The following is a 132,561-nucleotide window of genomic DNA, read 5'->3' as shown; positions in this document are numbered from 1 at the left end:
TTATTCTGAATAGCTCAACTGAAATACGTCCAAGCCAATTTATGGAAGATAGAATAATATTAACAACGACACTGTAAGTGTGTGAAGATGAGAATGTAAATATGTAAAGAATGAATTAATTGATTTGATATCGACAGTAGGAAAATTTATTTAAAAATGTATTTAAACTTTTGAAAATCGCTCCAAAATAACATTAATGGACAATGATAGATATTTACAAAGGTTTTGTAGTGTCCGAGACCAAGATTTGGTTCGATGCTCGGTTAGCGGTGGGATCCCGTGCGTCGGAGAGCACTTTAATGTCGGTCCTGCGCCTGATCTCTTCTCGGTCGTGTCGGATTGTCGTCCCATCGGGTTGTGAGAGTGAAGGAATAGTGAGCGCACCTGTGTCTGCGCAAATGTTCGTGCACCATAATATGTCCTGCGCAGCTGGCTGATCTCCTTATATGAGAACAGCCGCCGTGGTCGAAATCGGTCGTGGACGCTATTAGTGGTGCTATTGCAGTAACAGAAAAATTTTAAAATATCAATTCAGAGTAGGTATAGATAAATTATATAGGCGTAATATAAAGCACATTAATTTATTTTCTAGAGCTTTGAAACTCCATGAATGAATGAATAACATTTAGTTAGTTTGGACGTTTTATTAAAGCACAATTGGCTGTAGCTATTGCAATTTAACATTGATTCGTCTAGGGATTCCCGATAATTCGCTCCCTATTGCTGATTATGTATTAATGCAGACAGGTCGCGGCGTTGAATATTATATTTACCTCATATATATCTATATAGTATGTACCAGACTGTTGTTACATTATTTACCTAAACTATCTCTAGCTGTTCATGGCACTTCATCATAATTTAAGAATTGTATTTTTATGTTTACACATAACTGCGATAGGAGTTGTTGGCTGCTGAATCGCGCCACGGTTTACGTTACCTGTGTTGAATGGTATTTAAAAAGTTTATACATATGTGCATATAAAATCTTTTTTTATATAAAAATTGTTTTCTTGTATCAGAAAACATCAATCTCACAAGGCAAAAACAAAAGAAAAATAATTAGTCCAGCGTTTATTTATAACACTTTCGGCTCGTTTTAACCTACCGTACATTTATACACGGTTTATCTAGATTTCGACCTATATCAGAGCAAGCATTTATTTTCGTGTCGAGCCTAAACTTGATGGATTAGGGTGATTGAGGTACCTTCCGTTAGATTACAATCCCTAGCGGCCTAGATACAAAAACCTGCCAACCGTTGTCGTCGGTCGAAGGATTTTTTAACACAGTTTTATAGAAAAATACGTGTATATTTTTCTTAGCTATCATAGACCTAGTAGAAGATGTTAGGGTCAGATTAATTCTTGTATAGATACACCAAGATTAAATTTTAAGAATTGTCGTGGACGAAGTCGCGACGGCCGCTAGTGTATGTATAATAAAACGGGATCGGATTCCCGCATGGAAACAAAGCTCACAGTTAGCTCAGCTGCTTTATGTAATGCAATTATAGTAGCAATATACAGGGTGCACACTATACTATGCAGTCGCCAGTCTTCGCAGACTAACTTGTTAACTCAACCACTTCGGCTTTACTCGGCTAACTTCGGCTATATTCGTGTATTGGTAATCCAATCTATGCGTTTATTATAATCTGCAAACATATAGTTGCATGAATTGTATTCCATTGATTATTTTTCCGACCCAAATATCGACCAATAGAATTGCACCATTCGACGTCACGTGGTACAACCTACATGGTATTATACTGATAATTTTTTGAATATTTTCTCTGGTCGTTGCTATGTCAAACTGACAGGTTGTGGCCGACATTTGGGACGGAAAAATAATCCCCCGAATACCACACGAGCTTCAAAATTCTCTGGCATTTCCCTCAAGGTTCCCTGCAAACAAATAAAGTCGTCAAGTTTTCCAGGAAAAATCACTCGCGCTTCGCGCTCGTGATTTTTTAACCTGAAAAACTTGACTCCTTCATTTGTTTGCAACGAACCTATCGGGAAATACCCGATAATTTTGAAGCTCTTGTGGTATTATAAGTGAATATATTGTTTGAGGCAGTTAGTTGGTAATCATTTAGTTTGAATTAGAATTAATTTTAGAACAGAATCGATTAGAGAGAATATAATGGTTAAATGACGATGGTTAGACTGTAATATTATTAAGGTTAGACAAAAAGTAATAAAAGTGTCGTATTCAAAGAATTACCTTTTTCGTTGACTCTACCGGTATAATTCGGCATAATCGCAGGAAAGTTGCCTTAAAAATCTAGAACATTCGTCGTAAAAAAGTATATAATTTCGGCCAAGATATTTCAAGTTTTATATCTTAGCACCGAAGGGCGGGGGTTATAAATTATATAAGAATTACGAGGTAATCTTATCAGTGTAGCTTTTAATTCAACTAATGGGGACATTAAAAAATAGGTACCTAGGTATGTCCGCTAATCCGATTTTCGTTAAAGTTAGGACAAAATTTTGTATAGAAGTTTCAGTTCAGTGATACCTAGCGGTGAAATAGAATCACCTCACCAATTACATTAGCCAAATTGTATTTCAATGAAAGTATGAAAGCTTCAGTCGCCGCAATAAAATGAATTTCATTTCTTTGAGTGAGCCCGCAGCAATAATTTTTCGCCGTGTTTATTTATTAGAAGTAAAGTATACACCTTTTTAAAGATCCGTTTCTGATTAAAGATTATTTAGCATTTAATAAGAGATTACCTTTTTAATTTTGATTCGGTGATTGGAACATTGGCTACTTAGAAAGGAACTTGACAAATTGCGCGATATTTAAAACATTGTTTTCCTCAAAAATAAACCTGAAGGCCCAGTAATTCAAAACTTACTAAAGTTTTTAACCGAGATAAAATTTAAAAACCTTTCAAGTTAGTAGAAGTTTAATTTTAAGTGCTTATATGTGACATTTATCAAGAATCAATTCAAAGCAACCGCTTCACTTAACTTGAGGATGTAAAACAGAAAAATTGTGCACATTTCTGCGTAACATTTTGTTTTATCAGAAGGTGAGGGGTAGCTCCTCACGGGGGTACGTTTTGTCTCTTCCACTACATGGCCCGCCCCAAGGGTGTTTGTTTCTCGCGATTGATACGTATTATGTGACATCTAGTTGAGCGAACTCGCGCAATGGGGAAATCAAAAGGAATCCTGTTTGTATTACGATATATCTAATGCAATTACGAATATCCACTGTCTAATCTTTGGTTAGATTTAATTTGATGTTTGTTGATTGTTTGTATTTGGTTTTTGTATTGAATTGTTTAGATGTCTGTCAATAATCGTTTTGTTAGCTGTTTCACAGAAAGTCTTTGTATTTACTAAATAAACGAGACCCTCTGTCAGACCATGTCTATTGTAGAATTATTTAACGACGTAGCATATTTTATTGCTACCATATTTTTCGTGAAAGGTAAAAAGTTGTCATGTAATGATATATGACAAGGTTAAAGTTGTTAGTCAACCACACAAAGCCCAAATATATTTATGTCATCGATATTTTCTTACAATTTCCCTTCATAAACATCAACTCTTTCGTATTTTAATCCGACCCTCGGAAATGCGGCAATATTTATCACGCCGGTATTAAATAAGGGTAATAATGGAATAACAAATGCGTTGCCGTCGGCCGACACGACAATGCCTCGTATATATCTTGCGGTAGCTCTAGAAATATTTCTTGAAAACTTTTCAAAAGAAATACATGATGTTACGTACCTAGGTATACGTACAAAATTATATGTATGGCTATTGTTATGACGTCTTCGGTCTGCTGGGTTTAAGTGCTCGGTTATGGCCGGTCGACCGAGGAACTATGAATTTCCCGAAGCACAGGTCAACTTGGGTCGTATGTCAGAATTATGAGAATTTGTTTTGTGGAAATAGCGGGTATCTGCGACAAATATGATGATAAGTAGATAGATATTTTCTTATTAGTGGTTCCTCTTGATCTGGTTTACTTTTTCAACAAAGGTTGAGGTCATAGCCGCAAGCTGAGAGCTAAGGCCGACGTATTGGCATTTTGAGGGAGGCCTTTAATTAGTACTGACCTATTATCGGCTGCGATAACGACTGGATGGAATAAAAATGCTCTCTAAAAAACTCTTGAACCACAAAAAATTTAGTCTTGTAAAAGGGATTTGGGTCAATAAGTATTTGAATTGAAAAAGTAATTCATACTTAAGTATTTTGATTCGCTTTGGATTTTTTTAAACTTAGCCTCTTGGTTTCAATAAGAGAGGAGTTATTTTCTCCTACCTCTATCTATCTAGTATCTGCTTATACAGAAGTATTTCATCACGAGGACAACAATATTGAATACCTATAGGAGGTGATTCAGGAAGTAATTATTTACGTTATATTTCTTTCAATATTTTCCTTTTAAGAATACATGTTTTATGGGAGATTCAACCGAAATTGTCCGCACACATTTATTTGCGAAAAAAAAACAAAAAATATTTGCACGAATCCCAGTGCAAATTTTGATCCTCGAAATGTGATGGTGATCTATAAGTTGGGATTATGAAATATATTATAATGTAATATTTATTTTGTACTTTGGTGCTTTTACGTTTTAATACGTCTGGAACAAATAAAATCCCGATTATATTCTTCATCAAAACACTTCATACTTAACAAGCATTTCAAGGAATTGTGTTTTCGGGTTGTTCCAAGTAACGAAATTGCTTTTTCCAAGAATTTTATTCCAAAATTCATTGTTTTATGCTAGTGTTGTGTAAACTGCCTTAATTCAGCAAAGTTTAACTTAAATAAGTTATTCAAATCACAAAGTATAATGTTTCTCTAAGTTGGTTATGAATATTTATATCGGCAATTCAGATTTATTTTGTGTATTTAGACCATGATTTTTATTAAGTTATCAAAGACTTGTTAGCAGTCAGATATACTATAACAGTAGAAAAGTTTGTGCCCTTATTAATTACCACTTTAAATCATAATGGAAATGTTGAAAAAATTATGGCATTAAAAGTTTTTTTCCGCTTTTCGTTGTCAGAATGTTATCGTTTTCTTCATAATTATCATAAACATACATATACCTATTTCATGGTCTGCTACTTCAGCAGGGTCTGATACTTATGGTAGTACCACACTTCTGTACTAAATTAAGGCGGTACCACACGATCGTCATAGATCTATCAGCGTCGGTTGTTCCTCGTATCGGTGAGCTGGCAATACTTCATGTCAACGTGTCTCGGATCATGAGAGCCTAGTATTTTGTTCCTACAATAACAGAGTGTAAGTTAGAAAGTCTTTTTTGGATGTCCAGCTGTAACCTGATCTTTTACGTCTAGGCAAGTAGGTTTAGTATTTTTTTATCCACCCTACTTTACGAGGAGAATATGTGGTTTGGAAAGAATGAAGTGGTTTGGAAGAAGAAAAAAATCTGTTTATCTAGCTTTCCCCAAGCATAACACCACAATATAACAATTATTGTGGAGTAGGTACCTACAGTTTCATGTTTGTAACTAAGTAACTGATTTAGTTACTTATTATTTTATTACAATTGTTTTGTTGGAAAATGGAGTACAAAGTAAATACTTAAGTCATGTCTGAGCATCGTCATAATCGTAGTGGTTACAAGTAAGCTTATTATGATTAATTCATCTACAAGTTTTTGCCTACAAGCCATTCAGGGTGGTTAACTTTTTTTAAAGCTCTAAGGAAAAGGCCTATGTACCGTTCCCCCAACAGAGGGAGGCCTAAAAACATAAACGTTGCATTGATGTGTGATCACGTTATTTCTAAGCTGATATTATAAGCGAGGACTTCTAATTGGCTCTCTGTCGACTATGACTTGCTTCTATTGTTTAGTTTTTGTTTAGCTGTAAGTCCTCCTTAGTGTACTAAATAAACAAATTATTAAATAAAGTGGAAACTGACACAACCTCTCCGAGAATGATCCAAGCCCTACTCGAGACCTAATCCTAGGCATCTAAACGCACATTTGAGGAGAAAGGATACAATAAATAAGCATTGACACATTTCGAGGGTTAGCATAGTAAATCTATCGACAACTTTTCCTATTGTATAGTCTCTGAACCTAAAATGTTATTTTTGCCGCCCGCCTAAGTAGAGCGTTCAGGATATCGTATTTATATAAAAGCCTTACAGCTTATCTAACCTAAATATATGTGTTTTTACGTCATTTTGCTAAAAATATTAGAGATATTTGTCCTGGTCGGCTGCTTACAGCTGTGTCTTTAAGAAGGACATGACACGCTTCTCAGAAGGAATAAGAAATGGGCGTCGATTAAGGCTGAGATACTCCAGAAATAGTTACTTTAGTTGCTCTTATGTTACAACAATGTTTGTAGAAGTTTGCAAACATTGTCTAGATAGTGTAGGTCTTAAAATATTCAAACTTTTGAAAGGCTGTCATTGAACATCCTTGGCAGTCATTACGGGTAGTCAGAAGCCAGTAAGTCTGACACCAGTCTAACCAAAGGGCACCTATTGGGTTGCCCGGGTAACTGGGTTGAGGAGGTCAGGCAGGGCAGTCGCTTCTTGTAAAGCACTGGTACTCAGCTACATCTGGTCAGACTGGAAGCCGACCCCTACGTAGTTAGGAAAAAGGCTCGGAAAATGATGATGACTTTTGAAAGGTTTATATTCTTCAATTGAACCAATCAATCTAAAACAATAAAGAAATTATCATTACGTACAGTTAAAGTAATTGTTTCACGGCGAACATAACAATGTGAAGAATCCAATTAATTGATTGATTGAACTCTGCGTTGTTTCTTTAATTTGTTCCCACTTGCTTCATTGATTGTCTCAATCATTGAATTAGTGGTAATGAAACTTTTTATTGATTTTCTGGTAATTCGAACATTATTTCAGTTATGGGAATGGGTGTAGCATTGTTGGAGCGATGAAAGGTCGAACTGCACTCATGATATAGATAGATACAATTGTTAATTTTGATCCGCTTTCCAAATAGTGTAGGTAAGTATATAGACAGGAACAGCACTCAACAATCACAATATCAGTCCTGTGATCGATCTAACACTGTTTTATGTTGGAATTAGTGCTGTGCAAACGCGAGCGTGTTACTCGAAGCGTGTTTATTGGCAAAATGTTAATGGAGTGAGCACGCCGCCCCGATATTGTTGGTCCCGAACTCCCGACGCTCGACGCATGACGCGACCCTGCCTGCTAAAATGAATAGTGCACCGATTGAGCTCCCACTTTGAATAAAAAAATATTTCGCTTTTTGTAACTTTTTGTTTGTGATACCGTTATAGGAATACCTGGGATTAATCTAATATTCAGGATGGGATAGTAACTTCGTCTGTGCGTTTGTAACTTTTACATTGTTGGACATTGAACGGATTTGTATATGTCTGATTCTATTGTATAACATGACACAGTAAAATATATTTCTGTACGAAGTAAAGAGTGTTACAGTAAAATTCAGATAAACATATTTAAATAGTAGTAGGTACTTATGTAGGTACGCAGGTAACATATACATATGTAACTTCCTCTTGTACCTCTATATCAATCAGCGTGATAAATGATTCAAGCTACCGATCTCCCAGCATATACCAGTAAATCAGTTATTACATTCCATAATATAACAGCGACGCAAGTAGGCTGTATCTCATGCACAGTAAATTAGACGAGAACTAATGTTCTGTGATGTGTTAATGTCAGCCGTTGAATGTTAGGTGTCGATGTGGCCGCATTAGGGCTTGCCAACTAACGGGACCGTTAATCGGGCCAATTGCACAATTTGCAATCAGTATTGATTATTGACTTGCGCACACGCAAATAGCAATGTGCGATTGATTTTGGTGACAGCCAATACCTATAGTGTTATGTTACTTGTATATAAAATGTAAGTTGTAATGTACTTGGTGGTCCCCGAAGTTTAAGTAAAAAGTAGCCTGTGTCTTTTCTCAGGATATAAATTTTCTTTGTATCAAACATTTGAGTCCTAGTGACTTACACACTAAAATTATTAGGAAGGCTTTGTTGAATTTAGTGCTTAGGTATTCTAAAATGCTCTGTGTAAATTGTAGCAATGTATCAAAATGTTATTACAAATGAATAGCCGGACCTAACAATACAAAAGCGTCTCGAACAAAGCGCGAAACAAAGCTAGTATCAGTCTGTACAAAACTACGTTTCTATTCAATTTGCGATTTTCTATCTGTAGTCGCGGAATTTTTCATCGGTTTGTAATCCAGTGCAATCGCGATGCGGACAATCTGTTCGGGTCGGGTTCGTCCACAAAAGCTCTTTCCACGAAAATACTGGACCAGACTCAGTACAAAATCTGACACCGTAATTGATAAAAAAAAAATAAATATTGAAATTTTGATTTCAATATTTTTAGAAAATAAACTGTATTGAAATTCAATCCATTTTTTTATTAAAAACCGTGTTTGGTAAGGTTCCTGGAATCTGTGAATGCTTTTAGTCATAACGCATTTTATCGTGAAATAATTGAATGAAATGGTAACGTTGTAGCTTCAATAAGGAACTAAATTTTCATGTGCGTGCGCAGAAAGGGTCTCATACAATTTCAAATCTGATTTTTCCATAAAAGTTCTGTTATGGATACATCGATACTTCTATTCCTGTCGTTTCTTTTCCATGCATTAATGTCGTAAGTAAAGGTAATTTACTAGAACTTATACCGAAATCTCTATTCGATTTCTTGTGATATTCCATGGAAAATAAATGCCAAAAACCCACCCACAGTTCAATAACCTCTATGTTATTTTCTTCAAGCAAAAATAAATTGAAACAGTAACAATACAATAAGTAGTGTATTCTTAGATGATTTATTTAGTACACAATATTATTATTTTCGTGGTAAGTAACTTGTAGCCTACCAAATCGGAATTGGAATGAAAATAGCTAGTTTTATAGAACCTGTCGGACGTTACAAACTTCATCGCCATTTTTATAGTTTTCTTTCTCAATTCTGTGCTAATTGCTCTTCATTGTTTATTTATGTGCACATTGGCAGAACCGTTCCGAGCGGACGCTGATAATCCGAATGTGCCTTGTTTTAGCAACAAAACTACATTTATTCCGATTTTAATCGGAACGTTTTATTCGTTATGTAGATTGCAGATAGTCGTATATGTATTGCTTTTGGCGAAACAGTTGCCTGATGGTTATTTTTTTAAACACCTACAATTGTAAACCGTATTTGTGTTTGCTCGTTTTTTTGGATTAAGCAAATAGTGCATGTAAAATAAATCAGTCGTGTGTATAATAAATTCATTTGAATGATATTTATTTTGAAAGCAGTTATTTTGTGTACCTATGCTTTTTAATGAATTATGTGACACTATCTGCTACTAATGGATTTTATAAAAAATATGAACGAAGGTCGGCTATATTCGCACTGCTGTAGCAATTCAATTTAACATGATATCGTAATGCATTTATCAGTCTGCATGATCAGTAGGCTTTGTTACTGCTATTTTTAAAATACAATTTCAGTTTCCAAAAACCGTTATATCAAGCCTAAAGTCAGAATAGCGATTAAATAAAAAAGGCAGCGATACAGATTCGGAGGATGTTAATCTAATCTAATTTAAAATTAATCTGTAAGATGAAAAGCCTGCCAGCGGGCTTGCCCGGTACGCCGGGGCAAGGCTAAATTGAGATGTTTCGGTATGCCCGTAAATTTCATTAGGGACGTTACCGCCGAGAGTATTTAAAAGTAAGTAGCTTGGTATATGTGACTTTAATATATTGGAATTGCGATCCCTTCGTACGTTGTATAGTATCGACGAGATTGATGTCTCATTTTGTAATTGGCCAAATTCTTGGCCCTTTTCGTAATGTTATTTTTGGTTATTTTATGAGCTAAATTATAAAATTGTTCTTTTATAATAAAATTATAAGCTTAAATTAGATTTAAGGTCTTGCTAAAAAGATGTTCTTTATTTATCTCAGAGCTTTTGTGTGTAGATAGACTTATTGTAATAATGTAAAGAATTTTGATAGAACACGCTTGAGCTGGGGGAACGAAGCGAGTGACTTTTAAGCATACTCAGATGATTTCAGGCTATTCACCTGCTTTGTGTTTTACCCCCATGTTAATACTTTAGCGCGCAATGCAACCTTTCATCTTTTCATCACATTTAAATAAACATAGGCATAGAATAAAATACAGATTGTCAAGAAAAAACATCAGCAAAATTTTCCCCAACAAAATAACTGCAGTTACAACTAAAATTTGCGACGGCAGAGACAAATCCCTTGGGAGGATAGTGTCCGATCCGCTCAGGGAACAAACACAGCTCTAACGAACCATCCATGGCTTGATTGATTGATTTGTTACTGTTGCATGAAATTCTATACGGCAGATCCGATATCACAGGCTTCTATGTGCATATGAGTGACCCAGCTGCAGCTTTGTGAGTGCCAATGTAAATTAGACTTTAAATGGTAGGTGAGAAATTATATTTTTAATTAGCTAGTTAAGCAGTTCTTGAGAAGGAGGCTGACTGATTTTTTGTAAACAGTTCTGATATTTTTGACAGAAACAAAAAACAGGAAATGGTGTGTAAAATCCTTTGAAAGCGACAAGGTCTACTACAATGTCTAACTAGTAAAGAAATTACTATATCAAAACTGCTAACTCTTATTACACCGACCAAAATTCCTATCACTAGTTTGTCATAAAAGTGAGTTGAAAACTTATCAAATATTCACATAGTCGGTGCGATGTCGCCGTTCAAAGCGGAGATAAAGATTTATGACTCAATAATACTTTGATTATTTCACAGATTCGAGGAAGTTGAATTTTATGAGGCATACGGCTCCTTATTTAGGCAATAATGTCTCGTTATTACCATCCCACAATCCCGTGAAGCGATGGATCGATACTTTATGTGCTCAGCTTAGGATAAGGGAAGAGTTTTCGATGTTTTCTGATCGCAGAGCAGAGACACGTAATGCTTATCAGGCCCGTTACGTCGGTAGATAGGTAACTAATTTATGTTTGGCCTTTCATGAAAATATACTGAATTTGGTAACCATATTGGGTGCGATTAGATTGCTCTGAGGTTATTTTTTATGAAGGGGCTTATTACGTGAGAGTTTTTTCTGTAAGGAGTTTCAAGACTATTATAAGTCAAAATTATAGTCAATAGGTTTTTATTTCAAAAGAAAGGCCAGACACTAGATGTATCCCTATTGAAAGGAATATAATGTTTTCATTTGCGTACTTTATATTATTTTTCTTCAGATCAATATCTTTTTAATTCAAACAGTTAGTCCTACGTACCTGGTGTACCTGTTTTATTTAATTACGCTCGTTACAAAACTATAAAACAAATGATCAAGTCTTAGTTTATAACGCGTGAAGTTTTTAAGTGGTAAAAAATATTTTATGAAGCTTTTTATTTGTTGAAGTTTTATCGGTCTACTGATTTAAGTTATGGGTGATAGCTACAAGGAATAATCCCATAGACAGTGAGGTATTTCAACAAAATTAAAGCAAAACACGGAAATTGAGATTAGTAAAAAAAATTGTTCAATTAGCGAAACTAATTAGCAAATTCAACGAGACTATTGTCATTCATACTGCTCCCTTCAAAATCTTCCAAGGCTTCGAACAAACAACAAACATGTTTGTTGCTAGCACCTTGAAACAAGATACATTCCCACTGTGTCAAATAAACAAATTACTAAAGTAATTAACGAAAACACGTGCAGTATCACAGTTTATAATGAAGCTCGTGTAATCAAACTCCACATTGAATTTAATAAAATTTCGCGAACATGTATTCTCATAATCACGTGCTCATTGACACTTCGTATGGTACGTTTAATGACTCCTGACTGAATTTAATAGCCCATTAGCAAATTACTCGACGGGCCTTAGTTGGGCTCTGAGGGCTTTTGTCTACGCTTCACAATTACAATTTTAATTAAAACATTGATTACATTTTATACGGTAAGAGTTTAAAATTAAGTTTTTTATGTGACGAAATTGTCGTTAAATCCTGATTAACGCGTTCTTCGCAAATCTTTTGAGAGACTAACCGTGAATGAAGTTAAAATGGGAGAGGTTTGTTTATAATTTATTTCGTAGGTATATTATCATGGCAAACGGCATCAAGTAAGAATCAAATTTATTTACTTGAATACGCTTATTACTCCTCCTATTGAAAACTCTTACATTGATGGATGAGCCAAAAAAAAATGTCCAGGCTATTTAATAGCCTACTATTTCTTACCAAAAGGCATGTCATCAAAATCAGGACCAGACAAACGAGACGTTCCATTCAGTTGCGTCAAAATAATTACAATACCACAAAGCTGCAAAGCCAATCCGACAAACTAAATAACACATCAAAACTCATAAAATACACAGGAAAAATTCATCAACCATCAGTTTATACACGATGATCTCCCACGGACAAGCCCGATACAATTTTAATAAAGGCCTCGTAATATTAAATATATGTAACGGGTCGTATCGCTCGCATCGTACGCGAGGCCAGCGATGCGTGTAATGAAATTTTTATTGCGACGAATTCGCACTTGAATTGATGCGATGAGATCACGTTAGTACATTTTATCCGACTATTTGTGACCTTTGATGTAATAGTATTACCTTTTATTCGAGTTTGGTGACCTTGTGAGCTGGCCGATTGATCTTTGGCATTGATTCTTGAAGCTTTCTTAAAGAAAAACAAAATTTGAAAAAAGACTTGAGGCTTAGTAGTAAGAGCTTTAGTTAATTTACTGGCATTCTAAAAGCCCAAGAGCTTAGAGGAATTCTACATTCAGTCTTGGATGTTACAAGAAGGTCTGACAATTATTGTCTTACGTTAGAATACCGGTATTATTATGTTACCCTGTCGGGTAGTGGAGCACAGATGTAGTTCTGACTAAAATATTGAAATTAAATTCCCTATAGTAAGACTAGACTATCAGTTCAAGATATTTCAATAACAAAAAGCTATTTACCAACTACATTTTATATACGAGTTCTTCAAATTCTCAACTTAATTAGAGACATGTTAATCTGGATTAAAACAGGAACAGCCTTACTTATAAAAATCATCTAGTCATCTCCTAAGCATAATTTTAACTAATTACTACTTAAAGCTTTCAGTAGTGATTAAATATATGGGTTCATTAGTTAAGACATGCAAAGTTTATAAGTAAGATTTTTTCTTAAACAACCCTTACGTATTACTTATTATGTAATTCACGGTAATAAGTAAGGCTGTAATTGTAGGAAATTAACAGCCAAGTTCTACAAATCGTGAAAGGAAGGAATACAGTTGGTTATGGGTTGGTTTATAGTCTCGTAAATAGTGTAGTTTTAAATACACGGCGGTCTAGTTGCAAGCTGTAACAACATATTGCGTGTATGCACTTTATTGGTGCAGAGATAATTGCATTCATAGGTCTCGTTTGCTCTCAATGTTTTAATTGGTCGAATGAAAGTAAATCGTATTTTTTACGTTGTTATTGGAAATGGGAGGTTCTGCGTTGTAATGTGGAGGTCTTAATAAATGAATACGTTTGAATACTGTTATATTTAGTGGTTAACCCTAATCATACTCTTCTTGTGGCTTAAATAAAAGTAAATAAAAGTACTGATACTACTATCATTAGGTATTCAGAAAAGCTAAATCAAATTGATGATTAAAAAATATTTAGATAATTGTAAAATACATTGCATGCCACAGTTTCTTCAAAAAAGTTTTTCCAAAATAAATTTTGCCAATTGGTTAATCCTAAAAGAAAGTAAACACATTTGCAACTTTCTTAAGAATTTTAATGCGAAGTAGAATCCGATTTAAAAGCTTTTAAAATTAATCTTTTTAACCTACAAGTTTTATGTAATTTAAATAAAGCTAAGTACAGTACTTAGGTGAACAAATAGTCTTAGATAAATTCGGTTTCGTAGATAACATTAAGGGTTAGACATTCAAAGAGTTCTATTACCTACCTACCTAATGGCTTGTCTGTTTTTGCGGTATCATTGATCAAGTTTAATCAGATAAGTCATTCTATATATAATTTACTAGCCGTTTTCCCGCGTTTCACCCACGTCCCGTGGGAGCTTCTGCCCGCACCGGGATAAAATATAGCCTATGTTACTCGCAGATAATATAGCTTTCTAATGGTTAAAGAATATTTAAAATCGGTCCAGTAGTTTTTCAGTTTATCCATTACAAACAAACAAACAATACAACGTTTTCCTCTTTATAAAATTAGTATAGATAACACTAATAACGTAACTAAGGATAAGTATCAACTGAGATATATTTTCGCTACAAAAAGTTTACTTAATCACGTTAGGAGCTAAAAATATTCATCAACAATACTCCATTTTAAATACACAAACCGAGTTTAAGAGTCAGTGGTTCGGTGGCATTACGTTTTTACACCAAAATTAAACCTGTCAAGAACAATCTTCCTGAAAACTGTGTCGACATTTCAGTGTTTCCGACTTCATTTGAAGGATATCGCGGTTTCAGCGCAGCGTTAAATTCCAACATTTATTATTCAACTAGCTTTTGCCCGCGACTTCGTTCGCATGGAATAGTGACTTCCGGCATATTTTTGGTTTGTACAAATAGATGGCGCTATATGTCCGGAATAAAATTTTGGTTTGTACCAATAGATGGCGCTATATGTCCGGAATAAATTTTATTTTTTATTTTTATATTTTTTTTTGAAATAAAAACTATCCTATGTCCTTTCTCAAGTTCCAAACTATGTCTGTACCAAATTTCACACAAATCGGTTCAGTAGTTTAGGCGTGAAGAAAAGACAGACAGACAGGCAGACAGACAGACAGACAGACAGACAGAGTTACTTTCACATTTATAATATTAGTTAGGATTATGTTTTTTAATCAAATTGAAAAATAAATTTTATAAAAAGACTATTTTTTTATATTTACAACAACGTAGAATAAAATGTTAGGTAGGTACATGCAAGTTGTTCCAGAAATTCATATAAAGATACTTTCTCATGTGTGTTCTTTGAAATACGTAGAATTTATATAAATAATAGGAATAATATATATGTTTTACGAAACCGAACAATGTTAGTAATTTCGCAGCACTAAACACAATTTTATGTACGTACTAAACCATCATTCAATCATTACTTACATTCACACGAAAAAAGGCACTCGTCATTCAAAGGCCGAGAGCACACAGTAAGAACTCCTTCATAACGGTAATCTATCTCTGCCAATAGTCTCCTTATTAATGGCGTCACAAGACAAACGTATTGGGTGTACAATAGAACAAGCGTCGTTGTTTGCGTGCCAAAGCCGTTCAGGTTCTGTAAAGCAGGATGATGTAAACACAGCTTTACAATAAGACGTCACTATAGAGTTACTGAAAGCGCCCTAATTGGTGTGTTGTACTTATTAGGATTGTTTCTGTTTTGTTATAATATGATATTTTTTTACTGAAAAATGTTATAAAAATATGGTTAGTTCTATTTTGAAGATTTTTTTCCAAGTCAGTAATTAAGGTGATGTTAGTTTTTTTATTCATGTAGTTGCGAATTGTCATAAGTAATTTTTCTTTTGTGTTATTTATCTGAGTTTTATCTTAATTTATCTTAAAGTTTGCTGCGTTTTCAGTAAAGCATTTTAGTTTCCCATGTATTCACTATCGTCACTTGCTCAAAAATATATCCTAGATTATTAAATGACGTATCCAGAGCTAGCACATCGTTGTGCGTCGTGTCTGTCCGGTAATTGATGACACGCAATAATTCATCGTTTGTGTGGAGTCTCACGCTCGCCCTGCCGGCCACGCTCGCTCCACGCTCACTTAATGTTGCCAGCTTATGGAACAAACATACCCCACACTCGCGATCAAGAAAGGGACACGACAACACATATCTTTTTATTTAGAACAAAATAACTTCTGCTTTCTTTTTCCTGCGGATTGATGCGGCCTAATGATCTGGATTTATCGTACCTACGTTCACACGTTCGTTCATGGATCGTTACAAAGTTTGCTCGCAGTATGTCTTGTCACTTTTAATGCCAACACGCTACTGACATTGTGACTCCGAGACTTTCCTAATACTTTTTATGTTCCACCAAATTGTGTACGTTTTTTCTAGCTAAGATTTTTGAACTTGAAATGTAATTAAGTTTAACCTCAAATAATTTGACGTTGTATTTACTTTCTTTACAGTTTGATGGATTATGAATTAAACCTCAAACACACAATTTTAATCTGATTTTAAAACGTATTGACAGTACCTTTAGTATTACCAGACGGAAAAAAAAATAAAAATAATATTTGGCAAATAAAAACTATTGGCTAGAGGTGTCGAGTGGTAGAGTAAATTATCAATAACGCGGTAATCCATTAGGGCGCCCGGAGGTGGATGGGTTGGCAACGTTTAGTCGCAGTAAGGGCGTGTATTGGACAGTGTAAACAGTCCATTATTGCTCGGTGAGCGTGGCGTGGTGTTGACATTTCAACTACAGTGTGCTACCTTGTCGAGCTATTGCACTTCATTGCATGCCTACAGTAGCTGCGTCACAATATATGTGCAGTTTGTTTATGTATGTATACGTTTGTGAAAACACTATCATGTCAAGCGAAGCTAGCAAAATACAAGCTTGTACCAAGAAGGTATGCAAACGTTTTACGTAAACAGTTTACTCATTTATAACAAACAAACATGATACTGAAAAATAGGTACAAGATTAGATATCTGATTCATAATACCTAAGTAGGTATTGAAAAAGGTCACAACGCCTTTGCCTTCACAAAAGTATTTTAATAGACTATTCCTGATTTCAATTATTGGTTCCATGAAAGGCGCCTTTATTATCCGTGAATAAAGACAGCACGGCGACCTAAAATAGAAAACTAGATTTATGAAACGACGAGCACTATTGTTAGTTAAGGCTAACAAATATATTCACATTTTCTTTGTTCCATTACTTGCTGAAAATACTTATGAAACAATGAGAGGGCTTCAGTAAGTACAGACTTGACTAATTACGGAAAACAGTCAGCTAGTTATTTACCTAAGCAGGTTCACATAAAGAAACAATTTAGTGCCGTAACCGACACGGCTCGAAACAAGCAAAAAACTTGGAGAAAAAAGTTTTTTAATTAAAACTTGAGGTGGTCACGTATTTTTTTCTGTATCTACGAAATCTTCAAACTACTCGGTGCTTATAAAGTTTTCAGATTGTAATCTATGGCAGGCACTGTAACTGTAAATGGAAAATACGACAAAATATTTCAGAGCTTTGGTGTTGCTTGTTTCTTATTCCACTTGTTCGCTTTCAGCGTGCTCAAAGTCAACGAATTTTCCGCCTTGTGCTTTTCGTTTCGGATGGTTGACCAGAAATCTTCTTTAAAATGTGAAATTAATAAAATAGTTTTAAAGATACAAGTCTGTAGTCTGAACTAAATGCAGCAACACAGTGTAGACCAAGATAAATAAATGATGACTAATCTAAAGTTTCTTGCTAAGTAGCAGCATAGCCTTCTATGTAAAAAAAAACATAATTCAGTTGAAGGTATGTATATATCGCTCCAGATTTCACGTCACACCTCCACGAGTTTATATCAAATTAAAAAAAAATGAATTTACCTCACAAACCTGGAAGCTCACTGCTCACATGACCCACATTTTAAAATCGTGTTACCTTTTTTTATTTTGAAAATTTCCGCTTTTTTCTAACGCGTTTGAAACTCACTATTTCACTGTCCTTTATAGACGATATATTTTTAAGGCAAAGCGAACGCGAAAAATGTTGAAAAAAGGACGTACGTGTAACAGTGAAATAAAATTCCCTCTGAGGCATTCGAAACTCACAAATCGGTGTATGACCATTAAGCTTTTGGATGGAAATCGCATTATTCCTAAAACAGAACATGGAACGGATTGCTATTATTACAAGTTCGCCTTAAAACCATAAATTACTCACTCATGCACTTGTGAGTTTCAAGCACTTGAAATCCCATCAACCATGCTTGCGCAATGTTCGTAGTTTATTTCCAAATTCATTTCTAGTATTTCACTTCTACTTTTATTCTTTTGTAATAATTTGATATCACGTTTTGTGTGCCTCTAAAGTCTCAGTTTTCCGCCATTACGTAAAATGGAGAATTTATTAGACATGTGACAATTTATTCATTCGCTAACCTTTAAGCCGTCAAGTTATAACTTATAACATTTTAGAGCCTCGTCGTCCAGGTCGTAAGTTTTCAGTAAACTCACGACCTTCGCTCGTAATATGGCAACTTTATCGTTTCAAGCTACGGTCACGTTTGGCTTTCTCAACATTTAAGGGGCTAGGTTTCTTCAGTAATGCCTGATGTGTGTAACCACGGTAACAAAGCGAATTATGGCTACAAAAAATCAATTGTTTATGTGATACTGAACAAAATTTATCAGAAATAAAGAAACGTTGTTGAAAATGATACGTCCTGAATTACGTTTAAATTTCCTGTAATACACTCATTAACATGTTCCGAAGCTTTCACTGAAGTGTTATTAAACCACAATTAACTACATTTTCGAACGGATAAATAAATACGTACTTATACGAGTACCAGCCCATTAAAATTGGAAATAGGTACTCGATATAATAATATAATTTCCATCGTATCATCACGATTCGATGAAAGCTCATGACAGTTAAATTAATGATACTTTAAAGGCAACAAGTCTCAGCCTACTTAATTTATTTTCCTTTGGTTGACTGACTCCATTGATCTTCTTTATGAAGTAGAGAGCTATTCAATAACATTTTATTCGATGTTTTTATGAAGACCATTTATTAATTCATGTTTGCTAAGCCGACTAAGTATAACTTGATATTAATACGTGTAATTGATGAAGAGAAATGCCTGCTATTATTATCAGTAAGTATTTTCGCAAGAAAATCTCCTTAATTATCTATCTAATTAGGTTTTGTAGGCTTCTTAGAAATGTTTTTGTTCTACGTTTTTTTCCATGAAGCGTGATTATGAGGAAATGTTATTAAGTTTGTAATTTGCATGACTATTTACGAGCACACACAGTCTAAAATGAAATATTAATTTAGATTCCTAATCACAAAGATCACCAGACCAGTATGCCCCGAACCACTCCAAAGGGTTACATTACAAAAATAGCTAACTAAAGCTTCTTACACACGTGACATGTTGAGCGGCCGTGAACGGGTTCTATCCGGCAGCATAGCCGCACTTAGTGCGACCGCCCCGGGACTCTTGACATGAATTAAAAATGCACGCTGCATTAGAGTTCCAATGGCGGGCGTTCCCCGGTGCACATGTGAAATGGGACCGCGCTACGCCCGTGTTAGACAGTCTTCGCATCGCCTTTGATCTATTAATGCTGCGTGTCTATTACGTGTTAGTGTATTTTTTTTGGCAATGTGTAGAAGACCCTGTGTATCCTTTAGTATGTAGGTATATAGTTCTCCTTATCGATTTCGATAACAGCAACCCATGGCAAATTCACCTCCTAGCGTGAGCCCTGATGTGGCTAAGTAAAAGATACGCAGGGTTTCATTCTAAGTTTCAATAGGTATTAGGTAAACAAAAGTAATATATGATGTCGAAGTTCCTCTCAGAAATCATTTTGTGGTTCAAATGGGTTTTCTGTTGTCGAAATAGATTTCTTTATCTCTGTAATTCTCTGTGTAAACAATAATTATATAACTACTTTATTATTTTTGTCATGGAGGTATTTGGAAGCTTGATTAACCAAAGAATGTTTATAAAATAAAATTGTTGGCATTATAATACACGTGTCAGAGTATATTAAAGCTAGGTTCATATCCTATAGCTGTTGGTTTTCCCAGAAGAGACCCAAAGGTAAATTATAATTGCTTTAATAAACTCGTGTTTCGTTTTAGGACCTTTAAGTATATGTTAGAAAAGTAGCTTGCTGTTTTTATTTAGCAAAATAGGTTTTTTCATCTATATTTAGAGCGAACCTATAAAAGACCACAAACAAAAATGGATTTTCATTCAAATAATTTGTAACGCTCTAACAATATTTATCTACTATCACTCAAATAATGTGGCGATTATACAATAGTAGAACTTTTATGTACGTATACAGCAAACGATCAATCAACAAATGCATCAAACAACGTAACTAATCGACGCGGAACAAATGAAACATGTTATCAACGTATTAAAACAAACCGTTCATTTTCACGTTCCATTACCAAATTAATAAACAGACACGCCAAACAAAGGACGGATACGGAGGGATATGAAAAACGCTTACAAAGAACGAAAAAAATTAAGCACCTTACCAGGCGCGTGGGTCAACAAAGATAATTTTCCCGCAATAAATTGAAGTAGCGTCGTGGTTAATTACCGTACCTGGGTTCCGGAGATAGAGAACAAAAATCAGCAGAAGCCGCCACCCACAGATAAACTCACCATAATAGAGACTTTAAAAGAAATTAGCACTCGCTCATTAACCGAAAGTTTCTGTTGCATTTTATGTGGCTGCGCGGATTAGCTCGGTTCAGATGACTGACGTAATTAACTCACTTTAAAAATGGAAGCCTTTTTGTAGCTTCATTTTCCATAGTCTGAAATTTTGCGTTTTAGTTACGCTTGTTATGTCTGCCGGGAAATGACAACTGTGGTAAAAATGTAGGCATTCAAAATACATTTTATTTTTACTTTGTGATTGGGTTTATTTATCGAATACATACATATGTATATGTAGTTAGTATTAATTTTGAACCTTTGTGACCTCTCTCTGAAAAACAAAATGTTGATATTTAAGGAGGTCAAACCAGTACACGAGCTCTCTCTAATCTAGCTGGAAAAATACATTGTAGCCTTCTTTGACGCGTACATGGACACAGACTAAAAACGGACCAGGCAAATGAGTTTTCCGGAGCATATTTTTGGACCCTTTCAAGCCGTTTATTTAGCGGCTGTGTTATTTATTCATAAGTTATTACGTTACGAGATGATGTATGATGGCCGTGTGATGGACGAGTAACACTGGTTGTGATGCATCATGCATAATCACTTAGTCGTGCTTCGGGAACTACTGCCGCTGTTGTAGTAAATTTTACAAGAGTAAGTTGGAAGAACTTTCCAATATTATGCAATAATTTTCATCTAGGTATAGGTATATCATTTTTCCTAAACTCTTCCTGGCATTATATAGTATATTTCTCATAGGCATAAAAACAAAACTGTTCTGGTAGCATTTTTGGAATTTTGCTATGATTTTGGTAAAAAGTCTGAAAAGAAATGTGAACATGAATATTTCAACAATTCTCCGTGTTACTTGGCGTGGCACTCATTTTACAGTTCGCAGAAACAAATGTAAAAGCAAGCCAATCTTGGATTCGATTCACACCGTACCTACGAGTGTGCATTCTGCTTTAGATGACTCGCTTTTTCAAATGTATTTTCTTCTGAAATCAGATGCTATAATTTCGTGGCGTGATCTTATTTATTCATATTTAGGTAAAAAACTGAGAGTGGTATGATTGAGCAAATACGTGACTATAATACTGTTAGATCAGTTCAGACAAAACTTATTTCAAATATTGTAGCGACCCATTTGATACGCAGAACGTTATTTGCTCGTATTCAGTTTCGCACCCACATGGCTACCATGAATTTGCACTTTTTTGTTGACATCGTGAACACTGAACAAATATATGTTCACACAGATGTAGGAACGGTCATAATTCTTGTGGAGCAATATGAAGCTGAAGTGTTCGAGAACGTGTGCATTAAACTGCACCGAGCATTGTGAGAGTGACCGCTGGCCGGTGCCAGACGCCCAACCAATTTAAATTTATTCCGTGCCTCTTCTGCCGCATCGTTAAAGTCAAGGGCGTGCTTAGTGCCAGAACCCATTAACTTAATATATGGGTATGAGCAATCGGCTTTTTGTTATGTTCCCGAGTCAAACGTTACTCGCTCTCATTCGTAATTGCTAAATGGCTCGTATTACACAAGTCGTTACTGTCAATGGGAGGACGGGGTAATCAGTGTTATTTAACTTACTATATTAATAAAGCAAGTGTTCTGCTTTCAAATGAGCTATAAATAAATAACGAACTATCATGGAATTGTGAGTTGCTGTTAAAAGTTTTATCAATAGATTTGTGTGTTGTGTGTGTATGGTAAATATTCGGCAATTAAAGCATTTGTTTATTTAAAAGTTGAATGTAAATAAGAACAGTGTCCAGTGATATTTGCGTCGGGTTGATTGCCTCCAGCCGACTGAGCTCGCCATACATATATCTATTTTCCAGCATATGTAAATTTTCAACAAGCCTTTTCGATTCGACGGACGCGTCCAATTCGCTAGTGGAATGGAACTGAAATTGGAAAAATCGCCGTGAGCCATGTATGAAGTTTTATTCACTGATGAAATAATTTTATTAGTCCTAAAAGTATTATAAGAATTCCTAATTTTCTATATAATTGTTACTCATTAAGAATATACATGAAGTTACAACCTCGATTCTTGGAGGTACTGGTACTTAACCATCTGAGTTATACTCTTTCTTCATACAATTTGTTTCATTAAATAAAATTAATTACAAGAATAGCAACAAAAAGAATGTCTCGTTATTTTGTTAGCCAGTACGCGGTATTTGAGGCATTCCCAACGTCTAGCTTATAATGAAACTGTACCTAGGACATGGGTGCCTCAGACAGACTGTCGGTCGCTAAAATAAACTTATATTGGTTCTACTTCATTGTAATGCTTAGAAAATACAACTGTTTTAAGAAAAATATGTCTCGACGAATGTTTTCATTTAGTTTGTTCAGTATTTTCTTAGTCATACTTTTATGTGGTTTTGTGGAAAAATACACTATAAAGATATTTTCAGATTTCTTATAAAAGATAAAAATTATGTCGTAAATCGAACCTAGAACAACTTTTACAGCAATTGCTTTAACGAGCAAAACACCAAGGAGTCAGTCAAATCATGTAGTTACGTAATCAAAATATTGACTTCGAAATATTCTTGTTTGTGTGCATTTAGCAAACTGCGGTTTCCTCACCGGCAGTTCGAGGTTTCAAATCCTAATTCTGTTGTGTATTTTAGTAAGTTTTGTTTTACTTGGCTTAATAAACAAACTGTTATTATGTGCTTCGCCATAGTATCTTATGTTGTTAAGTAAACAATTGCCCTGTACTTCTAGTTGTTCAGTGTATCTATAGTACCTACTTATTATTATAAAGTAAACTACGTATCCTATATCGTGTATCGAGTAAGTTGTGTATTGAAGATAGCTGTGAATCTGTGAGAAATAATGTAGTAAGTAGACAATTATTTTTGAAATTGCATTTGGTGATATTTTTCTTGTATATATCTTTCACTATCCAACAGTTGGTCAGATTTTGGGGTTGAAAATTCAGAAAATTTCTACTAGCTATTAGCAAGAAATTCTATGAGATTTTAGAACTGCATTTTATTCCTAATTTTCACCACAAAACTGACTCGAAATTCAAATATATATTGCGATCATGAGTGTTACATAGGTGTGATAGAATGTAGAAGTACATACATGATACCCTGTTAGATCGCAACAATACAATTTTAAAGTCAGATGGTAAATAAATAGTGTTCCCATAAATCCAGCCCCATAACAAAGCTACAGAGTTCAATTGGATTAACTTGGTGTGATGTGAAAGGCTGCGGTCATTGAAATTTCGCGTACAATGCGTAATAAATGGAATCCGACAATGTCACTATCAATAGCGGGAAGCTGGAATACTTCAATGCTATTTTGGCTATTGTTAATGAAACACAAAGTAAGACTTATCGTATTATGGTTAAATAGTTATTATCATGCATTCATTACGTAAAGTTCATGTACATAAAACATGGTACATTGGTACATGGTAAGTATATTAATTCTACTAGCAATTTATCATTGTAGATTCTAGGGCATTATTTAATTATGCTAAAACAATTTTTTTATATTGGCAGTTTTACTAATAGATATTCGAGATAAGGTAGAATTAATTAATGTCCTCAGGCTCTCTTATGAATAAGTAGCCCCTTGCCATTCTGTACACAGAACTCTATAATATGTCAGGTTAAGCTTTTTAGCATAATTAAGGAATAGTTGTGTATGAATATTAAAGTCTGTAGGTACTACAAGAGACACATCTTATACTTAATACAAGAGACTGCCATTTTGATTTCAAAGGTTCTTTACTTTATTTGAGTGTTAGAAGTAGTACGTGACCAATAGATTATCTGTTAGCTTACTATCGCCGCTAACAATGCGTCGTCGACCTAAATATACTGCAAACATTGCACTTCTAGGGTTGCAACAGCGAAACGCCTTCACTTGTTGATACGGTATATTGTATAAGTATTAGGTTTATATAGATTTTTCTCCGGCTTATTACTGAACTGAATGAAAGCTGGTTTAGGGTAGGTATGGAAAATGGGGTCAATGTACCTATTTCATGTCTTTTCTGCTTTCTTTGTATTCCCGTAAAGATAGTAAATATAATACTTTTACAGTAACAAGATAGCCGCTTAAAGAAAATTTTAAATGAATTTCGAATTACGCTCCAAGAAACGAGCAAAACAATACTCTTTCAATTTCAAACGAAACAAAGAAAAGTGTTTATGTTTATTTCATCTCGCGTTACTATTGTAATCAATTCTAACTAACAATAATAAATGTTGCTCTCATATTTATATTATTTACGAGTGATTGTTAATCATATTCGGAGTCGCGGGTGGTCGGCGCTTCACAAGCTATGCGGAGTGACCAGTTTAACTTGGCAGCCGGCGAAACGTGGAACCACAACTTTATATTCTGAATTTGACATTGACAGAACAAGTGGCGCCAACCAGAAGTGTCAACTTACACTAGCCGCCGCGTAATTAATTTGACGTTCATGAGTGCTATATTGTTTGTCGTACGTTATAAATTATACAACATATGTATTTATAATGGATTGAAATAATCCTTTATGTGTCATTACATTTTGTTTGGGCTTTTGTGAAATGTTTCGTGAATCGTGAGCCGCTTTCGACAAATCTGTTTGCGTTGATGTTGGCTGTTTTGGCATGATATCAATTTATTGTATGAAGTTGATTGACAATGCTGAGACTTTGATATATTTAAGCACATTTTATATGCTTACGAATGTATAGTTTTTTATGAGTTTACTTACAAGTAAAAATATGAATAGTCCATACATTTTACTGCCACCAGAGTATTTAAATGCTAAAATAAAATACGTTTTATTTTTCCTATATAGAATTATTCTATACTTCGATATTCGAGATGAGAGGTTTATGACGGTCAGAGGAAGTCTGCCGAAATGCGAAAACAAGTCTTAAAGATAGAGCTTATCCGTTTAGACAACCTCTTACGGTCATAATATGAAAACGACGTCTATTTTGGCACACGGATAAATCTTCGAGATATTTCTTTTATTTATTACGAGTTTCGAACGACTGCAAAATGGAGATCTTTCTCAGATGGAAGTCTAAAATAAGTACCTACTTAAAATCAACCCGTGCAATAAGTGTGTACAGCTCAAGTAATACTTTTATTTTAAGATCTTGATGATCATCTTGAATAGCAGAAATTAACGAACTAATTCGTCTCTGATGTAGACATATTATATCACGAAGAGACACAAATAGAAAGCGAACGGACACGCTCCACTTATCTTTAAAAACGACGTCTTTCATCACATTTGTAATGAATACTTTATTCATCAAGGGAATTCCGATACGTTGTGAGCTTTAGTACAAATTTATAACCGGGTAAAAGGGCAAAAAGGCAATGGGTGACATGACAGGCCTAATATATTGCATGACCGGTGTATCCGGCCTCCACGTGTGCGGTGCGCGCGCGCCGATTCCTTCACGGCTTATTAGCGCGGGAAATTAGTGCGGGCGAACCACCCAGATGGGACACAGAAAATAGATTTCTGATTAATGACTGATATTAATCCGGTTGAAAGTGTGTTTAGTTGAATTTGTAAGTGTAGTTAATGGCCTATGTTCGCTGTTTAGACTTTGTGATTTAAAGATTAGGTCTGAGATTTTGTTGTTTGATTAGTCGAAGTATTTATTTATACTTTATTTATTTTTATTTATATTGGGTTGAGAAGGTCAGAAAGGCAGTCGCTCCTTGTAAAACACTGGTACTCAGCTGCATTCCGTTAGACTGGAAGCCGACTCCAAGATAGTTGGGAAAAAGGCTCGGAAGATGACGATTTATTTCTAGTTTTATTTGTTAGACTTGATAAAAAAAGTAACGACGCTATAAAGATCTACATCAATTAAAGGAATGTCTAGGTAGCTGCACTTACTGGCAGAGTGGCTTCTTGCAAAAGAAAGACAAAAGTTCTTAAGGGAAGCAAACCGTGAAGTCAAAGACTGGCACTATAATTTAGACGGGAGCTGATACAAACGGGGTCGGGTGCTAGGCTTGTTAATTTCACGTCTTGCCGGGAACTGACACACGACCCGCGATTTTGTGTCGCGTATTTCTTTGTTTTGTAGGAAATTAATGACACTTTGCAACTTTTCCTGTAATAAGTCGGCAAATTGAGCAATCAGCTTTCCTCGCTTTAGCTTTCTGTTTTCTAGAGCTCATTTTGGCATTGTTAGAGCATTGTATGGTCACCTATTGTAGTCGTTCGGCTGGTCTTTTGTCTAAGATTCAGATTGCACATTTAGAGTGCCAGTCTCAAATACCAATTGGTCAATATACCTGGAACTTACCGCAATTAATACGAGCCATAATGTCTAACTCAGCGCAGAAACTCGGGCAACTTACTCCATAATATTTTACTTAAGAAATATAACAGTCTCAGTTTCCCGACACATTTATGGCATTTCTTGTAATAACTAAAGTCTGGTTTCAATGTAAAGTCTGTTCAACAAAGTCGCTTATACTGAATTCGGCAGTCTAATAAATATGCCATTCTTAGACGTATCTGCTTGTTGTTCTAAATAACAGAGGCTTTCTTGAGAAATACGAATGTTTCGGACCCCTAGGGCTCCGAAGTTTCAAGCCCGAATGGCTGTTAGGCAGAGTCGTTTGTTTGCCAGCTCGCCGTGGCCGGGGCCGGAGCCCGGAGCTTCGCAGATGTTGCACGTTTGGTTTCGAGGATTCCTGCCATATCCTACCGTACAGAGATGTTTGGAACACGTGATCGCGCAATCTCATAACAGCACCGCAACAAACTTGCTCACACGATTGTTGCATACGAAAATGAGACGTATGGTGTGCGTACTAGCACATAACGGGGGTATTATAAAAGTTTTCACGGCGCACAACTTGTCGCATAGGGGAGGATATGCTGTAGGATTATCGTTCTTATTGCTACTGTGTTAAGGTCTTTTTGATTAAGGGTTGTTTCGTAAAGAGTGGAGTAATATTGGTAGGTGTAACAGCCGTCGGCGCTATTATGGGGGGTCAATAGCTGTATCCGTGGACGATCGATGCCGGAAGCCGCTGGCCAGTACCTACCGGAAGTAGCGATACCCATCGGCAGTCGATGGCGATTTTATTTTGACTGACAACGAGGTAGAATGTTTGTGCCGGGACCGCACGGGTCAACTTATACAATTTGGGGCTTTTATGGTTTGCACCTTTTTTATTGGTTGATTAAATTATGTACGCACGAACACCTTGCACTAGGTCAAAAAGGGGCAGTTTATTTCTTTAATTTATAAGAGGTTGCGTTAAAAGTAACTGTATAGTGCCTACGATATTTAAAGTTATAGATAGTTCAACTCAGATTTGCGCGCGGCCCTATGTGTGCGTCGGCTTGTAAATATACAACTTTCATTCGTGTGACAGTGACGTCGTCCGAGCATGACGTGTTCTTATCACTTTTTCTTATGGGTACAGTCGTTTACGAAAATACTAGTTATTCACGGAGAAATTATTAAGAAGTCAGATAAAGCGTTTCAAAAAAAAAAACAACATTCAAAGCTTTTTATTATTAAATATAGTTTTTCATTATTTTCTCATAAGTCTTTTCAAATTGACATTGACAGTATCTAAGAATTAAATACTCCTTACATATTTTCTAGCTCGGGGTACGCCGACACTATATAAAAGTGTGGACTAAGAATGTAAAAAGAGGTATAACCTAGTATAATAATGTAAACAAAATATGTAGGAATTTTAAAAAATTATATTTCTTCGCATAATGTCGACCAAAATAACAAAATAATGAAACTCATAAATGAACGTTTAAGTCAAATTGATGATGGGATGTCGCGTAATACTTGTCGACATGTACAAAAGAAAAAAGAAGAATACTATAGACATTTTGACATGGAGTCAGAATTTATAATTCACCTTGGAGAGTAGCGAATCCGAAAATTCATCATTTGATTTTTCAAATAGCGATTCATAATCATTATAAATAAATAAACATTAAATTACGTAATAACTGTTTTTCTTTAAACACCCGTATACAACCCCTACATAACTGTATTGTACCCGACTGTACCTCTTGTCACGCACACAAAGTCACTGTATATGTACAAGGGTTACCCACACATAAGGCCGCGCGCACGACTGAGTTGAACTTACTATACTTAAATTAAAAGTTAATTGATCAACAGGCACAGGCCGAATAAAAACAGGAACGTGAGAGGAGAATGTCTCATGTGACGAAGAGAATTTCTAGGAACTGTTTTACTATGTATGAAGTTAATTAAATATTTACAATATATTTCTGTCATAAAATGTAACAGCAATTTATCTTTATATTAAGAAAATTAATGTTTAGAAAAGTCATTCTTTCTTATAAAACTTAATAGGTAAATAATAATGAAAAGGCCTTTCATAAATCATTAAAATATTACGTCGTTTATCAATTAACTGCTTCAGGAGTATACAATCAAAGCTCTTTGTTTTCCTGAATTAAATATAATTTTGAACTAAATTAAATTTACTTTCTTAAGGCGTGAGATTTCTACCTTCTAACATGTAAAGAATCAAATTTAGTAAGCTACCTTGCCCAAGTGGACTAGGGGTTTATTTCCAAAGTACTCGCTAGTATATAGTTAGGTACTAATATTGTAAGTTTGAGATACCTAAACTACTGATTTCTGTAGGCTTGTGAAAAAAACTAAATCAAACGTCTTATTTTTTGTGTGATAGCTGGACCTTCAAACACTGAGGTAGCTCCCGATCAATCTTATTACCTAGATATCACCCATATACTAAGAAACTTCTTTCTCATGCAAGGAATCTAAGGGGTTCATGGTGCCCTCCATCTTCCTACTATATTTCGTCTCATTTCATTCCTGCTCCATTGAGCGTCATAAACAATTTCAGCTAAGATTATCACTATCCCTCGAAATTTTTTGTATTCGTTGTTACAGTTTTATTTATTTATTTTATTCAATGTACACACTATACATATATACAAACTTAAACTACTTATCTTTATACAAAACTAAAAATAAAATACTATATACAAAATATATATAAACATAAAACATCGAAATCGTATCGAAGGATTCAATAATAGCCTCCCTCTGTTAGAGAGTTACGTCAGTTATTTACACAGGCACAGCCGTGTGTCTCCATTAGCCATGTTTTCTTAGCTCCGACCTGACCGACTAGACTAACATGGATACTTATGTCGCACTTACCAACACCTACTTGATTTTATTTTACACTTACTTACTTTTGGAAACAGTTTTGCTTGAGCTGGGCAAAAGATTCAAGAATTTTAAGAACATCTTTGCTATAAAATTATTATTTTTTTACGGTCATTTGATCCCGAGTTATTTAAAGTTCTTATTATTCCTTGTTTCCCCCTCTTCAATTAAATGAAAAAGTAGAAAAAATATAACGTAAATAAGCATCCACAAAACCCATATTTTGTTACTCACCTCTGTCGCCGCTCCGCAACAATTGGATAAAAAGTATCTTGAGCAGAAAATGTCCTTACGGCCGGCCCTTCAGTTCCAACTTCGGGAACCCAACGACACTCTACCCCGAGTACGTTACACCGTCTGAATATTAAAACCTTTGTAGCTTTTTTCATACATAGGTATTAAAGACTCTTAAAAACACAGTTCTTTGGCGCTACTCATCAAACCTGGGCGTTCAAAGAAAGTGCCTTAATTTTTCCTGCCCTACAATACCCCACTGGTGTATTGGAAATATACCCTTCCCACTTAGAACACAGAGTTGACATTGAGTGTGCTTTCGAGCGAACATAAGTTTTCTGGTAATAAGAGCCGGCGTGGTGCTAAGTGACGGAAAATGAGGTGCGACATTTGGTCGGAGAAGAGTCGGGCGATACAGCCGTCGTTTGACCCAAATTTTGGCACTTGGCGTCCACTTTGGCGTTTTAAGAACCCAATTCGCCACTAGCGTGGAAATGGTATTTAGCAGAACCATTAATCACATAACTCGGTCGTGTGTGGATCGTGCGTTTTAAATAAATAATGAGTTCTAAATTGCTGCTGGGACACCGCTGGATACATACAGCGCTCGTAACATTTTGTTGAAACCTAAACTGGGTCGCTTCTGTTTCCGAACACTCGTATTTTTAATCTAGAATGTTTTTTTTAAAACAAAATTAACTGATGTTGTCGATAGTTTTGTAAGAGTTTCAAATTAAAACGAGATGAGTTCAGTTCCAGTTTTAAACCTTGTAAAAGTGAAACTTTAAAAAATCAAATATATCTTTCATGTAATACAAGCAGAAGTATAGATACGTAATATAGTGGTGTGGGCGTAGTAATATAATTTTCGAGTGAAAGCACATTACCTATTTTGTATTCAAATACCATTAAAATAAAGGCGTTCGAAATTACTCTGTCAAAAAAATATTGTATTTAATAAATAAATAGTCACGAAATAAATACTAAAGCGTTCCAATTATATCGTAACCCCATCCCCTCGCCAGATATTATAAAAACAAAGCGACTGTGTTATCTTAGCAGAGTACTACACGAGACCTTGTTTTAACTGAGAGCTTTCTCAGTATTATTATAGTCTATATATTCAATACTATGTCTGTATTTAAGTATTATTTGTACAAAGCACTAGTACATGTTGAATTTCAAAGAAATATTAGATTCAATCAGTATAGAATAAACTTTGTCAAAGATATGTCTAGGAGTCCTATTGTGCTTGGCTTTTTGTTTATTATGTAGTTTTACTTTTGAAGAATGTTATTTGTTGAAAAAAAACCTTAAAGCTTTGACAATATATCAAACGCATCAGTTTGTTTGATGAAATTATCAGTGAATAAATGCAAACTAAATGAACCTATGTATGTTACATATTTTATACTAATGCATTAATAATATCTAGTAATTACTGTGTTGATGAATTTATGCATTTAACCAAAATGTATTTGGATGATAATGTAGTATGCACAAAATTCTGGCAAATAAATTATTTCACAAATCCATTCTAAACATGCTAGCTAGTAGTTCATTCTAATTAACAAACTCTGTTCAAACAAGAAAATAGCTAGCTAGATACACCTAAATAGACTGAAATATTTTCTATCTCTCTTAATTGTGGTAAAAAAGAAGAAAAATCTAGACACTTCATCTATTGTTTGAAACATTTAAATCGATATTTAGAAACGTGTTTCGATTTATTTCGACTCCCAACATTACCTAAATGAGAAATAGGTATATTCCCAAAACAGCAGTTTTGTCTGTCAGTCTCAAAAACAAAATAGCTATAATATGTTATTTCTCGTACATAATGTGTTATTAATTACGACATCCTTCACAAGCAGTTTATCTAACTCCTCATAACTGGAAATCTTCACCTAAAGTCAAATGAATAGAGATCAAAATCGCTTGTAAATAAGAAATAATCTTAGGAAATCTAGACAGTAACGTCTGTAGTATCAGGACTTCCTAGAAACTGTATCGAAAAGATTAATGAAGCTGCCTGTTCCACTTCTACTAGGCACATAAAGTAAATTCCAGGACATTTTGTACGAGAAACTACGTAATGTATGTACTCTAACATTAAATAGATGACGGGATGTTTTTTTAGAGAAGAAATTCTGTACTAAAAGACTGCTTGATCTTGTACATAAAGTAGAGATTTTTGTCTAAAAGATTGAGAATTTTAAGGTTTTTGAAGCGTTTCTCAAATGTCAGACAAAAAATGTCATCCTAATCGAAGACTGGGAAGTGAGCCAAATTAAGATTCCAAGATTTTCTAACATACATAGTTAGTTAAAAGGAAGCTAATACAAGCGTGTCAAAAATAAATAAACTTTATAGAAATAAGCGAAAGTTCTACTACCCACAGTCAGTCCCCAAGGGGGACAACGGAGCCTACACCTACTAATATTTGGCTTTCCCGCCCATATGCGATTTAAGTGACATTTTCCATTGTATCTCTTTTAGCGCTAATGACACGAAGCCCTATTTTAGACAAATATAGAACGTTTCTTCATAATAAGGGTATGTGCTTATTACAGCGGGTGTAATAGCGATTTGAAATGCAGAACTCGGAACCTAAATGGAGCCGTCATAATGCAATAATTCAAGTCTGTATTTTGGAATAATATTCTGGCTTAGGACTTACTGTATGCAAGTTTGCATCCAACACATAATTAAGTATACTGATGGTAGTGATAGCGGGGTAGGCATTTGTTTTTTTGGGTGGTGTTTTAATTTAAGATTTTTTTTAATCTACTAGAATCATTGCTTATTTGAAATGTATTTCAAAACTCGTCCATCTTTAACGAAGACAAAACTGATAAACTGATACTGTAGCAGTTGTTGCACGTAGATAATGTCTCTAGCACTCACTTACCATTGAAAAATATAAAAAAAATACGCTGCGTTCAACTCCTACCCGCCTTCTTATAAACCTAACCTCGCAAGTTCATAATATTTGCATACCACGTTAGAGCTCGCTCGCTAACCGTGTACTGCGACTTGGTTCAGTACAATTGCATCCAGAGGTTTGAAGTAGCCGAGGCAAGTTGGTGACAGGTTGACGACGCCCGATATATGTATGTCGAAGACACCTCAATTATATTTAATTGAGTGAGGAAAGTGACACGTGTCTTTTGAAGTGTTATTATGTAACAGTCAGCTTTCCCTGATGGTTAAGGTAAACGAGTAATTGCGCATGTCAACAGCACTTGAACTAAGCAGGCTGGTTGTAAGAGGATCCAAAATCAGCTATATGTCGCTATTGTAAAAATGAATTCATACCTAATTTTGATGAATACGGTACCTTCTGCTTATTGGTAACTACAGCTTACAAAACCTTAAGTAACTCATCATCTCCCGAGCCTTTTCCCAACAATGTTGGGGTCGGCCTCCAGTCCAACCGGACTCAGCTGAGTACCAGTGCTAGACCTAAAGCAACAAGACAGTCTTATTAAAAACGTGAAATTTTAATATGGTCTTAAAAATGCAGCTTACTCACAAAGTCTCATATGAAAACAAAGAGATAAATTGCATGTGTGCTTCCATGTTTTTATGGAACACGTCACGAATAAGTACGAAAAATCTAAAATTTAAGTGTCGTCCCGTCCCTAGGCAGGCTCTCTGCCTTAGAACTAGTATTTGATCTGGCTCCCTGCCAGCAATATGCCCAGCGACCGAAAAACTATACATCTACCTATAGAATTTTTATAACCTAGATAAATTTTATGCCATGTCGTTGTATTTTGTATGGAGAGGGTGTAAGATTTTTTATACGCGTATCGTAGTATAAAGCGGTCAGTTAGCAATGATTCTACGAACGGACATATTAGATCTTAAAAACTCTTGGTACTTTTAGAATACACCTTCGAAAGTTCCTCATTAACTCACAAAAAGAACTTGGTATGACGATCTCAAACACGTCCATAATATAGCGAAAGCAGGTACCTGCCGTGATGGTGTTTCGTCGCCGTATTCCGGTTCACTCGTAGTCTGAGAGAACTAATACTAGTAGTTTACCTAGTAACACATTTCTACACTTCAATATTAAGAGCGTGTACGCTCGGCGCGCGATGTCAACTTTAGGTAATTCAACGCAAAAAACCGCGCAGACTAGCGTCGCGGCTGTGTGCGTGCCTATCATACTTCACGTATAGTCACACAAACCATTTTGATCCTTTCGAGTGAAATTGGTAGAACAAAAAATATATTATTTAGTAAATGGTTAATAGCGGGAAAATAGTGTAAGTCTATGGATGTCTAAAATATAAAAGCATGAAAATAAGTCGTTAATACTTACACTCTTTTGCAAAAAAATCGGGCACCTATGAAAACCTTGGTTTTGAGGACTTTCTGTATATTACATACAATTTTCAACAGTACTAAATAGTCGACTGATGATTAATGACAATGTTAAGAGTTTCTGTATTTTAACCGATTTCAAAAAAAGAAAGGAGGAGGTTTCAATTAGATTGTTTTGTGATTGTTCTCAATTTGATTGTTCTCGATTTCTCAAAGACGCCTGGACCGATTTGAAAAATTGATTGTTTATATGAATGGTCCAGTCCATCCAGACCGAAAAATTGTGGTCAAATAACAACAATTGCCGGAAAGCCAAATATTGGTAAAGAGCTTGGGTTTACCATTGCAAATAAAGTTTTAAGTTATCTATCCTATATGCTTCAAAAGTTATTCGAAATCAAAAGTCAAAATTTGGGTACATCCAAAATGAAAAAAAAAATTATAGCTCGATTGGTAACAGACATCTGCAATAAGTGATTTCTAGCTTAATTAGTCCGCCATATTGGATTTAGACTCGCGACACGCGTAGGAATGCATTAAAAACATTTTTTTCTCCATCTTGGGTATACCGCCATATTGGATATAGAATCATACATTGTCATTAAAACTGAACATTCAAACAAAATTTCAAGACAATCGATAAAAAAAAATATGCTTCAAAATTGAGCTTTAAATAAAATAGTAATGTATCAAGATTTGTTGGTCGCGCTTGAAATGTACTCTATTCTCGGTATCCACGGCAGAGGTTATTCACCCTACGCGATGTGACGGAGCGACACGTCCTCTCTCTGTGAAGCCTTGCGGCGGTCTGGTTTGAGTTGACTCGCGTGCAGCGTTTTATAGTAGTTTTTAAATAATTTATAAAAAAATAAAAACGAGAGATTAAATTATAATATAAAGTTTATGTTTTAAAGAAAGAGTTATATTACTATAGTAAATAATTGTTATATTAAATTAAGTAAGATAGATAGGTAAAAAAAGCATTTGAAATTCACAATTTTTCACATTGTTAAAATATTTTTTTCTGAAAGATAGAGACCTAAATCAAAAAATGTTTTCAACTAACTATAGGCATGAGGATTTCGTCTATGAGTAAAAAAATAAATATGATTAGATTTGCCACTGTTTTCACATGAATTTAAGCTTCGAAATAGACGCTGAACGGGAATTTTATAAAACATCTGTTACGTTATAGGGGTTTTAAGTATTTAAACTACACAAATTGAAAATTATGTTCAATTAACTATATAGACAGTGAAATTACCTTGCGTTATTAAAAAATAACATAGTTATAGGAAAAGTAGTTACTGAGAAACAGTGGTTTGAAAAGTACCATTTTAGGCCAAATGGCGCGTACACGCTCTTAATCATAGTTCACATTCAAGCACAACACACACACAGAACAAAACACTTACTTCAAATACACACAGCACACACACCAATAGTCTACTCGACGTCCGTGCGTCATTTTTAGGGATCCAGCAGAATACCAGCGTCAGGTATTCTACCTGACACATGCTGAGTTGGACTCCCATTCGGTGCAAACGTAAGACACTGCAGCGCGCCGTTAATCTCTGATTGTATTTCATATTTTATGTTTCTCTTTCTACCCACTTCTTGTTTTGTTTTATTTTTCTTATTGTGTATCTTTGTGGTGTCTTTTTGTTTGTCTGAATAAATGTTTTATCTATCTATCTATCTTCGTATTGTGGGCACGTTATAGACATTGACGTGAATGTGAATAAACACGTCTATGTAAACTAATAAACATTAGAAATGTTCTAAGAATCGAACTTAACAAACGTAATGCAGAAATGTATAACTCATTTTCTAAGCCATCAACCTATTAAAGCAGTTTGAAGATACGACCCATTTAAAAGGTAAGCTATGATTTGATAAAGCGCTTTTACAGAGGCGGAGAGAGTTTCAAGTTTATTTCTATAAACATTTCCGTAATGTCTACTTAATCTTCAGTTTGTGACTCAGAATTATTCGAAGGTCTTAACTGTGAAGCGTTTATTATCCAAAGGGTTTACGGGTACACAACTTTGATCATAATATCAACAAGTCAAATGACCTAGTTTCATACCTTTCTGCTATAATAATATTTTAAGGAATAACTTTATTTAAGTACGAAAAGGTTAACATAGCGATAAGTTTTGAGTTTTGCTTATTGTTTGTTATGTTTTAGCGGGTTTATATTTTAATTTCATGTTACTAATTGACTTGGTATTTGATTACGTACTCCGCTAATTGATTCTTCGATGAAGATATTTTTCGATTTGGATCAATAAGGACGTGCGTGTTCCATTGCCGATTTAGTTTTTCTGATAGCAATCCTGATGTTTTAGCTGATGAATATGAAGGCTTTATTAATGGAATAGTAGTAGAATCAATTAAGCTGCAAATTACACGAGCCTATTTTTAGGCGCAGATTTTAAGAAAGAAATGAGAAATGACGCAACAGGTAATGCTTATAAATATTTTTCTTTTAATTAATTAAAATAACTGTAATAGTAGTTATAAATATGACACGATAACCCATAAACCTAAATTACACACCCTACTTCGGAAACAAAGTTCATTATAACCGGCGACATTTCTAAGTCTGCCATTACCATTCCAAAATGGCGACAAGACGTTCAAAAATAAATCAACGTAATGTGACAGGATGCTTGGTAACTTCCAAGTAAGTCCTGCGGCCTAGTAATCTGTAGCAGGTGATACGGATGAGATCGTGAATACAAACACATTCACACACTTTCAAACTAGGTATCGATGATGCACTGCAAATTGAACCAACTGGATACGTCTTCGCTTTGTCTTCTCCTTTGCCTAAAATTATCCCCATCATCCTTTGAGCCTATTCCCAACTATGTCAGGGTCGGCTTCCAGTCTAACCGTATGCACCAGAATACCAGTGTTTTACAAGGAGTGACTGCCCTATGTCACCTCTTCAACTCAATTACCCGGGCGACCCAATACCCCTTAGTTAGACTGGTGTCAGACTTACTGGCTTCTGACTATTCGTAACGACTGCCAAGAACGTTCAATGACAGCCTTAAATATGAAGTCATAATAATGTGTTTGACGACCTCGATGGCGTAATGGTCACCATGCCGGACTGCCGGACCTGAGGTCCCGGGTTCGATTCCCGGTTCGGTCGACATTTGTGTGATGAGCATGCTTGTTTGCCGTGGTCTGGGTGTTACAATATGTACCTATATATAAATATGTATATATGTAGTTTATCAGTTGTGTTAGCACCCATAACACAAGTTAATTAATAACTTACCATGGGGCTAACCCATCGTGTGTGAAAAGGTGTCCCGACATTATTTATTTATTAAAAAAAAAAAATGTAAAAGTGAGCGTAAAGTTAAGCGTATGTTTCTCGATTCTGCTTTAACCTGTGATCGAAAATGCATTAGTGAGCTTATCAGTATTTTTGTTATGCTGCCTCACCGATGCGTAAATTGTGCGTAAAGATTTATGCTCATGGTTGATCCCGCTGGTTTAATGCTCTAAGATGCTACCTACATGTTTCTTTAACGTACAGACAGTTGCACAAACACATACGCATTCTGTGGTTACAATTTGCGAAGGAATCGACCATAAAGTAATGTGAGGTGATAGCAAAACTTATTGTTGCTATTTCCAGTATTAAATCTCGCATCTTTATCGATATTAATTTGTTCTGCGTTATTATATCTGGCAGATGCAGTGAGCCAATGAATTTCTCATTATACGTCTGCTTGCAACTATGTAGTTTTATTTTTAGAGAAAGTAAGAAAACTTTTATGTTTGTTCTGTTTAGATAAAGGATAATTTTATGTAATAAATGTATGTATAAAAGAATAAACTTGATGAGGTACATATTCACATACCTACTATCTATGAAGTAAAATTTTAATAAAGCACCATTCATTTTTTTAAAGTTGATTATGAAGTTAATCGTAAAGTTACATGTAAAGATTATTTCCGAGAGTATCACATTATTTTGTATCAAAAAGTTATCCATACCTTGGCTTGAAAAAAAGCCTTCATGTTGAATAAATAATTTTCAACGATTTTCAGGTTTACCAATAACAGTGTAATAATTATTATTCCGTACATTGAATATCCCGTCGTTTAGTACTGGGAGCCAATCCAGGCAGTAGGATTAACCCGAGCATCAATTCAATGACTGTAGGATTAATAGTCCAAGTTCACAGAGCAAGTATTCACATATATTTTTTAAACAATAATTATTCCCTGAAACCGAAAAGCTGAAAATTCATTTCCAGGAACAGTAGTTTGGTTTCATGTTACAACGAATGTGGAACTTGAAATACTATACAAAATAACATAAATATTGCATTTATCCAATGTTGCCCAATTTAAAACTTAGTATCGTATTTCGATTTAATAAATACCTACTTGTTTTCGGTACATAGGAATCGGAAAAAAAATATGATGAACGTACCATAATAATTTATACTTAAATAGTAAATTGCGGTCTGATGGCCGGTTTTTAACCGACTTCAAAAAGAAGGAGCTTCTCATCGACCGTTTTTTTAAAGTCGTTATCTTTTTTGTAGTTTTGGAAAACGAACATTAATTCCCAACGATGAATGGTCAATCGGATAGCAGGGGAAGAGGGTTGCAGAAGAACGAGCAAACTGGCGGACCTTGGGGGAGGGCTTTGTCTAGTAAACGTCTTTTCGCTGATACGATGAATAGGAATTTATTTTATTATGGCGAAACTGTCTCCACAAGTATCTGAATATAATCAGTTTAAAAAAATACTCGTAAACTTCAAAATACATTGTGGTAAGTACGTTTTCTGCAAATATTTTTATTTACAATACGCAAGATATACAATACATTTTTGAGCCTTTGTATGCCTGTTGCATTTGCGCAGATACAGAAAACAGAACCTAGTAACACAGAGTTTTCCTGCGAATGAAATATTTTTAATAAAACATCGTCCGAATTCTCTGAACTCTGAACAACTGAAAAATATTAAAAAACAGAATAAGCTTTGTTTTTCCTTGTATAAAATTTGATTATCCGTTGATGACTGTATGTTGAGAGCAAATAAACAGTCGGAAGTCCCAATTATATTCCTTTGATGTGCCTAACACGAAATAAAATGGCTGAAACTCGGTTGTCGCCGAACAATTTTCATTAGCGTTTATTACGTGACTGCATTATTAAGAGGCTGTATGACATACCCAGTGACTTCTTTGAAGTAAAACTTTTACATTATGTCCGACAAGATTGCGTATTCAAGTCAATGTTATAAAGTGCACTTTTTGCGTAATTAGTGATTTTGAAATGTATGCTTAATTTGTGTCTTGTCTAGCTGTTTTATGCTTTTAATCATCTCTTTTCTGGTTAAGATATTTTTGTTTTTAAGAATAGTTTAAATAGTATTCGATATACTAACATAACGCATTAGCCACACGAGATGGGTATCAACAACCTTTAAAATGCTAAAAGAATTTATGCTAAGCCATGGACACCACCTGTATGAAATACCACAGTAACTATATTTGAATTCCACTATGTTTTATATCCCTGCATTCACGTATCGGTAGTATTTCTATACAACTTTAGTGCAATAGGTACAGCTAGAACTACGTTATAGTACTGAAAGCAAAAATGTCGGAGATACACGATATTTGTGGGAAATGATTAAGTAACTTCGCCAACATATGTAGTGCTGACATCTTATTTGAATTTGCTTTTAGTAATTTAGAGTTTCGTACGACTGTGATATGTTCTCTCGAGTTACATATGAAGTGGATGTACATTATTTAGACTTTATGTGGTAGAGGAAAAAGGTTGGTAAACGTCAAGTTGTACATTTGTAGTATTTAATGTGGCTGTTTCAATTTCGTCAAAATAGTTTCCATCTAGAGTTACGTCAAAAGAAATTGCGTGAACTAGATAAATGCCTATACATTTATTCAATGGCCTTGAAACTTTCAATGTTTATTATAGCTAGCTGTGGTCTATTTCTGAAAAAAATTGTCTGAATAAGACTTAATTCATTGTAATTTTAATCTATTCATTATTATTTTTCGTGATTTCTATTTGTATGCTTTTGTAACAAATATGGACGTAATTTTCGGAAATAGTAATTTTATTTTGGTTTTCCAAGTAATTTTGACTCACATTAACGAGCAAACAATCAGAGAACAAATTGGGAACTCACATCAACTTACGAACACTGTTATTGCCTACTTTGATGTTAGTGTTAAAAACTAATTTGGCCAGGAGCGGGGAGAGGTCGGGGGAGGTCGGCAGACATCGGGAGAGGTCGGACTATCGCAAGTCAGATAATGTTTACTTAAGGCTAACTTACCCCGCAGATAGGCACTATCTACGAGGATCCCCGAACAAAAACAACGGCCAGAGGCGCTTATTGTTACAAGCTCGTTCATTATACATAGTTATCTCCACTTTGTTATATTAATTTCGTGTTGCGGTTTTTGAGCCGAAGCGGAGCAGTTTAATGGTAATGCTCCATTATATTTAAGGTTATTTAACACTGGTGTTCCTTCTTGTTTAGGAAATTAGTGGGTAATGAGGACTTGTTTACGCTGCCCCTTAATTTGAGGCTTTAATTAACTGAAAAATATTTTTTTGTTTACTGTGTGCGGGATAAAAGTTCGTCCTTTTTTGTTTCTGTACAAGTAAATGAAATGTGTATCATTAAGCATATTCATACAAAGCATTAAGCATGGATTTTCAATCGAATCTCGATGAAATTGATTTTGCTTCGATGGTTGCATAAAAAAAGAATTTATAGAGTACTAGCTTTTGCCCGCAACTTCGTTCGCGTGGAATAGTGACTACCAGCAGATTTTTGATTTGACCAATAGATGGCGCTATATGTCCGGAATAATTTTAATTATAAAAATAATATTTTTTTTTGTAATAAAAACTATCCTATGTCCTTTCTCAAGTTTCAAACTATGTCTGTACCAAATTTCACACAAATCGGTTCAGTAGTTTAGGCGTGAAGAAAAGACAGACAGACAGACAGACGGACAGACAGACAGACAGACAGACAGACAGACAGACAGACAGAGTTACTTTTGCATTTATAATATTAGTTTGGATATCTCTATAAACGAGACTAAAATAAAACAAAAAAGGATGCGCTATCCGGCTTCGCATCTGTACGCATATCCATTTGCAGAAACCATAAACACGCACTCCAACAAATCCACAATAAAAGCCATCACAATGGCATTTCAATTAAACAAACTAGATAAGTGTGCGGCTCGTATCCGCGACAGACAATTATTAGTGCTAACAAACGATACGCCAGAGCAAACAGATTTCCGTACATCCATCAAGGCACGAGCAATATGCCGTGTCAATACATACGGCATTCATCCAATACGGGGATTCATACGACACGAGAATTGATCTGACATGAGGTTCACTGTGTGTCTGCCTCTAATTTATCGAGCCAAACATTCGTTCAAACAAACAATTCGAGACATGTAATACCCGCCATCTGTACGGTATGCTCAAATCCCTGCACGCTATATTGATATTAATTGGACGACACAGAAACCGCTCGGATGGGACTAACAACAGATTAATAAAGGACGATCCCGATTGTAGGAATTCCCTTTGTGAGTTTGTGATACACGCGGCAAATAAATCCGAATTAAGCTATTTTTTATGTTCCGTTATAATTCACCTGATCAAATTGAATATTTTTGATTCATGTTCCGGCTTTGTATTCATATTATGAAGTCAAATGAGACGAGTAACGATTCTGTATAAGATCCCTAAGAATTCAATGAGCCCTCAGCCTTGGTCCCGACCTGCCCGATATTTTGTAAGTGGAGTAATTTTCTATTACATTGCTTAAAGTGGTCTTAAGTCTAAGATAAGTGGTCTGGGTAGTTTAATCGTTATTTACAGAAGACCAGCCATAACTTTTGACTGGATTTATCGTCTTTTGTACTGGCAGGAGTACAGGAGAAGAAAGTAGTCTTCGTGCTCAACATTTTAACGTGTCATTCTGTTTTTTCAGCGGTTTTGAAATTTAATAGTAAAAATTGTTACCAGTTTAACCAAGTTTAACTAAGAAACATAATTGTAACAGCGTTGTAACTGGATCTTCAGTTATTATATCTTGAGAAATAATTTAGTTCAAGTAAAATCTACTGCCTGGTTTATTTCATTTATTAGTTTGGTGGAACCTTGTTAAAACATTCATTACCATGTCATGTACATAGCCTTGTCTAACTTACTTTATGGTTAATACCTGCTATTCATCGCTCGCGATTTTATGAACAATATTTTTACAAGCAGCTGAATATTGCATGTACTCGAACAAAGAGTATGTGTGCTCTGTTTTTTATTTTTATTGGCAATTAAACAATTAACCCGTCGAGCGGCACAAAGGATTGTAGGCTCCCCACTGTGCCGGGCGAAATTTTATACTCATTGAAGGCGTATTGTGGTGAATTTAGGGTTTGTTCTCCCGTTCGCGAGATGAAAGCTTTGGACCCGTGAATGAGTATTCCCATAATATATAATAAAAAATAAAGCAGGCGCAGCAGGGTATTGAGTGCGTACGTAAATTAGACCGCGTTTCTGCACTCTTTGTATTCACCTTATGTACTTATAGGTATTTTTAAAGTATGTCCCTCAACAAAATATAGACTATAATTATAGGTATAAAATAAAAATCAAAGACTTTTTGTAATTTATTTAATAAAAATCTCTTTTGACTTGAACACGATCACTAAATTACAGACAATTAAAGAAATATTTATTTCATGTAACATTGAGATTATTTTACGTCGTATCAGTCGAGCTTAGAATAATATTAGTTACAAGACAGACTCCTTCACTGACTGATAAAATGAAAATTTACATTATTACTACGTAGGTATGTACATGCTCTTGTGACATTCATAATAAATTATACTCTTAAATACGATTAAAGCATTTCACTCTACGCCTTTAGGCTTTATGAAAATGAATACTCTTTTTAACAAAATATTATTTTTAATGTCGGATATGTTTGAATGAAAAAATATAGCTGTACGTAATGTGTTTTTTTAAATAATGTAACATCTGTAAATCGGGAGCCGCAATATAAAATTATGAACAATTACGGGCAACATGTGGCGTAGAGTGAAAGCCGTCCAGTTTTATTTATGTTTGTAAATCAGCACGCATAGTAATTCCCATATGTCAAATCTGTACATGTAAAGCCGGTGCTCCGAGACTGCCTCGAGGTAAGCGGCTGCCTCGAATACTAACGACGCCTCGCAACCAGCCACGCAAATGTAATGGATCAGCGACTTAATACCAAAATACTACTACAAAGGCATGTGTTACCATTCAACACAGCATTACACATTCATGAATCAGTTACCATAAAATTCAATAAATATCCCACAAGTGAAAACAAATACCATATTACTGCCATTTTATTCAAAAGTCTTATAACGATGACACTCAACTGTTTACGAGAAAATGCATGTAAAATATTAATTAAAGCGTTACGACTGTGACTGTATACGTACATTTACATCTATTTACATAAATTATAAAACAAATAGTGCACCATGTTTTTCGCATGTATTTACAAAATATACAACTATTTACTAACAATTATTAACAATATTTTACCGAATGAGATATTGTTAAAAACTTTTATGAAAACAAATAATATTCCATAATTTTTATGTTGGAAATAAATAGATTGGACCTTACAATTGTTGTAGCTCGGGTCATGAAATTATTTATTTACAAGGGCGGTAAAGGAAGTGGTGACAGCTGTTACAGTAGTTTTATGTAAAGCACCATGTTTTGGGCAAAATCTGTAGCTTTTAGAATAAGAAATTTTCTTATATCGAATTACATTTATTTATCTAATATTGTTGATATAGAAAAGTCGCAGATAAACACCAAATCGGTAGACAAAACTGAAATATTAGCTAACATGGCAGCTTCATATCATGTACAAAATCGGTTTCAACTTTGTCAGCCTTTTCATGTACCTATTAACTACTAAAAATTGATAAGTAACAACAACGTAGTCATTACGTTTCTATGAAACGATCGTTATAACAATACAAATAATTAATTTAGGCGTTTCTATCACTTCAACGTATACTCTCCTCGTTTGTCCTACAGTAATTGAATGTCTGTTCACTTTATTTACACTGGCTACACCTTCGTACAGTTTGTCTTTGAGACTCGCTGAGGTGTCGACAACTTAATGGTGCCCAGAGAAGGGCTCAAATGGAATGTTTCTTCATATTGTAACATGCAGGACTTCCTACATGTTAGGTTGCTAGGTTGTTGTTCATCGTTGTCCTGCGGTGTTGAGCAGCCCCTCGGAGGAGTTGGAGGCGGGAATGCCGCGGGGGCTCGGCCCCTCAGCTCTGTGCTAGGGAATCCAGCGGCACCACCAGTTTTCCGTTGGAGTAGCTGCAACAAACGAACACTTGAAATTACACGAATATTTGACGTATTTTATTAGTTACATGTATTCATAAAAGTAGAAAACTAGTTGCTATGCATGTTTAAGTTAGTTAAAGAAGTGAACAGTAAGTAATAAGTAGTTATTAACCTGTATGGTATAGTGGCTGTTCTGGATTTAGCTCTGCTTGGCCTACACGCGTCATCTGCAACCAAGACATTTCAATGTGAACGGTTTTGAATTGTACACTCCTCTTTGTAATGAACGTTTGTCTTGGCGGATAAAACGGAAACTTTCCGCTTGTTCATAGTTTATATCGTATCGACGAGGTTTAATTAAGTGGTAGCGCACGCTATTGTCTCGGCTCTTGCGGAACAATACTTATCTTAAGCCGAAGTTAGCAGAAGTAATATCTGCGATACCTTAATGAGGGAACTTTGTATCGACTTCGTTAATCGTTTCTGACCTGGCCGATTCGATCTGTTCTGCCTTTATTATTTTAAATAGTATTGCTTATTTAAATAACATTGTTAAGTGTAATACTGTGTTGTGTATGATTGTGATAGGAAAACAAAAAAATAAAATAAAATCAGATATGAGTTTCTCTATGAGAGATAAATTTTGAAATGGACGCGCATTTGCCAATTCAAGGAATTAAAATTATTCGTATTTATTACTGGTAGAAAGTTTAAGGGTGTTATTCATTCGCAGCTAATTAGTGATGCAAGCCAGTTTACTTTCTGCCAGCAAAGTGACAAGTGTGTTGGCGGAGAGCCTTACCATAGAGCGGCTAACATCGTTGTGAGAGGCACGCATCGCATTTGACGGGCTCGGCACGCCGCTTGCCCTGAGAGCCCTGCGAGCCGGACTTACGCCGGAAAGTGTACCTAACGAGCAGACCTGCAATGCAAAACGCCGCACCGTTAACAAAACAAACAACTAAACCAAAATGAAAACAACAAACACAGAGCCAAGCGCGCGCGTCCATCTGAAAAACGCCTATGGGCGGACGAAAGCGGGCCAAAATAAACAAAAAAAGGAATGATGCTCTCAGGGTTTTCATGACTTGATACCGCTAGGATTCATTCACGTTTTATGGGAGAATGAAACTTTATGCTTTATGCATTTCTGTACTGGATTTATGTTCATACTATGCAGTGTATCGTGGAACTTCCTAAGTGGCGACGACGAATGTTTGGAGTATGTGCTTTATGTTTTAAGTTTAGTTTGAGCTAAATACAGAAGTTATGAACTCATTATGAACTAAGACAACGCTAACATTCTATGATAAAACAACTATAATACTTAAACGTTTACATGCATTACTAGAAGATGAAGTAGAGAAATGATTGTAAGTAAGTAGGTACCTAGTCATAATTTATGAACTTACCAGTTAATCCGGCTTTGTTGATGCTGTTGGAACTTGAGAAACCAGATATTTTCTTCCAGGCTTTTTTGTTCCAAAACCCAGTTGTCTTAGCATCCCCACAGCTGGAGCTACGTGGCGATGGTATGTCTTTGGGGCATCGCAGACCACACTCGTCCGCGCCTAGAATCCGCACGCCTGCCCCTCGCGTGCCGTACGCCACGGCGGGCAAGTGCGGCACTGATCCCGTCGGTTTACGACGCAAACTACCTACATAACTTGCTCCGCTACTGCTACCACTAAACCCGCTGTCTAAGTCTGGTGGATTACAACTTGCCGGCGAAAGTAACTCGTCTGTGGGACCGACTCGCAACAGTTCCTCGATATTGTCTCTGTCTTCCGCACGTTCCGAATCGGGAGATTCGCATTCCGGCATGAGCATAGCTTCTACACTAAGATTTAACTCTCCCAGAATTCGTTTGTGTCTCGATTCTACTCGACGAACTTCCTCTTCCACAACGCTTCTATCTAAAGAAACTAGTGACTGTCGTGGAGCGTATCGATGTTTAGGGCAAGTCCTAGATCCATCTGTAATTTCTTCATAAATATTTTCTTCTGTGCCATACCTAGTGACATAATTATGACGCGATGATCGATCTCGCGGTATGCCACCCCTGCCTCGTTGACGGTTCACCTTCCTTGATGATGATGGCATTGATAAATGGTGATCGTAGTAAGCATAGGAGTAATCAACTGGTTCGAACCGCTCCATTGTTGCTGCGATGTTGCTTCTATTCCAAGTCTGAGGAGGCGGCTCCCTCGATAAATTGACTGCAGCGAGCCGTGCAGGGAGGATCTCATCCAAATCCCTGGCACAGCGTTCGTCGAGTGACTGCGCGCCATCGTCTTCTTCACGTCTATGTTTTCTATGCGGTCGTCGGGATGTTTGAGAGCGTGGGTGTGCTCGGTCGCAATCAGATCCGTGACCATGGGTATAGTCTGGTGTGTGGCTACGATTGTAATCAATAGGCCTATGTTTACAATCTAGTGTATGGTGATAGTCAGGAGTATGCCTCAGACTGTAGCTGGAGTTCCCTTCGAAGTCTGAGCGGTCGTAAGAAGGGCTGTCGTCAGCATTACTAGTATGGGCATGGGGGCAGTCGGCTGCTATGCCGGATTCTGATGAGGGGTAGTCGTGAACCTCTGCTGTGACGAACGATTGCTGCACGTGGTCGTCTGGTCGCGCGGGCTCTGACGTGGCATGTCGGTGATGTGGGCGCGGTCGCGTGGTCTCGCGGCAACTGGCGAATGTTCGCTGGAGAGTGGGCGGGTGTGGGTAACGTCCACAACGATTGTCGTACACCGCCTCCCCGGCCTCGTCGGGGCTCGGCGGCGCGCTTCGTGATTCCATGGCTCATCCTCTCATATCCAATTAGTACCTGGAAAGAGAAAAACCGTTAATAATTGCCGAAATAAACACACATAAATATGAATTATTTTCTTTTTAATATAAGTCACGAACCTACACCGGCGGCGAGGCCGAGGGCAATGAATCCGAAATTACGCGCTGCGTGATAAGGGTAGGGTAAGTGACGATCAACACAGCAGCCGACGTCGATATATCATCGCGCTGTAAGCACATTTTTAAGCTCCCCTTTTTACTTTCCCCCAAGCTTAAGAATATATTACGCTTTGTGAGGGTTAAAAAATCATGCAATATACATAACAGCGTCGTAATTACAATAAAATTTATTATTGTTACACAGTATTAGTGACACTAATTGCCGACATTAATTTGGGGGATTAAAAATGAACATTAGGATCTTGACGTTAGACTGTAATGGTTATGGCATAGATAGTAAAATGTTTAAATGGGTTTATTTAAAGTTTAAGATCTTAGTTTTGGATAAATTGTAGTTATGTCCTAATGTCAAAGAACCAATATTAGAATAGAATGTTATTTATACCTACTTAGGTATTGTTTTTGAATGGTCTTATGACCAGCACAGTCGTAATATCTAATTATATAAATACCTACCATAGCATAAAAGTAGACATACAATAACAACATCCTGAATACAAAAATCTATATCCATTGATAAAAATGCAAAACTAACAGACGCAGAGAAACTATGACAAAACAACAACCTACCGGCGACCGCTCGAGAGACTCGAAGAAAACTCGATATTAAAATCGAATAAGCGCTGTCTATACATTGTACAATTTTGCAGCATTACAGTAATCACCGCCCATCAAGAGACGATAAAATTATAAGTGTTTCATTTTCTATGCACCCCACGCCGCCATCATTATAAATAATAAGTTTTTTGTAGTGTCCACACACATGACGTGCTCGTAGAGTGACCATAGTAATTGGTTTTCTTTTTTTTTATTCTGAACGGCGTTATGCAGTACTGACAAATTGATGAATTCAATGTGGGGATTGCGATTTTTTTGTGATTTAGCTCTAAGCTTGTTTTAGTTTGTTTGGTTAGACGCATCTGGTGTAAGAGAAGAGTAAAAATGAATTGGTTGCAGATTTGTGTTTTTATTAGATGGTAACATTAATGAGTAGGTATCATTTGTTTTTTATTTGTGTACTAAAGAAATAAGTATCAGTCTTTTTGCAAACAAATAAATTCAAGAACATCACCATAGAGGGCTTATTTTAAGTACTTAATTTTCTAAGCTTCTCTCAACTTTTATTTATAGAAAAATGTCTGCAATTTTAGCTAGTCTATTGAACCATCTATTCAGTACATAAGAAGCTTCACAGTTCATTGGCTTCGTACTGGGAACCAATTATTTATGTATCAAGTACCGTCATAGTGCTGTCTGGTGACTCAATAGGTGGCGACCTAATGAAAGCTTGTCACGTTTTAATTTGTCCTTACTTAACTATGTCTATGATTGAGCTTGTTGGCTATGCAGGCGTTATTACTCAATTGTTTTGTCTAGCAAGAAGTTAACATTCCTTTTTTTTATCCCATTTAAGAGGTTTTCCTTTATCAATAAAGTTTAAACTTAGAACGCAAATTAAAAGATCAACGGTCTTGCCTTTCATCTATGAAAGACTTTTAATAGAAAAGGCTGATGATAACAATACTTTTAAGTTTAGGATACCGACTCTTTTAGCGTCGTTTTTTTACCAATCAATATAATATAAGTTCCTACATACATTTGAAACGTTCGATTCCCTAATGATACATAGTTGAACCGTTCTAACTTTTCTACAAGAGATTGATGTCTCCGACAAAACGGCATATGTACAACCAATTCCCCGCAAAGGGATATGTTTTCAAACATAGTTTCCTTTAATTTCGGGAACACGTGTTCGAGTTCCCGTATGAATTAGTGTGATTCCCATTTCTTCAATATTTGTATGATAAGATAAGCCCCACTTAAGTGTGTTTACAGGAAATATTAATGGCAGATGTGTCTTAGATTCTGATTTCTTTAGAAAGATAGGACACGTTTGGTTGGTTTTGAAAAAAGGACCTTTGCTTTGTCGGTTCCATGTTAGCAAGATTTTTGACCCTTTTATCACACTGGTTCACTTTAGTAGCTACAATTTTTTTCTGTATTCAGCCTGTATTTTTTATACTAGAAAGCACATTTAGGTATTTAAAAAGTCGTGGTGGCCTAGTGGGTAAAAGACCAACCTCAAGTATGAGGCGCGGGTTCGATCCCAGGTCAGGCAAGTACCAATGCAACTTTTCTAAGTTTGTATGTACTTTCTAAGTATATCTTAGACACCATTGACTGTGTTTCGGATGGCACGTTAAACTGTAGGTCCCGGCTGTCAGTGAACATCCTTGGCAGTCGTTACGGGTAGTCAGAAGCCAGTAAGTCTGACACCAGTCTAACCAAGGGGTATCGGGTTGCCCGGGTTACTGGGTTGAGGAGGTCAGATAGGCAGTCGCTTCTTGTAAAGCACTGGTACTCAGCTGAATCCGGTTAGACTGGATGCCGACCCCAACGTGATTGGGAAAAGGCTCGGAGGATGATGATGACATTTAGGTATTTGACTGTGCGGTAAAAAGTAAGTTTTCTAAGAACTATCTAAGTTATACATAACTTAATTACAATGTAATAATGTAGTAGAAAAGGTCCTTACTTCAATTATTTCCTGTTCTTTGCCCTAAATAAAGTATTACATGAAATAATTATTAATTGTATTGTTTACAGAAACGCATCACTGTTTTCCCAAATTATTATTTGTATAAATAAAATGGAATATAATATTTCATTCATCCGAATGTTTATAAGCGAGAAATTATTAATGATTTTAAGGTGTTCCTTTTTATTCGATAAATTAACATTTTCTGTTTCAATATTTTCTGTAAAATAATTAAATGGTAAATTAATTATTATTTTATGTGATACTTAACTGCCAAAAAAAGGATTTTTGGGTTTTTTGTGTTGCCAATAGTTCACAATATCATCTTCACAACACTTAACCATTCCATAGATACAGACCAGATTTTAATAAACTTCCAAAAACACATTTCGAAATCAAATTATCAAGAAAGAAAGAAGTTAAAACAAACATTTGAAGCGAACATCATTATCCAAAGTTTTTAGTACGAAAATAAATGAACTCTTTAATTCCAGTTAAGTCGTTTATAATCCACGCAATGAAACCTGAGTCGAATCGTTAAACGAATGCAGTAAATTTCATTTAAAATATTCGTTAAATAAGTTTTATTCACTTTTATACACTAAAATACAAGGATCGTTAATATTGTTTGAATGGAGAAACTGGCTGGTTGTTTTCGATTATTTCTAAGTACAAAACCCACGCATACTAGTTCACTAGTGTATATTAATTACATAAGCATTAATTTATTAAATTTAGGGCTGATTTTTCAATCATCAGTTAACTTCTATCTGAGGAATAAATATGGCGGTTTGACATATTTCCCATACAAAAACTGTCAAAACGTTAAAAATATTCCTCGGATAGAAGTTATTTGGCGATTGAAAAATCTGCCCTTAATCCATAATTCCAATCATCATAATAACACATCGCTAAGTTATCACCATGCTAAAGGCATTTTTGTCTTGCCATTAGACGCATGTAGACTCGATATCATCAGTGAAGAAACATCCTATTAATGTTCTAAAACCTTATATTTAAGCACCTACTTGGTAATATAAGTTAGGGAAGAAAGTGGTACAATTTTCCAACCCGTAGGTATAAGAAAGCTATTAGTCTCAACGTTGTCGTTCACAGATTTGAATTCTAAACGAGCTCAACCTTTTTGCGCTTCAATTCTGTTTGTATTATGTTCCTTTCACAGACTGCTGGAATTCGGGAAATAAATAAGTAACAAATGAAAGTTCACTTCAATGCTAAAATGAAGAAAAGCCGAGAAAACGAAGCCGATTCGTTCGACAAGACCCCATTAATAAAGATAATGATTCCTAAGACCTGTCTATTAATAGCAGCTAATCCCAGATCGTATTTTGTTAGTCTGACTGTAATGTTATCAGTAACTCCGGCTTAGCATTCACTATAAGCTAATGAACTTGGGAAAGCAACTTAATATATTTATTATTATAGGTATGCATAAAATTCCAGCTCGTTAAGTTTAATTTGTTCCTTTATTCATTCCTGTAAAATACGTAGTATAAATAAGTAGGTATGTTTTCATTTACGTCAGCTCTATAGTAACCATATCACGCCGCGAACTCACTCAGAATGTAATTAAAGAGACTAGGGTTGAGCCTTCGAAACTATTACTTACAAATGTTATAGAGAACAGTTAATTCCGGTGCCTATCGGCCGTTTTATGTGACACTCAACGCAGAACGGTTTAAGTGCCCTTTGAGGAGATCTTCGCGTTTTATTGCTAAGAAAGTAGTTAATAAAATGTGCGAAAATATCTCTGCAGAACGTTACTATTCACAGTTTATTTGAGTAAGTTATAGTTCTTGGCCGGCTTACGCTAGTGGCTAGCTTAGTCATTACTTTCCTATTACGCTAGTAATTGTATTTCAATGAAATAGTAAATGAATGAATGCTACCATAATGATAACTTTTGTACATTATTTTTTACTTAAAATCGTAGTTTTATGTTACCGCTTTAGATTAGCTCTTATAATAGGCTCAGAGAATGTCGTAATTAAATATTTTCGTTTGTGTTATATCAGATTTTAAGTAATTTAATTAATGTAAATAATTGTTGTATCGTTTAAAGTTACAACGTTTTTTGTGATCATAAATTAGCTTTAATAAAATGTTTCTCGTTTAGTCTTTTTCCGCCGCCACGCTTGTCTGGCTCTTGTGGTTTTTACAAAAAAGAATAATGTTCTGGCGTTCAGCATAATACCGACGACGTTAATATGTAAATAATATAAATAACTTCTAGCCACATTTTCAGCAAGCGACGTAGGTAATAACAAGAATAAAATTAATTTTTTGATATTCACTACATAGAAACCAAAGCTTTCTCCACTGTTTCTTTAGGCTAAAATGAATTACCTAACTTAAAAGTTAACTGATTAAATCTTGTCTTAATTATATTTTAAACAAACTTTTTAAATCATGTTTCTATAAACACGTTTACTTGTAAAACAAAATCACTGACAAGTCGAACATGTTAACACAACAGACATAGTAACAAAACTCAATAAAATACATATGGCCGTATAAATTAGCGCCGTGTACGATGGAACGAACGCACCCAAATTTGAATTTGGAATCATATACTACAGAGCGTTAACTAATCGTGCGCGTCAGAAGTTTTAACACAATTTCTTGTGTCGGTAATAGTCCGTACATTCTTGATTCCACGAACTTGCGATCCGTCATCAGGTCGGAGAGCCTCGTTAAAATTCAGTAAAGCTAAGAACACATTACAAACGAATAGGCTCACTCCGTCTTAACAATTATCCTTCAGTTTATACACGCTTTGCAACCGAAATTAGGGACGCGTTCCGAAATTCTGATATGTAAGAAAAGCTATTATATTTGTTTTACAAAATTGGGCTGTGTAATTATAATAAAGTCTCCGTCGTTTATCTAGTGTCTTGGTTGATTTAAGTTTGTGTTTTGTTTGAGCTTGATCCCGTAACTTCAGTGCGCAGCGGGATAGAGGCACCCACGTAAAAAGGTTTTAATTTATTTAGTTTAAAGCGGTGGCGTGTGTACACAATTTTAACATAAATGAATATAACATTACGTATAATGTACGAGTGGTAATGTATGTTTTTGTTTGGCTATGTTTATTTTCACGTAACAATTCAATGTTTTGTTTAACCTGAAAAACAAAAGTTTTGTTTTGGATATAATAACACAATCTTATAATTTTGTTTAGTTTTGAATTTAGTGGTGAAAATTAAAACATTATCTTTAGAAATGAGCCCTAATGGACTCTATAAGGTACTGGTTAAAGGTACGATGTTACCTCATAGACCATACATAGTAAACAAACATCTTAGTGAAAGGGAGTTTAAGAGCAAAGTTTACATGGTAACAGTAGAATATATTAACATTAAAGTGTGGAAAGATATTCGCACTCACCACGTTATTATTGTACGTGGTTCAAGTGATATCCTCACTTGGCGACTTGCAGTTTTCATAACACTCGAGGGAATATGGATATCTTAGATGTCGGCGAGCGGTCTCCCACAAGTGGAATTAGAAATGACATGAAATCCTTTTGCAATGCTTTCTAGAAAGTCCTTATTCTGGGCTACGTGGATAGAGTCGTGCTTGACATCGATAGAACATAATATTATGACTTATAACTGATTCGTATTTGTGAAGCAAGGATGTGATGTGCGGTTTCAGTTAGTTTGCGGTTTTTCTTGTAACAGGGTTGTGTGTTTTGTTCAAATATTTAATCTTAATTAGACAATGGATGAGGAAACTTTTTGACATCTACGTGAAATGTTTGGATAGTAGAGATTTCCTATGATTCATTGTTATTTTATTCCTACAGCCACATCGTCTAAGTAGTTAATTATAAAATGAGTTCTTTCTCTGACGAAAATAAAGTGAGCCAACCATAATAATAGTCTTTATGCTGTAATTAAACATATAGGTATTGCAATCCAAGCGACCAAGCCAGAGTAATAAATGTTATGGTCGTAAAAACAAAAATTTTATCTTGAACATAACGCAAAGAATCTTCGAAAGATTTCAAATCTTCCATATTAAAGAATTGGTTGTACGAACTACGAACATCGCAAAATCTTTTCGTTTCAAAAATAGTTTTTCAACATTTTATATATAACAGCTTGGATTATGAAATCGCCCATTTATTTTACGGCAAGATTTTCCTAAGGTGGGACGCGTGACTACCCAATATTGCTTCGTCCCCGCGGCTCCCAATAACACATTTTTAAGGATTTGTGTCAGGATCATTTTATATGAATGGGGAAAATATTTCCAAAGCTCAACGTTCGAATTAAGCTTTACAAAATCTGTCTTTCATCTTTAACATTAAATATGTATTGGGTGAATGTTAGAGCGATTATCGTCAGCCTTGAGAGGATTACAACGTTTGTTCACTACGACCTATTAAATGGCTGTAAAATATATTATATTGTGCGATAATTTCACCTAGATACAATATTTATTCAGTTCTCGGTTCTCAAATTAAATTGCATTATGTATGTAATTTACGTGGAGAACTTAATTCCATTTTCCATCCATTGTACAATGTGTATTGTTGAATGCTAATTGTCTATTCCAGGTTTATTCCCATACTTTGTCGTAAATTACTACACGCGTGCAGTAAAAATTACTTATTCGATTCACCTGATAATATGTAGCGAGCATGTTTAAAGTAAAACTATGTGAATTCAATGCTTTTAAACTAAGGACTTGATTGTTAAATCGGTTCAATGTGTATCCAATGAATAACCACTAAATCTAAGGGCATTCCTAAGTGAAAATTTGCCGTCAGCTCCAAGGAAACGAGCCGGCGAATTGGCTACCAGCCTATAAAACGTAATGTCACATTCATTTGCAATTCAAGAGTCCTCAGTCTGTATTATGCCTAATAAAATTTACATATTTAAATTAAACTGAGAAATAACAAGATACTGAAACCATCATGGCGCTTAGATTGCATGGACGTTTGTATTTTTAAGTACACATACATACATACATACTTTCATATCTTCCTAGTTTCCATGACATTTTTAATTTGAGTCACGATGAACCAGCGGAGTGTCATGGCCCCGGCTGTGTGAACTCACGCCCTGAATAAATTAGTTTGCGCGTTGGATGAGAACTAACTCAAACAGCTGACTGATAATAGTAATATTATTGTAACGTCTCGCTTGTGTCAACTTGTCGACGTTGCACCTTCATAAAATCAACATTTTACACTAGGTGCAGACAGAGGTCATTCCTCTCGAGTGGTTGCACAGCAAACAGTGATAATTAATCCAGTATTAGTCACCACGAATGCCAGGCATTCGATACGTCTCTGATACGTCGGTGGTCACGCCTCAATTGACAGATGAAGCTGTCTAATGACGTTATCTTGGCGTGCATATGTTGTGAACTGACTAGTTCATTCAGTTGTAAATGTGTGGAATTCAACGCGGTGTTACTTGGCCGGTTATAAATCACGTTGGAGCCTACGCGGTGTCAAGCGCGCAATATTCATGATTGTGTCCGACCCTGTGCAATTAGGCTATCTGCGCGATGGCATCGAAATGTGATATGTGTTGCTTTAAAAATGATTCACGTTTCCGATATAAAGCAGCGTCCAAACAGATAAGTGGGCATCATAACAGATACGGCATTACGTCATTGTGGGCAGACGACCTTTGGCATCAATCAGTCGGTGCAATATGATAGCTTTAAGCTTCGATATCGTACAGATGTTTGTCACATGTTGCATTTAGAGTAGTTGTTTTGTAATCAATATCGTCTATTGATTTTAAACAAAAGCGATGCATATCAACGCTGCATCTGGGTTGCCATTTAGGTAATAGCTATAGTATTGTTGAAAAGACGTAATTGTATAAAAAAAAAATTGTTTGTCGAAAATTCTCTACCAACTCGTTATCTACAATAACGCGATAAAAAGTCGAAACCAGTGTAAGCTTTTGGATTCGGTATTCATCCTATCTAACTGATATACAACAGCCATTATCCATTTTTTCAGATAAACGATATGTTGGAATATATTGCCCAATCTTCCGTTACCCATCGCTGCTTTCGAGAAAAACTCCATTCATGTTTCATAAATAGGCCAACATTGAAAGTTATCGAAGAAAATATCATCTAACGCCCCAACGGTCTGATAAAATATTTTAAAACATATTAAATTGAAAAATATGGTGACATTTTATTGCTTATAATTTGAACGTAAAGAAAAGAATGTTCAAAATAAAGTTTCAACATTATTTATACCAAACTGTTGAAACATGTTTATAAAAGTTCTAAACTTATTATGAAATAAGTGTTACAACGAATTTACATGCAATAAAATTCTCTTCCGAACTAAATGGTATCGGGCGTACGATTGTTAAGGAAATGTAGGAAGTAGGTAAATAAAATGGTCATGAAAGCAAGCTAGTAAAGACAGGTAATAATTTTACAGAAGTTTACGATCCAATTACGAAATAGTGTGATGAGGCTCGAGTTTATTGCAGTGCTATCGGCGGCGCGTCCACTGTCCGCGGAGACCCCCGTGAGTACTTAGCTGATACCGTTAATTTTAAGTGCACGCGACACTAGGTGAAAGTCCATAGTCGTAATAACTCACAGCGATAACGTTGTAAAGATAACAGCACCACACTATTTACACAATGTGATTATACATTTTAATGACGAGGAAACTTTAACAATAAGGACAAAATATTGTACGCCCGCTAAATTATATCAGATTAAGTCTGGTGTTGAAAAACTTTCGTAAAACTCGTTTCAAGAAAAATCTGATAAACAAGAATTAATAACCAACACGGTAGTGGGTTAATTTCATTTTTATAGACTAATTAAAAGTTAAGATTTTATTAATTAGTCGATTTTTAAGTCAATTAACAACCGAGGGTTTTTATTTTATTGGTGGTCCAAGCAAGATGAGTCAATTTGGACACTTTAAAGTTTTATAAGAGCTATAAAGTTTGAACAAAGCAAACAATATAAATAAACATGAGCGTTCTAAATTCGAAACGTAATTAGTGTAATGGAGCCGGTGAATCCGGGTTGTATTTTAGAAGCAGTAAACCCTGAGGGTTGTCGCCATCGGGCCGCAGCCGGGAGTGGTCGGTGCTCGGTGACATTCGCTTTTACACTGCAAGTCACGTGGACTAATGAATCCACTCACCTTCGCGTCCGAACCCACCTTTGTACATAATTTAATCAATCTGTTTATTTTGACACTTTACAAATTAAGCGGCGATGCTTCACAGGCTGATTAAACATCACGAGGATGACAGGCTTTTAAGTATTTTAAGCTTGCATGAAATGAAGTTATGAATGAACTCGCATTCACTTAGAACAAAAATAGTAAATCCAGTGACGTGGCAGTTTGAGTTTTTGTCGATAATATTTTGAGGGTCTGATTCAGATCCGCATAGAAGTTGTTCGTCATTCATGGATCAACGAAAGGGTCGTCGTAACCTATTTTCGCGCAGTTTGGACATAAAAAATGTTATCAGTCGAGCAAGGGAGGCATGCAAGTCATGAAAACAATCAAATAAATCCTCCAACGGGGTAAATGTTTATGTGTGGGGAATTTATTACGGGATTGTGGGTTCGTAATAAAACTGTGATAACGATCGCCATAAATAAATCGCTGTTTAGAAATATTTAATGTAATTAAAATATAATGTCCCTGGTAACTTTACAATCAAATGAATGAGGGTTTATTAATTTTATTCCAACGAAGAACATCTATTGCGCTGAATTGAAAATCCGAGTAGGTTCTTGTGAATTAATAGGTTAGTGCAGATAATTTTATTGCTCAAATAAAATAGATATAAAAGTTTGGATGGATGTGCAGATACTAACAGTATTAGGTGGGGTACCTATAGCTTGCACGTATACTTCAGAATAAAATATAGGCTTTATTTTCTTGGTGAAAAAACCTTGAGAACAGGAAGATATCCAAACATATTTAACAGTAAAGTAATGAACTAAAAGATTAAAGAAGCACAGAGCGTATAACCCGCATCACACGCGAGACAAAGTTTACCAAACGTAAGCGTTACACCATTAGCGTATCACAGGCAAGTCACAGTGCAAGTCACCAAACTAATGAAAGCCCAGTTTTTACTAACGGCCACACGTGAATTTGCAATCTCCCCCTTGCATATGAAGTTTAAAGTAATGGCTTCGAGGAAAATTTTACGGGTATGCTAGGTACTAGGACTATACATTTCATGTAATGACTGTAAGACCAGGCAAGCACGTACACAGAGTACAGTTGAAGCCATTAAGAACGACACGTTTACTTTCGTGGAAGCGCAAGCCGTGGGGAATATTTGGATCAAGTATTCGTTATAATGATTTCAAGCATTCCCGTGAATTTGCTTTGAATTTGAATGAGTTATTTCGAATTGAAGATATTTCGGTTTGCTTTGCGGTTTGCTTGAAAGTTTTCTTTTAAGTTCGTTGAAACACATTTGTTGTTTTTAAACATAAATACATTGTGGTGAAATGTTAATAAATATTGCTTCTTTCTCTTCTTCTACCCAGCAGCATTACTTACATTTTTACCCATATATTTTTATCGGAGTTATGCGGGTTTTCGGGAAATATTTTGCACATTTTACTCGGTCCATCGGAAATCCTTCACAAAACCAGGGGAGCCTGTCCGAAACAATTCATATGAAATACGGAACATCCCAATTGTATACAACGGAATTCCAATAATATACCGTGGAGGGATCCTATTTTAAGAGCTCCATTCCCATTGACCTTTCATTCTTGCGACTATGTCAATCGGCAGAATTATGGGTCTGTACTTAGATCTATATTTGTGGCATAGCAGACAGGAGTCAGACAAAAGCGATTCATCTGACAACGCCTGCGGATCTCCAAAAATACATGAATCGTATGAATTTCCTTTCCATTACTTTTATTTTTTTCGTTTAGACTATTTTTATTCATTCTTTGCGTTTAGTTACGCATTCCGTTAGCTATAATTTGTTAATTAGTGAATAGCGTGCTAGTGAACATTACAAATAAATGAAAACAGACAGGCTCGTTCTAGTATAACGTGTTAATTTTTTCCCTAAAGTATTGTAGCTTAAATAACGGATACAATAATAGTGTTGAGAATTTTAGGAATGTCGCTTATTAACTTTAGGACAGATATCGGCCGAAAGCTCATTTATTTCTTGTGCTCACATACCTAATTACGAAGGGTTTATTCAATTAATGCTTTAGTTTCGGTAAGTGCCAATGGCTTTGGGGAGTCGCCGACGCATCAATCATTTTCTCATCCACTTTATGTCAACTTCAAATTTTGATACTAGGATGATGGATGGCCGTTTCCACAATGTCGCCGAACCGCCGTGGTACCCTCGGATTATGAAGTATCAACCTCTCACGTGTGGGGAACAGCTACTCCAGACTAAATGAAATTTCGACAGTCGCTGCAGAGACCATTAACATATAAATCAACGTTCATAACTCGTAGACTTTGGTTTACGACTCAAAAAATAAAAATGAACCGAGTGGTCCCCGTCAGCGCTCCCGGCGGTTAAGGCGACGACACAAAACGAACAAATAAGATTTCTTCCACCACGACTGGAAATACTTAAGACAGAATTGTTTGAGAATTGCGCATTGTTGTCGTTTGTATAAATAAATCGGGTAAAGTTTAAGGTTACGTTAGTGAGCGTTGTTTTGGTTTTGGTCGTAACCAAAACGATTGTGAATAGGTTGTACATTAGTGGGGTGGAACGGTTTCAGAGCCAGCGGGTTCGGTAATCAGACAAAACGGTCAATTACTGGTGAAATAGTGGCCGTGTCGCTGTGCTCGCGGCGCGGTGGTGGTGCGGGCACGCGCACGATCGCACGCGTCGCTCACCGGAAAAATGAACCTCTCATGAAATTTAATGTGGAAATGTCTTGAAACGACGCCAAACCCGCGCTTGAATTATTTATGATCCGCTATTTTAATGGCGTCCCCGTTCGTTCATTACTGTAAGAGTGTTTCTTAATTTTGAATGCGAAATAGGTGTTGCAATTCCTTATTATGTTCGACGTTATGAGCTAAATAAAACGTTGCCAATTATTTATTGCTTACGTCTACTTCTTTATTATGGAAATGCATTCATTGTGGAGTACACAGGAAGTGTTGTGTCTGTTTGTAGCGAGAATGTAATATGTAAATATATAAGTAAAGGTACATTTATTTATGGTGATATTGTTTTGTTTTTGTCACGAAATTCCCAGGGGGAACTTAAATGGCAGCGTGGCTTCGGCTAAAGCCAACTTGCAGGGTTGTGATGCAGTAAGGATTTGCTCGACTGTCAGAAAAAGTTGTTCAAGTCACATAGTGCTTTATAAAGCCAACAAAATAAAAAGAGCTTCAAATTTTCCTGTACTGTCGAGAAAACATACTCGCATTAAAGTTTGTGAGTCAAATAAAATCTCTGTTCTCAGACTAAAATACGAGTACAAAACGGGTATTCCATATAATTTGATCACATCATTGTTCGGATTGAGAATTGTGTTTGTTAACTGTAATGCAATGAAATGCTATGTAGATTTCTGAAGGATTTGTTATTGGAAATAGAGTAGTAGAACAAGAACATAATAACTGCTCTAAGCAAAAAGAATGAGAACTTTTTTTGACCTATGACCCTGAACATTATACCTCATTTATCTAAATCGTTCGAAGCCACATAAAATTACATAAGTAACTGAATTTATTCGAAGTATTTTCTTTCAATGAATATCTGCCACGCTTTGATGATTATGGTTAAGGCAATAACTTAGCTGGATATGGTAATTTATCATCATCAAACCGCCACATAATTGATTACTTCTGAACATGAACCGTTCCTTTAAGCTACTACCATCAGCGATTCCAAGTAATATTGCTATAATCAACATGCCTCATAGCAGCGCAGTGTTAGTAAGTACACAGGTGCCGCTGGCCGTGAATAATCTAGTAATTTCAGGACACCCACAGGGTACTTAGAGGTGGTCTATTCTTAGAAACAACACGGCAAAGTTTCATTTTAAAAGTACAGACCTTTCAGAAACTCAGTAGTTGCTACATATAATGGTGGTTGAAAGTCCGTCGCGACGTGAAGACGACAATGTAGACACCTCAGCACTTTATAACGATGGCGCGCGCTCGCCAGTGTGGGCAGTAGTCCTGTATTCGCAAGGAGACGCCTATTGTCGCGCGATCGATAGCAGTAAATCAGGGCCCACGCAACAGGCTGCCTCGGAATACGACCATCAGCGAAATATACCACAAATCGTAAACACATCAATAGCATAACTTATACACCACATTGTGAGGGCGTCAATAAAATAGAATAAACCTATATCTGCTACAATTCGCGTGCAATACGCTCGCGGTACAACTTCTAGCGAAATTCTGCGTGAAACAAGTCAATTGTTTTTGTGGTAACGCTTTTTCAAAGTTTTATTATTGTTGTTCCTAGTTTGTTGTTGTTTAAATTCGATTAACCTAGGTAACTTTCGTGTAAAATTTGCATATTAATGAAACGGCAGAAGTTTGGCAAACAAGACTTAATGCTAAATGTCGAACAACCAAGAGTACCGGCGAAATGAATACAAAGACGAGGAAAATCAATAGGAAGGTACGCTCAATAATACCAAACTAAATACTTGATAAAATTCAAGTCGATGGAAACGTGAGGCTAACAGTCGGCGGCACGAAAATGTTATGTAAACAGCGGAGTATCTCTCCACTGTGGCCCGGGGTCGTCCTACTGAATAAATAACGCCAAAGCAAAAGCAAACTCAAACAAAAGTAAATTTATTCACCAAATACGACGATTAATACACGATCTCACGACAGATTTATACTCGTGGCCAGAAGAATAAGTGTAGGACCATTACGTATAGCAGTAGTGGGTATTTGTAGCGACGACCGGCGGGATTGTTTGGACAGGCGCTTGTTATATTCTTGGTAATGATAAATCAATGAACTGTCATGAGGATGAATCTCTTTGGGTTCTGGTAATATTTCTCACATGATAAAGATGAAAAACAAAATCTACAGATAAAAATAGTAAAAAAGAAGCTTCTTAGTCAGCTCAGCGTTAAGATGGGAATTATTGAAATGAAAAATTATTAAGAGAGCATTTTATTACTGTGTAGTTGTTAATTTATGGCTATGCGGTTCATTAAAATTAATTAATCGGTGCAAGTTGACATCGGCGTGATATTTACTCGGCCTAGTTTTACAGTAGGTACTTACAATAATACTATATTAAAGAAACTACAATCGATTACACGGCTTAATTGGTACAAAGATCAAAAATATAAGCGGGCCACTACCGAGGGATCGTGTCGTTAAATTCTCTCGTACCCCTTTTAGATCAAAGAAGTGACAGTTCTGTTCATTAAGCCAGTTCCCAATTTGTATAAGCATTGAATACAAAATTCTGTCAATAAGTATCTTAATAAAAAGTAAATAAATAGAAGCAGTGTTGCTGTCATAAAGGGAAAATCAGCTTTGGAACGGAAATTGAAGTTCCGTGGCCGGGGGCGCGCAAGCGCACGGCGGAAGCTACGCCATTAAGTCCACTTCCAACGCTTTATACAGTTACAGTAATTATTGTTATTTCATTTATTACGTCAATGATATATTCAATTATCTTCTTACTAACTGGATAAGTAATTGAAGACGTTTAGAAGTAGCATTCGCAAGTTTTTATGTTATGTTTGTAGTCTCGCTCTTATCCATATTATGTAGGAATTAGTATGGATATGAAATGTATTAAAAAGATAAATTATAAAAAGTAAATAAACACAAATGCTAAAAAAGCATTAGCGACATCAAAGAAACAAACACAAAACTATTTACAGTTTTGACGGACAATCTAAGCTACTACAATAAAGATTAATATCCATTACGACAGACATCTACAAACTGTATGTAGTGCTATAGAAAACAGAATAACAGACAAATATTCTCACAGTAACGGTTCATGAGATTCTTTGTTTTGCCCGGGACTAAGACAAACAAATTTTAAGGTTACGCGTCCCCGAATACAACATGTGGTGTTATTTCTATTTAAATTTTGTTGAATAACAAAACACAAAATAAACTTTCTGTGAAAATAACAAACACGTGTGCCTACCGAGCTGTTTCACAAATGACTGAGCTTTGTAAAAACGGAAACTAAATAATTGTTTGCATTGAAAGACTTATTTGTTGAAGCATTCCTTTAGTTGTCAGATGTGCCCAGATGTGACAAGGACATTGCCTCGAATAGCTTTCGCTTACTACCATCTTACTCAAGGTTGTAATACAAATATAACAAATATTAATGATGGCATAATGATAGTGGGATCGTCAAGTAAGCAGAAGCTTATGAAGTAAAAACATAAGATGGAGTAAACAAAATCTTGTAGATTCGTGACAAATAGTGAATAAAAATTCTGCGACAAGAACTTAAACAGTAGTACCTGGTGTCTTGGATCAATACCTATGCAATATGGAATTTAAGTAGTCATCTCTCAACATATTTTTTTCGGAGAATGCCTATTTATCGGTTTTCTATTGTTCCACGATGTACCGCAGTAGAACAAATTGTTATAAAAAAAATAATACAAAAGAAATTATTATACAAGCTACTGAGCTTTACAAAAGTTGCAACATGAAACCAAAAACCCCGTTTTGAGATAACAATTTACAATCCTGATTGATCTTAGATAGGGCTGCCATCCGTCCGGGTTTCCCCGGATTTGTCCTCGTTTGGAGGCCGTCCGGGGGCCGTCCGGGCGGGGTTTCAAGAAGTGTCCGGGGAAAACCCGGACACTTTTCATGTAAGGAAGCACCTCATTGAATTTAAGTATATGTTAATAGTAAATGGATTACAAATAAGTTATTATTTTGTTTAAAAAAATCGTAGTCGTTCGGGGGAAAAATGCGATTTACGAAAAATGTCCGGGTTTTTTTAATGTTTGTCCGGGTTTGGCGAAATTCGAGATGGCAGCCCTAATCTTAGATAACATGACTTACAAGACTTATTTATCCCGTTTTCTTGAAATATTATTATGTACGTAAGTTACTATTAATAATGTGCAGTATTTAGTTGAGTGGTTTAACTTGACAATAGATCAGTGCAGATCGAGGATTCCGGGCTGTCAGTTGTCCGGATTACAAGAGAGCCACAACTGTCATGTCTGCGCTTGTTGTGACGTCACAATGAGGTCGGTGCATTACTATTGCTGCATTAGTATCTAATATTAATTCAGCTAAATATATGGGCTTTATAATGTACAGGTATATCGGTAACTGGTTCTTAAGCCCTTAATAAAATTACAAAAAGAAAATGACTTTCCGGTCACTGATTTGTTTGTCAACTGAAAAATTGCTTTAACTTCAATTGAAACTGAAAACCACAGGATAATATTTAAGCTAGAATAAGGTCATTGCCTGGATTGTGATTCAAGCCACAGGAAACAGGCAAATATATGCTAAAGGGCAAAAAGAGGGTGGTGGTAATGACAATAAAGAGCGCAAAAAAACAGGACATTTTTGAACAAAACATTATAATTCTTTGAAATTGTTTATTTTTATAAAAATTAACGACTTCATTATTCAGATTGTTTAACCTTTGGACCGTTATAACACTGTAAAGCTTTTAGTCATACCCACGCAAAAATTAAGTTGTGATAGGTCGGAGGTAGGGCTGCCATTTCGAATTTCGCCAAACCCGGACAAATATTAAAAAAACCCGGACATTTGGCGTAAATCGCATTTTTACCCCGGACGAGTCCGATTTTTTTTTTAACAAAACAAGACCTAGTTTTTAATATTACTATTACTACTATTATATACTTAAATTCAATGAGGTGCTTCCTTACATAGAACGTCAGGGCCATATCTAGCTCAAGTAGTAGGTACCTAGTGTTTGAAAGATGATTATTAAGACTTAATATTTCGAAGGTCATAAATAAGAAAGCTCATATGGAAACTAGGAGTTAGCTTCTTGTTAGTAATAGGACTTAAAACGGCGCTACCTTTTTGATAGGATAGACAAAAAAATGTTGAAAAATACAAACAACCGTAAAGTGAAGTCGCCGAAAATTTTTGAGTTTTGGGTCACTAAAGCACCTACACCTACAACTTGTATAATAAAAAAAATCCGCAAAGTGAAGAAGCCGCGAGCGAAGCGAGCGCAAAATTTTTTAAATATTGGGATATTAAAGTAGCTAAACGCAAAAAAATATAGTGTCAAGAAAGGAAGCCGCGAGCGAAGCGAGCGCGAAAATTTTTGAGTTTTGGGACACTTCGACTTCTGCAGTCTGTGTGTCGATTGTAATTCAACTCGTAAAAAAAATGTCCGGGTTTTCCCCGGACACTTCTTGAAACCCCGCCCGGACGTCCCCCGGACGGCCTCCAAACGAGGACAAATCCGGGGAAACCCGGACGGATGGCAGCCCTAGTCGGAGGTGAGGTCAACCTTATGATAAAAGTAGTTTCTATTTCTCAAAGTTTTCACTTTCAACATTTGACAAAGTTTCTAAAGCTGCACTTACCTACTAAAGTCTGATTGAAAGAATTTAATAAAGTGACATCAGGAATGCGCTCAAAGCACTATAAATCGCAATTGATTCGCCAAATGGCGTCCTCAGCTTAGCCAGAGAAGGCCGGAGTGACTTAGGCACAAAGAAGGAGGATTAAGGCGTAATCTCGACGGGCGATGCTGGGACACGCGCGTCTCCGCCGAGGCCACATTAAACCCACATTAGGTCTCCATCGATTACGACTTGACATTTTGTTACGTGCAGGTTATTTTACGTGATGTCGCGAAATGCCTTTTCCGTGTACTGAGAATTTTTTGTTCATATTCTCGGGGGTTTTCTTTGAAATTTGATTTGAATAGGTGATCAGAAAATTATTCGCGTTTATGAGACATCAACAACAACCTAAGTATTTACAGTCTAACTACTGATGCAATATTCAGGTCTAACTGAAGTGGTTAAATAAGCACTCGAATAGATATGCTAGACTTGAAACCTGCACTGTAACTAAACAAAACAATGATAACTTGGGTGATCAAATTTCGATCTAGAGAACTGAGTCAAAATACGCAGTCAGTTATTTGGTTCTCAAGTAGACAGGTAATTCAATTCCAAGAGTAACTTAGTTACTTGTTATGCCAAAGTCAAATATTGAAATTGTAACTCCGATAATAGTCCCACTTTATCTGTAACATTTCGATTCTTTATTGATAAAAGGTATCAAAGAATAATAAAGAAATTTTAAGAAAATGTTGTTACAGCCAGAAAATTTCAAGCGAAAACTTCTCAAATACATTTTTGATTTTATACTCGAGAGGCTTTCGAAAGTCATTTGCATACTCATCTTATTTAAACCGTATAAGTACTATCGATATTAAGCTAACAATTCTTGGAAATATTCAATTACCGTCTTTATATGAAGAGATGCTAGAAGAACACAAACAGCGATTAATTATTAATCCACTTGTAATATTATAACAGCGTGCTTGTTTGTCTACATACAGACACGGAATCAATTAACGGGACTTGCCAGTCGCAGATATATTATCCACTGGACTAGTAATAGAATATATTTTATCCTGTCCATAAATTACCTACTGAACAATAAATAATCTGGAAAGCAGAGCGTCTGATATCACAGAGATGATAATAATTCAGTGAGGCGTATAACTGTGAGTGTATAAAGCAGTGAATTGGCGCGTACAATATACATCACAGGGTCTAAACAGATTCGGGACACTTGACGGGCTCCGGCAACATTCTCAGCACAAAGCAATGAAAGCGGCTTAGTTGAGAGAAAGGGGATTAGAGCATAATCTGCAGTGGAGCGGTTGACATACGGCCGGGCCCCGGGGCGGCCAGTGTGTCCACGGCAAATACGTGAGCCGCAACAACCGCACAATAACTGTTATCGAAGCACACACTTGCGACTATCCACTCCATGGAGTTTTGTGTCCCTTGTTTAGACTTTAGAGGCCTTTGTTTTTTAGTCCGTCTAATATCGTCGCACCTTAATTAATTACAATATTTCAATAGTGAGCGGTGAAGTCCTCTGCCTATAAGTAGCTTATTAATAACATTATGCAATGTTATCAAATTGTTTGTTTGCACGGTCGACTGCAAATCTCAGGAAAAAGTGATCTGGTCTGAAAAGTGTAATAAGTAGTCTATTAGGCTATTGCTACTAATCCGTGTGCATGAAATAGTTCGAGCAGAATTTAGTTTAAAACAAATGCTTTGTGGCTATTATTGGTATTTGCAACTTTATTGTTATTGGCAATAGTCGGTTGATTGGGTATTTCATTAAGCGTAATTAAAATTAGTACCTATGTATTTTAATTAATCGAATTGTGTTTGTGGTTTTGACGTGTGGTCTGTAGTTTATGAGTAAGCTGTAATTTGTACCTAAATGTAACTAGAAATTATGTTACACCATTAATTATTTTTGTGTTGAAAAGCATCTAGCTACCTACTCAGGGTTTATAGAATCACCAATTTGCATCTCTCAAGAATAAATTATGTTTTAACTTCAAAATTCAAAGGATTATTTATGAAAAGCATTTAAATATAAAGTGCAGTCGTTACACGTAATTTCCATACTACATTCGGAGCTATCGAGACACAGTGCGTATCTCGTGCGGATCGCTCGAACCTCATAAATTTCACGAATCGATAGCACTACTCTAGAATGAAGTGATTTAATAAAGACAAGACTAACATAATTCAACAAGTTCTCGAATAAATCAAAGTTCCATTCTAACTCAACATCAATATCAAGTGGTTGTTCCCAACTTATTTTTATAATCTCCATTATATTTCGGTTTCATATAAAGTTATTTATGAACTGGAACTTTTATGTTTTCAAAATTCCCCTTCTTTCGGTTTTAATAAAATACCTGGATAACTTTGTCACGAATGACCCGTAAGGACCATTATAACTTTTATGGGTTTTAAAAAGTTGTTTGCGAGTGTTTTCGCAACATGCCAATGAGTGGAACCTATTTGGATTTAAACTTTTTGATGCGGGAAGTTAATTTTGTTGAACGTTTAAATTGATTTCTCGTTTTTTTTTTTCTGTAAAACTTTTTTCGGAACAGTCATAATTTTAAAGTTGGTTTAGTTAGTTGCATTAATAGCCAGGTACAAAGTCCAGTCATAATGTTTGCTACTCCATTAAGATAAATAAAAACTAAAAGATAAAACTACCTTATGACATGGTTAATCTCCACTTTGTGTGTCCAATTCTGAAAAAGAAAAGAAACCAATGTTAGACATAATGGAAGTAAAGTACTCCGCAATAAAAGTAATACAATGTCATAATGTCAATATGACGAGGAAGGCATATGTCATCTGATTAGTGAGAGTCCGGTGAGCGCGTGAGAGCTTGACCGTAACGAGGACCGCCTGTTCAATTGACCGATAATAGTCCGCACCCACATGCGGGATTATTGACTTACAATAAACGTCACATTATTCATAATAAACAAACATGTCATGCTTGACGTGACCAAGTCGTCATTATAACACTTTTATTGTCTCACACGTACTATTACACCCACACACGGTGCAAATAAATCACCGTTTTCATACCTATTTAGTGTTTATTTATGTCTGGTGTTTGATAACCCACTGTCACAACGTTGTATAATTACGTCTACGTGTTGAAGCATAAATAATAGTCCGGCACACATAATTTATCGATTATTCGGTAAATTATGAAGTGAATGTTTGTTTTATCCCATCATTTAGGTATATTTAAATATTGTACGATTGATGAAACTAGCCGCAGAGAACATTAAACTTTAATTAAGAAATATGAAACGACAAAAAATTATGAAAGTTTGAATAATTGCGTGTTTGAAATTAAAACTTGGGAGTCATTATAAATATTGTTTTAATGTTATTAATTACATGGCGTAATTACATAAACACGGTATAATATTACTAAATATGTCAACAGAATTAATTACAAAGACATTAACTTTAATCTTTTTTTTAATCTTGCCGTATTTTGTGTAGGTACCTGAGTGCCTATTTGGCGTCGGAAATTCAGTTAAGCGACCTAGTTCAGATAATCCTGAAGCCTTTGTAGATTACTGTTCCGTCCATTGTGAACTTAATCCATTTGTTTATAAGTACGGGAGACTTCAATCATCGCAGAATTTAAGATCGGAATCGGTTGTTCTATTACATTATTCATCCGTTGCCGTCCAGACGACAGCCCATTAGCATTTTAAATTAAGTAATGAATTTACTAGGCAGACGACCTGTGGAGGCGGCCTAAACTTAAAACTGTACAGACCAAATTAAACAGGAATATAGACCTACTGTTACATACATTTGTACTGTAACACTACGAAGTTTCAAGTTTCTACCATGTCTCTTTCAACTAGCATTGTTGTTCGCTCTAACGCCGTATAATTTTACTTGCATCCACTATTTAGATACTGGTAAGTGGCATTTTAACCTATTTATTCACGTGTACTATAAAATACATAAAACATCATACATACATGTATCTACTTAGGCAGGTATTAGACAGCTACGCAACAAGAAAATTTCAATACACAATTCGCGCTTACAATCTTACAGTCATGTTGCGTACCATTGGAATATGAATAAAAAAGTGTGCCGAAACGTGATATTCATCTATAATAAGTGTTTGTATAGCGGCCTAATTCAATGTAAAGAGCCCCGTAACCTGACTTACGGTATTATAATTACGGCGGCGGTACATAGATAAAGCTTTTTTTAATTTTGTTGGGCGAGCCGACTAAATTTCAAGCGAAGGTTAATCCGCGCCCACGCTGCGCACGAGACTCTAATCATTCATTTGGATTACGATTATGTAGACGAATATGCATGAGGACGTTATCGCGCCATTGATTTTAAATGGGATAAGCCGCTGAGGCGACTTAGACCGGTCTCAGCCGATCATCAATTAGGAATCGTAAGCTGGTGTGAATCGTGTTTATAATTCAACAACTAATACTGTAGCTCGACACCTGCTGGGCGACCCTACATACAATTTCTAGGTATATTTTCTGCTTGTTATTTTTTATTGCTTCCGCCATAAAAGTGTAGCACATTATTAGCTCCACTATTTCTTTTAGACCTCTAAAAACAGCCAACACTCTCGACGTCCGAGCTTTTTTACTTTTTGTCCGCATTTTAAAGCCCAATTCTCGTTAACTATTCAACGAGGTGACTAAACGATTATAATATTCCGTGATACTTGTTGAAAGTGTTTCAAAATAATTAGCTTATTTATATTCTTTTATAAATTTTGTTTGAAACTCGGCGTTGCTTGTATTTCGTGTTTTACTTTCACGATCTGAGTCACGTAAACCTACAATGTAGGTACCTACTTTGAATTGCAAGCAAGTTGAACTTGGGCTCTCCGCAATGTCTAGCTTCTGAAGGTATTGAAAATCCAACCAGTCGAATCATATCAATTCATATTGACTTGCGAGTTTTGAAACCTATAACAATAGTATGAAATTGATACAGAGAACTTTATTTTAAGTCAACAGAATAATATTTCGCTTCGTAAGAAACTTTCTGTCTTTCAACTGTTTTTCAATATCCTAAAGTTCAAGAATCGAATGTCACTCGAGTCAAAGTAGTTAAAAGTATTGTAACCAACTTGAAAAGAGATCAATTGCCAAAAAGTTTTATTGACAGTCAATAAACTAAGTTTGAGAAAATATTTACATCTTAGAATATTCGCCGATTCACTCGTCTCCTGTCTGGTACGTCCTTTTGAAATTTCGAATTTATACAAATAGGCTACATTTCTTGTTATCTCTTACAGAGCGTCAAAGGGTTACGCATTCGCAAAAACAGCATCCTTCGCATAAAATATAAACAAGATTCAGCAGAACGTCACTATCAGAAACTGCAAGCACATAATCCTCATCATTTAGATTGAATATAATTGTGAAAGGTTCATTTATCTTAACAGGCCGACGTCAGGGACAGATCTCAAGTACAAAGGGCCTGGCTACATGTGAACTTGCCTTGGGGCGTCGACAATAGCACCGGGCCCTAACAATAAGAGGTCTAAAATTTCATCGTGTCTTCCACGGAGAGATCGGTTAATGAATTGGCTCCATTATTTAGGCTGTCAAGCTTCATGTCTGCGACGGATGTGGTAGTGAAGAGAGATCCTATCTCTAAACTGTTTGTGATAATCCTTGAATAGAACGTTACGGATTTAATGGTTTCAAATCTAGATGAATATCTGTTAATGTTCAATGGCTGTTTAGTTTAATAACTTATCACATAGTTGTTTCAATAGTCCTGTTTGGGCTATTTCTTCGAGTTATTCAAGATAGGTAATAGTTATCTGCTTACTTTCATCTAAAACATATTTCAGCGTTAAGATTCTTTTGAATGACTCACAAAACGCAATTTATGTGCTAAAAAACTTTCTTAATAATAAAGTCATCATAACAAGAATAAAATCCAGCTTTGCTATCAAAACTGACTAATGTCGACAAAGTAATGTTCTGTTTCAGGCCCACATTATTGCGTTACTACCAACATCAGGTAATTACGCTCCATAAGAGCTTGTTCCGTCCCGTCACCTGTGATTACAAGCTCTTTCCCCATAATTAATGGTATGTTTTTACCTTTATCTTATCACCTTAATATGCGAGATAACTTAAGGTCTGTTTTACCACTTAAAGATATCTCCGAGATAAGAAAAATCCAACACATTTTTGTTCAAGAGGCTATCAGTAAAGGGACTAATTGATGTCATTAGTTTTATTAGCCGCAAATATTCTTTTTATGTTAACCGATTGTTTTATAATTACTTGTTTCCTTAAAAGTAATGGTATTGCGTCTTAACGACTGAAAGCTTTTAACGGGATTGATTGGGGTATAAAGTTTTACTTGAATTAAATAATTATTGCCACCTTTAACGGAAAGAGTGAGAAACTTCGTCAGAAGCTTGTCTCAGTTCTATGAACTTAGAATACGGAAACCGATAATGATTTATTATTAGAACAACATTTAGCCTTGCCTGCAGATTCACTTGCTCTTTGCAAATGGTCCAATCGAATAGGTCCTGTACACCTAAATTAAAGTTTTTAAAAGCAAAGTTCTACACGTATGACATTTTTACCTCAACCCCAACTAATAAGACACAATCTCCATAAATAAACATAACAATTTACGATATTAATAGCAGGATTCCGAGCCTAACCAAGTCTAAATTCTATAAATGATTACATCACCGTATCTGAGTTAATCCGACGAATCCCTGTACAATATACGTGGCGTAACGCTGCACAATACATCAGAGGTGCGTGACAAACCCTACTAATGTCACCTGCTTTATTTCAATTATTGCCCAAAGTGAGAGCGGTTTCAGACTAGGCGAGTTTACGCGCGTAAGTATGCGTTCCTTTTTGTTTGCAACACAAACTAGTGCGATCATTGACGATGTTCTAAGCTTTTATAATAACTTATACACACATTGCTAGCTATATCGCAGATTAGGTCGACTGTCTTTTTTTTTTCAACCGCGAAAGATACCGTTCGAGTAGGTGCGTCAACCAAAATTACTATATACGCTCAGTAGGATCTATGGTGGTCTGTAACGACTCTAAGGCTCGAATACCCTCACATGACTCCCATGAAGTGTTTCATGACTTATTGGCAGAAGTAGAACAAGGTGAGTTATGACTTATGACACCATATTGATGTATAAACGGCTCTTGAACTCCTGATAAAGTTTCTAATTATACGCAGTCAGATTTATTGCTTTGACTTATTTGATATCGTATTTCAATCATATTGTTTCCTGCTTGATAAATATTTGTAGGCCAATTAAATTGTTGGAGAAGTGGTTGCTTTTATTTCGAATCTGTAATAAGCATGTATTATTTACTTCGGTACTTAATTGCGGTTGTTAATATTTAATACATAATTAAATACGTATAATTTCAGTTACCTCAATACTTTATTCAATAACAGTTAAGTTATAACGTTTTTCTTTGAATTTATTAATTTAAAATTAATTATCATTCGTATCATAAAAATGTTAATCTTTCGTGAGTTACACGTTTTACAAATTAAAAGCTGTCTAAACTTATTGCCGGACTTAAAGCGCCATAACTGTTTACATAACATATTTAAACAAATTAAATGCAATAACTTCTCAAATAACAGGTGGCATGCATAATGTAGATATGTGCCTAATATATTCCGTTACTAATCTCACAATAATAAAATACGCGGCATTATGTGGCGTTAAGAACTGTAAAGGGGCAACATCGTAATTTACAACGAAAAGGGGCCACGTAATCACTACGCATTGCGTGATACGAAATGTCACTCGTTTTGTTTCAATTATTCTTATCCACGTTAGTCCTAATGTATGTAAATCGTCTATATAATATATTTACATCTGCGACATATTCTGTGGTATATTGACGGAATTTTTCCGCAATGTTTCGTGTATACGAAAATATTGTTACGGATTTTACGCACGGAAATGTCGGAGACACATGATAGTAGCTGTCACGGTACGTTGGAACTTTTGTCACGCGGATTATATACGACCCACTGTAATTTTCACTTTATAAATGTCACTCAAATGCAATGTACATTAACAATGAATTACTATAATTTAATGTTAATAACGTACATTATAGACCGCCGCAAGTTCATTATTATTTGCTTTAAATGGAATTGATCCGGTTACAATTCAGTGGGCTCATTTTTTGTGTGATTGTCTATACAAAAAATATGGCTACTCCAATTGTAATTGATAGTTGGAAGTTAATTGAATATGTATAAAAAATATCTATCGTTATTTATTGGACTGGAGCGGTCAGTGTCCGATATTATTAATATTTATAGAACAGCTATTATACTGATACTATTAAGACAGACTTTCAACCTCGCTGTGGTTTACGCCTTTCTTTGTGGGTCGACTGGTAAGAGGCAATTTAATTTATTTGCTCATAGTTCTTTGATTGCTTTAGTTGCTTGTATGTAGGTAGTAGTCATGGATCAAAATCGTAATTTTGTGCAAACTAAATAAAAATGATTTTTATTTACACTTAAACACAATTAATATTAGGTCCCATTACGAGTTGCGCACTTATCCTTAACCTTAGGTATTTATTATGAATGATTCATGAATGACTAAGTGCCTTTATCTGTAGCACTTGTAGATATAAAAAACCGCGTATGTACGAGTAAATCGCGACCTCATTTTACATTCCCCCACGAGTGCGATTCAGTGCGAGCCAATAATAAAGTATGAGCCACTCGTCTCCATCGACGGCCCTCCACTCTTTGAGCAGCTCCGCAATGACGAAACAAAATGGAAAGGGAATTATTATTTCTCACATCTGAGTATTTACGCCCCCGGTCAGACTGGCCTTTGTTACAGAAACAAACGAAAAATAAAAATAGGCTCCACGCACATTTAAAGGTCTGTACAATTTCTGAATTTGAATAAAACCTGCTTTAAATACTTATTCAGCTTATTGGAAGTTTTTCGGACTCATAAAAAGGTAGTAACAATATAGTAATATGTATGGCGAAGGAGTTTCTCAAGAATATTTGACATATTTCTACGTAGTGATGGTTGACGGTCCTATGTAAATATCGTACGCACCGAATATACCGTAGACTTGAAATTCTGCCCACATATCTTTTATAAGTTTTCCATACGGATAAAGTTCCTTGCAAACCGTAGGCAATGCGTGAGATGGATACCACTGAAGTAAATGATGATTCAAAATATGTAAAGCCGAAAAATGGGAAAGGATAATATTTTTATCAGTATCCGTCCCTTTTTGTGAGATGACATTGCTATGGTATTTTGATAAAACTATGATAGGCATTTTTACCAAAAGCGTACAGTCAATACATGGATATTTTTGTGCGAGCATGACATGATCTGTTACTAGAAAAGGGGTCGATAACTCTACTACTACCATTGTATGATTATCACCTACATTAATGCTGCGATATTATAATTCTCAATAGACATGAAGTTTTGAGCAGACCGTGTATGAACATAATCATGTTACTTGTATAAAAAGTTTCCTCTTTAAGAAAATTTCTTTCTCCATATCCTTTTTGAAGGAAAATGTGTGCGTACAAATTTGTCTCCCAGCTCACGTTTCACACAATTCGGGGAATGTTAGAGATATGTAATGCGTTGGTTTCGCGCATATTTTTATATTGACACGCGTATATCACTCTTTCTGCGTGAAAATATAAGAAATATTATATGCGGTGTATATTAATAGATCGGATTAATTCTTGTAAAAGTCTACTTTGTGAGAGTTGAAAATTTTAAACCGTTTTTATACTATCTACATAGGTGTATATAATATTTACCATATTTATATATAATAATAATCAGCATCTACGATAATGACTAAATACAAGTAGGAAAAAGCAATTTAAAATATTTACGAGAATCTTATTAAAATTACGCGTATACGAGTACACAGCAAAATCATATTTCATTCAAAATAATGATACCGTAATTTAAAATGAAATCTCAGACAGTAATTGTTTTAAATTGCGAATATGAGTTTGTTTATTTAGGAAATTTTCTTTTTGATCTTTTGAATTTTATTATGATTTACAACCCCTGGCGGCAGGGGTGGTCGAGACGGCTCGAGAAAGACACGAAGGGTCAATTGCGTAGGGGAGAACTCTGTGCGCAGCGAAAACTCAAGGTGAACCGACTATCTTCTTATGAAAAATCTTGGTGCAGCACTTTTTGTTCACTCTTTGATGTGAAGAAAGACGATTTGATACGTTAATTCAAAGAATCCTGTCAATTCAGATGATATTCTTCACGTGTAGTGTTTCTTTGAAGTTTATTAACACTTGACAAGTGAAGGATGACGGGTTACGTATAATACTTGGGATATTGTTGAACTTTCAAGATTTTATTGTTAAAGGGAAATTCTGGGTGCGATAAGAAAGATAAAGCTACCTTTGTTGCGAAATCGCTTCACTTATTTTGTGATGACGTAACGGGTATTTGATTCAGGTATACCTATCGTATTATTTTGAGTTTATCTGTATTCTTGAAAACTAACTATTTCTAGCGGCTTCGTCCACTTCCTTAAAAAAATATCGCCCCCTAATACCTAAAATACTTGTAATATATAATATGCACAAACAAATAGGTATTTATAAAATTATGGTGATAGATTTGCTGATGTGGTTACATAATTCTTCCATTGTTTGCCGAACCGTGCACTTTACTATACAATATTTAGCTTCCACACAAGAAAGATGGGTCGATAACCAACTTAATGATCATCACCACAATAATTTCTATTCCATTTTTACCAGCATTAATGGTAATTAAGGGTTCTTAAACACATTTGACGGTAGCTACAACTGATGGAAAAAGCGATATGAACAAAACGCTTCCTGGACGTCTAGCTGCTCGCATTAATTATAATCTACGTTGCAAGAGATCGAAGTAAGATTAGGTATGATTAACTACCGACTGTAGGTTTTCGTAACACAATACTGGTAGTTAATAGTTACCTACTAGTCGTTATTTGTTAGTGATCAGACGGTAGCGGTGTCAACGGTTAGGCGCGTTCATTTGTTTTCGTGAATAATGTTTGAGCGTGTTCTTATTGTCTCTTTATTTAATTAAGATTGTATCAAGCTGAGTTACAAGTTTTAAAATTGGGTTTAGCGTTAGCTCGCATGTGTTTCAATTTTTTTATACAATTCAGAATTGTTCTTTCTATTTCTTACATGCTTTTTTCAAAATATTAGTTTTAACTTTATATCTTACTTAGTACATCGTCAATAGATTGTATTCTCGACATAGACTAAACTTACAAAAGTAAATAAATAAACTTTGAAATCGATATTAGTTTTATTTGCTTAGGACATATCGATTGGGTTTCAACAAGTTCTGAAAACATTAGTAATTTTACCTCTAAGACTTCACTTGAGCACACTTAGCTTAAAATTACAAAGTCTTTCGTGTATTTAGTTTTATTTTGAACTGGTCCAAGTTTTTTTACAATATAAAAAAAATATATATTCCAAATTAAATTCTTGCCATTTAATTTATTAAAAACAGATAAATAATAATCGCTAGTGCTTTACATTCCGACACAAAATCGTTTCTTAGAAATAATAAATTCCTAATAAAGATAATCCGAGTCGATAACCGAATAGCTAAGAACACTCCTATTTACATATAGAGGTTCTTACATAAATTATCGTCGAACTAAGCTTTCGCACACACTGGAGACTAAACAGTGGACCGACAGTTGAACTGAAAGTTTGTATCTACAATTTTTTTTAAAGAATACTTGATTCCATTCAAAGTTTACAGTAGTTCTGATACCATCTGAGTACCTGATCTTTGTGATGTGCGTTCTCCCAATCATCTTCATACTGATTTATGAGTCCAAAAAACTATCGGCCAACTAAAAGTGTGCAGTGTGCTACTCTAAATGACCTTCGAGTCACATAGAATGGGTACGATTTATTTTCGTCTGTCGTTTCACTGAATCAGGATTATGGCAAGGTTTGAAAACGTAAAAGTCGGTAGCTTCGCGTCTTTGCTTTAACATATTCGTTTAGCCCGAGGAAGGTATTAAGGGTGGTGATTAATGAACCATCGCCCGAGGTGAAAGCTATGGCCACCCTTCTTGTTATAAATAAACGATGTTCAAATTTTCAAAGTTATGGTTTCCATTTTTCATGTTAGTTATGTTGGGTATGACTTTTGTACTTTGGTTTCATTTCGTTCTATAGGTAGTTAATTTAGTTAAGTGTTTGTCAAACTAAATGTGTGATAGCAGGCTTTTGCAACCGTTTTACATTTCACTAACTGTTTAACGCCATTTACTGAAATGTGAGTAAAATATTCCATTATAATTTATGCTGATACGGTTTATCGTGTTTTCAGTCGTTTAATTCTATTGAAATACAAACTCAGTACAGTAAAACCATTTTAACTCACATGACTGCAATTTAAGCGTACATTAAATTGTCAGGCAAATCGTGACGTCACCGGGACAGAGCTTAAATTACATTTTACATAGTCGCGAGTGCGTTGTACGGTGCTGGTATACCCACTACTTCAGCTACATACATCGCGTGCATTCAAAACATAAGCATTTGTAACCGAAAGCTTTCCTCAGTGGCTGTCACTGTATAAATTGAAAACCATTTATCATGCAATACATAAGGAGCTCAGCGCTTTCATATTTTCGGATGTCAACATTTACGTGGTTAATAGTACATTCGATTATAGCGTCTATTTATTGTGTGGAGCCAACATTAATCTAATAAATACCAGTTAAGTCTTATATTTTTCTTTATTAGAAGTCGTAAGGTTCTAGTGTTCCAATATAAACCGATAGCCCACGCCATCATTCGGCCCTTAGAAATTTAAATGTGAAAGGTCGACTCACTTTGTTAGAGAAAGTTAATATAATTAAAAATATAAATTGTGTTATTTATTTCAAAAATGAACTCGATTATTTTCGTGTTCATAACAATATTTCTGATATTATATTAAATCTATATGGTTCAAAAGGTTACAAAAGAGAAATAACGTAACCTCAGCTGATAAGGTAATTCTAACAAACCTAGACTTTCGGAGTAGGTACTTGAACTAAATAAGAAAATTTTCCTTGGAACACAATCAGCTAAACTTCAGAATAAAGCCTGCGATCGCGTGTTTTGTTATTTGATACAAAAACCTAACAGTCGGCATTTCAAAATGTAGTGAGATACCGTCCGAGCACAAACAGAGCCGAGCGTGGCAAAATGTGCAATATCTCAAACAAAACGCTCCACTTCACGTTCTCAACGAAATGAAACCTTACTGAATGTCTGCTCAAATTAAGCTTAAACATTTTCTCTTTGAGAAAAATATAAAACATACCTCTTTCTTCTAATGTTGCGTCTTTAGTGATTTACAGCCAAAGGGCTTCGTGTTACCAACCATATTGCTGATACAATTACTTTTAAGTAATAAAGTCTAATGGAGAGCGACAATCAACGTATTGGGATCAAATATCAACGTCTTGTTTAATTGGATGAAAGTGTTTTATGGAATTGAAGCATCACAATAAGGAGTCGTTAGATACTAGTGAGTTCGTTAATGGACCATTAAACAGACCTATAAATTTAAGTTAATCATGACTAATTGGACTGACACAAGGGGATACGGACACATCTAGATCGAAACTAGTTGGAATGTGCGGGTGGTCTCGTCAATGCAACCTTGAGCTTTTATATTATAAGATAGTGCGACTAAAAGGTTAGTCTCATAAAAATTAAGATAATACTCGCATACGCCTAATGGAAGACTAAATAAAAACCTCATTAATACTATCTGTTCAAAAACTACATTGGTGCCGACCGACATAAAACGCGACGATGATAACACAAATATTTTTGGTGCTTCCAAGAAAATTATATTTCATGCTTTTGTTTCATCTAAGAGTGAAATCGAGAGCCGATGGAATCACCAATCGAGTGGATTGTAGTAAAGGACCTCCGTTTTAGTAAAACCCTTCATTAAACTTATCTGCGTCGGATCTAAGCTCGAATCCGTGTAATGTAATCGATTTCGGAACGAGAAGCCGCGAAGGACAAAGTGCGGTCACAAATTTACATATAAATTCGGGATTATTTTAATTTAAAACGCATTTGGAAAGTTTATTAGCATATATATGAGGGTCCATTACCGTTTCTTTGTAGCAGTCGGCTAATATAGCAGTTCAGTGAATTTGTACATTATGGGCCGCGGCTAGAGCGAGGGTCGCTCACCGCGGCGATACGTCCCGGTAAACAAACACTGCACTCAGGCCAAGTGTACAGCCACTTAATAAAATTAAGCAATTTGTCAGTGCGCTGCGCCTTTATTTGTTAACGGTGGACACATTAACTTAGGCTCATTAAACAGATTTTCATCGTGAAATTGAATTACTTACTGCGTTAATACTGGCCGTATATCACGTTAATAAGGCGTCAGGGATTAATTTGTAAGCACTCACATTTGTTCGTCGAATTGGAGATTAAACCCTCCAAAAAGCTCTTACTTTGAATCGAATATGCCCAGTTTTTCTCAGAAACGTCTGAATTAAATAGAGTGGGAGCGTATTTTCCAGAGCTTTTTAGCCAACACCAAAATAATAACAGGAAATGGCGTATTTTACGAGTGACTCTTCAGTGAGATAATAGACATGAAATTTTGATGTGTTGACCGTTTTAATGTTTTAATTCGAAGATCAATAACGCACCATTTAACATAAAATAATTAACAAATATATGTTTTAACTTCAAAAGGCACGAATATAGCGGGAGCTGTGACATTAATTACTTAGGCTTAATTCTGTAGTGGTGTTAAATCAGTCATGCGCTAAAAGATGTCTGTGATCCGGCTTCCGAGACGCATCTTGTGTATTTGTTCTTGTTGCGCTAATAGCTCGTAAATATTTCAGCGCACAGGGAGACACACATGCGCCTCCAGACAAATGGACGCTTATAAAATATATGTGCCCCGTCACTTTTAACATTCCCATACGTTAGTTCGTTACGTTTCCGACGACTGAAATAACAATACTGGCCCATTACAACAGTCCCCTGTTTTAAAAGTCGAACGGAAACGCCCGTGCCATCCATCACTTTTGGCCAGCACTTGACAAATGACAGCTGTTTAAGCATACTTAACGCGAGTTTAAACAATGCAAAGTAATGAACTCTTCAAAGTGTAATACGAAACTTGTAAGTTACTGTTTACTAAATCTTCTTTCAGAGAGTTGCTCATTGGCTCGTTAGGGAGCAGTTTGAAAGGGGTGCTCCGAGTATGTTCCAAGTTCGGATTCTTGACATGTCGACGTCTTTCCGTACAAATAAGAATGTTCTTGTTTGTCTCGACGTTCCTTAAACTAACCTTTATTTTATTTTTGTTCACGTTGTTTGCGTTCATTATACCTACAGAAATAAGATGCGGATAGGAGTCAGCCTAGTATCAGATTACTTTAGAAAACTATGTTTAACCCAAGAGAGATAAACTTACATTACAAATTAAATATTGAATTCCTCTCTAATGAAGAGCCAATAAAAAAAAAATTAGTAAGCATTTCACAAAAAGCGTATTAACAAATAAGCGAGAAATATAGCGAGCTCGTTGTCACAGGAGACAAGGTGGGCGGAGATGTCAGTCGTTCCTCATTCGAACCCCGAGTGGGGTCTCCACGCCAACAGATTTTATGGAGCTCCGGATTACTCGCGTGACACGGCTGTCTCACACCCGTGCGTGTTTCTAACCATCCCAGTCAATTATTATAACAGCTACAAGATGACGTGTTCTCAGTCACATTAAATAGTTCTACTATTAAAACTTTCATGGAAAAGTTTTGAATATTTCCAAAAGTCGGAAGTAAAACAGTATATTATCGCAGCAACAAAAAACATAAGCAAAGCGCGATGGTCGATATAGTCGGCGCGATCACGTCTCGTCGCGTCGACTATGAGAAAAGTTCTTTAGCGGGACGGGGGATTTATTTGTCAACTTTGCGCTGATAAAACTTTGTTTGACATTTGATTGTGAGGTCATACCCCTCTCCAGCTTCCTCAGATAACTTTCGAGGGCCCCCTTTTAGCTTCAGATTAATTTCTCGCGGTAATATTGACGTTGGAAAACTTAGTTTTATCATTTTTGCGTAACCCCTTCTCGTTTTCATGGAATAAGATTATCAATGTGAATTGAATATCTTAATGTGAACTCTTTATCTAAGTGTTCATTAATTTGTTTTATAAAGAATGCTGTTTTAAGAATATATTCAACAATTTCATTAAAAAGTTAATGGAATACAATTAAATTCAAGGCGAATGACAAAAGTTAAGATATGCCAAAGCAATTTATACTAGATAAACTATTTGCAACAATTTGATTCCAAAAACAAAGAAGCACTAACGTATATTTAAACTTTTTCCATCAAGAAAGTTTGGACAACAAAACTTCGTAGACATGAACTTGATTCGGCAATCAAGATTAATTTGTTCTGGCGGTGTAACTGAATAATATGAGGTATTAACATGGACCACCCCAAAGTTCGAAATAATATTTCACAGTCAGTTAACGATCTATTTGGGTACCTGTGTGAGATATTGTATGTTCGACGCATGCTTGGCCGGTGGGAGTGAACCTCAAAGGAATGCCATAAAAGCTCGGAAGTTGACAAATCTCTCGACGTTATTTCTGTACTAATTAGGGGCGGGGGCGTGGACGATGTCACCCGACTGACAGACGAACACGTACGAAGTCACTTCTTAGGGACAAATTCATTTGTTGAACACCTCCAGACAGTCTGGTGAACAGTAAAAACTGGAACGCAGTAGTCACGTCCAGTGAAATGATAATGTCGACATACGTTGACTTTATATTGAGATAATTATCTTTTTGTTGATGGCGCATACGTGTTGTTATGGAAACGAATAAATATTCTATTTCTATGGTAAAACATACGTTTAGAAATGTATGAAGCATTTTCATTTAAATATTTATGGATATTCAGATTTCTGACACACAGGAAACAATTATGATTTGAATTGTATATTCTTAGGTATGCATGCTAATTCTTACCTGGTCCAAGAAGCGAAGAGCCAGATTATGCTTAGGTGATCTGTAAAAAATAAAAACGGAACCTTTTAATCAACTGACTTAAAATTTTCAATACCTGAGATTTTAACTTAATTCCGAAAGCGTCAGTATACATGCTATATTTTACAAATTATACACAAGTATTAATTTGTCAGCTGCAACTGATTAATTCATTAACAAATCATTTTACAACGCCAGAAGGCCGTGTCAGCTCCCGTCAGCAAGTAGGTTGCATTTAAAATTTATATCCACGTAAAAACGAGCACAAAATTTTAAATTCATTTAAATCAAGTTTCATTCATTAACGCATTTCAGCAATGCCCCTTGACAGTTGCAGTTCGGCTTTAAAACATGTGTATAATTATTGATATCGCTTAATTAACTGCGTAATTAATTTTGATAGATCATTGGATATGTAATATAACAATGATGGAAAATACTGGAAAAGTTATAACCGCTCTAATTGTAAATTATGGCATGGGAATATCATTTTGTTATATGTCAAATTGATCAAGAAACTGTGTTATTAAATTAGTAAATCAAATTATTAAATAAATTGCGGATTTTATATAAAAGAGTCAGGAAATTGAAATTCAATTCTTCAATGGGACCATTATTATAGCTGAAAGATTGCCTATGCTTTCTTCGACCAAGTCAACTTGGATAATGACAAGCAAAAACGCACACACGACCCAAGGGTTACGAAGAAAAGCAATTCATTTTAATCCCAGAATACATTACACCCACCGCTCACAGATCGTATACACATTTGCTACGGTTTTTCAAGCGTCTTCCAACCAGCTACCGGTAGTCGGGTGTCGGTTTTTTACAAGGACGACCGGTAACCAGACTTCGTAGTCGGGTCTTCGCCTTATTCCCACACCGTTTTTATCTGATCTGTTAAAATTGTTACCTTGTTTTAACCTCACTAGTTTTTTTTACAAAATTCTGTAAGTATGTAAATTTACAGTTTATATGCCATGTTTTTCTTTAGACGTTTTGTCGTGAATTTTAAAATGCATGTGCATTTATGGTGGCAATTTAAAATGGTGTTATAGAACACGCAATCCTTCACTATGTAAGTTAAACTCATTAAGTACTTAACTTCTAGGTTAAAATTACTTTATAATAATACAGAATTATTGTTTAAAACTAATACAAACAGAGAAAAAGAAATGTAATACAAACTTTTTGAATAACATATTCTGTTTTGTGGACTGTTAAAGCTCAGAATGTCGCTGACACATTTATTCAAAAACTACTGAGTAAATACAGACGTACTTACCTACCTATATTATTAAATACATAAAGAAAATCATTAGACTCTTAAACACGACTGCTATTAACTACCAACTATACAATATACAAGGAGTATGCTCTACCCACTACCCAGGTACGGGAACAAAGGGTAATTTTGGTTCATTAAGCGAATTATTTTACTACAAGCTCTCCGCTTTTCCTTGTCGAGACTTAGAAAGATATTATAACAAGCTTATAAGACAATATGTTATTAATGAAAACAATATGTATTGCGATTCATATTAAAGCTGGTATATGTTTGAAATGATACTCTTAAAGTCTGAACGTATATGTATTATGAAGAAGCAAAGCTTATTCGCCAACGAAAATGTGTAAAATACCTATAACTTTTATTAGATTTTTTTTTGTATAATTTTTATTTGAAAAGAGATTAAGTTGGGGCCTTGATATTAAAAATAACATTTCTTTAATGTAGCCGTAGTAACCAAATAAATTGGGACAAATACTTACTGCTCTAAAATTGAGGCAATTTCGTGTAAAATATTAATAGATAATTTTAGATAGGTATTATATTAGATAGTGTCTTGATTATATTTGATGTAGCAGGAGGAAACTCATTATCGACATAGCTTTAATCATTTTCGAAACAAATGAGAAGCTATTTGAATATGATAGTATCTAACATATAGGTAATGTAACATACTAAACGTGACCGTTTATTACACTTAATATAGCTTTATTACTAGCTGGATGATCCAAGGGAACTCATTCCTTTGTCCGGGTAAAATATAACCTATGACATTCACAAGTAATATGTTGCAAATCGTTTCTTTGACTCATTACAATGGCATATAAGTCACAAATTCACGAAACTAACCTCTTTATAAGTATAGATTAAAGTTGGTACAATACAAAGGTTGGATTAAAGTTGGCAGTCGCTTCTTGTAAAGCATTGGTACTCAGCTGAACCCGGTTAGACTGGAAGCCGACCCGAACATGATTGGGAAAAGGCTCGGAGGATGATGATAAAGTTGGTACAAATATCTCTTACACAGTTTACAATGTTCATAACACAACGCATAAAATACATATAATTTACTCATACATCCACTTAAGCAAGAACACACTGACGGTATACGGTGACGAGAGCTCTTTAGTTTACGGCTACGGAATACCGCTCATTAGTTACTATTGCACCCTTTACATTATACCATGGAGAACAAAATGACGACCGGAGATGTCATAACAGAAAATCTGAATCAGAAAAAAGTTTGGGAGACAAAGAACGTAACTGGCTCCACTCCTATACGCCTTCTTTGGAAACCGCCAATTTTTTTCTTAAACTTAAATTTTTCACAGATGTGTAAAGTAGCGTAACTGAGCGTTTTGGTACGACATTTGACCTAAAAGAAGGCTTTCGACCTACCTGACTTATGCCATCTCCACTTATCTTTCCTTCCTCCATTATACACTTTGCATGTCACGCATATTCAAGCACTACTCAACTAAGCTTTAATAATCTCATCTAAAAACTATTCAGCCCTCGCATGAAATACATCCCTGTTAATTAAGTTGCCATCTTATATTTTGCTAGTTTTTCTATTTTAGGACTTACTCTAATAAGGCTTCGTAGTCATGTAATGATGTAATTGAAATGATCTCTCATGAAAACCTCAGGACTTACAGGGGTCGTGTGGGAAGGAAATAATATGATTTCTGTTCCATAAATAATGTTTATCAATAATACTTTGTTTCGAAGCAGTGTTTGGGAAGACAGCTAAATCATTTTCCTAACTCTCGGTTTCTATTATAATAAGCTGCAGCTGAACACCAGTATTTTACATCAATTTTCTGTGAACTCCGCAAGCTAATTACTAGGTGTAGCGATATGCAATTACGCCTCTCATAACATGCGAACCTCTTGTTTATGCAGGTAGAAACAATAAAAAGTAAAAAGGTTTTACGACATCGGCTAGGAATAAATTCTCCTTTTAAATGAATACTGCATAATCGAGGTCATAAACGAGGTCAATCGGCAGTCGTTCCTTGTAAATCGAAGTCTTCTGCCAAAGCACAGATAAACGTGAACTAAACAACACGTGACTAGTTTCTCGAAGCGACGTTACTGCTGTACAGTAACCCGGAAAACGATAGAACACCACATTATTACATACCGATAATTGACCACAGTATCTCCAATAAAATCGATGTAATTTCAAGCCATAAAATACAAGGAAATAATATTTGATGTGCTTATATCTGAACAGAGCTTCGCTTGAAACAAATCATGCAAAGGATTTTATCTATGAAATTTTATTATCTTCCTACGCTATTAGGAAACTCGTCATTTTTATCTTTTAATTTCAATGAATACTGATAGTTCCGTTTTTTGTTGACAATAGTTGTTGAGATTACGATTCCTGTTAAAACGTTAAACAAATCCATAGTTCTATTACTAACACTTAAGCTCAGGCAATTTCGAAAGGTTGTTCTCATTTTAACATACAAAGCGGCTGGCAGGTCGGTCAAAGCTTATTCATATTCACTTTGACTTGGCAGTTTAAGCCCATCTGAGATGAATCATCTATTGGTTTTATCTACATCAAAGTTTATTAGTGTCTACATATTATATTGAGTATATGTCTCAAGTAAGCACAACGCAAAGAGAATTCACTGCTCTCTATCATTAGATTCTCTTTGCTTACAAAGCAGTTTACACTCCAAATCCAAGCTCTATGGTAAAGTTTTTCCGCTGATTGCATAAGTACTTTTATGTGCTCATAATCCCGTAATACCAAGTTGGTGGCAACAAAAACGTTTGTACAATACAAGAAGCGGTCTTACTGAGGGCAATGGCTAATTAACTCAGTGTATGCTCAGTAGGAATTAGCTGCTCAATTAGAATCACATTACGTGGAACAATTTACCGCTAACCGGTCGTGGGGCGCCCGATGCGCTCGGAATAACAAAATGGCGGCACGCAAGAGATCAACAAGATTATAGAATTGACGCGTCATTTATTTATTGGACAATAATCATGGAAGAATTGGAATGTATGAGGTTTTCCTTGTCTTTGTCTTTTTATATCTGTGGTTTCAAATATGGCGTGCTGGAATGTGTCATTCGTTACCCTTTATCCCTGAAGCGATTGAAATAAACTATTTACAAATAAATTACTGAGGTTGTTAAAGTGTCAAATGTGTGCAGTAATTGAAGTACGAGTACATAAAACGCAAAGAGAGGCTAAAATTAGATTGCAGAGCTGTAGCCTTCAGGCATAATCACGACAAATTATTTCTCGGACATTTCTTGCTATTTAATTTACAGAAATAAATAAGGTACCTAAGCAGTCGTGTATTAACATTTTGGAATTTCTATTAAAAACAGCTCTCTATTTTTACTTCGTCTTTTTCTTTTCTCTCAGGAATTTTATCTATCAACTCAAGATACACCAATAAAGGTTTTTAGGTATATTGTACACAATAAGTATATTCATTTTACTAATTATTGATTATTCTGTTCGCTCTGTTATTTGTTTTGCCTATTATAATGCTTAACCGCAAAATTTTCCTCCTTAATAAATCGACCCTCCTTTTATGTTACAGTTAATTACCTTAAGTGTGGGGATGATATATGCGTGTGCTTTTAGGTAATAAACAAACTTTGTACCCGTTTGGATTTATAACAGGGGAAGTTAACTTCTAAGCCTTATATGTGGTTCAAAGTTAATCTTCATCAAAATATGAAAGCGCCTAAATGCAAGTAATAACAATAAAATATATCATATCAGTTTCAACAAACGGCCGATATAATTTGAAAGTGTGACCCTGTTATCACATTGCTAACTCTGTGGCGCAATCAGTGGAACTTATTGGTGAACATCGCAACCCGAAAATCGTGATCGGACCACCCACAGCCGCTGTGAGAAGGCAAATGAAATAAAACAACGATAAATAACAGTGCCCTCGCATAATTGATCACAAATTAAAACTCGCGCCGCGTTCCAAATGTTAAACGCCGACGTCGCCGAAAGCGAAATTAGTATCTGCATACACGAGCACACACACATACGTACGCCAGGGCTGTCCCCTGAGAACGAGCTCCAGAATTACATCCCTGTATGCTCCGATTTGTCATTCGAGAAATACTGTTGGAATTTATTTTACTTATAAACGAGTTAAACGTGGAATTACAAATGCTGTTTAGCGCAGAATTCCTGCTAAGCTCTGTATTAGTAATCTAGTCATTCACGAGCAATCCTTGGCACACGATGTGTTTATTGCCCCATGAATATTTACAAAGTGCAGTTAAGGCTCGCGAACCCTAGCAAGTGCACACACGCGCACTTTACGACCTCAAACAATGGGCCACATTCAGGACAATAATGTCACTAAAAATAAATCGATTTTGTTTAAGACATTCAGCGTTTTATTATAAAAGCCGCTTATTGTTTTGAGCTGTAAAATTGTTATTAAACTATAAAATGGACGTAAACAAAACGTTTATGAATTTCTCGTGAGTACCGTACGTTATTCTACGACGAAGAAGTTTTATGGTTATACAATACACTTGCGTATATTATATGCTCAATGAAATTGTTTCCAAAAATACTGATTGAAAGGTTGTACATAATGTACATTGTACATACATAGCACTTAAGAATAAATGTCAGACTGTCAATATTTTTTGTTTGTTCAACATTGGCTTGAAATAGTACGCACTATTGTGGCACTATGTTAATTAAAGCTTGCATTTAGCTAAACAAGGTTTTAATTTAAAGCTACAATCGCAGGAAAGAGCAACTGGAATACATTTCAAATTATAGGCAACCATTCCAAATGAGTAAGTGTAATTTCCAAGAAACGATATTCAATTTAGTGTTTTGCAAGGCCGATTCTAAGAAGGCCTGTTATTAACTATACATAAATTCTTGATCGAACAGTTCCTATTAGTCAACTTATCTGTTACATAAAACGTTTACTTAAAACATGACATGAAAAGATTTCAAATATTGTGCCCAAAACAATTCAACTTATTCGTCTGACCTTGTAAAAAAAAATACAGAATCTTCAAGTTTGCCTTACAAAGGCTGCTTTTATTAAAGGGTGAGTGATTGCTATTATTATTAAAAATGTGATTGAGCTTGTTTGTTTTGCTTGCTAATTGATAGTTCTAATTATAACTGAGAGAAGAAAATCTAGAGCAAACAAAATTGTCTTTAATATACCCCTCTGCTGTATAAAATAGTCTTCAAAACTACGATCAAAAAGATCCTTATACGGCAGACTAGCGTATAAAATCACAACATGGGACGATTAAATCGATGTAAGGTCAGATTACTTGAACATTCGATCAATCACTGCAGCCGACCACACTGAATGGTCGATCCCAAGTCGGGGGCATCTTGGACCGCATTAAAATTCATTGAAAACTTGTCTAATATGGCTGTACGTGACGCGATTGCCAGTACGTTAGCCCGCTGTTGGCTGAATATGAAAATTTAACGTCGTTTTGAGTCCATGTAAGATGTTATAAATATGTAATGGGTGAGGCTGGCGCGACGTACTGACGGACGCTCCACGGTGATGTGTTTATTTTGCGATCCGACTGCTAATTTGCGTCCGCGATGTTAATCATTTTGTTAGCTGTCTACCTGTCTACATACAAAACGTGAGCTGTGTATTGTATGTAAACCGCAATGACTAACGCTACTTAAACGATCTCGGGTTCCCATCCATTGCTATATGTAAGAACTGATGAGCACTTAAAAGATATTCGTCACAGATTTATGACCGACGGAAAACGGTGGCATTCCCCCGTAATTCCTTACATATTTTCGTTCTGGTTTGTCCTAAATAAATAAAATATTTCATCTAATATTTGCTTTCATCACATCATAACTGAGTCAGAGTTACAAAACTCTAGCATTTGACCAAGCGTGATGCGGTATAAAAATAACTAGAGTCGTAAGAGGCGGACGTTCCTTATCTGCACGTAGTAATATGTAGTTTTATTTTACTTGTGTCCTTGTTGCGGCCACCGAGAGCATCATTCGCGTGCCTATCTCGACTACAAATCAGTACCTCAGTGGAACTGCCAGATAAAAGTTTTAAATACAAAAGGCAGTCTTAATCCGTCGCGTTATGATTCGTTTTTGCTTGCATCAGATAACAAAGGTACACTCCTGAAGTGCCTCATTCTATGCAGTCCAGCAAGGCTTATCGAGCTGTGGCAATCTGCGAACACTATTTTGTTATTTTTGCAGAAGTAATGTAGATGAGGGAAGAAATATTACGGGCTTTGCCATTAAGGGGGATATTTATGGGCTAAGCAATGTTTTCCTTGGTGGTGTTGAAATTATTAATGGCGCATTTTACTGTTGATATAAAAACAGTGGAGTGCCTACTTACGGCGCTTATTGCCTTTGCAAAAGACAGAATGCTTTGAGTGGCTAAGATTTTTGTATTTAACTTAACACTTCATGTATAATATTTGTTTTCAGCTATGTTTAGATTATAGCTGTATCCCTAAGTACTCTTAGTATTTATGTATGTTGAAACCCCACAAAATTGATTCCGCTGAAAACATTCAAATGTTACGTTTAAATTACATAAAACCACTGTATTTAATGCAAATCTGAAGTTATTACATTTAAAGCCTATAATATGAATTCCATATCAAACAGTTTGTAGATATTAATTCAATATTCACAATTAAAGGATTATTATTGCCATTCAATACTTGTTCGAATCACTTTTATCAACCGTCGAATAGCACAATACAATTTCACAAATTGTTATTTAAATCATTATTACCTTATTACAGAGTAAATAAATTAAAATCATCATTTATGTGGTTGTTGATATTTTCGATTAGGTTTAGTTTTCAATCTAAAATTCTGAATGTAACTCAATAGTTAGTAATTCCGTTTGTATTGATGGCCTGATGTCATTACCTACTGAAGCATTATGTATGTGGTTTTGTGTGTCGAGTGTGTTTTGTTTGATTATATTTGTAACTACCTATGGTAACCATAAAGCGGCTTATTTAGGTATTATTTGTGAATTTAATCGTACACTTCAGTTTAATATTGAAATTGTTTCATAAGTATTGTATTAAAGACTAGTGTTTTCATATTGTGTACAAACTATCTCTATACCTTTTTTTTCCGACGTCAAAAATCATCAAATGACCCCTCCCGCTGTGGGTTAGCAGCTGTGAGGGAGTGTCAGACTCTTACTGACTAAAAACCGTCGTGTTCCGTCATAGGCCTTTTATGTACCAGGGCCGCGGTATCTCTTTCGAACAACCCGCAGCCCCGGCAGGCCTTGGCCCTGCTGGGCCCCGCTGGGGTTGCTGACATCTCTTTGAGGAGCGCGTGGAACAACGCGCGCCGTCGACACGGGTCTGTCGTCTAAGAAGACAGAGGGACGATGAGCCACCCGAACTCACCGCCCACAGACCCACGCCTACGGTGGCCGGGAGTCATATCGCGACACCCGGCGCCTATGGTGTCTACCTGGTCCAGCGCGGCGGCCGGGATGAGAGGTGCGAACTCTCTGGCGTTCCGCCTCCTCCTTCTCGAGCATGACCGCTTCGCAGAAGGAGGCGACGGCATCCCATTCCCTCTCGCCCCGGACCATGGCCTGAACCAGGGCCGGACGCGAGAGGTCGCCGCCGCCCAACGCCTCGACGAGGACCCGGCGGTGCCCTTCCCATGCGGGGCACACCTGGATTGTGTGGTCCCCCGTGTCCTCGGGGACTATCTCTATACCTGCTGTTTAAAAAAATAGCTCCATGGTAAATAAAATGAATTCTATAAGTAATGAAAATGTATTAGATGCATTCGTCAAAGAAATAATATTTTCGAATCTAAAACAAATTCACAAATTATTTTATTTTTCTAGATTCCTTTAAAATTGATTTTATACGTTTCTAATAAAAAAGAACTGAACTCTCGTTTTTTTCTACCGGTTGAGGTAAAACTTTGAATTTGGAATCACAATTTTGCATACAAAGTCGTGTAACATTGTAGGAGAATGACAACCTCCAATCCTAGCTTTTAGATTTTGATTTTAGAACGTTGGAAGCCATTTTAAAATAACGGGTTCAAGACTCCAATGTGGTATGAGAAAACTGGATCCTGTAGAGTTGTATAATATTATATAGATTGGGACAGAGTAACATGCTGACTAAAATGAAAATAATAAGTATTCTTAAACTTATTAGAAAATTATGTAAACAAACCAGAACCAATACTTAATAGAACATCCATTGTCATTTTGTTTGTATCCATTTTCCTTTTATTCCACACAACACATGTTCCAATTTAACTAGAAACCTAAAACGAGAATATGTCCAACATAAAGGCGCACTAGCTATTTTGGGTAGCAAACACAATTTGTTTGCAGAATCAGCCATGATTGAATAGTCGTGGTTCTTCCACGAATATGTTCGTCGGTGTAAACATGAAATACCGCTTAGTATTCCGAACACACTTGTACGGTGGTCACCGGTCACTCATGTACCCTCTATACTGTATTAAAGCATTTAGGTCCCCCTGTTCCCTGTATTTAGCTTTTAACTCTGTGCATTCAGTCTCTGCAGTGCTTATAAATGATTCGTGAGTTGGCTCTGCACACAATGTACATAAATCAAATAATACTGTGATTTACTGCGTATTATAAACTGGTAGCGTATTCTGTTGTTCTGTTCAAAATAAGATGCAAAATGTGCTGTGATTTTCTAAACATTGTTTTCATATTAACGAAGAAATATTTTAATATTTCATGCGGTATTTCAACTGATCCTCAGGCCATTTCTGTATGTGAAATTAAAAAGATTTTTGTGTATAATGATACAGATTGTCACAACAAATTACCATCATTATAATTTAATTGCATAACAAGCCTTTTTTACAACAAATCTTGTGTAGTAGACTGTATTTGGACGTTAGCATCACCTTTTCATTACGGAGCCTTTGTTCGGTCACCACAGTATTAGTTTTTGTCTCGGACCACCGACAAAAACGCTAACGGTCTCAAAGAGTCCGCACCACGACCGACAGACGTCGGTCAGTAACGAGCAGTATCACAACATGTACACAATTGTACAAACAAATCAACATTAACCTCTCGACCTCAAATCTCACAGATCCCCACTCAAGATTACTTCTTCACTCTTGCCCGAGGGCACTCACTGATTTATTTTATTATGTTAATAGAATCAAATTTAAAATTAATTCAGGAGATGAAAAAATGACTGCCGCGCTTGTAATGATTAAATACGCTTCACTTCCTGCCCTCTCTTTTTATCCACGTAGGTAAAAAGTACGTTCGAAACTTTTATTCAGGGTCGAAGAGCGAGTGATTTTAACGAGCTTTTATTCGCCGCCTTTTTATTCCGAGTTAGAGAGGTATTTTTATGAAACTAATGAATGTCAAAGAGAACTTAATTTACTTTCATACGCGATCGGTGCCATTTTGTTTTTGCTGTCCGATATCGAATCAAAATGAGTAGCGGCTCCTTTGAAAAGCATGAGATTAAACGCGTAATTTTTAAGCCTGTATCGTTATTGGAGATTATAAAAGTAATCTATTCTATATTAGACTTAGTAAGCCGGTGCTAGTCACCCCTATAATAAGTAATATGACGACGAGCCACGTTCTACAAAATGGTTAGCGTCAGGCGTATTTGAAATTCGATCATAAGTCAATTATAATCGCATTATATGGCGTCTGCGTAAACCGTGCGTTAAATTTAATTATGAAACGTTGCTTCCGAAATAAAATCGTCGGATCATGAGGTAGAGGCGGTGCGGACAAGGGAATTATTTGAAGCATCATAAGTTATACGCGTGGGCATATTTAGTCACGGCTTGGGTACGTCCTACAGCGACTATGGCTGCTTAATAATCGTGCTTATAGCGTTCCCGTCGAAACTATTCCTCTCGCACAACCGGTTCCGATGCAGCGAGAAGGGTCACTACGATATAACCGCTTAGTGTGGACATGCCTTTATTTCTGTTGTGAATCGATGTTCGTGTTATTGAGTGTCGAAGACCATCGGCGACTTGATTTTTTACTTGTACACGTTTGAGCGGTGTAAAATTCGATTTAAGAGACACTTGTCATCAACGGTTCTCGCCGTGGGATAATCGGATTTTTATTTTTTACCATAAAGAAGTTTTCTTTGTACATTGTGAGTTTGTCGTGTCTTTTTTATGGGCCTCTCATAAATAATAATCAAAATCAAAACGTTCTGTTAATGCTGCTTGGAACCGGTTGAGTTGTTATTATTCTACGCTATGATTTAGAACGTTCGTCCACATAATGGGCGCGCATCCATCATCGTCTATTTGAACGTATCAGAACACACGTTTAATTCTGTCGTGTCCCGACCCATATAGACGCGAATGGTAGATTGTTACCACTTAAACCCGGCGGCAACCTGTACTTTTATGCAATTAAAATTTATTAATTTCAGTCGAAAGCTTTTATTTTTACTGTTCGTTAATGCGACGCTGCCGGCCGCCCCGCTCTCTGCAACCAACGCTCACAGCTTTTTTATTTTACGCTGTGTTATTGGAAAATAACATTTATGAATATTGGGTTTACACGTGTAATTGTATTTTGGTGAGAACGTGCCGAATTTTTTCGTCCCAACGAAAAAGTAGCCGGTCGTTTATTACGGATTAAAAAAATTAGGCAGCGTTATCTAAAGAAACCTTAAGTGACAAAAAACGTTAAATCTTATCTGAAGTTTTCTCATACTTTGTATTATAAAAAGTGAACAGTTACGAAGTTGGAAATGCTTTTTGTAATACGGTAACACTCATAATAAGCCGGCAGATTGACAAGCGTCCTCCTAAAATGGCCGGGCTCACGTGACGGCCTGAAGAGCCTCATCCGCTGACCGTTTTTTACCCGATTGTTTTTTCAAGCACAGGTGAACCGGCAACCCACACTTAGTCGGCGTTAACCTGTAATCTAAATTCATTTCTCGATCCGACCCACCAGCGCCATATCTCTGTTTTTATTATAGGCTTTAGGCCCATTTGCAGGTTTTTTTACTCTAAACAAATTATCTATTATTGTGGAGAGTGGTCGATCTTATTACGGGACGACAAACGAGCGCCTTTCGGCTTGCTGGTCTCAACACAAAATATTGAAGTTTACACTTGAATTTTCAACAATAACGAGAATCGAGAAGGTCGTAGAGCATCGTCTGAATCGATTTGCGTTCATTGAGTCGAGTAATTGCGATGTTTCGTTGAGGAGTTCAAATTTATTTTGCGATACCACTAAAGAGCTTCATTGTCTCTATTAGGGGTCGGCGAAGGTTTGTTAAATATGTATTAGTCGCCGGCCTATGTCCCGCCGAATAACGATACCAACGTATGAATTATTTAAAAAGTACATACCCGTGAAATATTCATTTATTTTGCTGTATAGGCAGCATATTATATTTGTGTTACTGAAAATAGAAGCTTATATGGTTCATCATATCAGAAATGGATAACATTAATGTTACAATATGAAATAGTATGGTTGTCATTTCTGTAAAGTTAATCTAACTTCTTTAATAAATAAAATATATTTATTAGGGTTAATACTCTCATGTAACATATGACCGTCTAAAGCTATCTATAAAATTAGGCTAGTATTCACTTAGCGCATCTCTCACCGAGTCCTCGGTGCGCGTGAATTCGCATGAATGCGCCTGAATTCGTGCGTATTTTGTTTTTCTCCAGACCAATTTGTACTTTATGTAGCAAATACAAAGTACAAATTACTACTAGGTATATACTGCCACGTATTTTAAGTTTCATATAACAAATTGTAAGTCTACGTACCAATGATAAGAATAAAGTCAAAGCCAAATGTTTTTATTTCAATGTCAAAGTTAAGTTGAATATTTTGACTGGTAATATGCATTAAGATGCTGAGAATACATCACGAGTAAAATTTCTCAACGTGTGAGCGTCATTTGAAGACAGTTTTACAGCCGTAATAATAAAAATTACAACTATAAAGTTAATGTGGATGATAGACCATGACGATGACACAAGTGTAGTTAATACCCAATTTTTTAAATGTATTGTGTTTCCAAATACTTAAAACAATACTTTATAAGTAGGATTTTTCTTGAAAGATGGTGATTCTTTCATATTTATAATATTTTGTCATCTGCTCGATCTAAACGGTTCATATCAACTGGACTCGAGGCATGCGCACGCGATGAGCTCACCCACGATCATTTAACTATAATTATCGGCTCATTTAGGTAACTAAATTAACTCTGAAAGACATGACAAGGACGTTACAAACTACCTACACGAATTTTGGGATCAAAAGGTTAAAAACAAAAGAATCACGACTTTATTCAATTTAAGGACCAGTTTTATGCTTGAGAACCGTTTTTATAGAACACTAGCTTCCGCCAGCGGCTTCGCCCGCGTGGTGAGTTGACAAAAAGTAGCCTATGTGTTAATCCAGGGTATCACCTATCTACATACCAAATTTCAATCAAATCGGTCCAGCCGTTTTTACGTGATTGAATAACAAACATACATCCATACATTCTCACAAACTTTCACATTTATAATATAAGTAGGATTGAAACGCCCATACTCCGTGTTGGGTATCTTTAGACTAACATTATCGAACATGATGAATAACAAAATACTTGATTTAGTTTTATAATTGTGTATGTTTTGTAGCTGTCTGTTTTGACGAATTGATTTGACGCTCTCAACGATTCAAATTCGTCTGTTGAAAAGATTTGGGCAATCACGCATCACGGACGCATTTGCTTGAGGTACCTAATGTGTTGACATTGATGTACTAAAACTGGTAATTATTTAGAGTGCCTGTCAGACCTTACGAATATTACTTCGTGGTATTAGCAACTAAAAATCATAAATTCAATTACTTACCTAAAAAAAAAACAAAAGGAAAATGTGTTTTACATTAACATTTAGGAAATATTAAATGCAAGAAGAAAAACAATTACTTAATTCTACGTAAACAAGGAAAGGCTCTCACATGAAAATTGTATTCAAACTTAATAAATTCTATTCAACAAAGGGCCACGCCTGAATACCTGGGACCAGGAACCGCGAAGGTTACATTATAAAAAGTAAATAAATTATAATAAATCAGCAGTAACTGGCTGCACCTGTTCAGCATGACGCATGAAAGCCATTGTCTTCACATTTTGTTTTTATAATGCTAATATAATATTTAGTTTTAGTATCGAAGAAGTATTTGATCTGACTTGTGTAACTCACCCACTGAAAACTTTTATAAACTTTTACAAGATATAATTAAAAATAGAATTGCCAAGCATCGTGCCAACAGTCGGCCGACTGTTTAGTAGAATTGAATTGAATTGAATAGTCTGCAGTGTTCGGGTATGCTTAAGCATAGAAAATGAGTCGCATTTCTTCGATATGTCTATGGTTTTTGGGTGCTTTCGTTAACATGTTTTTTTGGCTATAAATGAAACTTAAGTAAAGGATAGGTATTTCAAACTGTATTTGACAATTAAATCTAACAGATTTTCGTATTCAAATAACACAACAATATTTAAGGTAAAATTCTGGAATATGCGCTAGTCCTTAAGAATTATGTAAGTTGTGCGAACAAGAAGTAATTATAACCCTATATGAAATTAATAATTAATTCTAGTTAACAGAAGCAACGTGCAACAAATTATAAACATTAATTAAATTCAGTGAATTTTGCAAACGATCAGTATTAAACGATACCGTGTAATCAACGAAGTTATGATTATAAATCAGACAGTTAATTGTTTTAACACAATATTGCCGGTTATAAAATTAAAACGTTATTAAAGAGCCTCGCAGTAAAAATAAAGTACCGGCTAAGCTGGCCTGAAAGTTATTCTCGTTTACAAGCCTAGTTTTTCAATTAATGCGAGTATGTTTTTATAATAACTGCACATGGTGAAGAGCGTAAATACCTGTATGGTTGCCTTTTATGGCCATCGATATTGAGGCAATGAAACTTGCAAAGAACGATTTTATGTGCATCGGTCGTTAAGTCATTTATTTCTGTTTACAATCTACGCTTTTACGGCAAATTGAATCTGAATAATGCGCAAGCGTTTATCTGTGACGAGCATAAAGAAGCGCAGTATCTTGAGTGAATTAACTGACGGAATAGCTAACGATTGGTTGATGGCAGGCACTAAGTCGAGCGGCCGCCATGCCCACGCGGCTCCGTGCAACTTTCTAACTAACGTAGGTAAGTAATCGCTAATTTGAGATGTTAAACAAAGCGGCGTGCAACAAAGAGTGCGCTCGACCAATCACCGCCAACAATCAGCTCTGGGCGTGGCCAATCTCGTGCTTTAATCTTTACACGCCGTTAACAAAGCCACGCTCGTACAATTCGCAAAGGAACGGAAAATAATTAACGCATTGAACGTTAAGACGCGAACGTTTTTTCAAAAGAACCCTCAGATTATCAAAAGAAACGAGAATTACTTGCATCCCAATTCTAATTATGTACCTGGGAAGTACCTATACAAATATTTATGCGCACATCCTTTTAAAATTATTTTTAAGTAAGAAACCTAATAAAAAATTGGCTATAAAATGCGGTTAAGGGATTTCGATGCTATTGATAGTCGGAATATGACTGTCTATAACTGTGCAACACATGAAGAAGATAACTGTGAATGTTTTCCGAACCATCTGTTAGCAAAAATGCCTAGACTTAAAAAGCAAATCCACAGAAAACATACATTTATAGCCATAAAATTCGCGCCGTACAGACTATAAAGGGATTAAATGACTACCATAAACCTAACGAATGTTGATAGCGGAAAAAAGTCATTGAAAGATTCCTAGCAGTGTGCACATGGTTTTATGGGTATTAAATCACTCGCTTAATCCATGTTTCATTCACTATAGTTACTTCTGACCCTGCAATTGAATATTTAAACCAGGTTCCATGCTTCTGAGAGCATAATGACGTACATTCTGAGAATAATTTAATCATAGCGAAGCTTTCAAAACTTTACGAATCTTTGAAACTTTTTCAGTGCTCTTTATTCTTTATTTAAAAACCTTTTTATTCTCTACAATAAGCTGTATCTGCATAACATTAGCGTGCAAACGAGATGATTCATCTGTTTACTCCTATAATGGCTACTTGGCCTCATAATTAACACTCCCATGCACTTTAAATTAATTTCGAAGAGCCAGTGAACCGGCGGACTCGCGGCCATTAACTTTTGATATTTCTCACTGATACAATAATAAGCACCTAGGCTTTTGTATGACGCCCACGCGCGCCATCCAACATTCCGACTCGTTACTCTATCAAGTGTTACTTCTTCTTAAAAAGACCAACATTGATCAGTTCTATTTAAATTTTAATTATATAATTTAAGTAAACAAACTCTATAAATATTTAAATCAATGCAATTCAAAACTCGTTCCGTTCTTCAATTTGAATTCAAATAAATAGTCTGAACGATAAATTGTAATGATAGTAGACCATTAGAGTCAAACCTACCGTAATCATTGGCCGGGCCGGTCTACTAGACTACAGGTGGTATTTAATTTTGTGGGCCATCTGCCTCAGACGAGCCTCGGGTGAATATAATTTAATCATATTATTCTTAATGTCACCCAACGAACAGTATTTTCCCTAAAAGAATTCAACAAACATGTAATTCTTTAGTAATTCAATTTTTATGAGGTGGATATGAAGATCGTTTGAATAAAGTCGTGCTTTAAGTTACTTAATTATGGAAAACTGTAATCGAATCATCATAAACAACACACTGTTTAAAAAAACTTCTAGATGTATTAGACCGACTTTTAGTGAATGATAAAAAATAGAATTTGCAAACGGACATTCTACGTATATTTGTTGAATATTTAGTAGGTATTCGAAATGGCGGAACCCACATAAAATAAATGGTCGAGATTGACCCGTGATAAATCTTTGCAGCGTTAATTAAGCAAAGGCTTTTAAGTAGGAATAATTTTGTAACGGCCCCCAACATGACCCTGAATTTAATCATTTAATGTCAGTCGGCTCTGGTTTACTGGCTCCTCTTGACAATGAATGAAATGTCCACAGATCCTATAATTTTGTAACCAAATGAAATGCTTTATTTACTATTTTTTTAACTGTGTATAAAGTCGTGGATTAAAATAAATAACAAAATATTTGACTTAATACGGGAACTCTAAAGTTCTTCAGTATATATTCGGTCAAAAATTCAGGCATTATCATTGGAGTATTACCTCCCCATAGCTTATCCCGGTTCCGCACCACTTAAACAAATGAACAAAGAGTATAAAGCGTGATATTTAATATGCGGTAAGTTAATATTCTGCGCATAAAGCGACAGTAAACTTTTATTTTATTTGTGGTTACCTTCTGGTCGATTGAATGCTCTCTGATACTCCGCCGACACTCAATGGATTTTAATGGGAAGGCGATGCATTAAATTATTATAAGTTACGCACCACCATAATAGTCCCCACGGAACACGCGTAGGAGGCAACACTCGTAAAAAAGGAATTAATTTAATATAGAATGGGCTTAAGCTTCTCTCCTCATAAATCGCGTCACGACAAAATATTTAATGGTACTATTTATTAAGATATCAGCGATTCTTGCCGCATAATCCCTGAGAGCGAGAACGTAATGGGTAATATATGAGTAGTAATCGAACTTCGACATGAATATTTATCACCAATATTTACGCGCGTCGACTCGTGATTGATAGTACAAAGTGAAATATTATTATGCGCGCGGTTCGTTAAACAGAAAACAAATGTGTACCAAATAGACCGCAGCCGAATTACACGCACATCAGACTTCCTCGGAGGCCCGAAAGATCATTAATAAAAATTTCGTTAAGGCAACAAGTTCCGCAGCGCTGTGACTAAGCATTACCGGCCGACTGTTAGTACTATAGAACCATGCGCGTTGTAAACACGCCTCAAACGTGAATACCTACTTAAATGGACGCCACTTCCCATTTTACCTCTAACAGGGTATTGTCAGAATGTTAACGCATCATTGTCATGTCACAGTTTTAAAAAGGCTTTTTTTATACGGTCGGTAACTGTATGTTAATGTCGTAGGGCGGTTCCGGCTGACGAAACATATGTCGTTGCTACAGCTATTGTTAAAAAAACTCGAATCCGACTAGCTACACGGATGGTTTAGTGATAACATCGACAAAGGTCGTTTTAACATGATACATACATATTTTTTACATTCGATTTCATGAATAAATTAGTTGTTTATTAAACTGTTCGAGAGCCATGTTCTTATTAACATTTTACTTTACGAATATTCTCCAAGACATACATGGTGTACCGTAAAACTATTTTAATTTTTAGCGAGCAGGGAAGCAGTTATTAAGTTAATGGGTAAAAAAATGTTCACTTACCACAAACAAAACTTCCCTTATAAGATATTTAAATTGTCGAGGTTCGAGAGCTCTCCACCAAACAAGGACGTATTAAATTCCTAAAATAGTAACTTGGAGTTACAAAGATATTCGTGGCGTAAAGTTTGCAGCCAAAATTAATTATAAACGAAAGCAGTCTGCTCTGCTTAGCTGGCTTTAGCAAAAGACATTTTGATATACGCCGTGGAAAAACTTTCTCGTTGGTGTTGTCTCCTAAAATAAAACAAGAGACGGTGCAAGCTGTAGATGCGTCCCACTCTAAATTAGACGGTTTTTTAACACGAACATGCGAAGGTATGTGGTCAGAGTATTGTATGTAAAAAGTACTTGATCACTATCGAAATTGGAATGCTGTGTAGTTTGTTTTGGCTGTAATAAGACTAGGCAGTTCTTTCTGAATATCAACTCCCATCATTGTGTTTGGTCCGTTAGAATTATAACAGCTAGCTACAACTAATACTTTAAGTAAAGATCAATTTTATCAAACTGGTTATGCATTATAAAAAAATATTTTAATTCGTGATTTAAAAGTAAAAAAAAATACTAAAGTAATAAAAATCGCATTATAACAGAGCCAGGAGTTTCGGCAAGCGCGCACCGCTTCCAGTCACCGCATTTCTGTGGTATAAAGTTGTTCGGGCTTTGAAAAAGCAAGACCAAATTCCTGCCGCGGAGAGAAGTTAGATCACGCTTGCACTCAGCTACTACTTTTAACTAAATTGAAGTTGCGGGCAAAGAGTGCACCGGGGTGCACGTGACGCATCACTCCGTCTGTCCGTTTGTACTTCTACGTGAGTGGATTGCAGTGGACTTCTTTATTCAATGGCGCGGATGCATTTTCGAGGACGCTTGTCATTCGCGGTTGATCGGAATTACAAGTATTTGCGGTGGCGTCGCGGCGCCAAGTCAACCTTTGATGCCTCTTTATTGGCACGAGATCTGTTGACTGTGATGACTTGAGTGTTTTCTCTATATACACACACACGTACATATATTATTATGTAACGCGAACACGTCTCATTTGACCTGAATTCACTGAAACTTGAACCGACTTCAGTATTCAGATGCTTAAGTTTTCTTTTTATCTTTTAGAGTTCAGCAATCCATCTCTCATGTTCTTTCGTGGGAAACTAGAGTGCCTATTTCGATTACTTTAAACAGGACTTGCGTTCGATATCGTTACAAGCTAGTAGAGAATTTACCTAGGTATAAACTAAGTCATGGTGCGCTGTAGATAAATCTATAGATGTAGATTCCAATACCGTTACATTTCGTCCTACTTGAGGATCTTACCAACATCCATTCATAGGTACCTACGCTCGAAAGCTGCGCTTACGACGATTAACCAATAAGTCAGTGAATCTATTTTAGTAATCCGTTTGAAAGCTCCGTGTATACGTTCATTAGTAACTCAATCTATCGGTAAATAATTAAGTATCCCTTTCACCAAAGACCGTGTTATTTTATACAGACAAATGTCCTTCATCACGAACCAAATTACTGTAATTAGAAAAGTTAACCCAACGAATGGTACCGCGCGCAACTACTGAAAACTTGAATACTACAGCTAAATGAATAAAGCAAAGAGACGTTCATATTAGTATTAAATCCGACTCAAATCAATAGCGACTAAGTATACGTAGTGTATACTTTAACGCTTTTCAATGTTATTAAATTACACACACTGAAACCTTACATGATGCCAGGAAGGGGTGAATAAACTCTTCGACCCGTATTCTGCCATTTTGGAATACCGGTCCAATACGTTCCACACATTGATTAAAGTAAGTAGATGTTTATTATGTATGAGGCTGACAAATATGATAAAATTTTCAACAGTTTTTCTTACAAAGTTGTTCGTTACCATCGTTTGGACAAGAATTCCCTCGTGGTTAGAAGATTTAGGGTTCCCCGAGTAGTTAGGAAAGTTAAAATCGAAGCAGAAAGTTAAAAGCAACAATGAAAGCTACTTAGTGTCTCTGCTCTGTTTCAAACGTTGTAGTCCCGGATTAATTCCTAATGCTATGGTCTACGAGCTGAGGGTAATTAACCCGGAATGGCTGGGAATTGGACCTATTCATGAGGCCACGAATATAATTCCATGCAAATTCAGCTGTGAATGTAAATTTACCTTCTCTTGTCGCTTATTGTTCCTAAAATGTTGGGTAACTGAGTGGTCCCCACGAAATGGCCACGAGGAGGGACCGAGTGACACTGGAAACCACTTATGTAGCTATCATGGCGTCTTTACCTATCATGTACCGTGTACAGTACACTCGAACGTAATAGTGGACGCGTCCAAATTACACGCATCCGGAGTAAGCGTACTGCGAGGTGTTCAAAACTACATTAACGAATCAGCTAGCGGAACAATACAACACGATAAAATATTCAAATTGTCGGTTACTGCCAGTTATGTACAGTACGGTCACTTAGAACAACATGAACGAGTTTATGAGTTTCGAAAGTCTTTACTCACTCATAACAATTATTTTCATGTCAGAAAACAAAATAGGATAATGTTTCCAAAACCATTGTTCATCCTGTTAAAAAAGTATGAGACTAATTAAAAAAGTTTCTATGAATCGTTACACGCAATGAATTCAGCATTTTCCAAAAATAACCGACAATCGACTAAACTAAATTTTACATAGTACAGTTCGTGACAGGCGACAGGCGAAGCGCTGCTACCGGCTAATTGACAGGCCCGGCCAGCCACAGCCACACAATACACTGCCACTATTTTAGCTAGCTACTAATAGATCGATGCTTTTATGTGCAACTCGCAGAGTGCCGACTGCTGTAGCCAACCATCTATGCAGCTCCGAATTATACTGTCGCGCTCAACGACAATTGCACGCAGCGCAACAGTTAAAATACCTTTAAAAAATTCGCGTGACTTCGTAATTGGGCGTTTTGCGAACATTATAGATAATAACAGACCCATTAATACTATTGCCTTTATGTAAACACAATTTAGAAATTATTAATCTTTAGACAATGACGTCAGCAAAGCTCTTTGTTCCAAGGTTATTCTCCGACTACTATCATTAGCCATGTATAATTGGCCACCCACGTTCTGCGAAACAAAAAATAAATACGCAAGTCTGTGAATATGAGAACGCAAAATGTTGCATTACAAAGGAATCTCAGTCAGATTCAATTTATTTAAATTCTTTATTATTTGCTTAAAAGGACTAATCCTTTGAGTAAGACGGGATTGTGGCAACAGGCGGGCAAATGCGCGGTGCCAGCTCGAGCCCATGAGACTGCGAAATTAGTAGAGCCATGTTACACCTCCCAACGTCTCCCCCTCCCCCCACTTACGCTTACGTCACACCCTGCACGTGAAGCCTTCGTTACAAGTGGCCGACTGCAGGAGATGTTGCTACCATTCAGAGATATATTCAAAGCTTTAGCGGTATGATTGGTAGGTTGTGCCAAGACTGAAAAATGAGGGTTACTTACAAACTTTGTCATTCTGTGCAAGAAGTCAAATGGAGTAGTTTCTTTGATTAATTATGTAACTTAGGTGGCAGACATTGTAAGTCAAGCATTTTGTACAAATTAAAGTGAAAGCTGAAAGCAGCGACACGAAATGTTGGAATATTATTGGAAAAACAGTGAAGAATAAAGCAAATACAAACATTGTCCTGAATAATTCAAACCTAACAACCAGTAATCGTTCACAACGGACCAATCCCGCTTACAAACTAAGTGCACAACAAACAAGCGCGTATTCAGAAATGATTCCCCGAATATGTACACAGAGTGGCGTGAGCAAACTCTAAAACAATTACCTTTGTTGGCACTACCAATAACAATAACATTTATCAAATTATTCGGGCGAGTAACTCGAAGGCGATACGAGGAGGGAAGAACGAGAAACGAAATTGACAAAGCAAGCAAAAGCCTTTCAAGGCTGGGTCGCGTGTTGCGACGTGTTTGCATCAGTAATTTGTTTGTTGGCGGCAGCACACGGCTGACTACATTAATGGATCTGAGCCGAGCACGCGAGCGACCAGACATGCCACTCAAACAGGAACACGGGTTATCTCCACGTCTTGCTCGAAAAGAACAAAGCGAGCTTTGACGTGAACTTCACTCATGTAACGTTGCGTCGCTTTTTTGTCGCTTTGTCGGATACGACGCGAGCCGCTCAACTGATTTGTGTGGCAACAGCTTCATGCTCAAAGGAACGAAATTTGATATGTACTAAAATTCAAATTTAATATACGAGCCTCCTAAGACCGGGCATTAAACCAGAGAATATATTAACACTAAAACACCTTCCACGTTGGTAAGTCTCCAAGCGCTCGAAGTATGGACTGAACATATAAAACTAAAGTTAAACTTAAACTGCAACTCCATAACTCGCTCTGTATCGACTGTGGCGCGCAACTGTTTCATCTGTTTGAATAATAGTTAAATATAATGAATGTTTTATTCAAACTTATGCAAATTCAAATTATTCCGTCTGCAGTCTTCAAACTCTACCATTACTATTTCTCTTCAATTACCTCGACAGTACGTTTCTTTGTCGTTTTGTATTTAAAGAAATTGTGCTTGTTGTTAATTTTACTTTTCTTTTTGTATTAAAATAACTGTCAGAATAAAAATGTTCAACAATGCAAATAATGTTTCTTTATGTCTGTAAAAATTCTTATGAAACTGAAATTTCATGACCGTCACAATATTATTCTTCAATTTCAGTTTCGTAACATAATAACCGAAGCTTACCATTTTGGTTATGAATTAAAGCATTGTCCAGCTACGACATATTGCATTCAGTATTCTTTAAAAAAATCTATAAATAATATCTCATAACTACAATACTCTTTATCGCACCTTAAATTCAGAGTCATAATTTATTTTTAATGCCCGCAGTAGCACAGGAAAGCCATATCCGAAGTGTTATCGTTTAATAATTGTCGCCATGCTTCGGCAAGTGGATGTGCGACGGTATGACCGGGCTAAGTTAAAAATAGAGTTACGTGTTCAGAGCCGTGCAGTGTTCGAGCGTGTTACATTCTGCAGTGTTATCTTACAAGCCAGGGTGGAGAGGCCAATTATATGGACTTGCCTACCAGTACTGATCGCAAACAATATCTAGCTGTCACGTACTCAGTTGTGCACTTTAACACGTAAAAAGGGTTTTTATTTTCAACTGTGGATGTGTCATAATGATATTGTGAGCATTAAATTGTATGAACGGTTTTATCATATTCAATTTTGCTTGAGAGGAATTGTTTATGCGTGCGATGAAGGTTCAAAACTGAGAATAAAGAATAAATATTTTACAGGATTTTTTCCAAGTTTTTTGACTATATCATTGTACATATTATTTCACGAATAAATTACAAAATATTGGCAGAATAAAGCCCAGTTCTACAACACCACAAAAGTTTCACTTAAGTTTATATTACGGCATTTTGTTTATCAGTTTCATCATTATCGTGGTACTCAATAGCAGCAAAGTACGGCCCGTATAAGTCTGTAGTTGCACCCCTCACTATAAATCCATCACGGCTAGACTAGAGTTAACACCCGCCGCCGCCCGTGCTTCCGTTCTACGATACGATACCTAAACTAATATGTGTCACGCTAGTGATGCAAATGAGTATCAAATATATTTCCTACAGAGTAATTTTATTTAATAATGAACCTATGTCGTGTCTATCTTAATCCAGTTATAATGTTTAAAACAAAGCCACGGATTTTTAATTTTAGGTATTTATACTTACCTACATGTATTCATGTGTCAAAAAAACTTCATATTTTCCTCTTATAATTATAATTTATTTCTCTCTATCTCTCCATCTACATCTTCTATATAATCTAGAAAGTTCTGTTCAGAATGAAACTGATCTTAGTACCTAGCCTATAATGTTCCCATTGTTGAAACGCAGGCTTCCCCGCGATTTGAGAGGCTCTCCGGGATTTAATCCAAGCGTGCTCAGAACGGTATGCGTATATTAACGTACCTTCTCCAGTCATGTAATGGCACTTCCATGTTTAATTAATCTTAAATAAGAAAATTCAAAATTAATCTTTATACCTCTAGAATTTCTAATACATATAATAAAGAAGATTGTTTTTCGTTTGTTTGTTTGTGCCCAAAATGCTTCGAAACTACAGAATCGATTTGAAAAATTCTTTCACTGTTGGAAAGCTACACTACTTGTGAGTAAAATAAATTAAAAAAAAAGGCAAGGAAAAAGGCTTGTATGTATATAAGTAATATGAATAAATTAACTACATAAATCAATATCGATAAAAATATGCAATTATCACCTGGAAGCGCCTTTCTTTTGGGCATGAATTCTTTTTACATTGAGAAACGTAAGGTCGAAATTCCCAGTTAATTTTTGCACGTCACGTCCTACTCAAGCCTTGCTCGACATATCTCAATTAAAAAGCTATTAATTGATAATGGCGATAATGTCTGTTGACAACCTTCTCTTAAGTTTTTATGAAGACAGGTGCAATTTTGTACTGTTCATGTGTATTATTTGTTTGAGTACAAGTATTTTGTTTATAATATATGGCAAGGTGCATTAAAGTATTTAAAAAAATATATAATATATACATTTTTATGTATCTGATTACCTTTTCTCATTAGTCAAGTAAAATTTTATAGGAATTACAATTTTTTTCTATTATATTATATATATATCTATATACTATACAAATTAATTCTAGCCTATTTTGAATTTTCTTTTTCTTTTTGTAAATAGTCAGACTAGGTAAGTTATGTAAAATATGTATAAATAGGATATATTATTATGTAAATAAAAGGAAATAAATTCTAGCCTAAACTTGAGACCTACCATACATAACAGAACTATATCATCAAAGTTAACGCTAAAACATTAGATATGTTAAAGACAAGTTTGTCAAGTGTTGACTGGTGGACGAGGGGCTTACCGTGGCTTCACTCATTATTTATTCAGTGAGAAACCTCAGTACATTGTGGTTGGGGCCTTAACAGTCGCACACTGCAAACTTTTAGTCGCCCGACAATTTGTTTGGGCTATTTCATTTGTAGTACGCACATTAGAAGAATTTTGTATTTAGACAGTATTCGACTGACTAAAACTATGATTGATTTTCTTAAACAACTAGCTTTCGCCCGCGGCTTCACCCGCGTCCCGTAGCCCGATTGTGACAAAAACTATCCTCAAACCTTCTCCCGGGTCTAAGTTACCTCCTCTCTAATTTTCAGCCAAATCGGTCCGTTTTCATGTTATGTCGTGAAACGGAAAGCATGTTTCATTTTTAAACGGTTTTATTTATATATATAGATATATTTCATCCACCCACCAGACCCAGACTATCGGCCGACTGTTTAGTCGTCAGTGTGCGGCTACTCTAAGTGGGAAACTTCACACTGTGATTTAATAAGCGTGGGTGTACGTCGAACTGACGGACGAACGTTTTGTCATGGTAATGATCTAAATCAAATGACTAACGTTAGTTTAGAAAAGTTCTTATTAGAGACATCTTTTTGGCGTTTGATTTGATATTGAATATTTGAATCTGTGTAATTTGATTGTGACTTCGCAAAGGTCTAGGCCTATTAAAATACATATTATTAGAACTAAAAATATAAGCTTCTAGCATGAAACTTAAAACAACTTTCTGTTAACAAAACCAGTTTTTTTTTGTCCATATACGTAGGAAGTTTTCGTACAGTCCTCACTATAATTATCTGGATTTATTCCCTAACCGCAAACATCTATCTATAAATGCAAGAGACGCTTGATAATTACTTGCCAATATTTAAGTAATGAGTTGCTGACAGATAAATTCTCCGAAGACAGTCTTTGTTCAGATTCGAAGATAATTGCGCGATGCATTGTCTTAATATACAACAAAGGATCGCGGTCGAAGGTTAAATATCTTAGTCTTATTCATAACAATTTGTTGCACCATTTAATGCAAAATAGGCTTTATTATGCTTTGAATTAAGAACATTATCATAAAGTTATTTTAAAATAGATAGAAAGATTCTGTTTTATATAATGTCCTGTCATGTCCTAAAAGATAAATGAGTATTCTGCCAAAAGTTTGACCATTGTTTCGTTTATTTAAAAAGTAAAGATCTTTCAGAAGCCATGATGTATGTAGATTGCTAAGTAGCAAGTACTTACGTAGAAAATGTGTAGCTACTTTTCACAAAGGACAGAACGTCAAAGGCAAAAGTAATATTTAGAACGACCTACGTAGAAACTTGGTACTTTTATTATAGGTATTCTCCTCCGTTCTACTTTTTCACAAAACTTCACAAGTATTGTAGGGAATGCTATAAATTTTGTCAAATGTGTGCAATTTTTTGGCAGTTTCTTTAGTTAAGTATGTAGTTTTATTATTTATGTTCGCAACTTAAAAAGCATAAGTGTGAACATATATCTTCTTTTAAAAAGTAACAGTTTTGATTTGATAAAAGCATTTATTTTCTCCCTGAGCGGTGTTATATTATTCATAGGTACATAATGTGAGTCAGTAATACCTCTAACTTTGTTTATAAGTACATTGTTGCCTGTATTTCGGCTCACTTTAAATTATTCTAGCAACGAAAGAAGAATATCGGCCAATAGACATTTATGACAAACCAGACCAGTCCAATAGAGTTATAAAAATACTTCATTCATAATTTATTTCACATTATCGGCTATGAATTTTTAAACAAAATATAACGTATAGCCTTCATTTTGTGATAAACGATGGAAATAAATGTGAGAAGAAAATTTACGTTATCAATAAAAATAATCGTAAAGTTCGTCGCATCTGTTAAATCTTAAAGCTTATGCATAAGTTAGTTTAAAAATGTTAATCTATAGAATCTTATCTGTATGAAATGAGATTATCAATTTACATATTCAGAACGTTAATGGTACATTAAAAACTACTCAAAGTTGAAACTGAAATCCTCGAGCTTTTTGAGTGTCGGTTGTATTAGCATAACATCTGGTGTTACAAACTACACTTAGTCTTCACTCATTTTGTAGATAGACTTTACTAGCGCGGTCAGTTCAACTAACTTGCTTTAGAAGTCCATTTTTATGCGAAAATTTCGTTTTTTTTTATATGAATCTTTATGAAATGAAGACGCGTTATACACAGGTGCAATACAATGGTTACTATAGTGCATATCTACTCAAAGATTTTACATACAAGAACTGAGTTCGCGATTCAAATAAAAACATTGCATTGCTACGTTTTTTTCGTAGCAATACCGTAGCACTTCGTAGCAAATACCACGCCATTTATTTTTAAACATCTTGATATTCAACACACATTCTTAAACCTTCAAAAATGTTTATCAGCACGTAACACAAGGCAGGTGTATCAGAACCCAGAGCTAACTAACAATATCACACTGAACCTTTGCGGGTAGAACTTGCGACGAAAAAACACAATATTCACATGTCACCGTAAATAAAATATGGTGGTACAGTGCAAAAGTTTTCGCGCACCCCTAAATATTCCATTATGGGTAGAAATATAAATGGAACATAAATTCGAGCAGCTAAGTTGTGACGATTACTCAGCGGGACACAAAGCGACGTTGTACTGGTTAAGGGCTGCTATCAATATGCATTTCTCGGGATTTGGCCCAGTTTTTTTAGACACCCCGTGATGTAAGCTGTTTTTTTTGCCTACCTTATAGTTTGTGTTATAGAACAAACACCGACGGCAAAAAAATACAAGGGTTTGAAATAAAAACAATTTAGTCAAATTAATTTATATGTATTATAAATACGATTTTAATTATAAATTAAAGAAGTTTCATATAGTACCCGTGACTAATTAAGCGGCAACCCTACCCACGGTCCGGTCCATAGCACCCAAAGTAATGACCTTTCCCATTAAAATAAATATGGTGTGACACCATACAGTCATGATTTCAATGTCCCATTGTACGTCTGTACGAAAACATTTGTTCTTGGCTGTGAACCAACTTTTAAAGTAAGCGTGTTTTGATTTATGGAAACTAATTTATTGTGTAAAATACACATTTTTTCATTTCAAATTAACGTTGCCTAGTGGTATTAAAATTGAAGCATGAATCAGTTTCAGTCATAAAGCATTTTTTAATATTAAAATTCTTATTCTTTGTGTATTGTTCTTTATTTTCTTTTCATTTTCATGATAACTACTTACAACAAGTTTTATTTTTGTGATCCATCAACCCAGACGTAACCCAGGCCTGCTAGATATTAGGTCTCCCTTGAGATACGTTATAACCTATGCTCCTCATTTATTAACTAATCTATCTACAGCTAACTCTTTACAGTTAAGTCCGTTGATCTATTTCAATTACGTAAGTATAGATCTTCTTTTCCCAGAGAGTTTATGACTTCTCCCAGTCTATTTCAATCGCCCAAAAAGCTATTCAATCTTATCCAACACAACGCAAAAATTCGGTCAAAGTTAAAGAAACTTGATTAAGATACCCTCTTTCCTTATTGCTTTATGTATGTTCAAGTCAAACCAATCAAATTGCTCCGCTTTTGAGACTTCCAATATATTCGTTGTTACTTTCGTACGCCATTTATTTTTTTAATACATTACCATAAAATAAATGAACGCAATCATTTTGTCTTGGGCGTGACAAACAATAGTTTTTTAGTTTCTTTCACGGACTAAATACTCTATTGTGATGCAAGCTGGGACACTAAATCTCCACAGTTAAATACGGCAATTATTCAGGGAAGGCACAAAGTTTCATTGTGCGTGCCTCGCCGTGTTCTCTCGCTCCATAGTAATATGCTCAGTAAATTTGGATTTTCATGCCTTGTCATCCGACATAAGTGTTTTAATGCGCTCCGTATTATACATATTTAATAGCATGTGACATTGATGAGATGACGTCGGTATCTCCATTATTTATGCTATTCAGAGCATCTCAGAGGCCTACATAAGTTCGAACGGATATTAAATAAATTTCGTCTCAATAAAGTCTGTTACAGAAATTATACCACAAAACTCGTAAAGTGGGTACTCGGTCACAGAATTGGATCCCCTCTGATCGATTCAAGATAAGACCTCGTAACCAGAGAAACGTCTCGTCTAATAAACTGTACCCTGCCAATATTAAACTCACTATAATTCTCGAAAAAAAATGAGCACAGAGATCTTGGAGATGTTTATCGCATTAATATAATACGGCATTAAGATTACAATGGGTCGGCTCAAGAGAGGTCCAATATAAGGAGCTCACAGGCTCCGCGTGCTTTGTTGTGAAAATAACTTTATGCCTCAGAAAGCAGGGGACAGTATAAAGCAAGCACGGCTTTCAATAAAGCCAATGGTCTTCTCAGATGTTATACTCTCTTGTTCATATCCTTTGTGCAGTAATGCAATGTTTTTGTGAGCCAATGATAATATTACTGCGCTTAAAAGGTTTAATAGCAGCTCAGTTTAGAATATTTATTTAGTCTATTACAATGACATATTGTGCGCACTGACAGTGTATTACTTAAGCAATGACCGAAAACGGTAACACGCAAACAGTACTCGAATACGCAAAAGGTAGGAAGGGGAGCCGAGGCTGGCACAAGCAAGATTGCTATCAAACAGCGCCGCCTCCTTATAGTAGCAGACAATCGCGGCTCCGCAATTACAAACAAGTTATTTACAGCCAGACCATACGGAGATATTTTAAGCTTATTTCCATCTAATCTATTGATTCACGCACGCGGCATTGCACGCTTTTAATGTTCTTATTTAGCCCAATCGGTACTCTGGCTTCGTACCAAATAAGGCCGGTCCGCATTAATCATTGTTCGAGTGTACGAGCACCTACTTTATTTCACTTGATAACGATGAAACCTCAAAATTGCGCTCTTTATTTACTCCGACAGTTCGTACGAGTGAAATCGTAAGCACGATCGGCATGAAAAGATCGAATTTATTAGTTCATAAGTCATGAGGGTTAAGTAATAATCGTCGACAATGGGCAATAAAGAGTTTATAGGCAGTAAAGTTCGATTCCCTCGCACGTCGGGCTCGGAAGTCAACTGCACGAAATTCAGAGTTATAGCCACCTAACTTACTCACGCCCTGAACTCAATAATCGATTTTCAATGTAAACAATTTAATTACATCGGAGTATGTGTCTCTCGTGGAGTCGGTTTCCAAGTTGTTACTTAGGAACTTTTGATTATACCATTAACACGTACAGTTTACGACTTGATTGAGTTCGAATCAATAATCTTTGTCAAGAATGTTATAAAGTACCCTCTAGGATTACTATTTACGACGTTTGTTGTTAAATAACGGAATAATTATTTACGTGACGACATAAACATTTTACGTCGATTTTTATGTTAAACATTAAATTCCGAAGAGAATGTTATCTCACTTTAAATATAATTTACTGAACTATTGCCCACAGAACTGTTCTGATGCAACTCGTTTAAAGTAATTCCAACCAGTTGTTGAACGATTTGGATAACGAGAATATTACTTACAGTGCAATCGTTGCACGTCATTTTATCGTAAAGTTATTTAATGACAACTCATCGACTATCGCTCCGTATTAACAGATAAAAATAACTGAAATGTTATTTATAAGTGAACACAACGGTACCGTCGAGAATGTTGCGTCGGTGGAACGGAAGATTAATAGTTATTATCACAGACAACTGGCTGTTATGAAACGCTTGGTGTTTACCGATTGTTTAAAGTAATTTGTGTAAACAAAGTGCGGCCGTCAAACAATGGTACGGAGGTAAAGCTCACAGCCCTTGGGTGCAGCATTACAAGGAATATAATCTAAGCGCGGTGAATGTTTAAAGTAAACAGAGATGGTCCGCGCCCGCCGCCTCCTATCATAACATTATTGTTTTGATTGTTCGTCCAGCGCTGGACGCGGCTCATCGTAACCAGTTACGTTACCCAAGTAACCTCAGATGGCCCGCTACCAACCTCATTTGAAATTAAAAAATAATGTAAACAAAACACCTATAATATATCTACCATAACTAAAGCAACCACTTGTACCAGCGAAGAACTTGTTAGAGCTCTGTTTACATTGCATTAACCATTCTTTATAACGGAGTTCTGTTTGAACAAATTAATTCACACCAACAAACGTGTACTTTATAGTGTTTGTTGCTGGATAACATAGTTACGATAATATATGCATGTACTCACGAGAGAGAATAAAAAGCTCACACCTAAAAGTTTGTTCAATGTTCAGTGGTGTAACACAAGTTTATAACAAAGCTCTATAGAATGTGAACAATGCCTATCTATCGGGAATAATATAAAAACGTAATTGGTACCATCAAACGCGTCTCACCGAAAATCAATCGGAGAATCTTTTATCATTTTTTTACTATAAAAGTTCATTGTAAGCTAACTAGATGAAAAGATTTGTGCATAACCTCTGAAACGTCCTTTGTAGAGGTCAAGCGCTCTTTGACTTACACTTTATCACATTGGTCTGTTGTGATGGCTGCGACCACCTCGCTGTATGAGATGTAAAGCGATGCGGCGCGACAATGGAATGCATGACGAGTATGGTGTCACAGCCGGTTTAAGCCCTTACAATGATTAGCCGAAATCCAGTCACGAACTATTTATTGATGAGAATCGATACCGACGACCCGATTTACAGCGAGATGCATATGCCCACGAATATCATTTCTTGACATGTGTATTGTCAATGACCCCAAAATATGTGGTTGTAGAGCAAACAGACCCGTTCTCGGAACCAATGACTTATACATTGGTAGTAACACAAATAATGCATTATTCTGTTTTGTTTTCCAAAGCGGATGCGTGTGTCCCAACCAACCCAACTCATTCATTTTCATTAGTTCCCATTATGTAATCAAAATACTAAATGCAACGGACGCATCGAGGAAGCAAACCGTATAAGGTACAATCAACCGCAATAAAGGGGTTGCCAACCAAAAGACCTTAAAAAGTCCTATCAAAACGAAAGGAGCTTTTTTTTAAATCATAGCACCATATTTGTCAGAGAATAGAACATAATACAAAGTTTTTATTCTTTCCAAATGTTGCGAAAGATCATTGTTACGTTTTACTTCTATAAAGTGACTCTTTACGCTGCAGTAATAAGATGTAAAATCCTTCACCGGATTGCGTATATTTCACTTTGTTGGGCTCGTAAAGATTCGCTTACCTGCTTGTTTGTTGTGAGTAGGAAAGGGGCCATCGGGCGAACCTTTTTTTATCATTGAATTTTATGTGTGGGAATTTTAATGTGCACCCAGAACGGCACGTTCTGCTCCTCACAGCTGGGCCGCAGTTGGTGTGGATTCTTCGCAAAACACGTGTCGCTGCGGTAATAAAATGTCTAGTAACGCTTGCTTTAACGCCGGAATAAAGAACATATTTTTGAATAACGATAATGAAATGAACATTTTCTACGGTGCTTGGGTCGTGAAGGTTATTTATTGTTTTATCGTAAAGCCGCAGCTGCATGTTTTCAATTACTACCGGATGATTGATGTAGTAGTATAGTATCTTTCCACACTCAAACAAGTTTATCGCCGCCATCGATAGCTGGGCTAGTATTAATATTATCTGTGGGCCCGCAGACGGCGCGGCAGAAAACGCAACGTCATCGATCTCACACTCAGCTGCGGCTCCTTCGCCGGACCCTTGGAATTACTTCAATCATTTAAAATAAACACGCCCGACTCAAAATGTGTCGAGAGAGGTAGCTATTGGTCCCATCATACCATCATAAAATCCACTTTGATTTATGATACGCTCTGCGATACCCAGTCTCAGGCCGCTTTTGCATCTGCCGGTGCTTTTTTTAAGTTCCTGGAAATTATGACTTCGGTTTATTTAACTCTACGTGTGGTTACAATTCATATGTAATAAATAGCTGTTATAAGATTATGTCCCATAAAATCTAATCAAGAAATGTAACATTTAATTCGTTTTCGTAATCAACTAATAAGAAGTAAGTAATGTTTGAAACAGCTGGAATTCTAGCAAGAAATCCAACGGGCGGCGCGCAGCGGGACGCCTCGACAATGGCAACCAAATTAAAAGGAACCGTAAACGTTTCCACTTGAGCCTTGCTAAAATTTATTGCTCTGAGTTTTTTCTCTTGTTTCACTTGCTAATGAGATTCGAATGCTGCAGCTGTATTATTCGAGATGTTGGACGAAGATTAAAAAAATCTTGCTGAGAGTTTCTATTTACGGTACTGCAGGAGAAAAGATGTTTACCGCAAATTAAAGCCCTTCGTTTTGCTTTTTGTTTACGTAATACTGATTTTGTTTCTTCGCAGAATGGGCGAACCGACATAAAATATTCTCCCGGTACGCATATTGAAATTTGCGCGAGTAGACGCGAGTAGATTGTGGACCGTCTTATTGCAAGCGATAGCTATGATGAGAAACGAGAATCTTGATTTGAAATTCTATCTCGATGTTATAAAGTTGGTATTGAATCGGAGGCACTTCAACGCGGGTGGTCCTTAGGCTATGTCGGCTGAGCGAAGCAAGAATGCAAATTTCACTAGTGTTGCTGGCCGGTATGTTCTTGAACTCTGTTGCAAGTAAACGAAGGCGGCTAACCATACGCCCGACTAGGAAATTACTAATTAAGAGCTCCATAATAAGGCTCTAAATTATACGTTACAAACTATTGTGGTGCGGGTATATAATTATAAACTAGCAAATCGCCGATTGAAAAATATGATAAGGTAAGTAGTGTTGAGAATTTTGTTACGAATGCTCGACACGACACTGGGGGAGTTATCGGCGCGATCAATGTTAAAAAAAGAAAATGGTGTGGAACGAATGATGCAATACGAATTAAGTGCGGCAAACTAGATCCATGGAATAAAGAGGCGCTCTTTTGACGGCCTGACGAAGCTAAGTACGGACAAAGGGACAATAGAGAAAGAGCAAAGTACCGAAGCGTGGCGATCCAGTGCCTGCTTCCGGCAACGTGGGAACGCCTTTTTATGGCTATCGATAATTTCTAGCCTGATATTCGATATTCATAATCCACCCCTCCCTTAATTGTGTTTGTGTCCAATCAATTTGCCTCCGATAATAATATTAAGTATATCGGCCTGATTTATTGGCCAATGAGAACCATTATCTTGACCATTTGTCCAATAAAAGTATAAGAAAATAATTTATTAAATTAACTCGTAGGTGATGATAGGTGATGATGAGTGTTTCTGAAAGCTTCCTAAATTAATGTTCGTAACATGTTTGTTTCAAATACAACTTCATTGAATTCATAGTAATTCCAATATTCAAATCATTACCAAAACATACATTTCAATATGCTAACAATATACCAACAAATTGCCAACATTATCGGCACAATTTCAATTCTATCATCTAACACAACATAAATAATTTCATTAACAATCCATTTGAATTCACGTTCCGAACATCGGTCTACACAAATTCTAAGTGCGAGTCCAATTCGCCTCCTCCCATAGCTACATTTCTAAACAATAGTTCATCAATTGGTATCGGTTCACTCGACGTGTCATTTCACGGACCATCGGCCGTTGTACCATTTAGCACCTCCATTTTCTTGACTAGAATCGCTTTTCTACAATTACCAGTTTTACAACCCTTTGGCTATACCGTTTCTGCCTTCTGCTACATTAGTTTTATTATTCATCTATTTGGTTTCATGATAAATTGCTGGCTTTAAGTGTACTTAACTCCGTTCTTAACTGACTTTAAGAGCCTTTAAATTATTGTTTAAGGGGTATCTGTTAGTTTCATATTTTCAAGTACATATTTCTGTATCTTTTCTTGTTGAGGGCTTACAAAAACACGCTATATGATAGCATCGTCTCTTTTTTCTACGCCATCGATTGCATTTCCGATAAGTGTATAATACAAAACTAACAAGGGAGGGTTGCTCTTGCCAAATACTACCCCCACGTCGGAAGCTCCTCACAGTTTCGGCAAGCATGATTTATCGGACAAACTTACACCATTACTCATCTCACCATTCGTTACTCCAATAAAAAGAACGTCTTCCGATAATTTATTGGGAGGAGTATGGATTTTTTATTATACACCACGTCTATTTCAGAGTGCACTTTGTCGCACTGTTATTACTTCATAAATAAAAGATTTGATTTATTATATCCTCAGAATGCTATTAAAACTTTTTGAAAGTTCATTCATATGAGAGTTTCATCCATTTTATATAGCTGTTTTATCTTCTATGGTGTTCTCGTATAGTGTATAAAGATTTGTGAAAATATTTGGTTCTCATCAGAAACAATTTAATGCCGGTCCTATAGGACAGCTGATTCAACTAACAGGTGAAAATATTTATTACTAACAAGAACTTAAACATAATTTAAAGACACCGTAAAGCAATAAAACACAGATGCTTGTACAAAATAAAATTATGCATGCGACAGATGTAACGGACATTAAAATACCAATACTGTGGTTTAAGCGCCTCTATGTCTCGTTAGAGAAAGCACACGGAGCTCAAAAATAATGTAACATAAATTAATGTCGGCACAATGTAACTCAAATTAAATAAACTCAATCTAACAGTAAATACAATACCTTTGGGTTGCGATCAAAAGTTGTTTGTTGAACTTGAATCGGACGAAACACACAAATGAATTCAGAGTAAGTTGTAAAAGTTTCAACTTGAGTAGAATATTAACAACTGCTACTCCGTATGAAACTTGGCAAGTAAACAAACGCGGCACATGTAACACGACTTCAGATTACAGTTTAGTTCACTTTACAAGACGTATCACTGAAGAGGACAAAATGAAACTTCTCAAAAACTTACACTCACAGTAAAGTTAAACTGCACTTAAGTTAGGTCCGAGTTAGTTGGACAGTACACTGTGTCCAGGCAGGAGCTTGTCAAATGTCCAAATAACACTGCACAATAATAATGTGTCGCACAAGGTGTAATCACAAGACCGGGCGGACCGGTGGCGCGAGCGTGCGGCGCGGCGAGCAGCGGGCGTCTCGTGCGGAGCGGCGGCGTTCGGTCGCGGCGGCCGCGCGAGCCTCTCTGCCTGCATCACAGAAACCCTACGGCGGGCGCGGGGGCCGCCGATAGACGAAAATGGCTTCACAAGTTAATTTTTTTCTCTTTCCTCCTTTAATATTCCGCATATGCCGTGCGCGGCCGGCGGTGCGAGCGCATGCGTCCCAACCCCGGCGGCCCATGTAGGGGTTGTAATGTAACGCGATGCACCCGCACTTTACATAACTTATTGGGCCGTTTATTGAAGCCACTGTTTAATACCCTTTCCATGTCGGCTTTGTGCGTAGCTTCCTCGACATTCATGTTTAACCGAGAGATTATTAATCATCGTTCAAAATACTTTGATCTAACAGAAACTGTTCATCAATCTCAATGTAGAGAGTAAATGTTGCTTGAACGTAACTTGCGCGGTACGCTGACGGGTAAACTGTTCACAGTTAGTTTTAATTACGGCTTAAATCTTTGTACTGCCTCACAGAAGTTTAAAATTATGTTTTAATATCAGCTCCACTTTACTTGTTTAGCAGTAAAGGGGATTACGCGAAACTACTTTACCGCCGACTCCTTTCAACCGAGAAAGACTTTTCATTACAGAATTAGTACTGAAGTAAAATGCTCTACTTAGATTCTTCATAAACAATTTTACAATTTATGAGGAAATCTTGTTATGAACTTATTCTTTGTAGGTTTATTTTGGGCTTTTAGATGGTTAATAAAAAATGAGTGAGGAAATGTTCCCGGAATAAATTATTTATTGCTTAGCGCTTGGACACCCATTAGCACGGCTATTACATTTATTTTAGTCCAACGTCGGATTGACAGACTTATTCTAAAATGAAGAGAACTCTGTTACACGGAAGTTTCGTAATAAATCATTACTTAATTAAGATTCGTGTCAGTCTAAGAATTTAAAAGAAAAGTTACTAATCAAGCTGGGTTAAGGCACCTGATGAGCAAATTGCTAAAAATAATAATTCCCAAATTATAATAAAACTTAGACTTGGATTTGTGAAGTAACAATACGGAAACTAAAGTATTGATCCACACCTACTACAAAATGAACATCGAGCACAAATTAGCTACACGCCTTAAAAGACACGTCACACAGCCATCACACATTCCAAACAATTCTCACACAAGTAAAATAGCAAGTTTTTTCGCCGAGCTCGTGAGCAAACGTACGATTGTTCGAAGTTTTTGCATTTCATCCACGTTCAGTGCACACGAAGTAGGACAGGTACAGCAGGCTGTGTTACCCGTTGACAGTGTTCCGAAATACGGCCGCTGGCCGAATTAGCATACAGTTCCCATGTGCGCCGTCAATCGGCCGCGTCCGCTGTTCGGCGTCGCGCCATGCGCCCGTCTTTTATGTCATCTGAAAACTGAAACCACGCGAATAGATGAGAAAATACTTTATGAAGCTTTTTGTTTGCCTTCTTTTTTTCAAATATCAGTCATTATGTTTTCGCCTTATGTTGAGATACACGCTTATAACTGGTTAGAGGAGAGCTTTAGAACACGTAAGCAGTATCTCACCGTCTTTATGAGATAAATTTTATTATTGATGTAATAGATACGATCTTTAAATCAAATAAATTGCAATATTAAATATCAGTAAGCTCATTCGCCGTATGTCATAATATCAATAAAATTACATCGCTTGAATATTTATTGTATGCTAATGCTGAGAAAGGTTTAATTTATGCATGCATTTAAACTTGATATTCTATTTGCTTTAAACTGATATAAAATACTCCTACACTAAAATTGAAATTAAGTTATTAGAGATGAAATTTCTCTCACCTAATTTTTTAGTAGTTTTCCGTTCTTTAGAAAACAGAATAGATTTTTGGTATTATGATAGCAGTTTTGATAGTAAGAGCGACTGCTGAGCATGAAGCCTTTGGTTCGATTTCCAAATCTGGCGAAAAGCATGAATTTTCAAGCTTTATAGCTCTATTGCAGCCTGCAATAAAAATGTTGCCCTGTATACGGCAATTATGCCGTAGTATTTACAAAAACTGATAGGAGTAACAGTTATCATTTGGGTGTTTCTTCCAACCTTTAGCATATACAGTCATCAAGATTTTAATATGAGCTTAGTAATTTAAGAAATACTTTGATGACAGCCTCATGTGTACTCGTAAGAAACGATGTGACCTAAGATTCAGCACGCTTAGGTACCCGAAAGATGCCTATTCACGCTTAGCTCGAGGGCCTTGGGGTTAAAGCGTTCCCATTCCGTTTTTCGTTTTTTTTTTCAAACAGCCTCTAGCTGAGTTGAATTACAATTTTAATTATAGGTTTTCATTTTGAGGAGTGCATTAAATTTTTTTAGTTAAAAGCACTTTTTTTGGTGCTGTGTTAAAACTAGTAAAGATTTTTTTGATCAAATGATTAATATTCCAGGTATCTGTAAAGCCGTAAAAATGTTTCAGTGAGCTGTATAAATTTTATGAAAACGCAAATCTGTATAAATTAACAATAAAAAGAAAGTCACTAACGAACACATTATTATAATAACAAAAGCTAAAATAAACGGTGACCCAAATCTCGCTTTAAACATAAAAGAGCACAATTCCTTCTTTTGAAAGTTTCGTAAAATCACGGAAAGGCATTTTATTAATGTATTGTTGAGGTGCTAAAACGTAGTTTCGATATGCAGTCATTGTGGTCTCAGCCTGATTGTAGGATTGCGTGTGCCGACTTGATAACTAAGCAAAAAGCGCACTAGGCTATTAAAATATGGATATTCCATACAGTAGCAATATTTCTTTTTAATTTATCTACTTAAGTAATGAGCTAGAATTATTTATTGTTGATTATAGTGATGAATCGCCTCTATAATATTCCATTGCCGAGCGAATAAAGCTATTTCATCAAGCTAGTTTTTGTCGAGAATTCTTTGTAAATAGTTATTGGAACTTGTAATGATATACTTATAAGGCTAATTGAAGCGTGCTTAATTTATAAACAAGTTCCCTGTATGGATATGTGCGATGTTAAAGAAATGTGATATTACCTAAAACGGTTTGTGGGAACACATATGTTATGGAACAGTTTTAGACCACTGGGTTAATTTTCAAATGATGCAAGAACATCATATTTGGTTGCAAACGGGTCTGTAATAAGACGTAAGTGTGTCTGCGATTTCTGTCAAGTGGGTATAATTACTCAAACGCTCGCTTGAAGCGTTCTAAAACATAATCATTTTTACTAAGAAGAAACGAATACCTAGAAAAACTGAGCTCAACTAGGGCAGACAAAAGCGTAATATCCTATTTATTTATTAAACTAATTAATGTTATTTTCCTCCTTAATTTTTCGACGTCGCGTCCACCATAATATTTCCCGAAATTTTCCCGTACAATCGGCGTCGTCTGGTTGCACGTAAACACAAATGCCATTAACAGCTGACTAAGCGACGCGACGCCTCCACTTTTACATAGCTATTGCCCTTTATTTTTCCATTTCCGTTCTTATTAATAAATTTTTCCTCCAAACTTTTTGACTGCAACGCTTTTGGAATTTATTTTGTTTAAAACGGCTGCTGAGTGCATACCAATTTCTGGGAAGTCGGTAATTTTAAGGTTTTATAAATTCATGCATCATTGATACGGCGACTAATATGACAAGCACTGTTTCACACAATAGGTACCTTCTTTATTAACTACATAGTCTCACTTATCCGAAGCAAAGATTGACTACACTGCCATGGATTAAATTATAGATATCTAAATACTAAAGTGGATCAATAAACTGCAATTCAAAACAAAGGAATCACAATCGAATCCACGACAATAAACCAAGTCCCCAAGAATTAGTGGAACACACTGCTTTTCAAATTATCGTAATGGAGATCTGTAGTTCGTATACAAAACATGGCCACTAATGAACAGTGTACAGTGCACAGTACAAGTTGTAAGAAATTCGTTATATTACTAGCTAGGTGAAGTTGTAGCATCTAACTGGTTATTATGGCCGTACTAACTGGTAGGCCGTAAATTATTGGTACTTGTGCCACGGTACCGTCCGGTCCTCGGTCAGTTCTGTAATTATTGTATACTGCTTTAAGTGGTGTGTTGTTTGTGTGTGTGTGTGTGTGTGTGTGTGTGTGAGAACTGGTGTAAGTTGTTCCTAAAAGCTTGCGCCTAAAACAGATTCAGAAATTACATAGCATGCTGTTGGGTTTATCTAAATTAAGTATACATTCGCAAAAGTTAACTTTCACTCGATTAACTCAAAGATACCCATTTAAAAGCACTCATCTTAAATACAAAAGTATACAAAATTTCACTCGAATACACAATTACGTGGTAAGAACCTATAGGTTACAGGCGAATCTAATATAAACATGTTAAAATGTAACTAAGTAATATTATTGTTTTGTTTATTTTTATTTACGGCAAAACGGCTACAGTTTCTCTAAAGCTTTCCACGTTTAAGTAGTGAGCGCACTCAAGTTAAAAAAGCTACAATTTTTACACGTAAGGACTCCTTTTATATGAAATCATATCAACGTTTATAAGAGCTAAAGCAGGAGTACTTATGCCAGTAATTATGGAAACATATTAAACGTCTTTTAATTGTGTAGGTACACTATTAAAAATAATGTTTGTAATTAATAAAAGAGCTCCAATAATAATGTTAATATTCCCGACATAAAGACATTTACTTTGTAATAAATAGCTTCTAATCTTCACAGCCCAGTATTAAAAACAACAGTTTAAGATTACATATCAATTAACTTTGTAAATAAAAGTCAATAGAATTTTATAGGCTTTATTTTTATAGTTAACTTTTATTGGCAGATATCAGTATCGATTGCGTATATTAACGTCTTCGATAACGAATGAAATGTGGTAACTAGTTATTGTAACGTGTTGTAGTTATCGCGCCATTCAATAGTCTTACGTAGATTGAAAATGTTCTAGAAGTGGCATAAACTATAAGGAAATTGAGGTTTTGTATAGAGACTTATACTAAATCAATCTATTCTAATAAATATTTAATGATTAAGAGAGCTTTTTGTTTCTTTGTCTTTGTTTAAATTACATATCTCTTTCTTAAATGTATAAATGTAGTTCAATTTCCTTCCTTTATCGAAGTAAATAAAGAAAACCAAAGGTTGGAAGTAAATACATTGTGGTGAATTTTCGTGTTTCATAACATTCATTTGCATTATATCAGCTACCTATATCATTAAATACTTAAATGTTGAATGTGACAAACGAGAATGTGATAATTCTTCTCTATTCTTCACGATTAACGCACAATTGCGCAAGACGGCTGGCAGAAGCTGGATGCGAGCAGCCGAAAATAGATCTCAGTGGCGTGCACTTGGAGAGGCCTATGTCCAGCAGTGGACTGCGATAGGCTGATGATGATGATGATGAACGCACAATCCTTCTCCGTGTGAGAGAAGGCCTGTGCCTAATAGTGGGACGATAAAAAGGCTGTACCTTAACTATTCTTCATTCCCATTTTCAACTTTATACGGTTAAATATAAAAATGAATATCATATGTCAATATTATAAGAAACAGTTCTCAAAGGCCATATCCTGTAGGTACCTATTCCTAGAAATGTAGAAAACCTGTAAGGTGTGAACTAATAGTGTTGCTACCAACAACTCATTAGTTAGCTTCAAACGCGCTAAAAATAACTTGCGCTATATTTACATAATTGAATTACATTTGAATATTACAGTTTTCTTGTAGACTGGAATATGTTGGTGTTTTACATAGTCTAGAATATCATCGTCGTGTAGTACTTTAAGCTGGTATGGTGGGAAAAGGTGTTTTAAATCGCAAAATCGTTTTTTTGGGAGTCATCAAAATAGTTGTAGGTTTGTGCAAGTTTTTATTAGTTAAGACTTAAGTGTTTCTCGTAATAAGAGATGTATCGGTGATAAAAATGAAAACTATTGAGATTTTTCACTCTTTGTATACCATATTTTATGAGTGTAAATCAATCTGATACAGTCCCTTTAGCTCTCCAACTTAAGTTTAAAACAATAGTCCTGTTCATCAAAATTTTATTATATGTAATATAAGCTTTCAACAAAAGGTATTAACTTAAATTCTCAGTAAATATAATGCAATGCTACACACGTAACCGACACACACACATTCGCGTTAATAAGAACCGCAGGCGAGAATCACTGTACAACGTAGGAACACAATATTTACGTTCAATTACAACCTTTTTGTTTATGAGTAACAGTGTGAATGGCGAGGGCATCTGCCTAAGTTTGAGCCATAAAGGCGGCGATGACGACAAACTCCCTTGTTGATATTCATGACGCGCGTTCTGTGGCCCGTGCCTCGCCGTCGAAGCCCCGTCAGCTAAATTACTTTATTACTGCCGTCTATAGGCAAATAGCTACAATACTAACCGCTGTTACGACGTACTTGGGGTTACAATATTTTTATATGAACAAGTGTAGAATATAGTGCTTTACATCGTAGTTTCAGAACACGCAATCGTGAAAACTTCCCGTAAATTGAACGCAGAAACATAAACATGAAGGTTTGGATTTATTAGGTTAGAGTAACTATCCCAACCGTTATTATGTACATAAAAACATATCGAGGAGAGGCCGTATTCAAATGTATGTTGATAAATGTCACCATTATTATTTTTATCTGCGGGAAGGGGAGTTCCGTGAGGGATAGAACCCCACATCGAAGGGTTCACATAAGTAAAACTTTGCTTATTAGTGAATTGAAGCATCTTGAAATAATATTTCTATTACAGCCAGCTATTTGTGGGGTAGCTAAATAAATGTGTAGGATCTACGAGAAAATGTGTGCAATATTTTTCCTTGATGATGGATTTATATTTGACACTTTCAAGCTATTTTAGGCCCTATAAATTATTCGCAAAGAACCGCGTGACTATAGAAGGTTAAACTTATAAAAAACATAGAGAAAACACACACACACAAACTACACACACATAAACTATCTATTCATGTATAAATATTTAACACAGTTCAATTTTCTCGTAATTCGTATTAACCTAGCGAAATATGTATGAAAACGATACTCTCAGAGACTCATAAAGCGTATAAATGTAAATGAGGCAACATGACACAAGGATAAAAGACTCAAGATGGACGAATCATGTGAGCAAATAAAATCGTAAGAATGTGTAATGAAAACCACAAGTCTGGCCCGACAGACAGACTTCTAAAGAAAATCGTATAATCCTCCTTTTCATATAAAATACATAGACTTGGAACTTTACGATGAATCTTTAACAATTACCACCTTTATACAATTGAGTATCCAGACATTGAATATAAAAGTTAGACAGTCTAAACTTGTCTTAATGAATTTCTAAATAAACAAGTTCGAAATTTTATAATCTGGAAAACTTTTTCTTCTATCGTTTTTTGTAAAAAGAATACAAAATTGAGACATTATTTCCTGATTAGCCATGTGATATGGAGCAGTAAGAAATTCGGTACAAATACGTTACACATAGCAGGGCTTAAGTATGTCATACGTCATACATAGGTGCAATAAGCACACTATTAGCACTTACTAGCTTAACTGTCCCCCCCTAAAATTAGGGCATGGTTCATGACGTCATCAGATCATGCAGCCGTATGTAACATGTTTGTATGCTACAGATGACACTGCCTACATATTCAGCTTGTTTGAGACCGACTGATATGTCAGCGATGCATATACTGATTATGTAGTACTTATGTGCCGGTTGTAAGCTTCAGAGCTCATCTGCACAGCCCCGTAATATAAACAAAAAAATATTTCAGTGCTTCTAGCTCATACTGAAATAAAACTATCTCAAACAAAAATATGGATATATTTCCAACTTTCCCAACATAATCCTAAACCGCAAAAACGAATAACATGTATTTCAATTTCCTAGCGATAGTAATGACATTAATACTTCCAATTTGTGTTCGTACTTTAGCGCTGACATTTATTGCGGCCTTTAGTTGGCAACAAGATTATTACTATCCGCCAACATGATTTGTTATAATGTCTTATATTATTTACAAACAGAAACTCATATTTCATACAATAGTCAGTCACCAATCAAATATTATTTTCGTCAAAGTTGGTAGACAACAAACATAAACAAGTGAAGGGGCCACTAAATGAAATTGCAAATAAACGAAAACGTCAAGTTATACAAAGTTTAGTGCTTTCCTCACAGTTTTAATAAACAAACAAAGAAATAAGGAAAGTTTTGGCCGGAGGGTACTTATTGTTTTGCTTGACCTCGATAGCTGAAATTAGAATAGAGCGGACAAAACAAATTTGCGAAAATGCTGCGACAGATATACAACGTGGTTTATGGAGCGGTTTAAACATTGAGTTATTTCCCGACCGACTTCAAATGGAACACCACACCACTATAATGATTAAGCCGACAATTCTCATTTCACATTTTGAAGGACGGACTAAGAGCGAGGCCTTGAATTAGTAAGGCGGAGGAAGAGGCTCTTTTCAAACGCAAAATAACCAACGAAATAAAATCTAAAGTAAGCGTGACGTTATAATGTATTTTTATTCATTCATTGCTACGAGCAGCACTACGCTTTTACAGAACGTAGCAACGTAGCATTATTTCACAACAAAGAACTACGTCATATTTCCGTAAACAAGCCGAAAGTATTCACAATACAATAGTTCGGAGAAAGCGAAAACTAATGACGAGATCGCCTATCTCGTAGGCTTGTTTCCCACCTAAAGCATTTCGATTTGTTGCATTCATTCGGTATTTCAGCGGCCATGATTGCTCTTTCGCGTGCCACACTGATAGTTCCAAAGCTCGTAGAAAAACCAGCAGTTATCTACTTCTGTACCAAATGAACGATCGGAATGATCCACAGTCGCATAAATAATGTAGCAATATGCTCACTGTATTAAATAATGGTGTTCGTGACTGGCTTCTCTATTCTTTTCAACGTTTGCTCTATGATGTATGGTTAGTTTGTTATTAAATTAGACAATGCGGTGACAGTCGCGAGATTAATATCACTGATTTATATTGCAGGCCTCTTAGATTGAGATATAGTTCTCTCTGTTTTGAAAGAGCTTGATCATTTTTCTTCACATTATGTTTAAGTTATTTTATGCACCTTGCACTTCTCGTATTCATTAAAGTTACGTTGAGCAAAATACCTCTTGACAATTAATTTCACTTCTCCTTAAAAGCCCTGCTCCAAAATGTTGCTTAGAATTGGCTACAGAAATACGAGAACCTACTTTATTTGTAAAATTTCAAATATGTACGTGAGTGTAGAACTGTTCAAGTTTGTAACGCAAGGCTACAGGAAGGATTGAAACAACGAAAATCCACGAACTTCTTTGCTAAAAGTTGTAAAACAAAACTTCGAAACGTCGATGGAACGGGAACTGCACACGCGCTAAAACCTCGCAAAGTTAACCTGCCAATGTGAAATGTGCTTATACAAAAATAAATGCAGAATCGTAAGTAGGTATTAATCTGAAAAGCCAGCCGATCAGATAAGTTGTCGCGTCCTACCTACGGAGGCATTGTCACAGTTGGCTGCGAGTCCGGCGCGCTTGCCAAATATGTCGCAACAGATAGCGAGCCGTGGCGCGCCCGCCGCCCGCCGCCGCCCGCCGCCGCCGCGCCGAACCCGCGCGAAGCCAAAGATTTACTACTGAAATTCTGTCACACTCCCTTCCCAACACGACGCGCCGAATGCACATTCTATACCAACTCAGACCCTCTATACAACTGTTCGGGAAGTTCGGTGATTTATTTTCAAAATTTTAAAGAACTTAGCAACAAATATTCGTTTCTTGTTGGTTTGCCTTTGTACAGTATTTTCCGATCGAAGAATTTTGACGTATTTGGTAACACAAAGCAACGTGCCGTATTTCAATCACCAAACTCGAAACCGTAGCAAGCACATTGAATTGAACAACTGAAAAGTTTAAATGGTATAAAAACACGGAAATATGCATGGGACGCGATTATGAACTCACACGAGAACGACTGATATGCAAACGGAAAGTTGGGGTGTGTGGTTTTAAATTCGGAAAAGTTTTTTAATTTGTTCGCTCGTTTCGGTGCGGGTGTGACGAGGCGGCGTGGCGGGCAGTCGTCGCGGGCGAGGTGACGGTATCATAACATTTGCCGCTGAACTCCTGGCGGGCACGGCCGAGCGAGCACTATAGTCGAGCGCAAGCGCCGATTCAACTATTCCGCAGCTCGACTACGTGCTCTCGGTAAATTCACGCGTCGCCTCATTATTTCGCTTCGAGTCTCCTTCCTTCTAAATAAATGTTATTAAAACGCAAAAGTAATATTTTTAAAACGTCGAGTGTAAACGTTTCGTTGGACTAGTGCTGCTTGGGCGCGTGCAATTAAGATTTGCACGTGTGCTTCGTTTTGTGGAATGTGTTTTACTCTTTTAAAAGGTTTTTTTTAATCTTACGACTTACAGGGATTTAATAACTTTACCGAGTTACAAGCGCTTTCAGAACCTTTAAAAAGATTTACTCACATAATTAATGATAAATGTACAAAAAGATTTAATAAATCGTACTTTTCAGAATGGTTTGATGAGTTTTACAGACTTAGAATGTTTTCTGTTACAAAGTTATACCCTTATTTAATTGGGTACCTTAAATTTGTAATTCTTGAGAAAAACGAACTTGAAAGTAGCAAGCAGTAGACTTTACCTGTAGCATAAAATTAAAACCTATTCCTATGCGGGCCGAACGTTAAACAGGCCAACTTTACCGGAATTCGCCACTGTTATGAAACTCCTAAAAAGAGCCTGATTGAGACCGAAACTTTCTAGAATAGTAATTAGTTTCCTTCGTCTGAAAACTCTGAGATTTTCATAACCGGATAACTTTGATAAACTTCTGTGGATTCGGTGGGTCGTGTTACAGTTGTTAAGATTTGCAAGGCTTAACGGTTCGTCCGACGAACGCAAACTACGACGGTTTGATATCAATACCTGACTCGATTCTCGATAAAAGAATTAGCTCCTATAGTTGTACTACAATGGAGTGAAGTACTTTAAGGTTAGATCGAAGATACGAATAAAAGTCGATAAAACTTGTGAACTTTTCGAATAAAGATCTTCGCTTCGGTTCAGATGACCTAATTTTTCAATGCTGCAAAGTTTCTTTGGGAAATTTAGTATCTCAATAACATCTTAGCCGTCAGCGTGTGTATTTATTTAATATACCTAGTTAGCTACTTGAAATATAAGTTTAAATTGTGTTTTCTTGTTTAGAAGTTTTGAACAAGTTAATGGCAGATGACGACAGGATATAAAAATCATTAATGGCAATTTTTTACTGCCACATCATTTATGATCTTTATATGAATCGGTACTATACAGGTTTAATATCAATAGTTTTAATTAATGCTGGTGATAAAATTGAACAGACATTTGAATGAATATTATTTCTTTCAAATAAAAAATAACTAAATCCTCAAAGATCCTGACACCCCCCTCTACATTAAAATCTTATCAATGTCTAGTACAAACCAAGTTAAAAATAAACAAGTTTCCTCCATAATTTTATTAATACACACAGAGGGTTGGACGTGGGCGATCGGGTCAAAAAAGCGTTCATGTCTAGAAGCGTCCATTTGGAGCAAAAACCTAGGCGGCGTTTCCGTTCGCCGACAAAAGGAAATTCAATAAGAACGAATTTCCCGTGATTTACGACCACTATTTCCTCGTTAAGGCCCCGAAGCCCTCGAGGTGTGCTGCACGAGATTTCATAGTAAAGACAATTCAGTTAGTATTAGATATAGAGAAATACCTTAGTGCGTTGTTTTAACTTTACACGTGACCAGTTTGTTCCTTAGCTGGCAATTGTATTTTTATAGAAGTTATTCTGAGCGCACGTGATGTTGTATCGACTGGTACGTGTAATGTTCTATAGTTTAATTCGATATTTGTTTCAAGTTCCTCGCCTAATTTGTATTTTTATTGCACTCGAGTATTTTACAGAGGACGGAAAAACTAGAGACATTCATCTTACTTGTATCAACCAAAACTCCTAACAAGTAAACAGTAAGTATCTTCGTTTGATTTTCAAACAAAAACGTAATAAATCTGTCTCTAAATGTTAACTCGGTGACCCGAAATAGGTTTCAACCGCCCAAAGCACTTAGCTTTACCTAACTAGAGACGAACTAAACTTGTCAATAAAATGTAGCGACCTCATTTTATTGAGACCGGTTGACCCGGAAAAAAGAGTTTGGTAATCATTTTAACGTTCTGTATTATAGCAATTTGTCTGATCCTTTCTGATCTCAGGTTTTTTTCGTGATATTATCGAGATATATTCAGTGGTGTACGTATATATATGAGTAATAGGTTAACCAATTAATCTGTGAAGGAAAAATTTCATGTTCAGTATAATTTTATCATCATTCTTTTATTATAAGGCTTTCATTTTAACAACAGTCGAATTAAGTTTTAAAGGCTATTTACCGACAACTTAAACGTCAATTTTCTTAAAACCAATGTTCACTATGAATTTTCACGTTAATTTTCAAAGGTAAACAGTTTCTTTTTTTAAAGAAAAAAGGTAATTTTTGCTGCCGTTGAATATGGGCCTTCGTATCATTAGAATCGATAACTATTTATCAATCACTAAAAGTTCACACACATGTCATACATGTCTGACTTTCCAAAACTATCGATCTGTCATTACTTTGCAGTTTACTCTCTATGTACACAGCACAACTCAATCACATCGCAAACTTGATTAATTCGTCTTTCCACAAAAGCAGTTGCGGAGTCAGTTCAATCGACTAATAGATTCCTGGTACATCCCTATCGAAGTTTTATGCTCTCCTTTCATAAAAGGATTTATATAGGAAATATTGGAAATACTCGCAGCATGGAATATCCGTGTTGTTCTTGTAAATTCACAGCAGGAAACTTGACCCAATAAAAT

General features: G+C 35.9%; 1 protein-coding gene across 5 annotated transcripts; it reads right to left on the bottom strand.

Moving 5' to 3' along the window:
* Positions 1-42,964: 42,964 nt before the first annotated feature.
* On the bottom strand, positions 42,965-119,653 carry LOC110375899 (uncharacterized protein). Of its 5 annotated transcripts, XR_002429509.3 has the most exons (7): positions 119,177-119,652; positions 82,869-82,908; positions 68,444-68,481; positions 46,098-47,512; positions 45,488-45,607; positions 44,858-44,912; positions 42,965-44,715 (listed from the first exon to the last, which is right to left on the bottom strand). XR_002429509.3 is itself a non-coding variant. In XM_021334187.3 (6 exons), the coding sequence occupies exons 4-5, from the start codon at positions 47,482-47,484 to the stop codon at positions 45,498-45,500; spliced, it is 1,497 nt and encodes a 498-aa protein (XP_021189862.1). In that variant the 5' UTR covers positions 47,485-47,512; positions 68,444-68,481; positions 82,869-82,908; positions 119,177-119,653; the 3' UTR covers positions 42,965-44,715; positions 45,488-45,497. The 5 variants fall into 5 exon arrangements, 3 of the variants coding, with proteins under 3 accessions (XP_021189862.1, XP_021189863.1, XP_021189864.1); XR_007510732.2 differs by lacking the exon at positions 68,444-68,481; XM_021334187.3 differs by lacking the exon at positions 44,858-44,912 and having other exon boundaries at positions 119,177-119,653.
* Positions 119,654-132,561: the final 12,908 nt, after the last annotated feature.

The sequence above is a fragment of the Helicoverpa armigera genome, chromosome 8, assembly GCF_030705265.1.
Source record: "Helicoverpa armigera isolate CAAS_96S chromosome 8, ASM3070526v1, whole genome shotgun sequence".
Taxonomy (NCBI): domain Eukaryota; kingdom Metazoa; phylum Arthropoda; class Insecta; order Lepidoptera; family Noctuidae; genus Helicoverpa; species Helicoverpa armigera.
The sequence above is the reverse complement of the archived record's forward strand: the minus strand, read 5'-3'. Positions and strand labels throughout refer to the sequence as shown.

Coding starts and splice junctions, on each gene's coding strand:
- LOC110375899 (XM_021334187.3), bottom strand. CDS start 47,484: ATGGAATCACGAAGCGCGCCGCCGAGCCCCGACGAGGCCGGGGAGGCG. Junction 45,608..46,097: donor CAACAAAGCCGGATTAACTG/GTAAGTTCATAA, acceptor TTTGCATTGCAG/GTCTGCTCGTTAGGTACACT.